The 144,179-nt window shown below is 33.8% G+C and overlaps 5 protein-coding genes across 6 annotated transcripts; 1 reads left to right on the top strand and 4 right to left on the bottom strand.

Annotated features, from left to right (window-relative positions):
* Positions 1-9,089: 9,089 nt before the first annotated feature.
* LOC135136267 (uncharacterized) lies at positions 9,090-10,127 on the bottom strand. The gene is made up of 3 exons (XM_064065475.1): positions 9,758-10,127; positions 9,334-9,700; positions 9,090-9,284 (listed from the first exon to the last, which is right to left on the bottom strand). The coding sequence occupies exons 1-3, from the start codon at positions 9,949-9,951 to the stop codon at positions 9,105-9,107; spliced, it is 741 nt and encodes a 246-aa protein (XP_063921545.1). The 5' UTR covers positions 9,952-10,127; the 3' UTR covers positions 9,090-9,104.
* Positions 10,128-10,211: 84 nt separating this feature from the next.
* Positions 10,212-12,615, bottom strand: LOC135136265 (RNA polymerase I-specific transcription initiation factor RRN3). Its single transcript, XM_064065473.1, has 8 exons — positions 12,450-12,615; positions 11,939-12,398; positions 11,785-11,890; positions 11,579-11,731; positions 11,069-11,524; positions 10,838-11,016; positions 10,531-10,789; positions 10,212-10,477 (listed from the first exon to the last, which is right to left on the bottom strand). Exons 2-8 carry the CDS (start codon positions 12,387-12,389, stop codon positions 10,300-10,302), a joined length of 1,782 nt encoding a protein of 593 aa, XP_063921543.1. The 5' UTR covers positions 12,390-12,398; positions 12,450-12,615; the 3' UTR covers positions 10,212-10,299.
* Positions 12,616-12,833: 218 nt separating this feature from the next.
* LOC135136266 (uncharacterized) lies at positions 12,834-14,533 on the bottom strand. Its single transcript, XM_064065474.1, has 6 exons — positions 14,302-14,533; positions 14,155-14,250; positions 13,571-13,998; positions 13,305-13,523; positions 13,128-13,258; positions 12,834-13,079 (listed from the first exon to the last, which is right to left on the bottom strand). The coding sequence occupies exons 1-6, from the start codon at positions 14,467-14,469 to the stop codon at positions 12,889-12,891; spliced, it is 1,233 nt and encodes a 410-aa protein (XP_063921544.1). The 5' UTR covers positions 14,470-14,533; the 3' UTR covers positions 12,834-12,888.
* An 8,808-nt stretch (positions 14,534-23,341) lies between these two features.
* Positions 23,342-131,976, bottom strand: LOC135136145 (centrosomal protein of 164 kDa). Of its 2 annotated transcripts, none has more exons than XM_064065281.1 (10): positions 131,696-131,976; positions 92,578-94,649; positions 92,412-92,527; positions 69,950-70,042; positions 61,880-61,969; positions 30,405-30,541; positions 30,148-30,355; positions 29,650-30,101; positions 29,409-29,593; positions 23,342-24,654 (listed from the first exon to the last, which is right to left on the bottom strand). In XM_064065281.1, the coding sequence occupies exons 1-10, from the start codon at positions 131,702-131,704 to the stop codon at positions 23,886-23,888; spliced, it is 4,131 nt and encodes a 1,376-aa protein (XP_063921351.1). In that variant the 5' UTR covers positions 131,705-131,976; the 3' UTR covers positions 23,342-23,885. The 2 variants fall into 2 exon arrangements, with proteins under 2 accessions (XP_063921351.1, XP_063921350.1); XM_064065280.1 differs by having other exon boundaries at positions 92,575-94,649; positions 131,696-131,975.
* A 10,039-nt stretch (positions 131,977-142,015) lies between these two features.
* LOC135136402 (BRISC and BRCA1-A complex member 2-like) lies at positions 142,016-143,660 on the top strand. Its single transcript, XM_064065654.1, has 4 exons — positions 142,016-142,311; positions 142,360-142,843; positions 142,899-143,287; positions 143,336-143,660. The coding sequence occupies exons 1-4, from the start codon at positions 142,209-142,211 to the stop codon at positions 143,521-143,523; spliced, it is 1,164 nt and encodes a 387-aa protein (XP_063921724.1). The 5' UTR covers positions 142,016-142,208; the 3' UTR covers positions 143,524-143,660.
* Positions 143,661-144,179: the final 519 nt, after the last annotated feature.

The raw sequence follows: 144,179 nt of genomic DNA, 5'->3' as shown, positions 1-144,179 counted from the left end.
ATGTTGCTCCGTGTCCATCAACATGCTATATTTTTGGAATCAGCATGTCGAGATCTACGTCCCTGAATTTTTTCACAATTTTTAGACAACTTTTGTAAAAGTGAAATTTTTTCAATGGTCCCCCCTTCTTCAAATTTCGGCCAAAATTGCACATTTTCGAAACCTAACTAAACACATTTTCTTGTAGATTTCGAGCTCTAGAACACGCCTCCAGTCTCGTTTCTTTGATAACTGCAACCGTTTTTCCAGAATCGGCACTTGAAAAATCGAAATTTTTCAAAATTCCCAAAAAATCGCATTTCGTTGCCATTCTTTCGAAAATGTTGCTCGGTGTCCATCAACATGCTATATTTTTGGAATCAGCATGTCGAGATCTACGTCCCTGAATTTTTTCAGAATTTTTTGACAACTTTTGTAAAAGTGAAATTTTTTCAATGGTCCCCCCTTCTTCAAATTTCGGCCAAAATTTCACATTTTCGAAACCTAACTCAACACATTTTCTTGTAGATTTCGAGCTCTAGAACACGCTTCCGGTCTCGTTTCTTTGATAACTGCAACCGTTTTTCCAGAATCGGCTCTTGAAAAATCGAAATTTTTCGAAATTCGCAAAAATTCGCATTTCGTAGCGATTCTTTCGAAAATGTTGCTCCGTGTCCATCAACATGCTATATTTTTGGAATCAGCATGTCGAGATCTACGTCCCTGAATTTTTTCAGAATTTTTAGACAACTTTTGTAAAAGTGAAATTTTTTCAATGGTCCCCCCTTCTTCAAATTTCGGCCAATATTTCACATTTTCGTAACCGAACTAAACACATTTTCTCGTAGATTTCGAGCTCTTGAACACGCTTCCGGTCTCGTTTCTTTGATAACTGCAACCGTTTTTCCAGAATCGGCACTTGAAAAATCGAAATTTTTCAAAATTCCCAAAAATTCGCATTTCGTAGCGATTCTTTCGAAAATGTTGCTCCGTGTCCATCAACATGCTATATTTTTGGAATCAGCATGTCGAGATCTACGTCCCTGAATTTTTTCACAATTTTTAGACAACTTTTGTAAAAGTGAAATTTTTTCAATGGTCCCCCCTTCTTCAAATTTCGGCCAAAATTTCACATTTTCGAAACCTAACTAAATACATTTTCTTGTAGATTTCGAGCTCTAGAACACGCTTCCGGTCTCGTTTCTTTGATAACTGCAACCGTTTTTCCAGAATCGGCACTTGAAAAATCGAAATTTTTCAAAATTCCCAAAAATTCGCATTTCGTAGCGATTCTTTCGAAAATGTTGCTCCGTGTCCATCAACATGCTATATTTTTGGAATCAGCATGTCGAGATCTACGTCCCTGAATTTTTTCAGAATTTTTAGACAACTTTTGTAAAAGTGAAATTTTTTCAATGGTCCCCCCTTCTTCAAATTTCGGCCAAAATTGCACATTTTCGAAACCTAACTAAACACATTTTCTTGTAGATTTCGAGCTCTAGAACACGCTTCCGGTCTCGTTTCTTTGATAACTGCAACCGTTTTTCCAGAATCGGCACTTGAAAAATCGAAATTTTTCAAAATTCCCAAAAATTCGCATTTCGTAGCGATTCTTTCGAAAATGTTGCTCCGTGTCCATCAACATGCTATATTTTTGGAATCAGCATGTCGAGATCTACGTCCCTGAATTTTTTCACAATTTTTAGACAACTTTTGTAAAAGTGAAATTTTTTCAATGGTCCCCCCTTCTTCAAATTTCGGCCAAAATTGCACATTTTCGAAACCTAACTAAACACATTTTCTTGTAGATTTCGAGCTCTAGAACACGCTTCCGGTCTCGTTTCTTTGATAACTGCAACCGTTTTTCCAGAATCGGCACTTGAAAAATCGAAATTTTTCAAAATTCCCAAAAATTCGCATTTCGTAGCGATTCTTTCGAAAATGTTGCTCCGTGTCCATCAACATGCTATATTTTTGGAATCAGCATGTCGAGATCTACGTCCCTGAATTTTTTCACAATTTTTAGACAACTTTTGTAAAAGTGAAATTTTTTCAATGGTCCCCCCTTCTTCAAATTTCGGCCAAAATTGCACATTTTCGAAACCTAACTAAACACATTTTCTTGTAGATTTCGAGCTCTAGAACAAGCCTCCAGTCTCGTTTCTTTGATAACTGCAACCGTTTTTCCAGAATCGGCACTTGAAAAATCGAAATTTTTCAAAATTCCCAAAAAATCGCATTTCGTTGCCATTCTTTCGAAAATGTTGCTCGGTGTCCATCAACATGCTATATTTTTGGAATCAGCATGTCGAGATCTACGTCCCTGAATTTTTTCAGAATTTTTTGACAACTTTTGTAAAAGTGAAATTTTTTCAATGGTCCCCCCTTCTTCAAATTTCGGCCAAAATTTCACATTTTCGAAACCTAACTCAACACATTTTCTTGTAGATTTCGAGCTCTAGAACACGCTTCCGGTCTCGTTTCTTTGATAACTGCAACCGTTTTTCCAGAATCGGCTCTTGAAAAATCGAAATTTTTCGAAATTCGCAAAAATTCGCATTTCGTAGCGATTCTTTCGAAAATGTTGCTCCGTGTCCATCAACATGCTATATTTTTGGAATCAGCATGTCGAGATCTACGTCCCTGAATTTTTTCAGAATTTTTAGACAACTTTTGTAAAAGTGAAATTTTTTCAATGGTCCCCCCTTCTTCAAATTTCGGCCAATATTTCACATTTTCGCAACCGAACTAAACACATTTTCTCGTAGATTTCGAGCTCTTGAACACGCTTCCGGTCTCGTTTCTTTGATAACTGCAACCGTTTTTCCAGAATCGGCACTTGAAAAATCGAAATTTTTCAAAATTCCCAAAAATTCGCATTTCGTAGCGATTCTTTCGAAAATGTTGCTCCGTGTCCATCAACATGCTATATTTTTGGAATCAGCATGTCGAGATCTACGTCCCTGAATTTTTTCAGAATTTTTAGACAACTTTTGTAAAAGTGAAATTTTTTCAATGGTCCCCCCTTCTTCAAATTTCGGCCAATATTTCACATTTTCGTAACCGAACTAAACACATTTTCTCGTAGATTTCGAGCTCTTGAACACGCTTCCGGTCTCGTTTCTTTGATAACTGCAACCGTTTTTCCAGAATCGGCAGTTGAAAAATCGAAATTTTTCACAATTCCCAAAAATTCGGATTTCGTAGCGATTCTTTCGAAAATGTTGCTCCGTGTCCATCAACATGCTATATTTTTGGAATCAGCATGTCGAGATCTACGTCCCTGAATTTTTTTAGAATTTTTAGACAACTTTTGTAAAAGTGAAATTTTTTCAATGGTCCCCCCTTCTTCAAATTTCGGCCAAAATTTCACATTTTCGAAACCTAACAAAACACATTTTCTTGTAGATTTCGAGCTCTAGAACACGCTTCCGGTCTCGTTTCTTTGATAACTGCAACCGTTTTTCCAGAATCGGCACTTGAAAAATCGAAATTTTTCGAAATTCCCAAAAATTCGCATTAAGTAGCGATTCTTTCGAAAATGTTGCTCCGTGTCCATCAACATGCTATATTTTTGGAATCAGCACGTCGAGAGCTACGTCCCTGAATTTTTTCAGAATTTTTAGACAACTTTTGTAAAAGTGAAATTTTTCCAATGGTCCCCCCTTCTTCAAATTTCGGCCAAAATTTCACATTTTCGAAACCTAACTAAACACATTTTCTTGTAGATTTCGAGCTCTAGATCACGCCTCCGTTCTCGTTTCTTTGATAACTGCAACCGTTTTTCCAGAATCGGCACTTGAAAAATCGAAATTTTTCGAAATTCCCAGAAATTCGCATTTCGTAGCGATTCTTCCGAAAATGTTGCTCCGTGTCCACCAACATGCTATATTTTTGGAATCAGCATGTCGAGAGCTACGTCCCTGAATTTTTTCAGAATTTTTAGACAACTTTTGTAAAAGTGAAATTTTTTCAATGGTCCCCCCTTCTTCATATTTCGGCCAAAATTTCACATTTTCGAAACCTAACTAAACACATTTTCTTGTAGATTTCGAGCTCTAGAACACGCTTCCGGTCTCGTTTCTTTGATAACTGCAACCGTTTTTCCAGAATCGGCACTTGAAAAATCGAAATTTTTCGAAATTCCCAAAAATTCGCATTAAGTAGCGATTCTTTCGAAAATGTTGCTCCGTGTCCATCAACATGCTATATTTTTGGAATCAGCACGTCGAGAGCTACGTCCCTGAATTTTTTCAGAATTTTTAGACAACTTTTGTAAAAGTGAAATTTTTCCAATGGTCCCCCCTTCTTCAAATTTCGGCCAAAATTTCACATTTTCGAAACCTAACTAAACACATTTTCTTGTAGATTTCGAGCTCTAGAACACGCCTCCGTTCTCGTTTCTTTGATAACTGCAACCGTTTTTCCAGAATCGGCACTTGAAAAATCGAAATTTTTCGAAATTCCCAGAAATTCGCATTTCGTAGCGATTCTTCCGAAAATGTTGCTCCGTGTCCACCAACATGCTATATTTTTGGAATCAGCATGTCGAGAGCTACGTCCCTGAATTTTTTCAGAATTTTTAGACAACTTTTGTAAAAGTGAAATTTTTTCAATGGTCCCCCCTTCTTCATATTTCGGCCAAAATTTCACATTTTCGAAACCTAACTAAACACATTTTCTTGTAGATTTCGAGCTCTAGAACACGCTTCCAGTCTCGTTTCTTTGATAACTGCAACCGTTTTTCCAGAATCGGCACTTGAAAAATCGAAATTTTTCAAAATTCCCAAAAAATCGCATTTCGTTGCCATTCTTTCGAAAATGTTGCTCGGTGTCCATCAACATGCTATATTTTTGGAATCAGCATGTCGAGATCTACGTCCCTGAATTTTTTCAGAATTTTTTGACAACTTTTGTAAAAGTGACATTTTTTCAATGGTCCCCCCTTCTTCAAATTTCGGCCAAAATTTCACATTTTCGAAACCTAACTCAACACATTTTCTTGTAGATTTCGAGCTCTAGAACACGCTTCCGGTCTCGTTTCTTTGATAACTGCAACCGTTTTTCCAGAATCGGCTCTTGAAAAATCGAAATTTTTCGAAATTCGCAAAAATTCGCATTTCGTAGCGATTCTTTCGAAAATGTTGCTCCGTGTCCATCAACATGCTATATTTTTGGAATCAGCATGTCGAGATCTACGTCCCTGAATTTTTTCAGAATTTTTAGACAACTTTTGTAAAAGTGAAATTTTTTCAATGGTCCCCCCTTCTTCAAATTTCGGCCAATATTTCACATTTTCGTAACCGAACTAAACACATTTTCTCGTAGATTTCGAGCTCTTGAACACGCTTCCGGTCTCGTTTCTTTGATAACTGCAACCGTTTTTCCAGAATCGGCACTTGAAAAATCGAAATTTTTCACAATTCCCAAAAATTCGGATTTCGTAGCGATTCTTTCGAAAATGTTGCTCCGTGTCCATCAACATGCTATATTTTTGGAATCAGCATGTCGAGATCTACGTCCCTGAATTTTTTTAGAATTTTTAGACAACTTTTGTAAAAGTGAAATTTTTTCAATGGTCCCCCCTTCTTCAAATTTCGGCCAAAATTTCACATTTTCGAAACCTAACAAAACACATTTTCTTGTAGATTTCGAGCTCTAGAACACGCTTCCGGTCTCGTTTCTTTGATAACTGCAACCGTTTTTCCAGAATCGGCACTTGAAAAATCGAAATTTTTCGAAATTCCCAAAAATTCGCATTAAGTAGCGATTCTTTCGAAAATGTTGCTCCGTGTCCATCAACATGCTATATTTTTGGAATCAGCACGTCGAGAGCTACGTCCCTGAATTTTTTCAGAATTTTTAGACAACTTTTGTAAAAGTGAAATTTTTCCAATGGTCCCCCCTTCTTCAAATTTCGGCCAAAATTTCACATTTTCGAAACCTAACTAAACACATTTTCTTGTAGATTTCGAGCTCTAGAACACGCCTCCGTTCTCGTTTCTTTGATAACTGCAACCGTTTTTCCAGAATCGGCACTTGAAAAATCGAAATTTTTCGAAATTCCCAGAAATTCGCATTTCGTAGCGATTCTTCCGAAAATGTTGCTCCGTGTCCACCAACATGCTATATTTTTGGAATCAGCATGTCGAGAGCTACGTCCCTGAATTTTTTCAGAATTTTTAGACAACTTTTGTAAAAGTGAAATTTTTTCAATGGTCCCCCCTTCTTCATATTTCGGCCAAAATTTCACATTTTCGAAACCTAACAAAACACATTTTCTTGTAGATTTCGAGCTCTAGAACACGCTTCCGGTCTCGTTTCTTTGATAACTGCAACCGTTTTTCCAGAATCGGCACTTGAAAAATCGAAATTTTTCGAAATTCCCAAAAATTCGCATTAAGTAGCGATTCTTTCGAAAATGTTGCTCCGTGTCCATCAACATGCTATATTTTTGGAATCAGCACGTCGAGAGCTACGTCCCTGAATTTTTTCAGAATTTTTAGACAACTTTTGTAAAAGTGAAATTTTTCCAATGGTCCCCCCTTCTTCAAATTTCGGCCAAAATTTCACATTTTCGAAACCTAACTAAACACATTTTCTTGTAGATTTCGAGCTCTAGAACACGCCTCCGTTCTCGTTTCTTTGATAACTGCAACCGTTTTTCCAGAATCGGCACTTGAAAAATCGAAATTTTTCGAAATTCCCAGAAATTCGCATTTCGTAGCGATTCTTCCGAAAATGTTGCTCCGTGTCCACCAACATGCTATATTTTTGGAATCAGCATGTCGAGAGCTACGTCCCTGAATTTTTTCAGAATTTTTAGACAACTTTTGTAAAAGTGAAATTTTTTCAATGGTCCCCCCTTCTTCATATTTCGGCCAAAATTTCACATTTTCGAAACCTAACTAAACACATTTTCTTGTAGATTTCGAGCTCTAGAACACGCTTCCGGTCTCGTTTCTTTTATAACTGCAACCGTTTTTCCAGAATCGGCACTTGAAAAATCGAAATTTTTCGAAATTCTCAAAAAATCGCATTTCGTAGCGATTCTTTCGAAAATGTTGCTCCGTGTCCATCAACATGCTATATTTTTGGAATCAGCATGTCGAGATCTACGTCCCTGAATTTTTTCAGAATTTTTAGACAACTTTTGTAAAATTGAAATTTTTGCAATGGTTCTTCAAATTTCGGCCAATTTTTGACATTTTCGAAACTTAACTGAATACATTTTCTTGTAGATTTCGAGCTGTGAAACTCACTTTCGGCCTCGTTGTTTGATAACTGCAACCGTTTTTCCAGAGTCGTCCGTTGAAATATCGAAATTTTTAGAAATCCTCAAAAATTTCCATTTCAAACCGATTCTATGGAAAATGTAGCTCCTTGACCATAAGTATTCTCTATTTTTGGAATCAGCATGTCGAGATCTACATCTCTGAATTTTTTCAGAATTTTTAGACAACTTTTTTAAAAGCGAAATTTCTCCAATTTCTGACGTTTTCGAAACTTGACTAAATACATTTTTTTTGTAGATTTCGAGCTCTAGAACACACTTCCGATCTTGTTTCTTTAATAACTGCACACGTTTTTACAGAATCGTCCGTTGAAACATCGAAATTTTTAGAAATTCTCAAAAATCCGGATTTCAAACTGATTCCATCGAAAATGTAGCTCCGTGACCATAAGTATTCTATATTTTTGGAATTAGCATGTCGAGATCTACGACCCTGAATTTTTTCAGAATTTTTAGACTACTTTTTTTAAAAGCGAAATTTTTTCAATGGTTCCCCCCTTCTTCAAATTTCGGCCAATTTTTGCCATTTTAGAAACTTAACTAAATACATTTTCTTGTAGATTTCGACCTCCAGAACTCACTTTCGGCATCGATTCTTTGATAACTGCAACCGTTTTTCCAGAATCGTCCGTTGAAATGTCGAAATTATTAGAAATTTAAAAAAAATCGCATTTCAAACCGATTCTATCGAGAATGTAGCTCCGTGACTATAAGTATTTCAAGCAATTAAAAACATGCTTTTCAGTATCGGATTATTGAAAGAATACTACGTATATAAAGAAAAAAAGACAAAATATAAACCCCGCCCACCCACCCTATCTCAATTTTGATGATTTTTTATTATTAGAAACTTAAAACATTTTTAAAACGGTAAACTTTTGTAGGAAAAGATGGATTTTGCAATTAAGCTCCGCCCCTCAGCTTACAATGAATAAAATAAATCATCAGAATTGAGATAGGGTGGGTGGGCGGGGCTTATATTTTGCCTTTTTTTTTAGTATACATTGCCATCTTTTCACAACAAGAAACTTAAAACACGGTTAAAATGCAAAGAAAGGAAATATGGATTTTGCAATTATGGGGTTGAGCCTAATCGATATTTCCTTATACAAATTTTCCATTTTAAACATGTTTAAGTTGCATGTTATGAAAAAAAGTCTACACAATATTAAAACAAAAAGTCAAAATATCAGCCCGCCCACCCGCCCTGTCTCTATTGTGATGATTTTTTTTTATTCATCGTTAACCAAACGGGCGGAACTTAACTGCAAAATACTTATTTCGTTATTAAACCCCGCCCACCCACCCCACCTCAATTATGATGATTTTTTTTATTCTGAGAAACTTAAAATACGTTTAAAATTGTAAATTTTTATAAGAAAATATCGATTTTGCAGTTAAGCTCCGTCCTCTTAACTCACAACGAATAAAAAAAATCATCAGAATTGAGATAGGGTGGGTGGGCGGGGCTTATATTTTGCCCTTTTTTTAAAATATACATAGCCATCTTTTCACAACAAGAAACTTAAAACATGGTTAAAATGGGACACTTTCGGCCTCGATTGTTTGATAAGTGCAACTGTTTTTCCAGAATCGTCCGTCGAAATATCGAAATTTTTAGAAATTTTCAAAAATTCGCATTTCAAACCGATCATATCGAAAATGTTGCCTCGTGACCATAAATATTCTAAAATTTGATAAAAAGTGTATTTGGCGGAATTACATTGCCATAGTGAAAATCCAACATTTAATTTATGAAAATTTTATTTCAGATTAGTAACAAAAATAAATAAAACATACAAATTAACACCGTGGAATTTTAATCGCCTCTCTAAACCGTGCCTTCGTTCGAACCACTCTCCACATCAATAGACCTAGCGTACGGATACTGCCCAGACGTGCCCCATCCCCCCAAAGTATTAGTCCCAAAATTGGTCCCAAAATTAGTACCATAAGTAGTGGGCACTCCGTACGTCGGCGGAATGTTGTACGTCCCCCCGTAGGAAAAAAGCTAAAAACCATCGTCAGTGGACTGTAAACAAGCGCATAAAACATCTTACGCCTCTCCCGTTAGAAAACATTTGAATAAAAAGTAGAGCAGAGATGATGAACGCCAATTTTCCAACGATCAGCGCTTTGGTCGTTAAGAACAAAAGACCGCCAAACATTAAGGGCACCATGGACATCATCCGCGTCCCGAATCCCAGAAGCAGCGATCCCATCATTTTCTTCATTTTAGCGCGGCCTTCTTCAAACGTCCGGGCGACATTCTTGGACGAAATATTCAAAGGAAGGTCGACTTTTAAAGTTCGTCCGGAAATGAAACGAGCGGACGCTGAATACAGAGCGTCCAGAAGTTTAGTTTTGTCGGTGAGGTTTTGCGGTAGTTCGAAGTTTAGTTGTTTGGCGGATCGCTGCACCGAGTCGCTGAAATTTTAATAACAATTATATTATACAAGTTTTCCGGGTTTCTAGTCGTCGTACCGTTTCAAAACAACTCCGGGTAGCAAAACAATGTCTCGCTGTCGTGCTTGATCAAGAGCTTTGAGCGACCGGATCGATACGCAGTTGATAAATTCGTCGATATTGGTACCAAGAGTGCACTTTTCCCGAAATTGTGGTACCGCGTTCACGCAGAGGGTGCATAGTAACAAACACTTAACAATTAAGGTGTACATTTTGCCGTGTTTTCACGCACTTGACTAGTCAATTTTGTCACCCAGTACCAATTTATACGAAAAAGGGTCCCCTCTAAAGGTTTAAAACAAATATATTCAAACCAAGCAGGAAACAGTTTTTGTGTTAAGCAATTGTTAACTTTGGCCCATCCTTGATGACTTGACCCGAAATGACAATTTCTGGGGATATGTAGGCCGGAAGTAGCGTTTCTTTGAATTTAGAGAAACGTGAAAATTTAAATATGGAATAAAAGTCGTCATCTCACTCAGGATTTATTTTCTAGTCAATAAATAAATATAAACAAAATATACTTTTTATAAAAATTATCACAAATTCTACAGCTTTGTTCATGCTTTGAATTTAAAACCCGGCGACGTTCCGTACGAAAACTTCGATTTTGAAGTGAGCGGAAGTTCGTGCTCTAGAAAATCGTCCACATCGGCGATTTCTTTCATATCGACGTCGCTAATATCTAAATTAATTTCTTTATAGTTGCGATAAAACGGGTGCACTTTGGCTGCAGACCTAAAAAAGGGAAAAAATGTAAAAATTAAATAATCAATAAATAATTGAAGTACCTTTGTAAAACGTACGGATCAAACGGATAAAACGCTTCTAAAACGTTATTAGATATAGAAATATAGCCCTTGTCGTCCCTATACACCGTAGGCATACTATTTCGTGAGTTATGTTCAATCACAGAATAACAATAGGCTAATTGATACTTTCGAGTTATAGCTGCGAAATTTTGAACAACCGCAGGCTGACACACCCGCAACGGATTTAACCTACTAGTGACTATTTTCGATAAATTTAGACTCTCCAGAAAGACAACATCTGCAAAAAAAACATCACCAAACACGAAAAAATCCAAAATCGGCATACTTTTTTTTGTATTAACTAAGTCCTTGTGCCTGAATGCAACAACATAAAACAACGCTTGACAAACTGTGTAAAAAACTACATGTATTCTTAGGTCCGAATTTACACATTCAAGACCATCTTGCGTCGCAATGTACGCATGAATCCAGTCCGCCATCTGTTGCAACGTACCTTTCAACATCCTAAAACCCAAAATTACAACCACCTTTCCACACTAAAAAATTCCAGACTTACGACAACGGGATAAACGTCGCTCGTGCCATAAAACTAACAACATAATTGACCGCTGCCTGTCGCAAAACCGACGGTACGTTCGGATTGCACACTTTCTTCCAAAGAAAATTGAAAAATCCTTCAACTAGGGTGGTTTTAAAGGAACACAAAACAAACATGACGAACTGAACGTGGTGAGTATTGTAAGTGGGTAAAATGACTTTATCAAACGTGGTTAGTAAATCGTGATAGAGGAGCTTGGTTTTTGACCAATTTAGTCGCGTGGTACCGGCTTCATGGCACTCTGAGTAGACGTAGTTGAACATTTTGTCCAGACAAACGTCAAGAGTGTGCGCTATGGAGTCCAGGTTTAACGTAGCGCTGGATTTGGCGTCGTCTTCCATCATGAAAATGTCGTCATCATCCTGAAGTTTGGTGATTTCTTCACGGGGGGCGTTGACATCCATTACTATTAACCTATTCAAAAAAAAAATATATATATTAAGCAATAAAAACGACTGAATAATTTACTTTGAAAAGATTAAATGTAGTATGTCTGGACGCAAATTTGGCTGGTAGTAAAGGACCCATAGAACATTCTGGATGAAGTATTCATGAACATGGGTGCCTTTATTCATGTAAGGAAACTGGTCTACAAGAGCTTGCATTAGTAAGTCTTTACACCTGGAAATAACAATTTAAGAAAACGAATTAACTAATTAAAGTGACTTTCTTACAAAGGTGCCACCCGTAGCAATTCTATTATCAGTGCATGGACGTTCTGACACTTCTTATAGTCCACTTTACTTGGACTTCCATTCTCCCACTCCGGGTCAGTAGAAGCTACAACTTACACTAAGTTTTCTCTCACACTTTTTTCCAAACACTCACCAGGTATAAACAAAGACACCAATTTATTTATAACACACTCCGCGTGATAATTATGGGCTGAAATCAGATTAGCAATAAACAACTGATACTCTTTGACCACACTTTTGTTCCGATCAACCCAATTTATCAAAAGAATCGCCTCCACAAATAACCTCAAATCCTCTTTCATGATTGAAATACACTCAGTGGCTTCTTTAAGTAGCGACGAAATATCCTCATCCAGGAGTTCCGCGTCTCGGATTAAACACACCAAATTTTCGTACTCTTTAGCGTTACTTTTGTCAATGTAATCCCGTAGGATACTCTGGACTTTCTTGGCATGGGGTAACGTGAAACGAACTTTACTAGGGGTGGTGTTTTTAAGGGAACGGTTTAACGTGCTTTTGATGCTGGGGGTCTTCTTGAGAATCGAAGACGGGGTTGACTTTGTGGGGGCCGAAAACAGCGACATTCTGGAAACCTGGAAGGTAAATGTGAAAGTGGTTACGCAAAAAGGTGCAAAGTTACGTACTTGATTAAAATTTGGTTCCTTGTAGTAACCAGAACGTTGTAACTGGAAGTTACGGCGTAATTCTTGTTTTATTTGTTGTTTTGGGTGAATTAAACATGTTCCGACTTGTGGGTTGAGGTTAGACAAAAACGTGGACTGGTGACAGATCTAGGGGAATCGTGGATACCACTACCAGTTTTATGTTGGTATTGCTGCTATTACGTAATTGAAGATGATAAATAATTCGTACAAATACTTTAATTTGGAGTCTTATTTCACAAATTTTGCTCATTTATAGACGTTTTAATTCAGTTTCAATTGTTTTTGTTTTAAATATTTGTTTTTCTGATTCTGAAGTGTGTTGAAGTTATATGTCATGTGACGTATGCATAGGTGAAATATTGGTTGCATATCTACTCGAAAAATTTATTTAAATTATTATTAACAAATTTTAGTATTTTTAACTCCCATCGTAATCAGGTACGTTTTTTTCGTCCACATTCCTGTACTGCCACTCCGCCGCACCCCAGCCCTTCAACCCATTAACTTCAAAAGTACACAGTCTTTCAACAACTTTGCTCTCCCAGTCCTTACTAATATAAAAATGGGGAGAATAGAGAACGTTGACTTGTATCCTGTATATTTTGCCACCTAAAAAATCTACTAGTACAGATGGCTCTAGTTTTAGTCAACTCTAACCTGCCGAAAAACTGAACGAATAATTTAAAGGGGGATTTCCGTCTTCTCCGTGTTGATAAAGCTCAAGATCGCACCACTTCACCGGATACATTTTTTTATCTTTAGCTGAATAAACATACCCGATCGTTAATCTAAAAAAAACATTTTGATTCACAGTTGACTATGATCAATACTTACCGCGAAAACGAAATCGGAAGACAAATCTTGCCAACATTGAACCTATCTCCATTTTCAGCGGCGAAAAAATGCAGCCCGTATCGGTGAAAATTTCGCCACTCTCTTTGGAAACCGAAACTATGGTCTCTGACGGCGTTGATGTCGACGTTGTACTTTTTCCCGTTGATGGTCACAACGCCCGTGACGTCACCGTGTTGCTCGTAATGGGTCTGGTGGTTTCTACAAAATCACACTGCGATTAAATTCAGACAAACTGTCACATTTACGCTTTCAAGTTTTCGAAATATTCTCGGCTGAATTTTTCGTAGGACATGGATTTGGCCATAGCCCAGGCGTCCATGTCCGAGTCGAAATTGAAGTGTGGCGACACTGCATTCCACTCCAATTCTATTTTTACGTTGATGATTTCGTTGCGGTTTTTGTGTCTTTTCATTTTTCCGTCGTAGAGGATTTGCCATTTTTTCATGGGGGCTTCGGGAGTTAGGGCGATGCCTTCAGCTTCGTATTTTTCGAGGTCTTGGGGTTGGTATAGCGCGGTGCCGGGGAGTTTTGGGGTTTCTAGGAGTCCGAGGCCCGAGTCTTTGATGAGGAGGTACAAAAAGCCGTCTACGAGTTGGTTTTTTCGACGGGCGGTGCCCACGACTAAGTAGTCGCCGGTTTTGCTGGCGCCGTTGAAGTAGACGGCGTCGATGGCCTAGTACATAGTACTTATATTCAAGTGCAAGTGAAAAAAAAAATAGAGGACGTGTTTTAATTTTTTATGTTAAGTCAGAGGTACCAACTGAGATAAAATACAGGCAACTCTAACTCATTTTTTTTTCAACTGCATGGTTCAAAGTACTCACGATACCTTAGGTTGTGATGACAATTTTTGTGGTCTCTCAAGATCCGCCAACGTTCTACTTTCCTTGTGCTTTTTAAGAATGCGCTTTGTTTTGAAAACTATCTAAAATAAAAATATTAAATAAATAGTTGGTTTAAAATTGTGAAAACGAACCTTTTGAGCTGTCAAAATCACGAAAATGAAGACGCACTTTAACCAGAAAAATCCATTGGGGCGCTGATATATGTTTAAAATGGGGGGAGGGTTTTTGTTTGCTAATCTAAATGTGATTATAATTAATATTGATAGAAAAATTACACAGGCTTCCACTAAGTACGCCATAACTACGCTACACAATGCACAATATAAAACTATTTCGGAGCCATCACGGTTATGAATTAGGTAATTCAAGTAGCAAAAGTGATAAGATAAATGGTGTCAATTATTCAATGTACAGATATGATAAAGTGTTGTTTTAAATTAACGTTGGAATTTTGGTAAATCTCGAGATATAGGTTTTAATATTTTTTAAATATACCGGGTGTCTGGAAAATAGCGGGTTAACTCTACAGTACGTTAAAAAAATTATAAAAGTAAAATTGCAAATGAGATCTCTCTAAGAAAATAGAGGGCGGGTGAGTGGGGAAAATATCTGCTAAAATCAGTTTTATCTTAGCAGCTACTAGCCCCAACCACCCACCCACCCTCCTTTTTCTTATGAGGTATTGTGAAAAACATTAACAGCGGCGCGAAATCGCATTTGAATAATTTGAATTTAAAAAAAATTCAATCAAGAAAATTGTTAAACGTAGGCAACCATGTGCACGTTTGGTTCTTTCTGGTAGTGGGTAGTTCTGCTAGAGAATTTTAGTTAGAGGGTTGGTAGTGAGAGGTTGATAGAAGATGCTCGCTTTGTAGAGGGAGGTGAGACACGTCACTTTTGGTTCGTTTGTTTGTGTGCAGCATACGGTAAGGAAGCTAGGTTAAGTTTAGTTGATTTGGTAGTTAATAAAAGAGAGGAAGCCTTTGTTTAACGACAGTTAATCGACCCACAGTTTTCCCTAACACGCGTTTTTATTTCTTGCGGTTTTTCCAACCGAAAATAAAAAAAATCACAGTTCGTGTGAGGATTTTAATCGTTAACTGGGTCTAATACAATTTAACAGTCAGGAGATTATTCAGATACAGTACTTACATTACAACACTTTTTAATTCCTCACACAAGATGGCTAATAGTTTATTAACGGCAGTTAAATTAACCTAATGTTGTCCCACTCTGGGAAAAGGCTGTAGAAAGTACGGTAGAATTCATAATATCGTCAACTGAGGTATAGGTTTAGTTCCTTTAGACAGTTATTCACATCACCGAGTTATTTTTCTCGTACGTGGAAAGCTATATCATCGAGACATATTTTATGGAACAAATTAACAACATTGTGGATGCATTTTATTCCTTTGAGTTAGACCATTATTTGCATAACGCCACAGGATTGATCGCATTTTTGGGAGACATACTTTTGACGCATATTTATTTAGAACGACACATTCGTCCGACGCCATTTTGGAGCTCTAGATTGTCTGACATCTACTATATTATTGATTAATGCTTCCATCGTATAAATTGTCTGATGTCCAATCTTAATTTCAGATATGAATTCTTTACTGTTTAAAAATTTCATGAGAGTGTATGGCGAATTCAAATGTTTATTGCTCTTTTGAAACTTTAACACTTGTTCAATTGCAGTTTAGTATCAGAGGTATATAATAGAAATTGAACATTTAAATGGAATTGAGGTAAATAACACACTAACACGTGGCGGAAGCGGAGTGCCCGGTTCCTTGTCGAGCTGTCAGATTTAGAATAGAAGTCAGGGGAACGGTCGGTCGTGATTTCCAACCACGAGTTTGCGACTGTAACGGCCTGTTAGCGCAGCACGTGCTTGCCGATAGGATAGAATGGAATCGTCGTCGTGGGTAGGAGAACAGCCACGACCAGGAGCCCCAAACTCCGTTCTCTTTTCGACTGCCATTGGTTTTTATTAAATTTATAATATTCAAATATTTACATTGATTCAAAACGTTTAATTTGATTTCTTTCAAAGTTTAGAAAGTTTTTTTTGTAGCACTAAGAAGGTCTTCAACCTAGGGCTTCATTTTGTCAGATGATCACAGCCAAGACCAAATTTTTGAATTTTTCGCGGGGTTTTCACCTTTTCACATGTCAATTTAAGGCGGGATGTTTGGGTTATCACCAACGCGCGGAATTGTGTTTCATACGCTAGATCCAGTGCTGTCGCGGCGATAGTTTGATTACAAATATATTTTTCTTTTGGACTATATCAACATAATATAACATTTCAAGATCACAAATCTGTGGTCCTGTGTATGAAAAATTAAAAAGGGCATCGAGTATTTTTATTTGAAGTAATATAGTAATATAGAAGTAGTTTTTTAACAAGCCGTAAACACTCCTAGCGAACTCTTAGCGACGCACTGGCTACGACCTTGTGGACCAGATCAAAGCGTCCCCACTACTCGCCGTAAAACACACCTTGCTTCAACTGGGGAATTGCATCCGTAAGATACTTTTCCGCCCAATGGTTATCACAGTATCTCATCTGTCAAAATCATTCTTGTCTTAACAGGTACTAGCCCCACCCACCCACCCTCTGTTTTCTTAGAGAGTATCTCATCTGCCAAAATTACTCTTATCTTAACAGATACTAGCCCCACCCACCCACCCACCCTCTCTTTTCTTTGTGGGTATCTCATTTGCCAAAATTACTCTTATCTTAACAGCTACTAGCTCCGCCCATCCACCCTCTCTTTTTTTATAAAAACGCAATAAAATCTTCAACGTCAAAATTGGCCTGTTTGCTTAAATGGATGAAAAACAGGCAATAAAAGCTTAAATAAATGAAAAAAAGAAAATGTGGGATGAAACGTTTGCCAAAATCAGTCTTATCTGAGCAAGTGCTAGCCCCGCCCACCCGCCCCTGTTTTCTCAGGGGATATGTCATCTGCCAAAATCAGCTTTATGTTAGCAGCTACTAGATAGGATAAGACTGATTTTGGCAAATGACATGCCCGCTAAGAAAAAAGAGGGTGGGTGGGCGAGGCTAGTACTTGTTAGGATAAAACTGATTTTGGCAAATGAAATCCCTCTAAGAAAATATAGGGCGGGTGGGCGGGGTTAGTACCTACTAGTCTAAGATCGATTTTGGTAAATGACATATCCTTTAAGAAAAGGATGTTTGTTTAGTTTCTCGAATTTTCAAATTTTAGATTTTTCGATTTTTTTTAATTGATCAATTTTTAATTTTTTAAATTTGAGCAACTTTGATTTCTCCATTTTCGACTTCCCGACTTTTCAACTTCTGGATATCTCGATCTTTACGTATTTAGATTTCTCGATGTTTCAATTTTTGTATTCTTCTATTTTTCGATTTTCCCATTTTTCAGTTTTTCGATTTCTCGATTTTTTGTCATTTCAACTTTGGGATATTTCGATTTATGAATTTTTAGATATTTTATTTTTTCGATTTCTCAGTTTCTTACTACAGTAATTATAGTTTGCCGTTTCTTTTTAATACACTTGGTCTTATTTTACCACAAGAGGCGTAAAACATTCAAAATGGTATATTTTTGTATGGAAATCGAGATTTTGCAGTTACGCCCCGCCCCTTGGTCAAACAACGAATGAAAAATTCATCACAATTGAGCTAGGGTGGGTGGGCGGGGCTTATTCTTTGCCCTTTTTTCTCAATACACGTAGTCTTCTTTTAACACCAAGAAACTTACGGCGTGTACAAAATGACAAATTTCTGTGGAGAAATATGAATTTTGTAATTGGCGCTCCGCCCCTCGGTCTGACAGCAAATGAAAAATTCGTCATAATTGATGAAAGGACGGGTGGGTCGTGCTTAATCTTTATTTATTTATTTTTTTCTTTAGATATAGAGTTTTCTTTCAAAAACACGATAGTTAAAAAGTATTGGTACCGCCCACCCACCCTAAGATAAGACTGATTTTAGCAAATGACGTATCCTGTAAAAAATTTAATTAAGTTATTATAAGAAAAGACACTTTCAAATTCTTTTTAAATTGTTTTAAATTTTTCAAAAGACAAAAAATTGATCTTCTCAAATTAACTCAAAAACAATTTCAAAAATAGAACACGAAAGTCCCCCAAAATTGTTTTAAATAATCTACAAAAAAATCTTCATAAAACACTAAAAGCTCGAAAGATTTTTTCAAGTTCATCCAGTAACAAAACATCAGATTACCTTAAATTTATTCGAAAATAATACACCAAGGGTTGAAAACTTTGACAATTTTGGCGAATTTTTTCTAATGCGAAACGTGGAATAAAACAAATTATTTCATTCTAGTTAATAAATTTATTGTACAATATTATCAGTAACTTGATCATAAACGAACATCTGCAACTTTATGCAATAAATATGAAAAGTGGAAATAATACAATAACACGTGACGGAAGCGGAGTGCGCAGTTCCTTGTCGAGCTGTCAAATTTAGACGTAACGGCTTGTTAGCGCGGCATGTTTCTTCGTTAGATAGAGGGGTGCTGGGCGGCATGTGCTTGCCGACAGGATACCGTAGTGGGTAGGAGAACAGCCACGACCAGGAGCCCCAAACTCCGTTCTCTTTTCGACTGCCATTGGTTTTTGTTAAATTTGTGATATTCAGATATTTGCATTGATTCAAAACGTTTGATTTGATTTCATTCAAAGTTTGGAAAGTTTTTTTTTGTAGCTGAGCACTAAGAAAGTCTTCAACCTGCGCAACTTAGAGGTTTAAATAATTGTGTGTCCCCCATATATTTTGTATTTTATTTAGCGGTACTTTTCCAACCTTGGGGTCCACCACTTCCATCTACGCATTCCGACACACAAAAAAAAACAAACAGGGCATAGGGTTCCATTTTGTCAGATGATCACAGCCAAGGCCAATTTTTGAATTTTTCGCGGGGTTTTCACCTTTTCACATGTCAATTTAAGGCGGGATGTTTGGGTTATCACAGTATCTCATCTGCCAAAATCATTCTTATCTTAACAGGTACTAGCCCCGCCCACCCACCCTCTCTTTTCTTTGAGGGTATTTCATCTGCCGAAATTACTCTTGTCTTAGCAGGTACTAGCCCCGCCCACCCACCCGCCCTTTTTTTCTAAAAAATACGATAAAGTACCTTAAAATAGATGAAAAACAGGCAATAAAAGCTTAAATAAATGAAAAAAGAAAATGTGGGATGAAACGTTTGCCAAAATCAGTCTTATCTGAGCAAGTGCTAGCCCCGCCCACCCGCCCCTGTTTTCACATGGGATATGTCATCTGCCAAAATCAGCTTTATGTTAGCAGCTACTAGATAGGATAAGACTGATTTTGGCAAATGACAAACCTGCTAAGAAAAAAGAGGGTGGGTGGGCGGGGCTAGTACTTGTTAGGATAAAACTGAATTTGGCAATTGAGATCCTCTAAGAAAATAGAGGGCGGGTGGGCGGGTTTAGTACCTACTACCTACTAATTTAAGATCGATTTTGGTAAATGACATATCCTTTAAGAAAAGGATGTTTGCTTAATTTCTTGAATTTTCAAATTTTAGATTTTTCGATTTTTTTAATCGATAGATTTTTTTAATTTTTCGATTTTGGGCAACTTTGATTTCTCCATTTTTCGACTTCCCGACTTTTCAACTTCTGGATATCTCGATCTTTACGTATTTAGATTTCTCGATGTTTCAATTTTTGTATTCTTCCATTTTTCGACTTTCAATTTTCCCATTTTTCAGTTTTTCGATTTCTCGATTTTTTGCCATTTCAACTTTGGGATTTTTCAATTTTTCGATTCATTAATTTTTAGATATTTTATTTTTTCGATTTCTCAGTTTCTTACTACAGTAATTATATTTTGCCGTTTCTTTTTAATACACTTAGTCTTATTTTACCACAAGAGGCGTAAAACATTCAAAATGGTATATTTTTGTAGGGAAATAGAGATTTTGCAGTTGCGCCCCGCCCCTTGGTCAAACAACGAATGGAAAATTCATCACAATTGAGCTAGGGTGGGTGGGCGGGGCTTATACTTTGCCCTTTTTTCTCAATACACGTAGTCTTCTTGTAACAACAAGAAACTTAAGGCGTGTACAAAATGACAAATTTCTGTGGGAAAACATGAATTTTGTAATTGGCGCTCCGTCCCTCGGTCTGCCAGCAAATGAAAAATTCGTCATAATTGATGACGGGACGGGTGGGTCGTGCTTAATCTTTATTTATTTTTTTTTTTCTTAAGATATAGAGTTTTCTTTCAAAAACCCGATAGTTAAAAAGTATTGGTCCCGCCCATCCACCCTGAGATAAGACTGATTTTGGCTAATGAGATTCCTCTAAGAAAATAGAAGGCGGGAGGGTGGGGCCAGTACGTTCTAAGATAAGACTGATTTTAGCAAATGACGTATCCTGTAAAAAATTTAATCAAGTTATTATAAGATGACACTTTCAAATTCTTTTTAAATTGTTTTAAATTTTTCAAAAGAAAAAAATTTGATCTTCTCAAATTAACTCAAAAACAAATTCAAAAGTAGAACATCAAAGTCCCCCAAAATTGTTTTAAATAACCTAGAAAAAAATCTCCAAAAAACACTAAAAGCTCGTAGGATTTTTTCAAGTTCATCCAGCAACAAAACATCAGATTACTTTAAATTTATCCGAAAATAATACACCAGGGGTTGAAAACTTTGACAATTTTGGCGAATTTTTTCTAATGCGAAACGTGGAATAAAACAATTTATTTCATTCTAGTTAATAAATTTATTGTACAATATTATCAGTAACTTGATCATAAACGAACATCTGCAACTTTATACAATAAATATGAAAAGTGGAAATAATACAATAACACGTGACGGAAGCGGAGTGCGCAGTTCCTTGTCGAGCTGTCAAATTTAGACGTAACGGCTTGTTAGCGCGGCATGTTTCTTCGTTAGATAGAGGGGTGCTGGGCGGCATGTGCTTGCCGACAGGATACCGTCGTGGGTAGGAGAACAGCCACGACCAGGAGCCCCAAACTCCGTTCTCTTTTCGACTGCCATTGGTTTTTATTAAATTTGTGATATTCAGATATTTGCATTGATTCAAAACGTTTAATTTAATTTAATTCAAAGTTTGGAAAGTTTTTTTTTTGTAGCTGAGCACTAAGAGAGTCTTCAACTTACGCAACTTAGAGGTATAAATAATTGTGTGTCCCCCATATATTTTGTATTTTATTTAGCGGTACTTTTCCAACCTTGGGGTCCACCACTTCCATCTACGCATTCCGACACACAAAAAAAAACAAACAGGACGTAGGGTTTAACTTTGTCAGATCACTGCAGCCAAGGCCAAATTTTTGAATTTTTCGCGGGGTTTTCACCTTTCCACATGTCAATTTAAGGCGGGATGTTTGGGTTATCACAGTATCTCATCTGCCAAAATCATTCTTGTCTTAACAGGTACTAGCCCCGCCCACCCACCCTCACTTCGCTTGGAGGGTATCTCATCTGCCAAAATTACTCTTATCTTAGCAAGTCCTAGCCCCGCCCACCCACCCTCTCTTTTCTTAGAGGGTATCTCATCTGCCAAAATCAGTCTTATCTTGACAGCTACTAGCCCCGCCCATCCACCCTCTCTTTTTTTTATAAAAAAGCAATAAAGTCTTCAACGTCAAAATTGGCCTGTTTGTTTAAAACACGATAAAGTACCTTAAAATAAATGAAAAACAGGTAATAAAAGCTTAAATAAATGAAAAAAGAAAATGTGGGATGAAACGTTTGCCAAAATCAGTCTTATCTGAGCAAGTGCTAGCCCCGCCCACCCACCCCCGTTTTCTTAGGGGATATGTCATCTGCCAAAATCAGCTTGATGTTAGCAGCTACTAGATAGGATAAGACTGATTTTGGCAAATGACATACCCGCTAAGAAAAAAGAGGGTGGGTGGGTGGGCGGGGCTAGTACTTATTAGGATAAAACTGAATTTGGCAAATGAGATCCTCTAAGACAATAGAGGGCGGGTGGGCGGGGTTAGTACCTACTACCTACTAATCTAAGATCGATTTTGGTAAATGACATATCCTTTAAGAAAAGGATGTTTGTTTAATTTCTCGAATTTTCAAATTTTAGATTTTTTGATTTTTTAATTGATCAATTTTTAATTTTTCGATTTTGGGCAACTTTGATTTCTCCATTTTTCGACTTCCCGACTTTTCAACTTCTGGATATCTCGATCTTTACGTATTTCGATTTTCCCATTTTTCAGTTTTTCGATTTCTCGATTTTTTGCCATTTCAACTTTGGGATTTTTCAATTTTTCGATTCATCAATTTTTAGATATTTTATTTTTTCGATTTCTCAGTTTCTTACTACAGTAATTATATTTTGCCGTTTCTTTTTAATACACTTGGTCTTATTTTACCACAAGAGGCGTAAAACATTCAAAATGGTATATTTTTGTCGGGAAATAGAGATTTTGCAGTTACGCCCCCCCCTTGGTCAAACAACGAATGAAAAATTCATGACAATTGAGCTAGGGTGGGTGGGCGGGGCTTATACTTTGCCCTTTTTTCTCAATACACGTAGTCTTCTTTTAACAACAAGAAACTTAAGGCGTGTACAAAATGACAAATTTCTGTGGGGAAATATGAATTTTGTAATTGGCGCTCCGCCCCTCGGTCTGACAGCAAATGAAAAATTCGTCATAATTGATGACGGGACGGGTGGGTCGTACGTAATCTTTATTTTATTTCTTAAGATAGAGAGTTTTCTTTCAAAAACACGATAGTTAAAAAGCATTGGTACCGCCCACCCACCCTAAGATAAGATTGATTTTAGCAAATGACGTATCCTGTAAAAAATTTATTATAAGAAAAGTCACTTTCAAATTCTTTTTAAACTGTTTTAAATTTTTCAAAAGAAAAAAATTTGATCTTCTCAAATTAACCCAAAAACAATTTGAAAAATAGAACATCAAAGTCCCCCAAAATTGTTTTAAATAATCTAGAAAAAAATCTCCACAAAACACTAAAAGCTCGAAAGATTTTTTCAAGTTCATCCCGCAACAAAACGTCAGATTACTTTAAATTTATCCGAAAATAATACACCAGGGGTTGAAAACGTTGACAATTTTGGCGAATTTTTTCTAATGCGAAACGTGGAATAAAACAATTTATTTCATTCTAGTTAATAAATTTATTGTACAATATTATCAGTAACTTGATCATAAACGAACATCTGCAACTTTATACAATAAATATGAAAAGTGGAAATCTATGTTGGTCCTAACAATTGAAAATACATACATCACCATTCCTCACCTAGACGCATTAAATAAATAATTCCATAGACACTTGAAAGGGCAACAATAAACAAAAACAATGAACGTCATCATCATATACATAAAAATATACACATTATCCATAGTTAAGTATAAGCAATATTGTACTAAAAAAGGCTTCATCATCCAACATTAATACTGTGTATAAGAAGTAATATCTAATATTAATATACAAAAGATCACAACCTATTCAAGAAAAATAAAAATAAAGAAAAAAAAAATCGCCAAATAAAACTATTGTATTTCTGCGAGTAGTATATGGGCTTTAAAAAACTTACAAAAAGTATTAAAAAAAGTTACACAATAATAAAATCAATACACTATAGTGGTTACACGATTAGGGCAGTCCGTAAGCACCTAAAACGAAAGTTCGTCTCACAACTGCACACTCGAAGAACTCGTGCTCTCATCCTCGGAATTGCTCTCGGAGATCATCGCCTCCCCCGCCAAGTGCTTGGGACTCGGCAGCGCCTGCGCCCCGTTCTTCCTCCCCATCTCGCTGGGCAGCGCCGGCAGCTTCAAGTCGTCCTCGTCCAAATCCAAGTCCAAATCGTCGTCCTGCCGCTTCGGCGTGCTCGTCACCCACGCGCTCTCCCCGTCGAACTCGCCGTTGCGACTCCTCGAGGAGTTCGACGGCAGGATGGCGCTCGCCGACGCGCTCAGACTCAGCGGGAACTTCATGCGCGGCCTCTTGTTGGACGGCGACTTCGTGGGGGTGGTCTTGGGGGGCGTGGAGTTGCGGAAGCTGCGGCGGACGATGCGCGACGCCACCACGTCGGGGCTCTCGTCCAAGTCCAGCACGTAGCTCACGGAGTCCGACTTCTCCACCACGCCCTTGACCTTCGGCGACGACGGCGGGGACAGGTCGGACTTCCAGGACCGGTCGCTGTTCTTCTCCCGGAAGGACAGGGCGCGCTCGAGGCTCTGCTTGTTGGAGGAGAGGTGGCGCTCGTTGAAGCTCGAGCTGAGGAACGAGCGGCTGAAGTGCGACTCCTCGGCGGCCTGCTCGAGCACCTTGCTCACCACCTCCTTGTTCTGCTTGAGTTTCCACTTGAGCTCTTCGTTGTGCTGGCACAGTCTTTTGTTTTGGTTGATTTCTTCTTTGAAGTTTTCGTAGAGTTTTTTGTTTTCGGCGATTAGACTCCTGTAATAAGGCTCTAGTTAGTTAAAGTAAGGACATTGTTTAAGTATATTATAGTTGGACAACCTATACGGACAATCACTTTCCCATGTAGAAAAGAATGAATATATATTTTACATCTCACTCGCTTCACTATCGAGTAATCGAAACATAAAAAAATTAAAAAAATTAAAATTGGAAAATCTAAAATTTAAAAATCGAAACATCGAAAAATTGTACAATCGAAAATTGAAAAATTGAAATATAGAGAACTGAAAACTCAAAAAATCGAAAAAAATTAATAATTTCAAAAACTGAAAAGTTAAAATTGAGAAATTGCAAAACTGAAAAATCACAAAATTGAACGAAATATCAAAAAATTAGGAAATTAAAAAATTGAGAAACAAAAAAGTCAAAAAAGCAGAGTCTAAAAATCGCAAACTTAAAAAATCGAAAAATTGAAAAATCAAAAACCTGAATAATCGAAAAATTGAAGAGCTGAAAAATCGAAACTTTAGGAAGTGGAGAAATGGGAATATAAAAAAATAGATTAATTGAGAAATCTGAAAACTAAAAATTCAGAAACGTTAAAATTTGAAAAATAAAAAAATATTGAAGAACTAAAAAATCGAAAAATCTAAAATTTAAAACATTGAAAAGTTAAAATATCCTAAAACTGAAAAATGGATAAATCCAAACATCAAAAAATCAAAAAGAAAATAAAAATAAAAATCTAAAATTTAATAATCGAAAAACTGAAAAATCAACGAATCGAGAAGTCGAGAATTTAAAAAATTGGACAATTGAAAAATCGGATAAATCAAAAATCGAAATATCGAAAAATCGAGAAACCGAAAAGCAAAAAATCGAAAAACCAACAAATCGAAAAATCGAAACATTGTAAAATTCAAAAATTGAGACATCGAGAAATCGAAAAATCAAAAGACAAAAAAAATCGAGGAGTCGAAAAATCGAAAAGTCGAAAAATCAAAAAATTGAGAAACCGAAGTAGGCCAAAATCGAAAAATTGAAAACTTAAATATGGAAAAATTGATAAAGCGAGAGATTGAATAATCAAAACATCGAAACATCCGAATCTCAATGAATTGAGATCTCAAAAAATTTAAACATTCGTAAATTAAAAAAATTAAAATATAGAACTGGAAACTCGAGAAACTGAAAAATCTAGAAATTTAAAAATTAAAATATGAAAAAGTTGAAAAATTGAGAAATTGAAATAAAAAACAAAAAACTGAAAATCCAAAAATTAAAAATAGAAAAATCTAGAAGTCGAAAAATGAAAGAATCGAAGTATTGAAAAATATCAAAACAGAAAGAAATATCAAAAAATTGAGAAATCGACAAACCAATAAAGCGAAGTCGAAAAATCGAAGAATTGAAGAACTGAAAAATCGAAACTTTGAGAAGTGGGAAAATCAAAAATAGAATAATTGAGAAATCAGAAAACTGAAAATTTAACGCAAAAATTTGAAAAATTCAAAAATTTAAATACTGAAGAACTGAAAAATCAAAAAATCGAGAAATCGAAAAAAGTAAAATTTAAAACAATGAATGATTAAAATATCGCAAAATTGAAGAATCGAGAGATCCAATTCAATTTGAAAAATTGAAAAATCGGGTCATTGAAAAATTGGAAAATCCAGAAATGGAAAAGCTCAAATGAAAAAAATCGAAAAACCGAGAAATCCAAAAATCGAAACATCGAAAAATTCAAAAACTGAGACTTCGAGAAATCGAAAAATCGGAGGATCGAGAAATTGAGGAGTCGGAAGCCGAAAAGGAAAGTTAAAAATTGAAAAATTGAGAAATTGAACAATCAAAACAACGAAACATCTGAATTCGATAAATTGAGAAATTAAAAAATTGAATAATCGAAAAATTTTAAAAAAGAAAAACTGGAAAATCAAAAATTAAAATTCAAAAAATCGAAAAATTGAAAAATTGAAATACATATAGAAGAACTGAAAACTCGAGATATCGAAAAACCTAGAATTTTAAAAAATGAAAACATCGAAAAGTTTAAAAATTGAGAAATCGAAGCATTAAACAGTCCCAGAATTGAAAAATCTAAAGTTTACAATAAACTGAAAATTCAAAAAGGAAAAAAGCGAGAAATCAAAAAAAATCCATCAATTCAAATATCGAAAAGTCGAAAAATTGAAATATTGAAAAATCTCATAACTGAAAGAAATATTCAAAAAATTGAGAAATTAAAAAATTGGAAAATTGAGAAATCGAAAATCTAAAAAAGCAAAATTGAAAAATCGTAATCTTAAAAAATCGAAAAATTGAGGAATTGAAGATGTGAAAAATCGAAACTTTAGGAAATCCAGAAATGGACAAATAAAAAAAAATACTTTAGAAATCGGCAAACTGAAAATTTAGAAACGTGAAAATTTGAAAAACTGAAAAATCGAAATATTTAAAAACCGTAAAATTGAAGAGGACAAAAATTGAGAAATCGTATCATTGAAACATCGTAAGATTGAGAAATCGAAAAATAAAAAAATCGAGAAATAGAAAATTTAAGGAATGGAGGAATCGGAAAAGCCCAAAATTGAAATATTGAAAAATTGAGACATTTAAAGTTGAAAAATCCAGAAATCGACAAGCCGAAAAATCCCAATAGCGTATTTAGGTATAAATCACAAGATCAGGACTATTCTACTTTTTAAAATTTAAATACATAACATTATAAATTGGAAAATGTTGATTTTTTTTTCCAAAAATCTTGACGTCTAAGGTGAAAACTCGACACGGATGCATAAACCCTAAACTGGGCGAAACTACAATTTTACTATTGTAAAATTTGGAGATTGCGTCATTTCATTGTTCGTGACAAATTTTGGAGAGTGTAATTTGATAATACAATTTGAAATGTAAATTTTGTCATTCGGGAACATTATGTATTAAATCGTTAAGATGTTCAAGAACTTTGTTCACTTATTCGTTGTAAAGTCCAATAGTCGAAACGGGTTAGTTGTTCGTAGTGGATGTGTATCACATCAACTCTAACGAATATCGGTTTATATGTAGATAAATCGCTTAAAGCCGATATTGGCCTGAGTGTGCTTTGGTCTGTAGATCAAACAAGTTCTCAGGCGACGAAAAATTGCATATGGAGGGAGACTTCGGATTACAAATCGTGCCAAGAAAGACATATTTGGGAGAGATGGATTTTCAGGTGCTTGACTAGCGGTAATTTTAAATTGTTTGCTGTCGTTCGCGAAGTGAAGAACACAATTTCATTAAAATGATAATTATAAAATTATCATAATCACTATTGGTATTAATTAACACAAAATGGCGCGCAAGTTATCAGTTGATTTCGTTAATAAATTCATAGAAACCTATATGGGATTTTTTCATGCCTTAGAAAATTAAAAAGTAAAAAATACAATAACAAAAATTTTAAAATGCGGTTTACGAAAAATTAGTTGACCTGTGCAAAGATGAAAATTTTGGAAACACTGACAAATATGACATCTTAAAAAAAATAACACTTGAAGAAGTGCTTTCGGCGTAATATTTTTGATGCTCGCGTGAACAAAATACTCTATGTCAGTGTGCAGTGCGCAAAGAGTTAACTGTGCAGATCTAGCCGAAAATCCGAAAACCAAATCGCTGTGTGTAGGGCCAGCATAACGGAAGTAATAAATCATCCCATGGGTTGAAGAACGTTGGGTCAGTGCGATGATGTCGGTGTTATATCCCGAGAGGGGCCCAATACACCCAATAAAATGGAACAGACAAAATAAAGCTTCAAACATGATTATTTTTATACTAAAATTCTGAACTTTATAAACTGCACATTTTATTTATTTATTTATTTTATCTTGTTTTCGAACTATAATTAACATTTCAAACAATGTCTGTAACTTATTTTAATGTAATATTAGTGTGATTTTGACCTTATTCTAGATTTTATTACAGCAGAACGGCGTATCCTTTTTAAATTTTAGAAGTTACGGAAACTAGTTCAAGAAACAATTAGTTATCTCGTATTTTTGGAACAAAATCTACGAAAATGTCCGATAACAGCAATTGTTTTTCATAGAAACAAACAGTCTTCAAAGTAGCCTTTAACAAGTCGATATTACAAACATGCCTCTTAAGTTGTTTATGCGTTTTTTTATCTCTTGTAATTATTTGTAATGTTAACGCCGAAAGTTTATGTCATTCTGTTATTTACTTTGAACATATATTTTCATTTTGTGTTAATATTTTTGTAACACCACGAATCTAAATTTTACTTAAAATCTTGTTTTACCTTAATCTTGTAAAACTAAACAATTATACCAGTTTAAAAACCCTTGGAAAGTTTCTGTCAGTTTTCAGATATAGTCAAATAAAAATATGCATCAAATTCATTTAAATTCAATTCTTTCTTATCACGTTACAACGCGTTGCTTCATATTTTTTACGTCAAGTATATTTTCATATTTTGTACATATATGTTTCTACACATTACTGTTTACGGAACAATGTTAATTATGAATTTATGGATAACTCCTCGTATAAGAGCAGAGTGAAGGGTGTTTGCCTTTGCTAATGTTTGATGGCGCCATCTGATTTAGAGTAAAATAAACCTAATACGTTGGCTCACTGTAGTGAAAATGCGCGTTGACGAAAAATTTGTCCCACGCCCCCTGGATTCCTTGTCCTAAAGCTCACTATTTAGGAGACGTAAAATTTGTATTAGGTTGTCCAACTATCATATACTTAAACAATGGTAAGGACTAAGGGGTTGTACGTACTGTTCAAGTTCTGATTTTCTTTGTAGTTGGAGCTGGAGGTCCTCGCACCTGGCGCTCATCGAAGCGGATTTTTCTTCGGCGGCTGCTAGGGTTTCGTTCTTCTGGTTGGCTTCGGCGAGGGCTCGCCGCAGTTCTCCGACTTCGTTTTGCTTTAGTTCGAGGACGACCCGGAGCGATTGTAACTCCTGCGTTATAAACGACACAAAAATACAAAATTTCCTAGATTGAGTAGAATTTTTACCTGAATACTAATTCCCTTATCTTTGATGTTGCTGTAACTCAGCAGCCTGTCGTTGTCGTCCCTCAGCCTAGCAATTTCTTCTTGCGCTGCATCTAACTTCTCCTGGAATTTCTCTTCAAGTTTGCTCAGTTCGTGCTTCAGCTTCTGGTTCTCGCACCTCGCGCTTTGCAATTGCTCCTTGAGTTTCATCTCTTTGGCTTCATAGTCGTCTTTAAGTTTGCGACTTTCGTGCTTCGCATCTTCAATTTGAGCACTCTTTTCATCTATTTGCTCTCTAATGGCATCGTTCTCTTCTCTTAAAATATCCAAAGACTCTTCGTGCGTCTTTTGTAACTTTTGAAATTCGACTTTCAAAGTTAATAGTTTCTCTTCGTTCTGTTTGGCCAACATTTGCTTATTGGCCTCATTTTCTTCGTGAAGACGTAACTCCACTTCATACTGTTTGCTATTAACTAAACCCAGACAATTAGACTACGAATAACCAGCACTACGACTTACGTTCTACTATTTGATTCCTATGCTGCTCCACCAATTCGCTTATCTCACTCGCACACCTCACGCGCTCCTCTTCTATAAGCTTTCTTCCATTCGTACGCTCTTCTGCTAAAGTGTCTTCTAAATGTTGGCACGTTGCCCTAAATTCATCTGTCTCATTCCGGAGTTTCTGAACTTGTTTTTTAAGAACTGGAACCTGATAGGCTTCCACCTGTTTGGGACTTTTTAGTGGTGTGAGTCAGTCTCAAAGCACGACTTACATTGAACACAAGATGCTGGACGAGTACTGCGAGAGCTTCTGCTACTTTAGGGACTGGTTTGGCGGGGGCCCGGGGGTGAACGGGGGGCCGGACTACGGGCGACGTGCGGCCCCCCTTCACGGTAGCTCTTCCACACTCTGAAACAACAAAAATCACTCAACAACAGAAACAAATTATTGTAACAATTTAATTTAGTGATTTTTCGGGTTGATTCCAGAACGACCTCGAAAGCGGCGATCGCGAACTCTCCAGAAGAAACGTATGGGGAAAAATTATGTTGTTTTTGGAATTTTGATGACGCTATTCAGAAAAATAAAGCTAGTAAAAAAATTGTGGAAGGTTGTTTTGACAGAACTTCCCTCGTTTTTGAAGCATGGTCCGATAAATTCCGCTTATATAAGAAAATTATTAAATTAGATTCTGTGATTTTCGTTTTGTGATAACTGTTAATCTCGATAAAGTGGCGTAATTAACATCCCCGCCGCTTCTAGATATTTAAATATTACATATATTTAAAACAGGTAACTAACGGGAAAAAATGTAGACAATTTCAATTTCTCAGTATATGCTTAACTTCGACTGTTTATGTTTATACTTCGACCGAATTCGAAGTACCTTAAAATAGATGAAAAAACAACTAAAAAAAGCGCTTAAATAGATAAAAATAAATGTGGGTGAAACGTATCATTTTACTTTCTACTGATTTAAGTTGATTACTACCAAAATTTACCATTTTAGACATGTTTCAAGTTTCTTGTTGTCGAAATAAGTCTGCACATACTAAGAAACCAAAGGAAAAAGTAGCCCCGCCCACCCACCCTGTCTCAATTGTGATGATTTTTTTTATTCGTCGTGAGCCAAGGAGGCGGAGCTTAACTGCAAATTTCTTATTTCTCTACGAGAAATTAAAAACATGTTTTTGAGTATCGTGTTGTTCAATGAATATTACGTATATTAATAAAAAATTAAAGCCAAAGATTAAGCCCCACCCGTACCTGTCCTGATCTAAATATGTAGTAATGAAGTTTTGATTCGTTGCCAGACCTAGGGGCGGGGCCTAATTGCAAATCTATATTTCCCAATAAAAATTTACCATTTTAAACCTGTTTTGAGTTTCTAAGAATTAAATCATAACAATTGAGATAGGGTGGGTGGGTGGGGTTTATATTTTGTTTTTTTTTTCTTAATATACATAAAAATCGAAAAACCGAAAAATAGAAAAATCAAAAATTTTAGAAATCGAAAAATCGGAAGATCGAGTAGTCGAAACATCAAACAATGAAAAATCTAAAATTTAGAAAATCGACAAGTCGAAAAACTAAAAAATTGAAAAATTCGGGAATCAAATCTCGAAAAGTCGAAAAATCTAGTGATCGAAAAGTCGAAAAATGAAAAATCTCACAACTAAAATATCGGGAAATTGGGGAATCGAAAAATTGAAAAATTGAAAAATCGGAAAATTGGAAAAACAAAAAATCGGAAAGCTGAAAAGTCGAAAATTCGGGACACCGAAAAATCGAAACATCTTAAAACATGACAAGATCGAGAAACTGAAAAGTCGGGGAGTCTAAAAATTGAAAAACAGAAAACTCGAAATAGCCCAAATTCCATAAATCTAAACGTGGAAAAACTGAAAAATGGAAAAATCTAAAATTTAAAAATCGAAAAATCAAAAAATCGAAATCGAAACATCGAGAAATTGAAAAACTGAAAAATCGAAAACTGGAAAAATTAAAAAATAGAGAAATCGAAAATTTGTATAAGGAAATATTGACTCTGCAAATCCATATTGTTGTGAAAAGATGGCTACAAGTATTTAAAAAAAAAGGCAAAATATAAGCCCCGCCCACCCACCCTGTCTCAATTCTGATCATTTTTTTAATCGTCTTTAGCCAAGGAGGCGGAGCTTAACTGCAAATTTCTTATTTCTCTACGAGAAGTTAAAAACATGTTTTTGAGTATCGTGTTGTTCAAAGAATATTACGTATATTAAGAAAAAAATAAAGCCAAAGATTAAGCCCCACCCATCCTGCCCTGCTCTAAATATGTAGTAATGAAGTTTTGATTCGTTGCCAGACCTAGGGGCGGGGTCTATTTGCAAAATCTATATTTCCCTACAAAAATTTACCATTTTAAACGTGTTCTAAGTTTCCAAGGACAAAAAAAATCATTACAATTGAGATAGGGTGGGTGGGCGGGGTTTATATTTTGTTCTTTTTTCTTCATATACGTTGCATTCTTTGGACAACACGATACTCAAGAATTTGTTTTAAATTTGTTGTAAAGAAAAAAGTATTTTGCAGTTAAGCTCCGCCCCCTTGGTTCACAGCGAATAAAAAAATCATTACAATTGAGATCGGGCGGGTGGGCGGGCTTACATTTTGTCTTTTTGTTTTAATACTCATGTGTAGATTTTTCTTCACAACATGAAACTTCAAAAATGTTAAAATGGAAAATTTGTATAAGGAAATATCAATTTTGCATCCGCCCTATAATTGTAAGATCCCTTATTTCCTTGTAAAAATGTACCATTTTGACTATATTTTCAATTTCTTGTTGCGAAAAGGTGGCTATGTAGATTAAGAAAAAAAAAAAAGGCAAAATATAAGCCCCGCCCACCCGCCCTATCGCAATTCTGATAATTTTTTTATTCATTGTCAGACCGAGGGGCGGAGCGTAACTGCAAAATCGATATTACCCTATACAAATTTATCATTTTAAGCACGTTTTAAGTTTCTTGTTGTGAAAAGAGAACACATATTAAGAAAAAAGGCAAAAATTGAGTTTTTTCTTGGCCTGTTTACTTTAAACATGAATAGATGAAAAAAACAGCTAAAAAAATCTTAAATAGATGAAAAAAAAAGCCAAGTTGGCGTTGATAGTAATTTTGATGTTCAACTTTTGCCGTATTTAAAAGAGTTGTAGAAGAAAATTGAAGGATTTAAGTTGATTACTACAAAAGTTTACCATTTCAGACTCATTTTAAGTTTTTTTTTGTCGAAATAAGTCTGCACATATTAAGAAAAAAAGGCAAAATATAGTCCCACTCACCCACCCTATCTCGATTGTGATGACTTTTTGTTTGTCGTGAGCCAAGAGGGCGGAGCTTAACTGCAAAATCCTTATTAAAATTAAGCCCCACCCATACCTGCCCTAATCTAAACATGTAATAATGAAGTTTTGATTCGTTGCCAGACCTAGGGGCGGAGCCTAATCGCAAAATCTATACTTCCCAACAAAAATTTACCATTATAAACCTGTTTTAAGTGTCTAAGAATAAAAAAAAAACATTACAATTGCGACAGGGTGGGTGGGCGGGGTTTATATTTTGCCCTTTTTTCTTAATATACGTAAAATTCTTTAGATAACACGGTACTCAAAAACATGTTTTTAATTTGTTGTAACGAAAAAAGTATTTTGCAGTATTTTAAAGCCAAAGATTAATTTTTTACCATTTTAAGCATGTTTTAAGTTTCTAAGAATAAAAAAAAAACATTACAATTGAGATAGTGTGGGTGGGCGGGGTTTATATTTCATCTTTTTTTTCTTAATACACATAGTATTCTTTGGACAACACGACACTCATAAACATGTTTTTAATTTCTTGTAAAAAAAGTAAGTATTTTTCAGTTAAGCTCCACCCCCTTGGTTCACGGCGAATAAAAAAATCATCACACTAGAGATAGGGCGGGTGGGCGGGCTTACATTTTGCCTTTTTTTTTTAATATGTGTAGACTTTTTTTCACAACATTAAAACATGTTTAAAATGGAAAATTTGTATAAGGAAATATCAATTTTGCGTCCGCCCTATAATTGTAATATCCATATTTCCTTTCAAAAATGTACCATTTTAACTAAATTTTAAGTTTCTTGTAATGAAAAAACGACCACGTATATTGAGAAAACAGGCAAAATATAAGCCCCGCCCACCTGCCCTATCTCAATTCTGAAGATTTTTTTTTTATTTGTCGTAAGCCAAGGGGCGGAGCTTAATTCTAAAATCCTTATTTTTCTAAAAGCGATAAAAAATTGCAACGTCAAAATTGGCCAGTTTGCTTAAAACATGAAAAACAGGAAAAAAAAGGATAAAAATTCAACAGGGATTCATAACCCACATGTGTAGGAGTATCTAATTTGATAAAATTAAAGTAATATTTACTACTGTAAATTTTGGCAAGGATGATTAGCCAAATTAATAATAAATACACATAAAATTTAACAACTGGTAAGTCGAGCTGGAATTATTCGCTGTGACATTTTCGCTATGTGTGCCATCGTATAATATTTAACACTATTTCGTTCTCTAACTGGAATTGATGTGCTTATCGTCGTGTTTACGTTATCTTAATTGGAAAATATCTCCGATCCCAAAATAAAGTAAATTTGTATATGTGCCCCTCGAGACGGCCCAGAATAATCGAATTTACTCGTTCGTAAACAAAGTAAATTGAGCGTGTCGAAAATATCGAAAGTAATGAACTCCACATTTCTAGCACGGGTCCGTTCTCGAAATTTACGAACTCACGGTTGGCACTTCCTCTCCGATAATTCATTTCCGGTCGAGTGGTCGCTTTTTCGTTTGAATGAGATCGTTTGATTCTTTTTGGCCGTAAATTAATAAGTCCAATCATTATCTCGATTGGAAGAAAGTCGACGCCACGATTACTATAGGTGTATTATTTGGAGTTAATTTGGCTTCAGTTTCCATTAATGTGCTCGGCTGAACACAGTACTTATCTTTGTGGAAGCGTTTTAAATACGTAACGTAAATCATGTTCCAACAATTTCGTGATGCACAAGTTTATCTAGCACAGATAAGAATGGGAAAGACGATGGTTAAGCAGCAGCTCGCATGTCCGCTAATTTAACAAAAATAAATGTTATCACTACAATCATCTCGAGAGATTAACAAGAACAGAAAGTACGACGACGTGGTTCGAAATCCCATTCTCCCACTGGAATTTACTGGTCGTAATCCAGCCAAAACAAACATGTCTTCGTCAGTTCGTAAAAGCGACAGTTATTTGCTTTGGATTTTCGCGTTTTTCACCAGCGGATTGAAACAAAGTAGCGTTTTCCTGTGCAAGGCGGGATATCCGCTCGTAATTATGTTATTTTGAAACGCCATCCGGCTTTGAGAAACTACAAGGGTGAAGCATTAGCGGGTTTTATTTTCAAAAGTATTGTTCGAACATCTTGGCCGGAAATCGAGCCCGGTTTCCCGTTAAAATTTTAAGAAAAGTTAGTTTGGTTTCTTAGCACGTCGGACACTTAATTACATGCACTAGTAACGGGAATTTGAATTCATTTTAATTACGCAATAATTCTTAATGTTTCCTGAATAAATTAGCGAGGAACCGTTGCGTCATTGTTACACAAACGTGGTTTTTAAGACAAATAAAAAAAATTGGTCTAAAGAGTTTAGACAGTACTTCCCTCGCTGTCGGAAACTTGACGACTGCATGCCTATTGTGTTTTTTTTCTCATTACATTTTTGTAGTGGGAATTTAAAAAAAAATGCGATGACGTCATCAACATTTTTGCAAGGACACGTATATCAGTTGGGATAGATGTAGTGTAATACTAAGAATAAAATTATTATATTCTCAAATTTTCGGGAAAATGAATTGGGTCGTTTTGAATATTGATTTGTAATAATCAATAAAATAACGAAACAATTTACTCACGTATACGTATCAGATGCAACTGAAAATCGTGTATGTATAAACATTCTTAATTTAAGATGACAGGCGTAACAGCATACGTGAGAGTCAAACAGAGAAACTGTAAACAAAACGACCATCGGTTTTATTGCTTCGACTTCCGCTTATTATATAAAACATTGGGTTTTATTTTAATTCTTGACGGTGAAATTCACAATTGGTTGATTATAAACATGTCTATTTCACATTCGCGGAATCAAGTGAACGCATAAAACAAATGCAGGTCTGTAATGTTAAAGTCGATGTAAATAAGCGTGCTACCCTTATGTTTCAACCGAGTTTTTCCTTTAACAAATTTTGTGTCTACCAAATTGGGTTGGTTGGGGTGTAATACTAATAATAAGTGTTGCCTTTAATTTAATCAATAAAATAAATTGACTTCATTAATTTTTTTGAACCACCTCTTAAGAAAATCTAAAAAATATGAATGGAATGATAAATCACAAGTACAAACTCATCATATTTTTTGCATTTTAGATAGGATTTATTCAGCAAAATTTAAGGGTGACGTCATCAATTTTTTTAGGAGGGATGAACAAATACATTTTGAACAAAAGTTTACCATGCTTATAATAACTTTAAAATATTCCCAAGATTTCAAAGCATTCGGTTTTGTAATTCCTGATTAAATCGATAAAATAAATTCACGCCTTCATTAATTTTCTTGAGTCACCCTGCATATGCAAATCCAAAAATATGAATGGAATGATAAATCACAAGTACAGACTCATCATATTTTGTACATTTTAGATACGATTTATTCGGCAAACTTTTGAGCTGACGTCATCAGTTTTTTGTAGAACATAACCAAATATATTTTGACTAAAAATTTATTATGCTCTTTATAACCTTAAAACATCTGCAAGATTTCAAAGCATTCGGTTTTGTAGTTCCTGATTAAATCAATAAAATAAATTTACGCTTTCATTTATTTTCTTGAATCACCCTGTATATGCAAATCCAAAAAATATGAATGGAGTGATAGATCACAAGTGCAGACTGATCATATTTTGTACATTTTAGATATGATTTATTCGGCAAATTTTCGAGCTGACGTCATCAAGTTTTTGGAGGGGATAAGCAAATATATTTTGACTAAACATTTATTATGCTCTTTATGACCTTAAAACATCTGCAAGATTTCAGAGCATTCGGTTTTGTAGTTCTTGATTAAATCAATAAAATATATTTACGCATTCATTAATTTTTTTGAGTCACTCTGTATATGCAAATCCAAAAAATATGAATGGAGTGATAGATCACAAGTACAGACTGATCATATTTTGTACATTTTAGATATGATTTATTCCACAAACTTTTGAGCTGACGTCATCAAGTTTTTGGAGGGGATAAGCAAATATTTTTTGACTAAAGATTTATGATGCTCTTTATAGCCTTAAAACATCTGCAACATTTCAAAGCATTCTGGTTAGCAGATTAAAAATTAAATTTCAAAATGTTGTTTTATAATTTTGATTTTTTTTCCAAAAATCTGGACGTTTCGGGTGAAAAGTCGATTCGGAGTTGTAAACTATATGTGTAGGACTATGTTATTTTTATACAATTGAAAACCCATTTACTATGTACAATTTTGAAGTGACGTCATCGCATTAGTGGTGGGGATGATTAGACAAATTTTGGTTAGCGTTTTACCATCTACATGATATTCTTAATATAAGTACAAAATTTCACAACAATCGGTCGAGTACTTTCGGAGATTATCTGTCTAATAAAAATCCGGGACGGCAGACGGACAGACGGACGGACAGACGGACAGACGGACAGACAGACGAAAATGGGAGACCTATTTCTTCGTCTTCTAGGGGTCATGAAAGATCGAGAAAACGTAAAAGTAGAGAGTCGGCCGACGGACTCGATTACAATACTTCCTTTGCTTACGCTCGGGAAGTAAAAAAGTTTTTTTGGAATTCATTTTTCTGGTTTCGGGTTTCCAGTGAGCCCACACGGGACAATAACTTAACACTAATCTCCGTTTCGTTCTACGCATTGCGTTATCTCCCAATATGGCCATACTATTAGATAAACGAAAATTTTCGTCATCGCCCTATAAAACTCACATTTAAGCCACTTATTCGGCGAACTTGAATCCTTCAATACGATTTAGTTTCCAAGATTTATGTAAATAAGTCCCCACATATTGGGTAATAATTTACACGAAATCTCACTTTCCTTTTACAAAAACGACTAAATAACACCGCGGCGTAATCTCCGAATTTATGTTTATAATATTAAAGATCGAGCTTTTTGCGTCATTCAAGTGTCTATTAAAAGGCAGCCGCCTTACGTAATTCGCTTATTTATAGAAAGCTCCCGGAGCCAAGTTCAACGCGTCTACAGGTTAGAGCATCTGTTTGTTTTCGAAAAATATTATGGTAATTCAAACGATGTTCATAAAAGCTCGACTTCCGGGCTTTTTCTTCGAAATGTCAAGCGCTTTATGCGACACTCGTGACGAAAGGGGACGGGAAATTGCGAGTTTACGAGTTCAGTAATCGGGCCGATAAAAATATTTCGAGGCAAGGATTCGTCGACCTTTTTTATGCTTCGGTCCGTGAAACAAAAATGATAAAAGATAATGTGTTGTAGACGAGGGAAAAATCATCATAAAGCAAACTTTCCGTACTTTACTTGTTCAATTGACTTCCAGGATAATCGCTGTCGATAGACAGCTCATAACACAATTTTTGGCCCCTCGCCAGCCGGGTTACTGGGGCAATAATACATAATGACCGTCCAAAATTAAATCCTCTCAGCTCGCTTGGCGCCCATCCTTCTCAATACTGGGAAAACTTGCGCCACCACAAATAATTACCACCACAATAAATCACATGTTATACGTCAAACGACAATAGTAAAATTGTGCAACGCAACAAAGGTAAAGGTGAGTGCTAAATGCTGTCACGATTCCTCGTACAATGCAAGAAAAAGTCCGATAGAAATCAGCGTGTGAATGTCGGCACGGAAAAAGCTCAAGGGCTCTGAATTGACTAAATTTTTTAAACCTCACCTGTATCATCAACGTACATTACATCCGACTGTGTGCAAAAACCACTTCGACTACTTGAAACAGGAACGGTTTTGCATTAGGTATTCTCGGGTCATTTATCCGCACTTCCATATACCGCTAATTCACACCATTCGCCGTGTGAAACGTCTTCCTGCAACCTGCAGGACGTGGAAGATGCACTGCACAAATCCGAAACGGTTTCTCGCGCGAGATTAATTACTGCATAAATCTGCGATAATTATGGTGTTTTGTTTGGGAGCGCGAGTCTGAGGAAACGTCTGGTTCGCGAGCACTCGGTTCGCACTGATCCTGCGGGAGCAGGCCGCAGGATGTCCGCAGTCTTCGTTCCTTCGTTTACGCTGACGCTTTCTGGGTTCGCCGGCCGTGGAGGAACTGAATTTGAACGGAATATTAGCATTAGTTCGCGTGCTGGGGCAGGGACGGAGCGAAAAAATCGAGGCCCGCGGGGGCGCCACGGCGGAAAACAAACAGTCCGGCGGGGTTTTACTTGCATTTTATTTGTAACATATTGATTGTGATTAATTCCATATTTTTGAAATTCTATTATGTGATCTAAGTTATTTAGACAGAATTTTCCTCGCCACTGGACTATCAATCAATCAATCAATCCCGGATCCTCAAGATTTTTTCAAATTCGCTAAAAAAACCATGAGGGATCGAAAAATTGAAAAATCAAAAAATTTTGAAAACGACAAATTGAAAAATCAAAACATCGGAAAATTAGAAAAGCTGAAAAGTCGAAAAATCGGAACACCGAAAAATTGAAACATCTTAAAACATGAGAAGATCGAGAAACTGAAAAGTCGGGAAGTCTAAAAATTGAAAAATGGAAAAATCAAAAATTTTAGAAATCGAAAAATCTAAAACCGAGAAGGCGAAAAATAAAAAAAAAACGAAAATCGAAATATCGAGAAATTGAAAAACTGAAAAATCGAAAACTGGAAAAATTGAAAAATAGAGAAATCGAACTCGAAAATTCCAACAATCGAGTAATTGAAAAGTCGAAAAATAGTAAAGTAGAAACTTTAGAAAAACAATAATTGAAAAATCGATAAGACGAAAAATCTAAGCACCAAAAATTCGAGAAGTCGAGATATGGGGAGTTCAAAAACCTGGAAAATCGAAATTGGAGGATCAATAACGAAAATATCAGAAAAATGAGTAATCAAAAAATTGAAAATTCAAAAAATTTCACAATCGAGGAAATGAAAAATCGCACAAATAAAAAAATCGAAATAGCCTAAATTCGATAAATCGAAATCTCGATAACCGAGAAGGCGAAAAATCGAAAAAGTAAAAAATCGAGAAATCAAAAAAGCGAAAACCGAAACATCGAAAAATTGAAAAACTGAAAAATCGAAAACTAGAAAAATTGAAAATTTAAAAAATCGAAAAATTGAGGAAAAAAGCAAACTAAAAAATCGAAGAATTGAAAAATAGAGAAATCGAAATCGAAAATTCCAACAATCGAGTAATTGAAAAGTCGAAAAATAGTAAAGTAGAAACTTTGGAAAAACAAAAATTGAAAAATCGATAACACGAAAAATCGAAGCACCAAAAATACAAGAAATCGAGAAATGGAGACTTCAAAAACTTGGAAAATCGAAAAGTCAAAAAAAATTGAGAAAAAATCGAAAAATAGATTAATCCAGAAATTGGGAAATCGAAAATTTGGAAACGTCAAAAATTGGAAAATGGAAAAATCAAAAATTTTAGAAATCGAAAAATCTAAAACCGAGAAGGCGAAAAATCGAAAGATCAAAAAGTCGAAACATCAAACTACTGAAAAATTTTTAATTTAAAAATCGAAAAATTAAAAAATCGAAAAATAAAAAAAACGAAAACTGAAACATCGAGAAATTGACAAATTGAAAAATCGAAAACCAGAAAAATTGAAAATTTAAAAAATCGAAAAATTGCGGAAAAAAGCAAACTGAAAAATCTAAAAATTGAAAAATAGAGAAATCGAACTCGAAAAGTCGAAGAATCGAGTAATCGAAAAGTCGGAAAATCGAAAGTAGGCAATTTAAAAAGCCAAAAATTGAAAAATCGATAAGACGAAAAATCGAAGCACCAAAAATTCGAGAAATCGAGAAATGGGGAGTTCAAAAAAAACCTGGAAAATCGAAAAGCCAAAAAAAATCGAGAAGAAATCGAAAAATAGATTAATCCAGAAATTGGGAAATCGAAAATTTGGAAACGTCAAAAATTGGAAAATGGAAAAATCAAAAATTTTAGAAATCGAAAAATTTAAAACCGAGAAGGCGAAAAATCGAAAGATCAAAAAATCGAAACATCAAACTACTGAAAAATTTAAAATATAAAAATCCAAAAATCAAAAAAAACGAAAACTGAAACATCGAGAAATTGACAAATTGAAAAATCGAACTCGAAAAGTCGAAGAGTCGAAAAATCGTAAAGTCGAAAATTTAGAAAACCAAAAATTGAAAAATCGATAAGACGAAAAATCGAAGTCCCAAAAATTCGAGAAATCGAGAAATGGGGAGTTCAAAAACCTGGAAAATCGAAAAGTCAAAAAAAATCGAGAAAAAATCGAAAAATAGATTCATCCAGAAATTGGGAAATAGAAAATTTGGAAACGTCAAAAATTGGAAAATGGAAAAATCAAAAATTTTAGAAATCGAACGAAAAATCTAAAACCGAGAAGGCGAAAAATCGAAAGATCAAAAAATCGAAAAATTAAAAAATCGAAAAATAAAAAAAACGAATACTGAAACATCGAGAAATTGACAAATTGAAAAATCGAAAACTAGAAAAATTCAAAATTTAAAAAATCGAAAAATTAAAGAAAAAAAGCAAACTGAAAAATCGAAGAATTGAAAAATAGAGAAATCGAACTCGAAAAGTCGAAGAGTCGAAAAATCGTAAAGTCGAAAATTTAGAAAACCAAAAATTGAAAAATCGATAAGACGAAAAATCGAAGTCCCAAAAATTCGAGAAATCGAGAAATGGGGAGTTCAAAAACCTGGAAAATCGAAAAGTCAAAAAAAATCGAGAAAAAATCGAAAAATAGATTCATCCAGAAATTGGGAAATAGAAAATTTGGAAACGTCAAAAATTGGAAAATGGAAAAATCAAAAATTTTAGAAATCGAAAAATCTAAAACCGAGAAGGCGAAAAATCGAAAGATCAAAAAATCGAAAAATTAAAAAATCGAAAAATAAAAAAAACGAAAACTGAAACATCGAGAAATTGACAAATTGAAAAATCGAAAACCAGAAAAATTGAAAATTTAAAAAATCGAAAAATTGAGGAAAAAAGCAAACTGAAAAATCTAAAAATTGAAAAATAGAGAAATCGAACTCGAAAAGTCGAAGAGTCGAAAAATCGTAAAGTCGAAAATTTAGAACACCAAAAATTGAAAAATCGATAAGACGAAAAATCGAAGCACCAAAAATTCGAGAAATCGAGAAGTGGGGAGTTCAAAAACCTGGAAAATCGAAAAGTCAAAAAAAAAACGAGAATTCGAAAAATAGATTAATCCAGAAATTGAGAAATCGAAAAATCGAAAATTTGGATACGTCAAAAATTGAAAAATAACCTCAACAACGAAAATATCGGAAAAATGAGTAATCAAAAAATTTAAAAATCAACGAAATGAAAAATCTGACAAATAAAAAAATCGAAATAGTCTAAATTCGAGAAGCTGAAACATCAAACAACTGAACAATCTAAAATTTAAAAAATCGAAAAACCGAAACATCGAGCAATTGGGAAACTCAAAAGTCTAAAAATCGAAAACTGGAAAAATTGGAAATTTGGAAAGCTAAAAATTGAAAAATCGAGAAGTCGAAAAATCGAAGCATCAAAATATAGAAATCGAGAGAAAAACCTGAAAAATCGAAGAGTCACAAAATGTCGAGAAATCGGTTAATCCAGAAATTGAAAAGTCGAAAATTTAGAAACGCTAAAAACTGAAAAATTGAAGAAACAAAAAATTTAAAACAAAAACGAGAAATCGACGATTTGAAATTGAAAAATGGAGAAATTGAAGAATCGAAAAATTGAAGAATGAAAACGAAAATGTCGGAAAAATGAGTAATCAAAAAAGTGAAAATCAAAAAATTTTAATAAAACATCGACAAAATGAAAAATCTTACAACTAAAAAATCGAGAAATTGAAAAATCGATTAATCCAGAAATTGAAAAATCGAAAATTTAGGAACGTCAAAAATTGAAAAATTGAGGAATCGAAAAATTAAAAACAAACGAGAAATCGAAGATTTGAAAAATGGGGAAATTGAAGAATCGAAAAACTGAAGAATCAAAAAAAGTAAATATGGACAAAATGAAAAATCTCACAATAATTAAAGTATCGGGAAATTGGGAATAGAAAACTTGAAAAATCGAAACATCGGAAAATTGGAAAAACGAAGTCGAAAAGCTGAAAGTTCGAAAAATGGAAAGACTCAAAAATGGAAAAATAGAAACATCTAAATAGCCCAAATTCGATAAATCGAAGAATCGAAAAATTGAAAAATCGTGAAATTGAACAATTGGAAAATTGAAACATCGAAATCTCGATAAATCGAAAAATCGAAAGATCGAGAAGTCGCAAGATCAAACTAAAAAATCTAAAAAAGTAAAAATCGAAAAACAAAATCATCGAGAAATTTAAAGATTGAAGTCGAAAAATCGAAAACTGAGAACATTCAAAATTTGAAAGTCGAAAAATTAAGAAAATAAAAACTTGACAAATTGAAAAATCTAAAAACTGAAGAATTGAAAAATACGGAAATCGAATCTCTAAAAGTCGAAGATTCGAGTAATCGAAAAGTCGAAAAATCGAGAAATGGGAATTCAAAAACCTGAAAAATCGAAGAGTTGCAAAAAATCGAAAACCGAAATTGAAAAATTGAAGAATCGAAAAATTAAAAACAACTAGAAATCGAAGATTTGAAAAATGGAAAAATTGAAGAATCGATAAATTGAAAAACTAAAAAGTCGAAAAATCGAAAAAAATTGAAGAATCAAAAACGAAAATGTCGAAAAAACGAGTAAACAAAAAATTGAAAAATCAAAAAATTTAAAAATCGAGAAATTGGGGAACCGAAAAATGGAAAAATCGAAACATCGGAAAACTTGAAAACCACCGAAATCTCGATCAATTGAGTAGTTGAAAAATTGAAAAATAGAAATTAAAAATTTTAGAAATCGCAAAATCTAAAACCGAAAAGTCAAAAAACTGAAAGATCAAGAAGTCGAAACGTCAAACATTTCAAAATTTAAAAAATCGAAAAAGTTAAAAGTCGAGAAATCGAAAAACCGAAACATCGACAATTTGAAAAACTGGAAAGTCAAAAAATCTAAAAAAAATTGAAGAATCAAAAACAAAACCGTCGGAAAACCGAGTAATGAAAAATTGAGAAATTGAAAAGTCCAACAACCAAAATATCGGGGAAACCTGAAAAGTCGAAAAATCGAAAAATGGAAAAATTGAACATTTTAAAAATTGAAAAATTGAAAAAACAGAAATCTAGATATTGAAGAGCTGAAAAATGGGGAAATCGAATCTCGAAAAGTCGAAAAATCGCAAAATCGGAAATTTAGAATCCCAAAATTTGAAAAACCGAAAAGTCGAGAAATTGAAAAATGGGGAATTCGAAAACTTGAAAAATGGAAGAAATCAAAAAATCGTTTAATTACAAAATTGAGAAACCGAAAAATGGAAAATTTTGAAACGCTAAAAATAGAAAAAATGAAGAGAAAAATTAAAAACAAACGAGAAATCGAAGATTTGAAAAAATGGAGAAATTGAAGAATCATAAACGAAAATGTCGGAAAAATGAGTAATCAAAAAATTTAAAAATCGTGAAAATGAAAAATCTCATAACTAAAATATTGAGAAATTGGGGAACCGAAAAATGGAAAAATCGAGAAATCGAAAAACCGAAACATCGAGAAATTGAAAAACTGAAAAGTCGAAAAATCGAAAAGTGGAAAAATTTGAAAAATGGAGAAAATAAAAACCTGACAAATTGAAAAATCGAGAAATCATAAAATAGAAATCCAAACATTTAAATAGAAGTCGAGAAATCGAAGCATCAAAAATTCGAGAAATAAAAACTGAAAAATCGTAAAGCCAAAAAATTGAAAAAGTGAAGAATCAAAAAACGAAAATGCCGGAAAAATGAATAATCAAAAAATTGAAAATAAAGAAATTGACACTAGGATAAAAATTCACCACGGATTCATTAACCACAAATAAATTCACGAAATAAATAAAAACACACTGAACTTTTCTCGTCTTGGAATGTTTTTTTTTTAAGTTATGTTCGCATTATTGCGCTAAAAATTAATATGAGTGTAATTATTTTCCGAATACAACCCGGAAATTTATTTTATATTAGGCTACATATCAAAATCTTGGGACAACACGTTAGTGAAATGTTTGCAACAATGTTGCTTCTTAAATTGAGCACTACAATCGTATTCTTATTACAATTAAATGATGAAAAAAATAAAACAATCATTAAAAAAATACAAAAATTATTTCTAGTGGAAGCGAAAGCATGATGAATTTAATATTTCAACCACATTTTTCCTATATTCTTTCCTGTATAATTTACCCAGCAATTAATTCGACCGCTCAGTTGAAACAAACCACCTATATTAAACCCGAACACACAAAACCAACAATCATCGTGCCAAATCCCATGTCATTTGGCAAAATCCGAAAAAAACGCATTTCTTGGCAAAACAAAAACGGCAGCACCCACCAAATTCACAAAAAAAAAACAATTTTATTGTTTAGCCGGTAATTTCCACAAAAAACTGGCTATTCGATCAAAATACCTCCAATATAAACCGCTACATACACAGCGCACCAATTTTAGAGCGGATAATTATATAAAGCCAAAAATAAGCAACAGCTTAGTGCAATTACAAACAACAATCGCCTCGGCAAACTTATTTTTAGTTTGTCGTTATTTTGAACCGGGGACGTATTTAGTTCTGTGTCACCAATCATAATATTGCGTACTTAAAATAAAGTCCCATTTACATTAATAAACACCTATGATTTTTTTTCCGCATGCGGGTATTAATAGTTGTAAATAAGGCGGCGATTTCTGCCGTTAGATGTCACCTGTCACGTTCTAACACATGAATATGATAAGTCTCGAATGGTGGCTTGCGATAAAACCCCCCTATTCAACACAACCATCAATTACTGCAACATGCTGTTCAAGTGTAGTAGTTAAACAATAATTGCACACAGTGAAACAAAGATATCTAAAAGCATGTCTGGCTATTTCTATTTGTAGTAGTAAAATCACCTTTCACTAGTTTAACGTATGGCGTCTATGTACAAAACGAGGCAGTTCTGCTTTTTGCATTACGACAGGTAAAACCACAACTTTCATTCATGATTAAGACTACATTCCGTAGTACCGGTGTCTCAGAGTATCTGCACAATAACGTGACATTAATTCAACAAACGGTATACGCGATTTTACATGTCTAACATTAGCAGAGAACTCGGCACCGATTGGCCAACTCAAGGTCAGTTTTGCGTAAGCCCGGAAAATACAACAATGTCAGTTTGAATTTTTCCCATGCATTTCAACGATAGACAACCCGATGCACTTATGCAAGTGCAAAAATGAAGAAAGTGTGTGAAAAAATACATAATAATATACAAGAAATAGTAATTACGGTGTGGAAGTTTTTCGAGAATGATATGTACTTCCGATGACGTTCGTCGTTCTTTGGTCTAGTGTTTGTTCTTCCGGTGTTAAATTAATTTTTATTGATGCACGTCTGCCAACCGTGACAGGTATAATTGCGGGGTAAAAAATCCCTAGTTGCTTAAGAAAACTTTGAATTAGAACTTAATTGATACAAATTGCAATTATTATGCAAGTTGGCCAAATTTGTGAACACGAGTGTTATGCGAAAATACATTCAAATGTATTCAGTGAAAAAATACCCACTGATGCGCGAGCAAAAAATTTGATACAATTAGTTGTGCTTGCCTAGTCACTTTGGCGCTTTTTTTTGACGTTGGGTTGAGAAAATGCTATAGAAATACAGTCGATTTTTGTTCCGATATTTAACCAAAATAAAATAGAACCTCACCTGTTCCGTCCAATTAAATAAGAAAAATCAATTAGAACCAATACCTCAGAGAAACTCTTAATTTATGTAACAACACAATCGGAATGCTATCGCGCTCCTTCGGCGTGAAAAAAAGGCCGGCTTGCCAAGTAGAACGCGAAATCCTCAAATTAAACCAAACTGTCATCCTTCACTTTGAATTTCCTTCATTCCAAACCCAAACTTGACTTTCTTCACTCACCCTCCAACTCATCTTTCTTCAAAAAAAAGTACCACCGCAAAACCTGGACCGTAGACAACGTCATCGCACAAACTTTCGTCAAAACGTCAAACCAACTGTCATTAGCTACCTTTGTTCTTTTTGGGTATCCTGATGGAAGCCCACATGTACGTCTTCGTCTTGATCCTCTCGGCCTCCTTCGCGAAAATATCCATGTCGCTGCTGAACTTGCTCTTCTTCCCTCTGAAGCCCATCTTGGGGTTGTTGTTCACATCCACGACACTGGAACTGAACAACGACGAGAACCGGTACAGAGGACCCATTGGCAGCACGGGCCGCTGGAGTTCGGAACTGACTAGCGCAGAAGGTGGAAGCGGAGTGAACTTTCTTCGAGAGAGGACTTTCTATTGCGGCGTTTGTTTCGATTTTAATCGGGCTGGAGGCGGTTTGGCGGAGGGTTAGCGGAGCGGTTTGAGGGCGGCGACGGACGAGACGGTTGTGATGGAGCGTCAATGGGTTGATAGTAGCCTTGTTGTGGTACCTGTTGTCATGGTTATCGCCGTCTGCGAGCGAACACGGTTGAAAAGTAAATTGATGTCAAGTACGGCGTCGATGGTGTGGTTAATGGAAATTAAGCGAGCGTTTCCTCGACTTCCTTTTACCGAGCGGCTTCGCAATGGGTAGATTCGTGTTGGCTGGTTTTTGGGATGGAAAAGTGATGGGTTCGGTGGCACGATTTTTTTCGGTGATGCAACGACGACGAAAGGTTGCCACGCTGGGTGAATATTTTTAAGCGAGGAGAATTATTGCGATTGATAAAATCTTTATTATTTATTAAGGAGAGTAGATAGGGTTCTTTATGCAAGATTTTGTGTGAGAGAAGGTACTTTCAACGTGGTTTGCGGTCAAGTAAATAATTTATCTCTTTTGTGGGTTCCTTCCATTAATACAATTTCTTCATCCAATGTTTTTGTTATTCTCATCTTTTCGAGAAAAATAAAAAAATGATTATGACGTCATAAACATAGATAGTACACAATGCGAGAGAAAAAGAGAAAAAAAAAACCGAAACGTCAAGTTTGGAATCGAACCCTCGACGTCTGGACCGCATTCAAGGGCTTACATTTTGCCCTTTTTTCTTGAAATGTGTACCTAGTCTAGTTTTCACAACAAGAAAGGTAAAACACATTCAAAATGGTAAATTTTTGCAATTAGTCTCCGCCCCTCGGTTTGACAACCAATGAAAAAAACATCACATTTGCGATAGGGCGGGTGGGCGGGGTTTATACTTTGCCTTCTTTTTTTCTTAATATACATAGCCATCTTTTAACATCAAGAAACTTAAAACATGGTTAAAATGGTCCATTTTTGCAAGGAAATATGGTTTTGCAATTTTGGGGCGGAGCCTAATGCAAAATCGATTTTTCCTTATACAAATTTTCCATTTTAAACATGTTTTAAGTTTCATGTTCGGAAAAGAAGTCTACACATATTGAAACAAAAAGGTAAAGTGTAAGCCCACCCACCCACCCTATCTCCATTGTGGTGATTTTTTTTATTCGTCGTGAACCAAGGGGGCGGAACTTAACTGCAAAATACTTATTTCTTTACAGGAAATTACAAACATGTGTCCTGTTGTTCAACGAAAATTATGTACTTACCTATATTAAGAATTTTTTTATTTATTTATCGATTTTTCTAATTTCTCATTTATTCCATTGTTTTTTGAGTTTTTCGATTTTTAATTTGTCAACTTCTCGACTTTCAATTTTTCAATTTTTCGGTGTTTCAATGTTATGGTTTTAGGGTTTTTTCAATTTTTGATTTTTCAATTTTCCAGTTTATTGATTTTGTTTCCAAATTTTAATTTTTCGATTTTCCATTTCTTTAATTCTTTGATTTTTCAATTTCTGGGTTTTTAATTTGTTGATTTTCCAATGATTAGATTTATCAGTTTCGCGATTCCTAATTTTTCAATTTTTCCATTTCTCAATGTCGCAGTTTTTGTTTTTTCACTTTTTCAAATTTTCGAAGTTTCAATGTTACGATTTTTAGGTTTTTGAATTGACAATTTTTCGATTGTACAATTTTTTGTATTTTCAATTTTTCAGTTTATCTAATTTGAATTTTCCGATTTTTCAAGTTGTGAATTTTTGGATTTTTCGATTTTTTAATTTTCTATTTCCTGAATTCTTGAATTTTTCTAGATTTTTTGTCCATTTTTCAATGTTTGGATTCATTAGTTCCCCGATCCCTATTTTTTCCATTTTTCTATGTTTTTAATGTTACTTTTCGTTTTATCACTTTCGATTTTTCGAAATTTCATTGTTACCATTTTTTGGTTTTGGATTGACAATGTTTCGATTTTACAATTTTTCGTATTTTCAATTTTTGATTATTCAATTTTTCAGTTTATTGATTTTGAATTTTTCAATTTATCAATTTTCAATTTTTAAAATTTTAGAATTTTCAATTTCTGGATTTTTCAATATTTAGATTTATCACTTTCCCGATTCCTAATTTTTCAATTTTCCCATTTCTCAATGTTGCAATTCTTGTTTTTCCACTTTTCAAATTTTCGATGTTTCATTATTCCGATTTTTACGTTTTTGGATTGACAATTTTTTGATTTTAACATTTTTCGTGTTTCCACTTTTTCAGTTTGAATTTTCGGATTTTTTAAATTTCGAATTTTTCGATTTTTCATTTCTTCAATTCTTCGATTTTTCAATTTCTAGACTTTTAATTTGTGGATTTTTCAATGTTTAAATTTATCAGTTTCTCGATTCCTAATTTTTCAATTTTTCCATTTGTAAATGTTACAATTTTTCGTTTTTTCACTTTTTCAATTTTACAGTTTCTTCAATGTTGCGATTTTTGGATTCACAATTTTTCGATTCCACGATTTTTCGTATTTTCAATTTTTCATTTCTTCAATTTTATAAATTTTCGAATTTTCAATTTCTAGATTTTTAATTTGTCGATTTTTCAATGCTTAGATTTATCTAGTTTCCGATTCCTAATCTTTAAATTTTTCCATTTTTCTTCATTTAATTTTTAGATTTTGTTTTTTTTTGTCAACTTTTAACTGTTCAATTTATCTATTTTTTGATTTTTCAGTTTTTAGATTTATCGGTTTTTCAAATTTTAATGTTTCGATTTTTCAAAATTTTTTTATTTTTCGTTCCAATTTTGTGATTTTGAAGTTTTTCGATTCTTAATTTGGATTTTCAGATTTTTCAAGTTGTGAATTTTTCGTTTTTTCGATTTTTCAGTTTTCTATTTCTTGAATTCTTCGATTTTTCTAGATTTTTTGTCCATTTTTCAATGTTTAGATTTATTAGTTTCCCGATTCCTAATTTTTCCATTTTTCTATGTTTTTCAATGTTCCAATTTCTCGTTTTTTCACTTTTTCAATTTTTCGAAATTTCATTGTTACCATTTTTAGGTTTTGGATTGACAATGTTAGGATTTTACAATTTTTCGTATTTTTAATTTTTGATTATTCAATTTTTCAGTTTATTGATTTTGAATTTTTCAATTTATCAATTTTCCGATTTTTCAATATTTCATTTCTTCAATTTTTAAAATCCTCGAATTTTCAATTTCTAGATTTTGAATTTGTCGATTTTTCAATGTTTAGATTTATCAGTTTCCCGATTCCTAATGTTTCAATTTTTTCATTTCTCAATGTTGCAATTTTTGTTTTTTTTCACTTTTTCAAATTTTCAATGTTTCATTGTTCCCATTTTTAGGTTTATGGATTGCCAATTTTTTGATTTTAACATTTTTCGTATTTCCACTTTTTCAGTTTACCGATTTTGAATTTTCAGATTTTTCAAATTTAGAATTTTTCGATTTTTAGATTTTCCATTTCTTCAATTTTTAAAATCTTCGAATTTTCAATTTCTAGATTTTTAATCAGTCGATTTTTCAATGCTTAGAATTATCAACTTCCCGATTCCTAATCTTTCAATTTTCCCAATTCTCAATATTACAATTTTTCGTTTTTTCACCTTTTCGATTTTAGCAATTTTTCTTTATTTAATTTTTAGATTTTGTTTTCTTTTGTCAACTTTCAACTGCTTAATTTATCTATTTTGATTTTTCGCTTTTTAGATTTATCGGTTTCTCAATTTTTAATTTTTCGACTTTTCAAAATGTTTCTGTTTTTCGTTTCAATTTTGTGATTTTGAAGTTTTTCGATTGTTAATTTTAAGTTTCTCGATTTTTCAATTTCTCGGTTTTTAATTTGTTGATTTTCCAATGATTAGATTTATCAATTTCGCGATTCCTAATTTTTCAATTTTTCAAATTATCGATGTTTCAATGTTACGACTTTTAGGTTTTTGAATTGACATTTTTTCGATTCTACAATTTTTCGTATTTTCAATTTTTCAGTTTATCTAATTCGATTTTCCGGTTTTTCAAGTTGTGAATTTTTCGATTTTTCAATTTTCTATTTCCTGAATTCTTCAATTTTCCTAAATTTTTTATTCATTTTTCAATGTTTAGATTTATTAGTTTCTAATTTTTCCATTTTTCTGTTTTTAATGTTACAATTTTTCGTTTTTTCACTTTTTCAATTTTTCGAAATTTCATTGTTACCATTTTTTGGTTTTGGATCGACAATGTTTGCATTTTACAATTTTTCGTACATATTTTCAATCTTTGATTATTCAATCTTTTAGTTTATTGATTTTGAATTTTTCAATTTATCAATTTTCCCATTTTTCATTTTTTCATTTCTTCAATTTTTAAAATCTTCGAATTTTCAATTTCTAGATTTTTAATTTGTCGATTTTTCAATGCTTAGATTTATCAAGTTCCCGATTCCTAATCTTTAAATTTCTCAATATTACAATTTGTTTTTTCACCTTTACGATTTTTCAATCTTTCTTTATTTCATTTTTAGATTTTGTATTTTTTTTTGTCAACTTTTAACTGCTCAATTTATCTATTTTTTGATGTTTCACCTTTTAGTTGTATCGGTTTCTCAATTTTTAATTTTTCGATTTTTCAAAATTTTTCTATTTTTCGTTCTAATTTTGTGATTTTGAAGTTTTTCGATTCTTAATTTTAAGTTTCTCGATTTTTCAATTTCTCGGTTTTTAATTTTGCGATTTCAATGTTTTTAATTTTTCAATTTTTTAATGTTACAATTTTATCATTTGTTTCATATTTATAATTTTTAAACTTTTCAATTTTTCGATAAGTCAATTTATCAACATTACAATTTTTATATATAAATCCCGCCCACCCACCCTCTCTCGATTGTGATGATTTGTTTCTATTCTTTCTTTTTCCTGTTTTTTAATGTATTCTTGTTTTAAGCAAGCAGGTCAATTTTGAGGTTGTAATTTTTTATCGCTTTTAGAAAAATAAGGATTTTGCAATTAAGTTCCGCCCCTCGGCTTACGACGAATAAAAAAAATCATCAGAATTGAGATAGGGCGGGTGGGCGGGGCTTACATTTTGCCTTTTTTTTTCCTTAACATACATAGCCATCTTTTCATGACAAGAAACTTAATGGTTAAAATGGTACATTTTTACAAGGAAATATGGACTCTACAATTATAGGGCGGATGCAAAATCGATATTTCCTTAGACAAATTTTCCATTTTAAACATGTTTTAAGATTTATGTTGTGAAGAAAAGTCTACACATATTAAAACATCACGGCAAAATGTAAGCCCGCCCACCCGCCCTATCGCCATTGTGATGATTTTTTTATTCGCCGTGAATCAAGAGGGCGGAGCTTAACTGCAAAATACTTTTTTCGTTACAACAAATTAAAAACATGTTTTTGAGTATCGTGTTATCAAAAGAATTTTATGTATATTGACAAAAAGGACAAAATATAACCCCGCCCACCCACCCTGTCTCAATTGTAATGTTTTTTTTTTTTTTTCTTAGAAACTTAAAACAGGTTTAAAATGGTAAATTTTTGTAGGGAGATATGGATTTTGCTATTAAGCTCCGCCCCTAGGTCCGCCAACGAATGAAAACTTCATTAAGTACTTACATCAGGGCAGGTAAAGGTGGGGCTTAATCATTGGCTTCCACTTTTTCTTAATATACATCGTATTCTTTGAACAATACATGTTTTTAATTTACCGTAGAGGCATAAGGATTTTGCAGTTAAGCTCCGCCTTCTTAGCTCACGACGAATAAAAAAAAATCATCACAATTGAGACAGGGTGGGTGGGCGGGGCAACATTTTGCACATACTGAGAAACTGAAATTGTGTAAATTTTTTCCCGTTAGTTATCCGCTTTAAATATATTTCATATTTAAAGACGTAGGGGTTGGGGGGATGTTAATTACGCCACTTTATAGAGGAAGGTCTGTCAAAATAACCTTCCACAATTTTTTTACTAGCTTTGTTTTTCTTGGTAGCTTAGATTTTTTGCTCAGCCACCTTCCTTCGCGTGTAGTTTTACCTAACTTGATATATCAAGAAGTCTCTTGAGTAACGTTTGTCTAGTAACAAATTAAGAAACCGCGATTATGCAAATCCGAAAGAGTACCTAAGCGCGCGAAAGCGCTCTTTTAAAAATTTAAATTTGTAATAATAATCTCTCTAAATTGTTTTTTAAAATCTTCCTTTTCGCAGGAAGTCGCTGTCTCACGGCCATTAACTCCGCTAATACCTAATAAAAATGCGATTAGCTGAAGGTCTAGATCATAACAATCGCTTCCAATATTTAACAACATAAAACGAAAGTTTAATTTTTGCTAATAACAGACCGAAGCCCGAATATTTATGATTAATGAAAAGGGGAGATCGCGACCACATCTGTAAGTGATTACCGGGCAAAAACAAACTTGGAAAGTAATGTCAAAGAGCAACAACCTTTTTAGCGTCTATGGAAAATATTGAAAATCGCCTCGAGTGCATCTGTGCCATTTAATTACATAATTAAGTGCGTAACAGGTGGTCGATGCAGTCATTTTATGTAATTCCGAAATTTTGAAAACTTCCTAGCAGAGAAAACCGATATCGGCTGCTAATAGCGCGAACACATGTGAGCGTAATTTTCTCAATTAACGACCACAATAAATCGGACTTAGGCTTTCAGTGAGCTTAATTAATTTTCCTCTTGGATTTAAGACGCGTAATAATCCATATGGTGATTTAATGAGGTGGCTAAAGCCTCATGTCTGCAGCCATTAATAATTAAAATCCACCACTAGCAACCGAGCTAATTACCAAGAAATCTGTGTCAGATTTCACTTTGAACTAGTTTTTTATGAAAATTTTATAAAATGGATAACATAATCATCAAAGCTGCTACATTTACCGGTTGAATTGTCTTTGGGATTCGTGAAATTTTACGCCGATCTTGTATTAGTTAAACGACAAGAAACTGCTGGGAACGATTCTGAAACCGGGTTCTATTGTAGTTTTTATGAAAATCTCACTACTGTTTTAATTGTGTATATTTATTAACCAGTCAATCGTGCATGCGAGAGAAAAACAGATGTTAGAGACTGATAAGTGCTTAAGCATGCAGAGCCTAGGTTCGCTTTTTTCTGCATAAGAAAGTTAATTATTATTATTATTGCATCTTGAACCGAAGATAAACGAAGAAGGAGACGTATGACACGTTTTCACTACAACGAAAATTTTTGCATAGTTTGCAAATTAGTTTAACGCATTGATAGGCCGCTTTTGTTTATTAGATAATTTTCACGTATATTAATTGCGAAAACATCAACATTCTCTCTAATATATCAAGTTCTTGATTTGGATGATGAACGCTTTCGAATTTTGCGCATCAATCATTTCTTAAATTTTTGCATCTATTTTTTACTGAATAGTGGGGTGATTCCAGGCGACGAAGCGCCCCATTGTTGTTGCAGGAAAATCGCAGTGACACAAAAATTGTTCGTGAAAGTTTATTGAAACATATTACTCGACACGGGTTACATTTTCACACAATTTCGAGTGTATTGGCACCAATAATGATGAAAGTTAGAAAAGCGGTTATTAGTGAGAAAAACAAAAATACGGCGATTACGTGCACACCTTACTCAAACAGAAAATTAATTTTTCATACATTCGCTCGTCAAGGTTGTACGATGTGTGGAATAAAATAGTACTTTGCGTCCTTAAAACGTTATTTTTTTTTATTAATGTGGTTATTCAATGTTAATTCTCGTGAGTGTAATGGTTCCAGACTTTCGAACCCAATTAGTAGATTTAGACGGATCAGTTTACAGATTCTTTACGTAAGATTTTTCGCAAACGCCGTTGATAATATTTTAATTGGCGCCTAATATTATTAACGTTAAAATCGTCTAATAATTTTGAAAATAATGATCATTTATTTATGTCAAAAACCTTGAAACGCTTATTGATAGGTTGAAACATCATAAAACTTAATTTTTATTGAAAGTTACTTTGTTTCGAAGTGTGTAATTATTTCTACTTCTTGAATGCACAGAGTGGGCATTTAACTTTTACGAGGGGCTCGTAAAGGTGATCGTAAAATACTTAAGTGAATAAAGCAATCTTGTGAAATTTTTGCGTGAAGAAGAATAAAGTTGGGGATTGGCCGAGGTAGAGCCTCCAGAGATGTACTAGTAAATTAGGGAATTTGACACAGTTTATTGTTGTCAAAATAAGTCTAGACATATTAATAAAAAAAAGGCAAAATGTAGCCCCGCCCACCCACCCTCTCTCCATTGTGATGATTTTTTTTTATTCGTCGTGAGCAAAGGGGGCGGAGCTTAACTGCAAAATCCTTATTTCTCGACGAAAAATTAAAAACAGGTTTTCGAGTATCGTGTTGTTCAAATACTACTATGTATATTAAGAAAAAATTGTAACGAATTTTTAATTCGTTGTCAGATCGGGGGGCGGGGCTTAATTGCAAGATCCATATTTGTCTACAAGAATTTACCATTTTGAACATGTTTTAAGTTTTTTGTTCTGAAAAGACGACTATGTATATTAAGCAACAAGGCAAAAAATGCCTAAATCACATAATTGGAACGAAAAATAGAGAAATTTTGAAAAATCAAAAAATTGAAAAAAAATACAAAATCCAAAAATTAAATAAAAAAAAATTGAAACATCGAAAAAGTGAAAAAACGAAAAATTGTAATATTGAGAAATGGAAAAATTGAAAAATTAGGAATGGGGAACTTGATAAATCTAAGCATTGAAAAATCGACAAATTAAAAATCTCAAAATTAAAGAAATGGAAAATCCAAAAATCGAAAAATTCGAAATTTGAAAAATCTGAAAATTCAAAATCGGTAAACTGAAAAAGTGGAAACAGGAAAAATGTTAAAATCAAAAAATTGTCAATCCAAAAACCTAAAAATCGGAACAATGAAACATCAAAAATTTGAAAAAGTGAAAAAACAAAAATTGCAACATTGAGAAATGGAAAAATTGAAAAATTAGGAATCGGGAAACTGATAAATCTAAACATTGAAAAATCGACAAATTCAAAATCTAGAAATTGAAAAATTCGAAGATTTTAAAAATTGAAGAAATGAAAAATTAAAAAATTCGAAATCAATAAACTGAAAAATTTATTAATCAAAAATTGTAAAATCGAAACATTGTCAATCCAAAACCTAAAAATGGTAACAATGAAATTTCGAAAAATTGAAAAAGTGAAAAAGCGAAAAATTGTAACATTAAAAAACAGAGAAAAATGGAAAAATTAGGAATCGGAAAACTAATAAATCTAAACCATTGAAAAATGGATAAGAAATCTAGAAAAATCGAAGAATTCAGGAAATAGAAAATTGAAAAATCGAAAAATTCACAACTTGAAAAATCGGAAAATTCGAATTAGATAAACTGAAAAATTGAAAATATGAAAAATTGTAGAATCCAAAAATTGTCAACTCAAAAACCTAAAAATCGTGACATTGAAACATCGAAAATTTGAAAAAGTGAAAACACAAAAACTGTAACATTGAGAAATGGAAAAATTGAAAAATTAGGAACCCCGAAACTGATAAATCTAATCACTGGAAAATCAACAAATTTAAAACCGAGAAATTGAAAAATCGGGAAACTTAAAATTAACAATCGAAAAACTTCAAAATCACAAAATTGGAACGAAAAATAGAAAAATTTTGTAAAGTCGAAAAATTAAAAAATGATAAACCGATAAATCTAAAAAGTGAAAAATCAAAAAATAGATAAATTGGGTAGTTGAAAGTTGACAAAAAAAAAAACAAAATCTAAAAATTAAATAAAGAAAAATTGAAAAATCGAAAAGGTGAAAAAACGAAAAATCGTAATATTAAGGAATGGAAAAAAAGAAAGATTAGAAATCGGGTACTTGATTAATCTAAGCATTAAAAAATCGACAAATCAAAAATCTAGAAATTGAAAATTCGAAAATTTTAAAAATTGAAGAAATGGAAAATCCAAAAATCGAAAAATTCGAATTTTGAAAAATCCGAAAATTCAAAATCGGTAAACTGAAAAAGAGGAAATACAAAAAATGTTGAAATAAAAAAAATGTCAAACCAAAAACCTAGAAATCGTAACAATGAAACATCGAAAATTTGAAAAAGTGAAAAACCAAAAATTGCAGTATTGAGAAATGGAAAAATTGAAAAATTAGGAATCGGGAAACTGATAAATCTAATCATTGGAAAATCATCAAATTAAAAACCGAGAAATTGAAAAATCGAGAAACTTAAAATTAACAATCGAAAAACTCAAAATCACAAAATTGGAACGAAAAAGAGAAAAATTTTGAAAAGTCGAAAAATTAAAAATTGAGGAACCGATAAATCTAAAAAGTGAAAAATCAAAAAACAGATAAATTGAGCAGTTGAAAGTTGCCAAAAAAAACAAAATCTAAAACTTAAATAAAGAAAAATCCAAAAATCGAAAAGGTGAAAAAACGAAAAATTGTAATATTGAGAAATGGAAAAATTGAAAAATTAGGAATCGGGAAACTGATAAATCTAAACATTGAAAAATCGACAAATCAAAAATCTAGAAATTGAAAATTCGAAAATTTTAAAAATTGAAGAAATGGAAAATCCAAAAATCGAAAAATTCGAATTTTGAAAAATCCGAAAATTCAAAATCGGTAAACTGAAAAAGAGGAAATACAAAAAATGTTGAAATAAAAAAAATGTCAAACCAAAAACCTAGAAATCGTAACAATGAAACATCGAAAATTTGAAAAAGTGAAAAACCAAAAATTGCAGTATTGAGAAATGGAAAAATTGAAAAATTAGGAATCGGGAGGGAAACTGACAAATCTAAACACTGAAAAATTGATAAATCGAAAAATTAAAATTCAATAAACTGAAAAATTGAATAATCAAAAATTGAAAATACGAAAAATCGGAAAATCGAAAAATTGTGAATCCAAAAATCGTACCTTGAAGAAACTTTGGAAAAGTGAAAAAGTGAAAAAACGAAAAATTGTAACATTTACAAAAGGAAAAATTGAAAAATTAGGAATCGAGAAACTGATAAATTTAAATATTAAAATCCACAAATTAAAAGTCTTCAAATAGAAAAATCGAAGAACTGAAAAAATGGAAAATATGAAAAATCTGAAAATTTGGTAAACTGAAAAAGTGGAAATACGAAAAATGTTAAAATCAAAAAATTGTCAATCCAAAACCTAAAAGTGGTAACAATGAAATTTCGAAAAATTGAAACAGTGAAAAGATGAAAAATTGTAACATTAAAAAACAGAAAAATGGAAAAATTAGGAATCGGGAAACTAATAAATCTAAACATTGAAAAATGGACAAATAAATCTAGAAAAATCGAAGAATTCAGGAAATAGAAAATTGAAAAATCGAAAAATTCACAACTTGAAAAATCGGAAAATTCAAATTAGATAAACTGAAAAATTGAAAATAGGAAAAATTGTAGAATCGAAAAATTGTCAATTCAAAAACCTAAAAATCGTAACACTGAAACATCGAAAATTTGAAAAAGTGAAAACACAAAAACTGTAACATTGAGAAATGGAAAAATTGAAAAATTAGGAATCGCGAAACTGATAAATCTAATCATTGGAAAATCAACAAATTAAAAATCTAGAAATTGAAAAATCAAAGAATTAAAAAAATGAAAAATCGAAAAATTCAAAAGTCGAAAACAAAATCAAGAAATTGGAAAACTGAAAAATCAAACAATGGTATAAATGAGAAATTAGAGATATCGAAAACCAAAGAAATCATAAAATCGAAATATATATATATATACATCGGTGTAAAAAAAAATTCTTAATATAAGTACATAGTATTCGTTGAACATGATACATCTTTGTAATTTCTTGTAAAGAAATAAGTATTTTGCAGTTAAGCTCCGCCCCCTTGGTTCACGGCGAATAAAAAAATCACCACAATCGAGATAGGGCGGGTGGGCGGGCTTAGATTTTGCCTTGTTGTCTCAATATGTGTAGACTTCTTTTCCCAACATGAAACTTAAAACATGTTTAAAATGGAGAATTTGGATTAGGAAATATCGATTTTGCAATTAGGCTTTGTCCCATAATTACAAAATTCATATTTCCTTGCAAAAATGGACCATTTTAGACATGTTTTAAGTTTCTTGTTATAGAAATACCTAAGTCTACACATGTCGAGAAAAAAAGGCAAAATTTTGCCCCGCCCACCCGCCCTCTCGCAATTGTGATGATTTTTTTATTGATCGTGAAGCAAGAGGGCGGAGCTTAACTGCAAAATCGTTACTTCTCCACCAGAAATTAAAAACATGTTTTTGAGTATCGTGTTGTTCAAAGAATATTACGTATATTAAGAAAAAATTAAAGCCAAAGATTAATTTTTTACCATTTTAAGCGTGTTTTAAGTTTCTAAGAATAAAAAAAACATTACAATTGAGATAGGGTGGATGGGCGGGGTTACATTTTGCTTTTTGTTTTAATAAGGTAACCTGAAACGTTTTCAAATTTTCAGAACAGTTTCAAAGTTAAATTGCAAGATGTTGTAATTTTGATTTTTTCTCCAAAAATCTGGATGCCTAGGATAAAAATTCAAATTTATAAAATTTAAATAATATTTACTACTGTAAATTTTGGAGATGATGTCAACAAATTGTTGGTATGGATGATTATTAGTCAAATTTTGATCGTCTACACGATATTCGTAATAGACATAAAATTTAACAACTGTTTTCAGGAAAGTTTCAGCGATGGACGCTAAATCTAAATGACATAATTTGGCTATAAGAAATCGTTGCTTTTAAATTCCATGTCACATAAAACCTACTTTAAACACGCATCAATATTCATTAAAAAACACATCCTCAATTTAATTTTGAGCGAAACCTCCCCGGAAAACGTTACTTCTGGTAGCAAATTCGCCTCAACACACCTTCGCACTTACTGTTAACGCGTATTTATCACCTAGGTCAACCACTTTCGGTTATCTAAATTATGAACACATAAATTAAAGACGAACCGCGGTTCCGTCGACGTAGAAAGTAAAAGTACCCTCATTAACATATCCATATTCTTATTAAATTTTCTGACAACCATAACGGACGGTACTCGAGAATCGCCCGCAATTCACACCAATTTAACATCTGATAAATACGTCATAAATTTTTCTAGTGCCGGAACAGACGCGAAATGTGAACGGGCGTTGTGTAAGTAGTTTATTTCGGAGGACACTCCTGAAAAAAAAGTGCCTATGGCACCGTCCCACGCAATTTTATAGACGAATTAAAATGATAATTATGCGCTTTGGTTTACATTCTGAGTTAAAAAAATTTTGGCGCGTCGCCTTCGCATTTCCACTTAATTCATTTTCGTGCTATTGCCACACATCAAACAAAACAATTAACTAGTACCTTTCTCCGAGTACTTTCGTCTGTGTAGGCGTCGCTCTAGCTATATCACCAATTTAATAATTCGGAGCAGTGGCGTAGAACTAATTTGAGCTATATTTATCCTAAATTTACGAAATCGAGGTCGGAACCGTGCTTTTAATCTAAATAGGAGAGTCGCTACTTGAAGAGAAAATGATCGACCTTTGCTTAGAATTGCATCGTCTTATCGGTGCAATCTCTTGCGTAAGGGAAGCGTTCGACACAAAAAACGTTTTATCTTCCACTTACATAAACCGGCGAAAAACAATGGCTTCTGGTTAAATACCGGAATTTAAGGCGGGTTATAACAATAACGCGAAGTAAAAGTGACTGCACTATTGTCTAGTATTTTTTTGGACGATAAATTCAAAGGGAAAGAAACTGAACTGCGTTAATTGCATTTTTCGTACGGTTTTTCGTTTATTAATTTGTTGAATAACGTTCCCACGTTTTCACCCGCGGACGCTTAAGAGTGTTACTGCCATTGTTAAAATATTATTCCATTGTTGCAAGGTATTAATTATGTATTATTACGTTCGTTAGAGAAGGCGCATAACTCACCTTTGGATGGCTGTTTTTTGTCTTTGAGTACTGACGGGATTCGTTTAGGCTTCGATTCGCTTATGGAAGAGGTCGGGGTCGTCTTCTTACCTGCACAAGCAAATAAAACAAAATTAAAAAGTTGTTAACAAAATTCTTCCAAAAAGAGCAAATTTATTTTTTTTTATTGATTCAATCTGTAGTACATAAAAGCTAAATTGTATTAAAATAAGTACCAGAATAAAAAACAAACGAACTTTCTTATAAATTAGATAGAGATTAAAATCGTCAATCATAAAAATAAAATACACGGCCCCTGAGGATTTTTAAGTTCTTTTCAAAATTTGTTTGTTTTTGACAAGATTCTTCCAACATCTTAAAAAACACATAAACACCCAAGATCTTTTCAAATTTTTTCAAAAACAAAAAAAAACCCAGGCATTTTCAAATGTTAGAAAAACAAAAACACACCAGGCGTCCATGAGACTTTTTCAAATTCTTTCAAAAATGAAACACCAAAAGTCGTTTAAACTCTTAAAAAAAAAATACCCTAGATTTTTTCAAATTCTTTCAAAAACAAAAAACCATCAGGCGTTCCCGAGATCGTTTCAAAAATAAAACACCTGGGGCCCCAAGGTTCTTTCATATCAAAAAACACATCAGGTGCCCTCAAGATTCTTATTTAATCCTTTCAAAGAAGAAACACCAACGGTCCCCAAAGTCTATCAAACTTTTTCAAAAACAAAACAAAAAAATCACCAGGCGACTCCGAGATTGTTTCAAATCTTTTCAAATTCTTTCAAAAATGAAACACCAACGCCCCCCAAGATTTTTTTAGTCATTCAGAAAACAAAAAAAACCACACCAGGCGCCCCCGAGATTTTTTCAAGAATAAAACACTGGGCCCTCACATAAAAAAATACATCAGGTACCCTCAAGATTCTTACAAATTCTTTCAAAGATGAAACACCAAGGATTCCCAAGTCTTTTAAACTCTTTCAAAAAAAAAATACACCAGGCGTCCATGAGATTTTTTCAAATTCTTAGAAATACCCAAGATTTTCAAATTCTTTCAAACATGAAACACCAACGATCCCCAAAAGTCTTTCAAACTCTTTAAAAAAACTCACCAGCCATCCACGAGATTTTTTCAATTTCAAAAAAAAAACATACCCAAGGTTTTTTCAAATTCTTTCAAAAACAAAAAACCACCAGGCGTTCCCGAGATTGTTTCAAAAATAAAACACCTGAGGCCCCAAGGTTCTTTCACATCAGAAAACACATCAGGTCCCTCAAGATTCTCATTTAATCTTTTCAAAGAAGAAACACCAACGGTCCCCAAAGTTTATCAAACTTTTTCAAAAACAAAACAAAAGAAAAACACCAGGCGACTCCGAGATTGTTTCAAATCTTCAAATTTTTTCAAAAATGAAACACCAACGCCCCCCAAGATTCTTTTAAAGTCATTCAAAAAACAAAAAAAAAACACACCAGGCGCCCTCGAGATTCTTTCAAAAATAAAACACCTGGGCCATCACATAAAAAAATACATCACGTACCCTCAAGATTCTTACAAATTCTTTCAAAGATGAAACACTAAGGATTCCCAAAAGTCTTTTAAACACTTTAAAAAAAAATACACCAGGCGTCCATGAGATTTTTTCAAATTCTTAGAAAGAAAAAACAAATATCCAAGATTTTCAAATTCTTTCGAACATGAAACACCAACGGTCCCCAAAAGTCTTTCAAACTCTTTAAAAAAACTCACCAGGCATCCACGAGATTTTTTCAAATTCTAAAAAAACATACCCAAGATTTTTTCAAATTCTTTCAAAAACAAAAACCACCAGGCGTTCCCGAGATTGTTTCAAAAATAAAACACCTGGGGCCCCAAGGTTCTTTCACATCAAAAAACACATCAGGTCCCTCAAGATTCTCATTTAATCCTTTCAAAGAAGAAACATCAACGGTCCCCAAAGTCTATCAAACTTTTTCAAAAACAAAACAAAAAAAACACCAGGTGACTCCGAGATTGTTTCAAATCTTAGAAAAAACACATAAACACCCAAAATCTTTTCAAACTCTTTCAAAAATGAAACACCAACGGCTCCCGAGATTCTTTCAAAAATAAAACACTTGGGCCCTCACATAAAAGAAAACACATGTTTGGTGGTCCCCAGAAGTCTTTCAAACTCTTACAAAAAGAAAAAAAAACACCAGGCGTCCCCGAGATTTTTTCAAATATTAGAAAAAACACATAAACTGTCAAGATTTTTTCAAATTCTTTAAAAAATGAAACACCAATGCCCCCCAAGATTTTTTAAGGTCTTTCAAAAACCAAAAACACATCAGGTACCCTCAAGATTCTTACAAATTCTTCCAAAGATGAAACACCAATGATCCCCAAGACTTTTAAACTCTTCAAAAAAAAAAACCCACCAGACGTCCATGAGATTTTTCCAAATTCTTTCAAAAATGAAACACCAACGGTCGCCAAAAGTCTTTCAAACTCTTTCAAAAACAAAAAAAAAAAACCAGTCGTCTCCGAGATTTTTCCAAATCTTAGAAAAAACACATAAACACCCAAAATCTTTTCAAATTCTTTCAAAAATGAAATACCAACGGCCCCCGAGATTCTTTCAAAAATAAAACACTTGGGCCCTCACATTAAAGAAAACACATCAGGTACTCACAAGAATCTTAGAAATTCTTTCAAAGATGAAACATGTTTGGTGGTCCCCAGAAGTATTTCAAACTCTTATAAAAAAAAATACATCAGGCGTCCCCGAGATTTTTTCAAATATTAGAAAAAACACATAAACAGCCAAGATCTTTTCAAATTCTTTCAAAAATGAAACACCAATGCCCCCCAAGATTTTTTTAAGGTCTTTCAAAAACCAAAAACACATCAGGTACCCTCAAGATTCTTACAAATTCTTCCAAAGATGAAACACCAATGATCTCCAAGACTTTTAAACTCTTCAAAAAAAAAAACCCACCAGACGTCCATGAGATTTTTCCAAATTCTTTCAAAAATGAAACACCAACGGTCGCCAAAAGTTTTTCAAACTCTTTCAAAAACAAAAAAAAAACCCAATCGTCTCCGAGATGTTTTCAAATCTTAGAAAAAACACATAAACACCCAAGATCTTTTCAAATTCTTTCAAAAATAAAATACCAACGGCCCCAGAGATTCTTTCAAAAATAAAACACTTGGGCCCTCACATAAAAAAACACATCAGGTACTCACAAGAATCTTACAAATTCTTTCAAAGATGAAACATGTTTGGTGGTCCCCAGAAGTATTTCAAACTCTTATATAAAAAAAAAATAAATCAGGCGTCCCCGAGATTTTTTCAAATATTAGAAAAAACACAAACAGCCAAGATTTTTTCAAATTCTTTAAAAAATGAAACACCAATGCCCCCCAAGATTTTTTTAAGGTCTTTCAAAAACCAAAAACACATCAGGTACCCTCAAGATTCTTACAAGTTCTTTCAAAGATGAAACACCAATGATCCCCAAGACTTTTAAACTCTTCAAAAAAAAACCCACCAGACGTCCGTGAGATTTTTCCAAATTCTTTCAAAAGTGAAACACCAACGGTCGCCAAAAGTCTTTCAAACTCTTTCAAAAACAAAAAAAAACCCAGTCGTCTCCGAGATTTTTTTCAAATTTTAGAAAAAACACAGAAACACCCAAGATCTTTTCAAATTCTTTCAAAAATGAAACACCAACGGCCCCCGAGATTCTTTCAAAAATAAAACACTTGGGCCCTCACATAAAAGAAAACACATCAGGTACCCACAAGAATCTTACAAATTCTTTCAAAGATGAAACATGTTTGGTGGTCCCCAGAAGTCTTTCAAACTCTTATTAAAAAAAAAAAAATACACCAGGCGTCCCCGAGATTTTTTCAAATATTAGAAAAAACACATAAACAGCCAAGATTTTTTCAAATTCTTTAAAAAATGAAACACCAATGCCCCCCAAGATTTTTTTAAGGTAAGTTCTTTCAAAGATGAAACACCAACGAACCCCAAGACTTTTAAACTCTTCAAAAAAAAAAAAAACCCACCAGCCGTCCATGAGATTTTTCCAAATTCTTTAAAAAATGAAACACCAACGGTCGCCAAAAGTCTTTCAAACTCTTTCAAAAACAAAAAAAAAAAACCCAGTCGTCTCCGAGATTTTTTCAAATCTTAGAAAAAACACATAAACACCCAAGATCTTTTCAAATTCTTTCAAAAATGAAATACCAACGGCCCCAGAGATTCTTTCAAAAATAAAACACTTGGGCCCTCACATAAAAGAAAACACATCAGGTACCCACAAGAATCTTACAAATTCTTTCAAAGATGAAACATGTTTGGTGGTCCCCAGAAGTCTTTCAAACTCTTATTAAAAAAAAAAAAAAAATACACCAGGCGTCCCCGAGATTTTTTCAAATATTAGAAAAAACACATAAACAGCCAAGATCTTTTCAAATTCTTTAAAAAATGAAACACCAATGCCCCCCAAGATTTTTTTAAGGTCTTTCAAAAACCAAAAACACATCAGGTATCCTCAAAATTGTTACAAGTTCTTTCAAAGATGAAACACCAACGAACCCCAAGACTTTTAAACTCTTCAAAAAAACCCACCAGACGTCCATGAGATTTTTCCAAATTCTTTCAAAAATGAAACACCAACGGTCGCCAAAAGTCTTTCAAACTCTTTCAAAAACAAAAAAAAAACCCAGTCGTCTGCGAGATTTTTTCAAATCTTAGAAAAAACACATAAACAACCAAGATCTTTTCAAATTCTTTCAAAAATGAAATACCAACGGCCCCAGAGATTCTTTCAAAAATAAAACACTTGGGGCCTCACATAAAAGAAAACACATCAGGTACCCACAAGAATCTTACAAATTCGTTCAAAGATGAAACATGTTTAGTGGTCCCCAGAAGTCTTTCAAACTCTTATTAAAAAAAAAAAATCACCAGGCGTCCCCGAGATTTTTTCAAATATTAGAAAAAACGCATAAACAGCCAAGATCTTTTCAAATTCTTTAAAAAATGAAACACCAATGCCCCCCAAGATTTTTTTAAGGTAAGTTCTTTCAAAGATGAAACACCAACGAACCCCAAGACTTTTAAACTCTTCAAAAAAAAAAAAAAACCCACCAGCCGTCCATGAGATTTTTCCAAATTCTTTAAAAAATGAAACACCAACGGTCGCCAAAAGTCTTTCAAACTCTTTCAAAAACAAAAAAAAAACCCCAGTCGTCTCCGAGATTTTTTCAAATCTTAGAAAAAACACATAAACACCCAAGATCTTTTCAAATTCTTTCAAAAATGAAATACCAACGGCCCCAGAGATTCTTTCAAAAATAAAACACTTGGGCCCTCACATAAAAGAAAACACATCAGGTACCCACAAGAATCTTACAAATTCTTTCAAAGATGAAACATGTTTGGTGGTCCCCAGAAGTCTTTCAAACTCTTATTAAAAAAAAAAATAAAAATACACCAGGCGTCCCCGAGATTTTTTCAAATATTAGAAAAAACACATAAACAGCCAAGATCTTTTCAAATTCTTTAAAAAATGAAGCACCAATGCCCCCCAAGATTTTTTTAAGGTCTTTCAAAAACCAAAAACACATCAGGTACCCTCAAGATTGTTACAAGTTCTTTCAAAGATGAAACACCAACGAACCCCAAGACTTTTAAACTCTTCAAAAAAAACCCATCAGACGTCCATGAGATTTTTCCAAATTCTTTCAAAAATGAAACACCAACGGTCGCCAAGTCTTTCAAACTCTTTCAAAAACAAAAAAAAAACAGTCGTCTCCGAGATTTTTTCAAATCTTAGAAAAAACACATAAACACCCAAGACCTTTTCAAATTCTTTCAAAAATGAAATACCAACGGTCCCAGAGATTCTTTCAAAAATAAAACACTTGGGCCCTCATGTAAAAAAAACACCAGGTACCCTCAAGATTCTTACAAATTATTTACAATGAAACACCAACAGCCCCCAAGTGTTCCAAACTCTTTCAAAAAAAAAAAAACAGCAGATGTCCACATTTTTTTTTTAATTTTTAGAAAAAGACAAATTCCCAAGATCTTTTCATCTTTCAAAAATGAAACACCAACGGTCCCGAAAAATCTTTCAAACTCTTTCCAAAACAAAAAATAACACCTGGGGCCCCAAGGCTTTTTCACATAAAAAAACACATCAGGTGCCCCCAAGATTTTTACAAATCCGTTCAAAGACGAAACACCAACGGTCCCCAAAAGTCTTTCAAAAATAAAAAAAAAACACCAAGGGTCTCCAAGATTTTTCAAAAATAAAACACCTGGGCCCTCACATAAAAAATACATCAGGTATCCTCAAGATTCTTACAAATTCTTTCAAACATGAAACACCAACGATCTCCAAAAGTCTTTCAAACTCTTTAAAAAACCCACCAGGCATCCACGAGATTTTTTCAAATTCTTACAAAAAAAAAAACCCAAGATTTTTTCAAATTCTTTCAAAAACAAAAAACCACCAGGCGTTCCCGAGATTGTTTCAAAAATAAAACACCTGGGGCAAGGTTTTTTCACATAAAAAAAACACATTAGGTGCCCTCAAAATTCTTACAAATTCTTTCAAAGATGAAAAATCAACGGTCCCCAAAGTCTTTCAAACTTTTCCAAAAACAAAAAAAAACACGAGTCGTCAGCAAGATTCTTTCAAAAATAAAACACCAGCCCCCCCTGAGCTTTCCATATCATTTACAAAAAGACGTAGGAGGGTCCAAGATCCTCTCAAACTTTGTAGAAAATACGGAGAGGGATCACGCTTTTCAAATTCTTTAAAATAATTTTTACTCTCGTTAAGTAAAAATTAAAATAAAATGCAACATATTTCGGTTAAAACCCGGCTCGAACGACCACCCAATTTCATGAAAAATTCAAAAATTTGTATAAATTTTATAATCTACAATTAAACGGCAAAATAAAATCGAAATAAAATTATAAATCGAGTCAAAAATATTTTACTTTAGACTTGAAGCGTTTCTGTTTAGTTCATAACACCACATAACAATATATTTACTTAATTTGTTCCCAACATCCCATGCATCTCACAAATTTATCAGTAACAATTTGTGTAATAATTTTCTTTAGACAATACCATCAACAAGGTCTTGAGTAGTCAAAGTGATCGATTTAGCAGGTTTGAAGCTTCTAGTAAATTGTCACAGCGAGATAGACGAAAACGGGAAGTCCATATTTTCGTATTCTATGAGCTGCGAAAGTTAAAAAAACGTGAAATCAGACATTCGTCAAAATAACTCCATCTTAGGTGGTTAGATACTTGGCTCGAAGCAAGTGAAAAGTCACAAAATTGTACTTAGAGGACGAAAAATTTTAAAAATACAACAAAATATAAAGATTTTGTGACGTCATTTTGTCAACGACGGTGGACATTTGAGAGTCAACAGAAAGAACTAAACTAAAGAAAAAAAAAAGGCAACCAAAATAGTCAACTGAAAACTGCAACGATTCGAGGAAGGGAAATAACGAGGAAATAAATGAGAAACAAACGAGGAAATCTTTGACCGTCACCACGTCATTAAAAAACACGAAATAATCGGTGATGTATGCAACCAACATCACGCGCCACAACTCGCGTATATGCAACCAAACTTACACCTGTGTATAGTAACAAACCTGAGGTAACACCAGCTGCCATGAAATGCTAAGTTATTTCCTGTTACCGGTTATTTAAAACCTCACAGCTGAAGATTCCGCTAGGTGGAACAAAATACAGCTGTGTCGTCAGGTGACTTCCACCTGTACGTTAAACTTTTACAGCGGAACCTGTTTAGCACCATCAACTGACAAAGTGATATACGAGCAAAGCTAAGAATGTCGTCTGCACAATGCAAATAACCGTCGATCGTGAGATAAAAATGACTAATTGGCCTATTTCCAACCATCACTCATGCTTACACTAGATAAAAATAAATTGATAGGTAATCCACCTCGTAATGTTCTATGTTTACAAACAAACTTCATCAACTGCTCGTTATTTCAATCAACTAATCAAAAATATACTCACTATCCGTCGCATTTTGCTGTGCAGGCCTCGGCGACAACTTCGACGCCGTCAAAACCTGAGTAACTTGCACCACTTCCCGCTTCTTCGACGACCCTGCAACAAACCGGAAGATGAATCCCCGAAAACGCGCCCCACCAATCCTGGACCCACCTTTTTTCCCGAAACTACCGAATCGCTCCCGATTGTTTATCCTTTCGGATGATGAACGTACAAGTTTATCCTTCGAAGGATGCTGCCCCATTTTCACAACGTTTCGTTTCTTTGTATCACAGATAAGTGTGTCATGACGCCGAGTTCGTTTTAGGTTTTAGTATAAAAACTTCCTTTGTGCGAATCATCTCCCAGCCGAGGCTTCTTCGACCACGAAAGATCATTTAACTGTAAGTTTAACACGAACGTGAAGCGATATTTCGAAACAGAGGATTCTTCGGAGACGAGAAATTCTAATTCGCAAGTTTAGTATTATTTTGGTCACGTGAAAATTTCGTTCGCCCTATCGTGGTCTTCGCTTTTGCCGCATTGTAAGAATAGCCCGACGTAGACGACCTATAATTTCCTTCTCTAAATAGACTACAAATGTAATAACGGCTTCGACATGTAGCGGATTTGAGTGCGAAATTGACGCTAACACGTGTTCTTTGTAGCGGAGTCAAAAGAACCCATTACCATAGATTAATATGGATGCGACATACAGGCTGATTTTGCAAAAACACCCTTATTGATATTTGGAGTCCTCAACCAATAAAAAAACTTGTTTCACTACAAGTCGTCGCCTGAGAACTTGTTTGATCTACAGACCACAGCGCGCTCAAGCCAATGTCGACTCTAAGCGTTCAGATGCGATTTGGTTGGTTTGGACTATAATTTCTGCGGGAAATAGTTGTTTGGATGGTTTTTATAACGACTAAGTGAATATTTTTGGTACATATTTAGATGATTTTACAATTTTGTTTAACTAAGAATTAATTTTTTATTTGTGTTTTATACTAGTAAAACGTCTTAAACTAAAAATATTGTTGAAATCGTAATAACCCAATGGATTTTTTTCGGGAAAATGTTTTGGAAACACTGTTCTATTTTGTATGAATTTTTAAATGTTTTTAGTGATAATTTTTGTGGTTGTTTTCGATACACTGTATGATATTAGCAGTGAGAAAAAAAATGAAAAATTAAAATAATCGAAAAAAAAAATGTAAAATTCAAAAATCTAAAATTTAAAAACCGAATAACGAAAAATTGAGAAATCTAAACTCCCAAATTTACAAAATCGGCTAACTGAAAAATCGTAACATCGAAAAACCAAGAAATCTAAAAATCAAAAGATCAAGAAATGGTGGAGTTGAAAAGTCGAACAATTGAGAAACCGAAATAGGCCAAAATAAAAAATTGAAAAACTGATAAATCGAAAACCTGAACAACCAAATCTCGATAAATCGGGAATGAAAAATTAACAAATCGAAAAAAGAACATCTAAAACCAGGAAGTCGAAAACTGAACTGAAAAATGAAAGAAAAACTGAAAAATTGAGCAATCGAAAAATCCAAAATGTGAAGTCGAAAAATCGAAACCTTCAGTGGAAAAATCAAAACATCGATTAATTGAAAAATGGAAAAATTGAGAATTTAGAAAAGTCAAAAATTGAAAAATTTAAATATTTAAAAATCGCAAAATTGATGAGAAAAAAAAAATAAAAAAACTGAAATTTGGGAAATTTGAAAAATGAAAACAAAAACTGAAGAAAGGAAAAACGGAAAAATCTGTAAACTGAAATATGCATCCAAAAACTGAGAAATTAAAAAATGGAAAAATTGAGAAATCAAAATCCTAGAAAATCGAAAAATTGAAAAATCAAAAAATTTAAGTGAAGAACAAGAAAATGGAAACACTCGAAGGTCAAGAAACGAGAAAATCAAAACATCGATTATTTGAAAAATCGAAAAATTGAGAGTTTATAAAAGTCAAATTTGAAAAATTAAAAAATCGAAAATTTGACAAAATGACAATTGAAAAACAGAAAATCTAAAACCGGGGAAGTCGAAAAATCAAAAGATTAAGACATCGAAACATTTGAAAAATTCGAAAACTAGAAAAATTGAAATATTGAAGAACTGAAATGAAAAATCGAGAAATCGAAAAATCTAAAATTTTAAAAATTAGAAAATCTAAAATTTAAAAATCGAAAAATTGAAAAATCGAAAAAGTAAAAAAATCGACACATCGAAAAATCCAGGAGTCAAAAATCGAAAAGTCGAAGAATCGAAATATTGAAAAATCCCAAAACTGAAAAATGAAAGAAAAACTGAAGAATTGAGCAAGCGAAAAATCCAAAAAGTGAAGTCGAGAAATCGAAACCTTAAATGGGAAAATAAAAACATCGATTAATTGAAAAATCGAAAAATTGAGAATTTAGAAAAGTCAAAAATTGAAAAATTGAAATATTTAAAAATCGTAAAATTGAAGAAAAAAAAGTAAAAAAACGTAAAACGGAAACATCGGAAAATTGAGAATTCGAAAAATTACAAACTGAAATTTCGGAAATTTGAAAAACGAAAAAAAAAACTGAAGAATGGAAAAATGGAAAAATCTCTACACTGAAATATGCATCCAAAAACTGAGAAATTAAAAAATGGAAAAATTGAGAAATCAAAATCCTAGAAAATTGAAAAATTGAAGAATTGAAGGAATAAAAAATCGAAAAACTGAGAGTTTATAAAAATTGAAATATCAAAAAATCGAAAAAATGAAAAATTTAAAAACCGAAAAACGAAAAATCGGGAAACTGAAACCTCCAAAATTTCAGACATCAAAAACTGAAAAATCGGACAACCGAAAAATCGAAGCATCAAAAACTGGAAAATCAATAAACCGAAAATCCGAAAAGTAAAAAATTAAGTCAAGAAATGGGAAAATCAAAACATCGATTAACTGAAAAATCGAAAACATGAGAATTTAGAAAAGTCAAAAATTGACAGTTTAAATGTCAATTTTGAAAAATTGAAAAATAGAAAATTTTAAACAACGACAATTGAAAAACGGAAAATCTAAAACCGGGAAGTCGAAAAATCGATTGATTAAGAAATCAATACATTTGAAAAATACGAAAACTTAAAAAACTGAAATATCGAAGAACTGAAATGAAAAATCGAGAAATCGAAAAATTAAAGTAATCAACACATCGAAAAATCCAGGAGTCAAAAACCGAAAAGTCGAAAAATCGAAATATTGAAAAATCCCAAAACTGGGATATCCAAAGACTGAAAAATGAAAGAAAAACTGAAAAATGGAAAACCTGCAAAATCTGAAAACTGAGAACCTAAAAAGTCGAAAAAGTGAGCAATCGAAAAATCCAAAAAGTGAAGTCGAAAAATCGAAACCTTAAATAACTAAAAAATGAAAAATCGAAAAATTAAAGAATTGAAGAACAGGAATATCGAAACCCTCGAAAGTCAAGAAATGGGAAAATCAAAACATCGATTAATTGAAAAATCGAAAAATTAAGAATTTAGAAAAGTCAAAAATTGAAAAATTGAAATATTTAAAAATCGTAAAATTGAAGAAAAAAAATAATAAAAAAACGTAAAACTGAAACATCGGAAAATTGAGAATTCGAAAAATTAAAAACTGAAATTTCGGAAAATTGAAAAATGGAAAAAAATACTGAAGAATGGAAAAATGGAAAAATCTCCAAACTGAAATATGCATCCAAAAACTGAGAAATTAAAAAATTGAAGAATTGAAGTAATGAAAAATCGAAAAACTGAGAGTTTATAAAAATAGAAACATCAAAAAATCGAAAAAATGATAAATTTAAAAAACGAAAAATCGAGAAACTGAAAACTCCAAAATTTCAAACATCGAAAAATTGAAAAATCGGACAACTGAAAAATCGAAGCATCAAAAACTGGAAAATCAATAAACCGAAAATCCGAAAAGTAAAAAATTAAGTCAAGAAATCGGAAAATCAAAACATCGAAAAATTGCAAAATCGTAAGATCCAAAAACTGAATAATAAGTAAAATGAAAAATCCCAAAACTGAAATGTCCAGAAACTGAGAAATTAAAAAATTGAAAAATTGAGAAATCGAAAAATCCAAAAAGTGAAGTCGAAAAATCGAAACCTTAAAAAAACTAAAAAATGAAAAATCGAAAAATTAAAGAATTGAACAGGAATATCGAAACCCTCGAAAGTCAAGAAATGGGAAAATCAAAACATCGATTAATTGAAAAATCGAAAAATAGAGAATTTAGAAAAGTCAAAAATTGAAAAATTGAAATATTTAAAAATCGTAAAATTGAAGAGAAAAACTGAAAATCGAGAAATTGTAAAATTGAGAAATTGAATATAAGTAGGAGCAAACTGAAAAGTCCCCAAACTAAAATTTCGAAAAACTGAGAATTCGAACAGCAAGAAATTATGATGACATTTTCTCAATTGTAGTTAATTTTATTCCTAGTTAGAAACAAACACTGTTCCTAACATAAATCGAGGAGTCCTCAACTGTCATTTAATTTAAACTATGACGCTTCTCTATGTTCTCTGCCATTAAAAATCCAGACACCAACATCCAGATTTTATGATGTTAAAATTAAAATGGAGATTATGCATGAGAAGGGTGTGTTTTCGAGGTTAAATTTAATGTAATTTCAGGGAGGGACCAGACTTCTCCCAGTGCAGACAATGGTAAATAGGTACCAAAATAAATGGCCAAAACGTGCTATGAAAATAAATAAACGTGAGCCATGTATACAAATTAATCGTGCTGTTTTCTAAATCAGTACAATTATTTACGGAACATCTGCAATATTCCGATTGTTTATCTAACCCCAATTGCTTAATTTTAACTCAAAACTGTTTGCGAAAGATAGAGTGGAAGGAAAAGCGCGCCTGGACGAAATGACGTCACAGCGACCGCGTGCGCTCGCCATTAACCTTGAACTGTCGAATTAAATCCGACACGAACCGCATTTAAAACGTCGTACTCCTCAACAAAAGTACAAAATTAATCTAATAAGCTCGGCACGAACATTACTCGACGTCTCCTGTTTACATTAACAATGGCCCATTTCCAACTCGTCGCACCAAGTCCACTAGTATAAATTAACTTACAGAGGTCGAAATCGCCACGTCGGTAAAAATCTAGCAATGCAATTTTCGCACCTGCTTCTGCTAACTACATCGTCCACAACAACTCAGAAAAACAACTACTAAAAATAGTCAATTACAAAAACAAGCCACCATCCTTGACATGTTCACATTCAAAGAGTGCATTTAATTAGTAGGGAATTCAAACGAACTCCCATTATGTAACCACGACCATCACCTTGCCTCACTAAATAAGAAACGATCCAACACAACGATGATAAGTCACCTACTTACGGCCTTGTTAAAGCAATAAAAACCTCGCACCAGATATCGTAACATGTAAGAACGAATGTAAATAAAGTCGTCGGGCAAATAATAATTATTAGGCGTGGGTACACGTCTTATATCATAGCGGATGTTGGTGTATTGTCTTTGCAGCACTCAACCCGAGGCTCGTCTTTATGCAAGCTCGGTGCGCTACTATAAACAATGCATAAACACAGCCGTATCGGGAATGCCATTGAGTGAAAAATACGCGAAAACAGGTTGTCGTGGTCCCGGGGGCCGCCATTTGCATGTAACGGTACGTCTTGGCGGTGCTTTTCATGTTCTATGGGTGATTGGATTTGATACGATTGATGTAGCCTAAAGCAGTACTAATTGAATAGTCGCTTAATAAAATTAGATATGTGTAATCGAAGACCGAAACAGTGCTATTTTAAAATCTACAAAAAGCGGAGCATCTGGAGGAAAAAAAAACGATCGCCACCGAATTAACTGCATGCCAGGATCCAAGAGTTATTTGTAACATAAATTTTTGGTCAGTCGCGTTTAAGTGAATCTGACGCGGCCTTGGAGGCCCGTGGTGGTTTGTTTTTTAAATTAATTTTAAAGAATCTTAGGAATTCTAGAGTCGTTTTATAAAATACGTTAAAGAGGCTTAAGAAGTTCGTGCTTTGTTTTCGATAGATTTTAAAAGAAAGAAAGCGGTTTTTTTTTTAATCTGAAAGAATCTTGGGGGTTCCTGGTCTTTTATTTTTGAAAGAGCTTCACGGAATTTTGGGAAACCCGTGGTGTTTTTAAATAATGTGATAAAATCTCGGGGACCACTGTTGTTTTATTTTTTACAGGGTTTAAAAGAATTTCCAAGAACCCTTGGAATGTTTCAAAGAGTTTAAAAGAATCTCGGAGAACCCTTGGTGTTTTTATTGATAAAATATCGGACGCCCTTGGTGTTTTATCTTTTAGAGTTGAAAAGAATCTCCGGGAACTCTTGGTGTTTAATTTTTGATAGAATTTGAAAGAATCTCGGACGTCTCTGGTGTCGTATTTTTAAAAGAATTAGACAGAATATCGGAGGCCCTTGATGTTTTGTTTGTTACAGAAATTAAAAGAATCTCGGGAAACCCTTGGTGTTTTATACTTTTGATAGGGTTTGAGAGAATCTCAGAGAACCCTTGGTGTTTTATTTTTGAAAGAGATGAAATAATTTCGCCCCCCGCCCCCCATGTTTTATTTCTAACACAGGTTTAAAGGATCTCGCATTTTTTATTTTTCAAGAAGTTTGAAAGAATTCCGGAGAAATCTTAATGATTTTAAATAATATGAAAGAATTTCGGGGGTCCCTAGTGTTTTATTTTTTAAGGAATTTGAAAGAATCCCTAGCGGGTATTTTTTTAAGAATATGACAGCTTCTCGAGGCTCCCTTAATTTTTATTTTTAATAGCGTTTAAAAGAATCTCAGGGGGTCCGGTTGTTTAATTTTTGAAAAGAGTTTGATAGAATCTCGAAGCCCCTCATGTTTTATAATATCATAAAGTTTAAAAGAATCTTGAGCCCCTTGTTGTTTTGTTTTTAAAAGAGTTTGAAAGAATCTCGGGGGCTCTCGGTGTTTTATTTTTTATAGAGTTTAAAAGAATCGCGAACAATCGTGGTGTCTATTTTTTAAAGAATATGAAATAATCTCAGGGATCCCTGGTGTTTAATTTTTGAAAGAGTTTGATAGAATCTCGGACCTCCTTATTGATTTATTTTTAATAGAGTTGGAAAGAATCTCGGAAAACCCTTGTTGTTTTTAATGATCAAAAATGTGGGATGCCCTTGGTGTTGTATTTTTTAGAGTTTAAAAGAATCTCGGGAACTCTTGGTGTTTCATTTTTGATAGAATTTGAAAGAATTTCGGGCCCATCTATTGTTTTATTTTGATTAGAGTTTCAAAGAATCTCGGAGAATTATTGGTGTTTTTAAATAATGCAAAAAAGACTCCTGGTGTTTTATTTGTTACAGATTAAAAGAATCTCGGGAAAGAATTGGCGTTTTATATTTTTGATAGAGTTTGAGAGAATCTCAGAGAACCCTTGGTGTTTAAATAATATGAAACAATCTCGGGGGCTCTTGGTGTTTTATTTTTTGCAGAGTTTAAAAGAATCTCGAACAATCGTGGTGTCTATTTTTTAAAGAATATGAAATAATCTCAGGGATCCCTGGTGTTTAATTTTTGAAAGAGTTTGATAGAATCTCGGGCTCCTTATTGTTTTATTTTTAATAGAGTTTAAAAGAATCTCGGGAACTCTTGGTGTCTCATTTTTGACAGAATTTGAAAGAATTTCAGCCCCCCCCCCCCTATTGTTTTATTTTGATTAGAGTTTCAAAGAATCTCGGAGAATTATTGGTGTTTTTATTTAAATAATGCAAAAAAGGCTCCTGGGGTTTTATTTGTTACAGATTAAAAGAATCTCGGGAAACTCTTGGTGTTTTATATTTTTGATAGAGTTTGAGAAAATTTCAGAGAACTTTTGGTGTTTTTAAATAATGTGAAACACTCTCGGAGACTCTTGGTGTTTTATTTTTTACAGAGTTTAAAAGAATCTCGAACAATCGTGGTGTCTACTATTTTTTAAAGAATATGAAATAATCTCAGGAATCCCTGGTGTTTAATTTTTTAAAGAGTTTGATAGAATCTCGGGCCTCCTTATTGGTTTATTTTTAATAGAGTTGGAAAGAATCTCCGAAAACCCTTGTTATTTTTAATGATAAAATGTCGGAGATCCTTGGTGTTTTATTTTTCAGAGTTTAAAAGAATCTCGCCAACTCTTGGTGTTTTATTTTTCTCAGAATTTGAAAGAATTTCGGGCCCCCCTATTGTTTTATTTTTATTAGAGTTTCAAAGAATCTTGGAGAATCGTTGGTCTTTTTAAATAATTCAAAAAAGGCTCCTGGTGTTTTATTTGTTAGAGATTGAAAGAATCTCGGGAAACTCTTGGTGTTTTACATTTTTGATAGAGTTTGAGAAAATTTCAGAGAACCTTTGGTGTTTTTAAATAATATGAAACGATCTCGGTGGCCCTTGGTGTTTTATTTTTTACAGAGTTTAAAAGAATCTCGAACAATCGTGGTGTCTATTTTTTAAAGAATATGAAAGAATCTCAGGAGTCCCTGGTCTTTAATTTTTGAAAGAGTTTGATAGTTTCATGTTTTATAATAAAATAAAGTTTAAAAGAATTTCGGAGTTCCTTATTGTTTTATTTCTAATAGAGTTTGAAAGAATCTTGCCCCCCCCCCCAATTGTTTTGTTTTATATATAGGAGTTTGAAAGAACCTCGGAGAATCATTGGTGTTTTAAAACAAAAAATATCGGAGGCCCCAAGTGTTTTATTGGTTACAAAAATTAAAAGAATCTCGGGAAACCCTTGGTGTATTTTTGATAGAGTTTGAGAGAATCTCAGAGAACCCTTGGTGTTTTATTTTTGAATAAAAAAATTTTGCCCCCCCTCCCCATGTTTTATTTCTAACACAGGTTTAAAGGATCTCGCATTTTTTACTTTTCAAAAAATTTGAAAGAACTCCGGAGAAATCTTAATGTTTTTAAATAATGTGAAAGAATTTCGAGGGTCCCCGGTGTTTTATTTTTTAAAGAATTTGAAAGAATCTTGAGCCACTAGCGGGTATTTTTTTAAGAATATGACAGCTTCTCGAGGCCCCCTTAATTTTAATCTTTAATAGAGTGTAAAAGAATCTCAGGGGTCCCGGGTGTTTAATTTTTGAAAAGAGTTTGATATAATCTCGAGGCCCCTCAAGTTTTATAACATAATAAAGTTTAAAATAATCTCCTTATTGTTTTATTTTTGATAGAGTTTGAAAGAATTTCGGAAACCCCTTGTTGTTTTTAATGATAAAATGTCCGAAGGCCTTGGTGTTTTATTTTTTAGAGTTTAAAAGAATCTTCGGGAACTCTTGGTGTTTTATTTTTGATAGAATTTGAAAAAATCTGCTGCCCCACTATTGTTCTGTTTTTATTAAAGTTTGAAAGAATCTCACAGAATCATTGGTGTTTTTAAATAATCCGATAAAATCTCGGAGACCCTGGTGTTTTATTTGTTACACAGATTAAAAGAATCTCGGAAAACTGTTGGTGTTTTATATTTTTGATAGAGTTTGAGAGAATCTCAGAGAACCCTTGGTGTTTTATTTTTAATAGAATTCAAAAGAATCTCCTGCTCCCCTATTGTGTTATTTTTAATAGAATTAGAAAGAATCTCAGAGAACCATTGGTGTTTTAAATAATGTGAAACAATCTCGGGGGCTCTTGATGTTTTATTTTTTACAGAGTTTAAAAGAATCTCGAACAATCGTGGTGTCTATTTTTTAAAGAAAATGAAAGAATCTCATGGGTCCCTCTGGTCTTTAATTTTTTAAAGAGTTTGACAGAATTTCATGTTTTATAATATAATAATGTTTAAAAGAATTTCGGATTTCCTTATTGTTTTATTTTTAATAGAGTTTGCAATCATCTCGGAAAACCCTTATTGTTTTTAATGATAAAATGTCCGAAGGCCTTGGTGTTTTATTTTTTACAGATTTTAAAAGAATCTCCAGGAACCCTTGATGTTTAATTTTTGAAAGAGTTTAAAGAATCTTGAGTCCACTAATGTTTTATGTTTAATAAAGTTTGAAAGAATCTCGGGAAATCCTTGGTGTTTTTAAATAATGCGATAAAATCTCGGGAGGCCTTGGTGTTTTATTTTTGATAGAGCTTGAAATAATCTTGGAAACATATAGTGTTTTATACTTTAATGAGTTTGGAAGAATCTTAGGGTCCATGAGTGTATTTCTTGTAAGAAATATGAAAGAATCTCGTGGATCCCTGGTGTTTTTTGTTTTTGAAAGAGTTTTAAAGAATCTTGGGGAAATCTAGCGTCTATTTTTCAAAATAATGTGAAAGAATTTCGAGGGTTCGTAGTGTTTTCTTTCTGACAAAGTTTGAAAAAATCTCGGAGCCCCCTATGGTTTTATTTTTTAAAAAGTTTGAAAGAATCTTGGGAAACCCTTGGTGTTTTTTGTTTTTGAAAGAGTTTGAAAAAATCTTGGGAAAATCTAGCGTCTATTTTTCAAAATAATGTGAAAGAATTTCGGGAGTCCGTGATGTTTAATTTTTGAAAAGTTCGAGCGAATTTTGGGGACCTCTATGGCGTTATTTTTAATAGAGTTTGAAAAAATCTTGGGAAACTCTTAGTGTTTTTAAATAATGTGATAAAATCTCGGGGGCCCTTGGTGTTTTATTTTTGATAGAGCTTGAAATAATCGTGGAAACATATAGTGTTTTATATTTTAAGGAATTTGAAAGAATCCTGGGGGACGATGAGTATATTTCTTGTAAAAAATATGAAAAAATCTCGGGGATCTTGGTGTTTTATTTTTGAAAAAGTTTGAAAGAATCTTGGGAAAATCTAGCGTCTATTTTTCAAAATAATGTGAAAGAATTTCGGGGCTCCGTGGTGTTTAATTTTTGATAAAGTTCGAAGGAATCTCGGGGACCTCCATGGTTTTATTTTTAATAGAGTTTGAAAAAATCTTGGGAAACCCTTGGTGTTTTTAAATAATGTGATAAAATCTAGGGGGCCCTTGGTGTTTTATTTTTGATAGAGCTTGAAATAATCTTAGAAACATATAGTGTTTTATATTTTAATGAGTTTGAAAGAATCCTGGGGGGCGATGAGTAAAGTTCTTGTAAAAAATATGAAAAAATTTCGGGGATCTTGGTGTTTTATTTTTGAAAGAGTTTAAAAGAATCTTGGGGAAACCTAGCATCTATTATTTAATAATGTGAAAGAATTTCGGAGGTTCCTGGTGTTTTATTTTTGACAAAGTTAGAAGGAATCTCGAAGACCTCTATGGTTTTATTTTTAATAGAGGTTGAAAAAATCTTGGGAAACCCTTGGTGTTTTATTTTTGATAGAGCTTGAAATAATCTTGGAAACATATAGTGTTTTATATTTTAATTAGTTTGAAAGAATCCTGGGGGGCGATGAGTATATTTCTTGTAAAAAATATGAAAAAATCTCGGGAATCTTGGTGTTTTATTTTTGAAATAGTTTGAAAGAATCTTGGGAAAATCTAGCGTCTATTTTTCAAAATAATGTGAAAGAATTTCCGGGCTCCGTGGTGTTTTATTTTTGACAAAGTTAGAAGGAATCTCGGGGACCTCCATGGTTTTATTTTTAATATAGTTTGAAAAAATCTTGGGAAACCCTTGGTGTTTTTAAATAATGTGATAAAATCTCGGGGGCCCTTGGTGTTTTATTTTTGATAGAACTTGAAATGATCTTGGAAACATATAGTGTTTTACATTTTAATGAGTTTGAAAGAATCCTAGGGGGCGATGAATATATTTCTTGTAAAAAATATGAAAAAATCTCGGGGATCTTGGTGTTTTATTTTTGAAATAGTTTGAAAGAATCTTGGGAAAATCTAGCGTCTATTTTTCAAAATAATGTGAAAGAATTTCGGGGCTCCGTGGTGTTTTATTTTTGACAAAGTCAGAAGGAACCTCGGGGACCTCCATCGTTTTATTTTCAATAGAGTTTGAAAAAATCTTGGGAAACCCTTGGTGTTTTTAAATAATGTGATAAAATCTCGGGGACCCTTGGTGTTTTATTTTTGATAGAGCTTGAAATAATCTTAGAAACATATAGTGTTTTATATTTTAATGAGTTTGAAAGAATCCTGGGGGGCGATGAGTATATTTCTTGTAAAAAATATTAAAAAATCTCGGGGATCTTGGTGTTTTATTTTTGAAATAGTTTGAAAGAATCTTGGGAAAATCTAGCGTCTATTTTTCAAAATAATGTGAAAGAATTTCGGGGCTCCGTGGTGTTTATTATTGACAAAGTTAGAAGGAATCTCGGAGACTTCTCTCGTTTTATTTTTAATAGAGTTTGAAAAAATCTTGGGAAACCCTTGGTGTTTTTAAATAATGTGATAAAACCTCGGGGGCCCTTGATGTTTTATATTCAATGAAGTTTAAAAGAATCTCGGAGAATCCTTGGTGTTTCTAAATAATGTGAGAAAATCAAGGAGGCCCTTGGTGTTTTATTTTTGAAGAAGTTTGAAAGAGTCCTGGAGGCCCGTAGTTTATTAAAAAAAAACATTAAGGAATCTCGGGATCCCTGGTATTTTATTTTTGAAAGAATTGAAAGAATTTCGGGCCCTCCTGATGTTTTATTTCTAACACAGGTTTAAAGAATTTCGCATTTTTTATTTTTGAAGGAGTTTCTAAGAATTCCGGAGAAATTTTAATGTTTTTAAATAATGTAAAAGAATTTCGTGAGTCCCTGGTATTTTATTTTTGAAAGAATTTGAAAAAATCTTGGGCCCCTAGTGTCCATTTTTGAAGGAATATGAGAATCTTCGAAAGAATCTTGGGGGTTTTGGTGTATTTTTAAAAAATTGCCAAAGTCTTGGGGACCCCTGGGTTTTAATATTTGAAAATTTGAAAAAATCATAGTGGCCCTTGGTGTTTTATTAGAAAAAAAATCCTCGGGGCTCCTCTGTTGTACTTTGTTTTTCAAAGAGTCTTGGGGGGCCTTGATCCCTTTTTACAGTAACTTATATAAATTGTCATGAAATTCACATAATTAAATTTTATAATTTATTCTACCACATGCCCCACGGGCAAGGGAAGTCTTCCCACCACATTACATCGCCATTGATCCTTAACAAGCCCGGCGTAGCAACAGCCTTAACTAAAACCTCTCCAGCAAGCGACCTTTTGACTTTCAGTGTCTAATAAAAGCGCCAAATAAATTAAGCAACACCATATAATTTGCACACATCATTTGCACGTAACCACAAATTTCTCTCGCCCGGTTTTGCATTTACCACCGACTGATTTCAATTACGTCACATCCAAACCGTTTTCACCCATCCTTATCGTCAAAAATCCGAAACGTAACAGCATAAATCAATCCGAAAAGATCAAAGTGGGTGACCCAACACTAGTAACCTTGATCGTGCCTCGAAATAAGGTGAGTAGGTTTTGAAACGAAGGGAACGTCGTTTTCTGGTTCATTTTTATTCGTATTTACTTTCATGTTTACTGTATACTTTAACACATTTCACTTCTTCGTAAAAGTCGCCGTAAAAACTGGATTTCCAGACGAACTAGGAGCTATTATCTCGAATCGATTCATGTGGAACTAACGCGGCTATCATTTAAGCAATTATGTAGCACCCGGAGCTTGTTTTTGCGAACTATCATGATGGAGCTTTCCATTTCGTTGCAGTCGTATTAAATTTTTAAAATCGATGCAAGATTATGTAATTAATTCGACTATACAGGAAGGGAAAAGAATGTTTTCAACTTTCCCCAGAGACATATCATAACCCTAGCGGTACCCACTATCAAGGGGTGAATAAGTGACTCATTCGGTCGCTGTAAACAAAGACCTTTGCTCCCCTCAACTTCACGCTTTATGATTTCATAATGGAATACACATGTTGGTCAAAAATTTCGACTCCAAAACCTTTGATGCCTCAATTAGGTTAAACAAACTCCTTTTTCCCGGTCCCTTGATAACGTAGTCGTAATGAAATATTTACACTGTCAGACAAGTCGTTAAATTTTTATGTCGTGCACGAGCCCAGACCTGTGTCACTTCTCCTGTTCATGGGAAGATGTTCCACGAACTCAACAGGAAAGAATTGTGTCTAGACAATGCAACATGTGCTTGAAGAATGAAAACTTGATGCTTTTTGTGCGGTGCGACACCGTACTATGGCAAAATAATTGTGGGAATGGGTCAAACAATTAAGATGTTGTATAATTGGAGCTGGGTTGCGCAAGCAGGAAATAAAACGTTTATCGGGGGGATCTGTTTCCGGGCACCACCATGAGTAATTACCACACAATTCAGTTTGAAGGAAGATTTCGGATTAAAGGAGTTGTAGTCACTCGGGACTTGACGAAAACGAATTTATTTTATTTTTAGTTTATTGAAACAAAATTGGCATTGTCTTTTTTACGTTCAATTAAGCATAATGGCCAGTTTTAACTAGTCGTGATAAAGTACGAAATTCTCAGATGTTATGTTACATTAAGTTTTATATTGTGTATATTCATACGATAACCTTCTAGAAATCATCACTTTAATTAATAAAATTAAAAAAAAATATCTCCATTGAGTGACCTTGAATAGAATCCATTATCAAGTGAAAGTCCTGTTAAATTAAGCCGAATTATTTCTCTTTTTGTAACATCTTTCCCTTTCATCTACATCCTTTCTAAACCACATTTGATAGCGCTATTCGAGTTATAAATACAAATTTTGTCACCTTATGTATGACTGTTTATATTATATATTATTTTTATATCACGCTTGAAAACATTTTTTCTGAAATTAATTATTATACGTGATTAAACTGTGAAATGGTAACAATGTGAACAGTGTTTCGATCATCAATATATTTTTTAATAGATGAAAAGTTACTCAAGTCTTGTAATATTAACAACTATCACAATATTTGTAGCCATAAATTTCATTGTATTATAGTATAAAATCGTTAAATATGTGACACGAAAAAATTAGCAGCACGTTTAACAAATTTGAGGACGCTGTTCCTCACAAATGGGATAATTACAATGCCTATTTATAGCACCATATAAATAAAAATATATATAACAAGCCCGAAGTTCTTTCGCCACAGCCAATAATTATAAATAGCAAAAATAGCAAATGCGCCAGCAACTTTAATTAATTTCCACCGTTGCGACAAACCCATAACTCGACATTGAAAACATTGCCTAAATCACGTTTTTTAATAACATAATCGCATCAAACACAATCAGTTTCCGTGATAAAACCCACATTTTCTCGGTATTGTCAAACCATTACAAAAACTAATTTAAAAAAACCGATAAAGCGATCAAAACACCCACCGTCTCTCCGAAGTCCTCTGCGTTAAAAAATCATAAGTCATCACCTAACGCAATTAATAGAAAATCTGATGCATCCTTATAAAAATAACTCGCTAAAATTATCACAGCACACATCAGGAGCAATTGACACACGCACGCGACTCGCGATTATCGTCCGTATGTCGGGCGTTCTAAGGCACTGCACTGCGGACCGCAAGGATAACTCCTGCTGGAAAGACCGCTCGATCATACATTTCTGCCGGGTGACCGGTAACTGTGCGTCGATTCGCTGGAACAACATAACCTCAGACTGGAGCGAAGAGGTCGGACGGTGTCGCAAGCGGTCGGCGATGATGAAAGGAGGGTGGGTTCGGGATCGGGATTCGGGAAAGGGTGGTTATTCGATAAGTAAACAACGGGATGGCGAAAGCGGTGTGAGGGTGGGAGGTACAGAAAATGGTGCTTCCATTATTTATTAGGGTTAAGTTTTGATGAACAAAAAGGGATCAGTGGGTCAGCCCACGAAAAACCAGAAAAACACTAGTTGTTAGTTACCAAAAAATCAGGACTTTAAAACATGCAAATCAAACATGGTGACCTTTAACATATAACACATATTTATAACCTGTTAACTAATCGTAAATAATTTTTGTTGATACATTAAATCAAACAGTTTGTTTTTAATCCACGTCAAAGATAGACGTAAAAACACATTTCGCAGTGCAAAATGCATAGCAATATTTTGAAAAATAAATCCAGCTCCAATGTAAACAATTAAAAGTTTAAAAATTAAACAAATTAGACACACTATAATCTGACGATAAAGTGAACGGTAAAAAAAATTATCAGATCGATAATAGCAAAAACCACACGTGGCACAAAGAATTTCCGTTTCTTTACAGCGATGAGCAATTCTTTAATTTCATCGCTGATTTGGCCGAGTTTTTAATATTAAGCTCTTCGGTCCGATTCGACACGCTTCTCCCTCAACCGTACTGAAAATAAAAACTCAAACCGTTAATCGCTTCTTTCCAGAGTCGGATTGAGGACATTACAAAGTTGCTTGGGTATTATTAATACTATTATTATTTTCAGTTTTGCTGGCGACATTCGCGTTTTGGAAAAATTTCGATTTGTCAGTATATGCTTAACTTCGACTGTTTATGTTTGTAATGTTGATTTCTTTTTTTTTCAAAAATTTGGTTGCCAAGGGTAAAAACTCAACACGGATTCATATATCACACATGCAAGAATGTTATTTTATAAAATTTAAAGAACATTTGTTCGGCAGAATTCTAAGATGACGTATTAATTTTTTGGGAAGGCCTTAAGCGAACAAATTTTGACTAATTTATCATCTTTCCTATAACCTTAAAACGTTTGCAATATTTCAGTACATTCACTTTTACAATTTTCAAAGAATACTATATATATTAAGAAAAAAAGGCTAAATATATACTGAAACACGTTTCAAATGGTAATTTTTGTATGGAAATATGGATTTTGGAATTAAGCTCCGCCCTTCGGCTTACGACGAATGAAAGAGATCACCAGAATTGCGATAGGGTGGGTGGGTGGGGCTTCTATTTTGTCTTTTGTTTTCTTAACATACCTGGCCATCTTTTCACAACAAGAAACTGAAAACAAGGTTAAAATGGCAAATTTGTGTAGGGAAATATCGATTTTGCAATTTGGCTCCGCCTCTCGGCTTGCGACGAATAAAAAAAATCATCAGAATTGAGACTGGGCGGGTGGGCGGGGCTTATGTTTTACCTTTTTTTTCTTTGATATGGTATCGGTATTTCCATATATAAATTTTTCTTTTAAATCTCATGTTGTGAAAAAAAGTCTACGCATAAATTAACAATTTTCGAAATATTTACAAAATTTCATTTTCAAACAGAATTTTTCGAAAATCTTTGTCCAGGACCATCAACACCTTGTTTTTGGAATCAGCTTGTCGAAATATGTTTCCCAGAATTTTTTGACAATTTTTATTCAACTTTTCAGAAATCTGAATTTTTCAAAATCTTTCAAATTTTTATCTTTGTAATCGAGCACCATTCGAAAATTACTTAGACATTTTCTTGTTTTGCTGTAGATTTTGACTTGTAGAAGTTATTTTCGGCTTTATTTGTTCGAAAATTCGAACCATTTTTCCAAGATCGATCAAATGAAAATTAACAAATTTTGAAATTTGTATTAACAAAATTTTTTCGAAAACCGTGGTCCGGAACCATCAACACCTTATATTTTTCTAATCAGTTTGTCGAAATGTATTTCCCAGAATTTTTTCATAAAAAATCTCAATTTTTCAAAATATTTTAAATTGTTAGGTTTGCAATTTTTTACCATTTTTCGAGCACGATTCGAAATTACCCCGCCCACCCACCCTATTGCAATTGTGGTGATTTTTTTTATTCTTACAAACTTAAAACACGTTTAAAGTGGTAAATTTTTGTATGGAAATATGGACTTTGCAATTAAGCTCCGCCCCCTTGGCTCACGATGCATAAAAATATCATCACAATTGAGATAGGGTGGGTGGGCGGGGCAACATTTTCCCTTTTTTTTTAATAGGTGTAGACTTATTTCGAAAACAAGAGGCATAAAACATGTTTGAAATGGTAAATTTGTACAGGGAAATATCGGTTTTGCAATTACGCTCCGCCCCTCGGTCTGACAACGAATGAAAAATTCATCACCATTGAGATCGAGATGGATGGGTGGTGCTTCGATTTCTTTTTTAATTAATACATCTAGTTTTCTTTGTATAATACGACTACTTCCGTGTCGAGTTTTCACCGCAGACATCCAGATTTTTGGAGCAAAAATCAAAATTGGGTAACATTTTACGATTTAAGTTTGAAATTGTACAACCAAATAATAAAAAAACGACGAATAAAAGAATCATTAGAATTGAGACAGGGTGGGTGGGCGGGGCTTATATTTTGCCTTTTTTTTCTTAATATACTTATCCATCTTTTCACAACAAAAAACTTAAAACATGGTTAAAATAGTAAATTTTTGCAAGGAAATATGGATTTTGCAGTTATGGGGCGGAGCATAAAATATAAACCCCGCCCGCCCACCCTATCTCAATTGTAATATTTTTTTGATTCGTCGTGAGCCAAGAGGGAAGAGCTTAACTGCAAAATCCGTATTTCTCTACGAGAAATTAAAAACATATTTGGTGTATCGTGTTGTTCAAAGAATCTTATGTATATTAAAAAAAGGCAAAATATAAACCCCGCCCACCCACCCTATCTCAATTGTGATAATTTTTTTTATTTTTAAAACACGTTTAAAATGGTAAATTTTTGTAGGAAATATGGATTTTGCAATTAGGCTCCGACCCTAGGTCTGTCAACGAATGAAAACTTCATTACTATTTAGATCAGGGCAGGAATGGGTGGGACTTAATCTTTAGCTTTAATTTTTTCTTAATATACGTACTATCCTTTGAACAACACGATACTCAACAACATGTTTTTAATTTCTCATAGAGAAATGAGAATTTTGCAGTTAAGATAAGCCCTCTTGGCTCACGATGAATAAAAAAAATAATCAGAATCGAGACAGGGTGGGTGGGTGGGGCTTATATTTTGCCTTTTTTTCTTAATGTATGTAGACTTCTTTTCACAACATGAAACGTAAGTGTAGGAAATATGGATTTTGCAATTAGGCTCCGCCCTTCAGTCTGACAACGAATGAAAAATTCATATTAATTGAGATCGAGACGGATGGGTGGAGCTTCTCTTTTGGCTTACTTTTATAATCAATACATTTAGTTTTCTTTGCATAACACGATTACTTAAGGACATATTTCATATGGTAATTTCTCGTAGAAGAATAAGGATTTTGCACTTAAGCTTACGACGAATAAAAAAAAATCATCAGAATTGAGACAGGGCGGGTGGGCGGGGCTTATATTTTGCCTTTGTTTTCTTAATATACACTTAAGTTTCATGTTGTGTAAAGAAGTCTACATATATTAAAACAAAAAGGAAAAGTCGACCCGCCCACCCGCCCTATCTCAATTGTGATGATTTTTTTATTCGCCGTGTACCAAAGGGGCAGAGTTTAACTGCAAAATACTTATTTCTTTACAAGAAATTAAAAACATGTTTTTCAGTACCGTGTTGAAAAAAAAATCCCGCCCACCCACCCTATCGCAATTGTGATGATTTTTTTATTCTTAGAAACTTAAGACACGTTTAAAATGGTAAATTCTTGTAGACTAATGTGGATTTTGCAATTAAGCCCCGCCCGTTGATCTGACAACGAATGAAAAAATCATCACAATCGAGATAGGGTGGGTGGGTGGGCTTAAGTAATTTTCGAATGGTGCTCGAAAAATGGTAAAAATTACAAAGATAAAAATTTGAAGATTTTGAAAAATTCAGATTTCTGATAAGTTGCATAAAAATTGTCAAAAAATTCCGGGAAACATATTTCGACAAGCTGATTCAAAAACCAAGGTGTTGATGGTTCTGGACATAGATTTTCGAAAAATTCTGTTTGAAAATGAAATTTTGTAAATATTTCGAAAATTGTTAATTTATGTATAGACTTCTTTTCACAGCATGAAACTTAAAACATATTTAAAATGGAAAATTTGTATAAGGAAATACCGATTTTGCAATTAGTCTCCGCCCCATAATTGCAAAATCCATATATTTCCTTGGAAATTTTAACCATGTTTTAAGTTTCTTGTTGTGAAAAGATGGCTACGTATATTAAGAAATTTTTATTCGTCCTGAACTAGGGGGACGAAGCTTAACTGCCAAATACTTATTTCTTTACGAGAAATTAAAAACATTTTTTGAATATCTTGCTGTTCAAAGAATACGATGTATATTAAGAAAAGAAGGCAAAATATATACCCCGCCCACCCACCCAGAGATTTTTTTATTCATAGAAACATAAAAGATGTTTAAAGTGGTAAATGTTTGTAGGGAAATATGGATTTTGCAATTAGGCTCCGCCCCTCGGTCTGGCAACGAATGAAAAGTTCATTACTACATATTTAGATTTTTTTAATTTAATTTCTCGTAGAGAAATAAGAATTGTGCAGTTAAGCTCCACCCCCTTGGCTAAACACGAATACAAAAAATCATCAGAATTGAGACTGGGTGGGTGGGCGGGGCTACATTTTGCCTTTTTTTCATAATATGTGTAGACTTATTTCGACAAGAAACTTAAAACGTGTGTAAAATGGTAAATTTTTGTAATAATCAACTTAAATCCTCCACTTTTCTTCTACAACCCCTTTAAATGCGACAAAAGTTGAACGTCAAAAAAATGCATTAAAAAAACTTGAGACAAAAATTGACTTTTTTTATTTTATAAAAAACGCAATAAAAAACTTCAGCGTCAAAATTGGCCTGTTTGGTTAAAACATGATAAAATAGATTAAAAAAAACAACTAAAAAATGTTTATATATAAATAACGATAATCGAATCCTTAAATCCGAGTCATTCAGATGAGAATTGGATTTGAAATAATAAACAATGCTTTTGGAATCATCAATATTTGGTAAATACAAATAAAATCGGCAAAATTGATTAACGATTTACGTTTCCAAAATTTCAGAGCAGTTTAAAATTTAAATTCCAAGATGTGGTAATTTTGATTTTTTCGCTAAAAATCTTGATGTCTAGGATAAAAATTCATAAATAAACCACATGTGCAGGAGCATCTAATTTTATAAAATTTAAATAACATTTACTAATACACATATACAATTTAACAACTGGTTCAGTGATTTTAATAAAAATCCGGACAGACGATACACAGACTTCACAAATTACTAAAAATTGCGAAAATCGTGAACACCTTAGGTTGAATTTCGCAACTTCGTCTATTATATCATCAATTCTTTTATCTTACAAGAAAATTTTTCTTCTCACGTTATTTTGTCTTTCCGTGTTTCCATTCAAGTTCACTCGAATTTCATAATAACGGAAAACGTTTTACTAGTTTTCAAAATACGGCGTGTCCCACAACACTCGCCCACTCCCGACGTATTTGGAAACTGCTACGAAAAGAAATAAATTGTGGGTTTTATATTATGTTTATTTGTCAACAATTTGTTTACGGTTACGCTTCCGAAACTGTAAGGTGTGTTAAATTTTTTAAACCTCAACCAAAATAAACACAATACTGTTGTACTATTTATGCAAAGAATGCTTTTATCGAGTCGATCGTTTTTTAAGACGTAGATTTCTAGAAAGTAATAAAAATAGTGAGCGTTTTTAACAACGTAGAAACACATTTCGACTGGAGTAATTTACAGTGAGTAATTAACTATTGTATCGATAATGTGTAAAAATAAGACTATGGAATTAATTGACCTACATTGACAAATGCTGATTTAATGATCTCTTAATAGTCGTTATTTCTGGATAAAAGTAAAGGTAATTGAGTGTAACTGGATAGGTATTTGCAAACAATGTAAAGGATGACTCGTCCTTCGTTGTATTTAAACTGATGTCCTGTATTTGTAATGACAATTGTCAGGAGTAGAGGAATTTGCTAAATCCAAAACATTACAGCAGATAATTATGTTTATTTAGATTAATATCGTTGGCTTCCTGTATCGTATGGTAATTTTTCTAATTAACTACATTAAATATTTCTAGTTAATTAAAGACATCGAGTATTAAATGTCTGTGGGAAAAAACGACATATTAATTAAATTTAAAGAATCTAATTGTTAGTTGCATCCGACGATTAGGTAACTTTTTTGACGATTTTAACTGTATTTTTGCGACGAAACGAAACGTTGTGAAAATGTTTCAATTCTAACAGCAAAAGACAACGGCCAACGAATTAATAAACCCCCCACGTTAACCGGATATGTTGCTTATACTCTTCTAGTAGTTGAATATTGAAATAAATACATATTAAATATTTCCAAAGTGTCCCCGGAATACGAAATGAGCTTTTTTCTCTCGTTTAAACCCACAATTTTACACCCAACGAGTGCCATAATACCATATTCTCATGGTCCGTTTCTCCACTGATCGAAATTGGACCCACGAAGACGTAACATTAGCAAATCGAAATAATTACTTCCGGTTCAATGACTCCCACTTGTAAAACCCAGAAGGTCAGACGCTACTAAATTATAAGGTAGCGAAATTTTTTCTACACTTAAATTAATCACGAAAAAATCACTTACCCACTGTAGTTTTCGGCGGCGTTCCTGAAGCACTTATATCGCTGAAAGAACTATGGATGCTACTTTCTACGTTGTTCTTCGTGGTTGCGCTCCCAGTCCGAGCCCTAACCCTCCTCCTGAAAAAACCCAATTAGTTTTCAGAAATTTCCAAAAAAAAACTCACAACTTGGTGTTTGGTGACTTTTGACTAGCCGCCTGCCGAGGTCCCACTTTCCTCACTTCGTTCTGCCTCTGGACATTCCCCACATTCACGCTACTAAACACTTTTGATTTAACCTCTTTCAGGTTGGTTTTTTGCTCAGTCTTGGAGATTTTATTCATCACAGCATCCCACCTACCGACGGTTTTCTTAGTCGAAATTTTCTTCTCCCCTTGAGGACTCGACTCCAGCATGGCTTTAACCTTCGAGGGGACTTCGCGCTTAGGCAGCTTGAATTTTTTCGAAACGTTTTCCTCTTTGGCGTGTCTTGGGGAACGCACACTGGGGCTTGACACCACAGGACTTGGAGCGTTGCGCTTCTTCGGATTTTCTTTCTGGATTTTTGTTTGTTCTTTGTCTTCGACGTTGGCGGCGGCTTTTTCTAGAATTTCTTGGATGTTGTTTTGACTGTTCCCGGAGATGGTTTTGGAGGAGGTGTCCGAAGGGGAGACGTCGGTCGCCAGGTTGCTGGCATCTCGAGGATCCTCTTCGTTCCGCGTGTTGGATTCAATGTCGGTGAAGATGCCACTGGAGTCCATGTTTTCGCGGTTGTTGACGTAGATGTCGGCGGCGGCTTGAGGGTCCACTCCGTAGAGGGTCCCGTCAATGACTTGTGCTCTTCGGTCGCCTCTTAGTGGGTTTTCCTCGTGGTTGTCGGCGTCGCTTTCCGTGTAAAAGTCGGAGTCTGTCATGGGGTCAGGACGCCGGGTTTGGGGTCTGGGGAGAGGTCGTCGTGTCAAGGGGGAGTTGTCGGCGCCTCTACTAGCCGGTCTAGACATCTCCCCATCACCTTGGTACCCTGTATCTAAACTAGTGATGCTAGTTATACTAGTTATAAAGCTATTGGAAGTTTTTGATTTGCTGGGTTCTGTTTTGGGGTCGCTCTCCACGATTGGTGTCGGATCTAGAGGCAGATCTTCCGGTGACGGAGTCTGCTCCAACCTCGTTAAAGTAAAGTCTTTGGATTTATCAATGGTGTCTAGAGGCAACTCCATATTCATCGTGGTGTCAGTTTTTAGTGTTAAATTACTGATTAATTGCTCATCAATGATCCCAAGACTAAAGTCCGTAACGCTAGCGTCCACAAGATTCGGACTCGGAAGTTCCGTTTTCGCCCCCGGATTAGTCCCCGGACTCGGCAAATCCGCCTTCTCTTTAATTTCCCCAATACATTCCGAACTTGGTGTTCTGGAGTTTATCACAGACATGAAGCTCATCCCATCCACCATTTGCTCGGGAGTGAGAATCCCCAGACTCTCCTCAAACTCTAACGAGTCCCTCTTACTCCCATCATCGTCTATAGTACTCGTCGTCGTCAGCTGCAGCTTCCTCAGCAGCGACTCCTCGAACTCCCCGCGCACCGGCGTCGAGTGACTGAACTTACTCAACGCCGCCAACGCCGCACTCCCAAACTCGAACGAGCCGAAACTCTGGTTAGTCCTCAGCTGCGGCAGCGACGACGGCTTCTCGATCGAGTGCAACACCGCGTTGTCGATCTTCGTCGCCGTCCGCCTCCGTTTCACCTCCACCGCCAACTCCGTGAAGAGGTTCTCGCACGACTTGTGGTTCTCCAACTCGGCTTCCGTCTCGCCGTTGAGGTCGTTCTTGCTCTTGAAACGGTTGTCTTGGGACACTTCTATCACGGTCTGGTTGAGGATGTCCTCTTCGGTGGAGTCTGCTTTGTAAGTTTCGTCCTTCTGGTTGATGAAGAGCATGCTGTAGGGGCCTGAAATCCCATCTTCTATGTTGTCGTGGCCTTCGAGGAGCGAGACTTTGGACAGTGGCGCCATCAAGCCGCAGCTCTGCGGACAAGCGAAGTAGCGGACACCGTTAACGACGCCATCGTTCTTGCCCAAGGAACTGGAAAGTTCGACACCACACCATACGCCGGTGGAGAAGTGAACGTTGCCGACGTACCGGAGAGTGCCTTCTTTTTCGACCACGCGGACTTTCTTGCCGATGTCTTTCGGGGTTATTTCAAGGGGCTTGGGCTTGAGTTGGGGAGGCTTCGACCGGAACGTGGGTATTCGAGACGACGTCTGAAAAAAAAAATTGTAGAAATAACTAATAATAATAAATCCGTGATAAATTGACGGTACTTGAAACGGTTATCTAGCATATGTTGGAAAGCTAATAAAAATCCAGGCGACGCTAATCATCACTCAAAATGTGATAGAGTTAGCGGAAGCTTGGATTACTGATGCGGTGGCAATAACATGCATATTTCATAATATGCACATAACTGAATTAATGAGTCAATGAAGCGCGTAACTGTAATAAGTATGAGCTTTTTTGTGGTCCTGTAGCGGTATCCTATATTTACTTAGTAATCAAGAGAAGCGATGTGACAAGTACCGGAGAAAAATCCGATGAAGTACCTACATCCCGTCACAGATTTTTATCTTGCGGAAATATTACTACTTTATTTGTTTCGTACTTATCTTTATTTTTTACGAACGCTAACATTCCTACAAGTTTTGTCACTGCTCGTCTAGTAGGTTCGATTTTACGAAAAGCGGCACAATTACGGTGCGGCTCGTTTTTCGGCTAAGCGGCACACTAGGTAATTACTTTAATTGTCTAGACGGTGGTCTTTTTTTGACTAGTCACTATTCCACGAAGCATAAACCATTTTCGGTATCTAGTTCATTAGGTGAGATTCGCGGTATTATTTTTATGACTCCAGTTGCCGTGCCTATTTTAAATGATTACTAACGGAAATATCCCTCTAGGCTAGTAATATTGAGTGCTGCACCTACGCTTTATTTGCATTACCTTTTGCATTCTAGTTCGATTTTTCCGGTCAGAGATGAGTAAATTGCCGCAAAAGTAACGGCATGATTGCCGTATTTTTTCTAAAAAAAACGTGTAATTCGTAAATATGTTTTCGAGTGAATATAAATATTTATGATTTTAGAAAATTATGGGCGGATTATAAACTGCAGATACAGGTACATTTATTTTACGTATTTTAAATAAGATTTGCTTGGCAACATTTTAAGGTGACGTCATCAATTTTTTGGTGGGGATGAAAATGCAAATTTCGGTTAGAGATTAACATTTACACACATTTTTCTTTCAATTATATGTATTCCGCTAGTATTTTGCAAATATCCTTATGAATCAGCAACAAGTCCAGCAGAAACCGTTTTTCCAGCACCTTTCAAAAATTACCTAGGGATTTTGATGCAGACTTCGACTTATAGAATTAATTTTTCAAATCAAATTTTTAGAAAACTAGGTCCGGGACCATCAACACGTTGTGTTTTTGTAATCAGCTTATCGAAATGTGTTGCCCAGAATATTTTGACAATTTTTATGCAACTTTTCACAAATTATAATTTTTCAGTTTTTTTTTCACGGTTTTTCGAACACCTTTCGAAAATTACCTAAGGACATTTGTATTTTGACCTGTAGAAGTTATTTTCGGCGTAATTTGTTAAAGGATCGATCAAATGAAAAGTAACAATTTTCGAAATATATACAAAATTTCGTTTTCAAACAGAATTTTTCGAAAATCTAGGTCCGCTACCATCAACACCTTATGTTTTTGGAATCAGCTTGTAGAAATGTGCTTCCCAGAATTTTTTGACAATTATTATGCAACTTTTCAGAAATCTGAATCTTTCAAAATCTTTCAAATTTTTATCTTTGTAATTTTTACCATTTTTCAAACACCACTCGAAAATTAGCTAGACATTTTCTTGTTTTGTTGTAGATTTTGACTTGAATGAAAACTAACAATTTTTGAAATATTTACAAAATCACATTTTCAAGCCGAATTTTTCGAAAATCTAGGTCCGAGACTATCAACACGTTGTGTTTTTGGGACCAACTTATCGAAATGTGTTTCCCAGAATTTTTTGACAATTTTAACGCAACTTTTCAAAAATTTCAATTTTTCATTTTTTTTTCACGGTTTTCGAGCAGATTTGAAAATTACCTAAAGACATTTCTATTTCGATTTGTAGAAGCTATTTTCGGCTTTTTTCTTCGAAAATTCCGACAATTTTTCGAGAATTTATAAAATGAAAAATGATAGTTTTCGAGATATTTCAAAAATAATATTGTCAAACCGATTTTTTCGAAAACCATGGTTCGGAACCATCAAACCCTTATATTTTTCTAATCAGCTCCTCGAAATGTATTTTTCAGAATTTTTTTATCATCTTTAAGGAACTTTTCAAAAATCTCAATTTTTCAAAATCTTAAAAATTTTTGAGTTTTCCACTTTTTACCATTTTTCGAGCACTGCCTAGACATTTTCTTGTTTTCTTGCAGATTTTAACTTGTAGAAGTTATCTTCGGTTTAATTTGTTCGAAAATTCCAACAATTTTTCCAGAATTAATCAAATCAAAACTAGCAATTTTTGAAATATGTACAAATTTTATTTTCATGCAGAATTTTTCGAAAATCTAAGTCCGGAAACATCAATACCTTTTATTTTTGTGATCAGCTCGTCTAAATGTATTTCCCAGAATTTTTTTTATAATTTTTTCGCAACTTTACAAAAATGCCAATTTTTCAAAATCTTTCAAATTTTTAAGTGTGTTAATTTTTTTACCATTTTTCAAGCAACATTCGAAAATTACCTAGACGTTTTCTTATTTTGTTTTTTGACTTGTAGAAGCTATTTTCGGCTTAATTTGTTCGAAAATTCGAAGACTTTTCCAGGATTGGTCAAATGAAAACTATCAATTTTTGAAATATTTACAAAATTTCATATTCAAACCGAATTTTTCGAAAATCTAGGTCCGAGACTATCAACACACGTTATGTTTTTGGGATCAGCTTATCGAAATGTGTTTCCTAGAATTTTTTGACAATTTTAAGGCATCTTTTCAAAAATCTCAATTTTTCAGTTTTTTTTCACGGTTTTCGAGCACGTTTTGAAAATTACTTAAAGATATATCTATTTCCGCTTAATTCTTCGAAAATTCCGACAATTTTTCGAGAATTTATAAAATGAAAAATGACAATTTTCCAGATATTTCAAAAATTATATTGTCAAACCGATTTTTTCGAAAACCGTGGTCCAGGACCATTAAGACCTTATATTTTTCTAATCACCTCGTCGAAATGTATTTCTCAGAATTTTTTGATAATTTTTATGCAACTTTCCAAAAATCTCAATTTTTCGAAATCTTTCATTTTTTTACCATTTTTGGAGCACCATTAAAAAATTACCAAGACATTTTCTTGTTTTGTCATGGATTTTTACTTGTGGACGTAATTTTCGTCTTAAATTGTTCGAAAATTCCAACAATTTTTCCAGGATCGATGAAATGAAAACTAACGATTTTTGAAATAATTACAAAATCCATTTTCGAACAGAATTTTTCGAAAATCTAGGTCCGGGGCCATCAACACCTTATGTTTTTGGAATCAGCTTGTCGAAATGTGTTTCCCAGAATTTTTTGACAATTTTTATGCAACTTTTCAGAAATCTGAATTTTTCAAAATCTTTCAAAATTTTATCTTTGTAATTTTTACCATTTTTCGAGCACTATTCGAAAATTACGAGACATTTTCTTGTTTTGTTGTAGATTTTGACTTGTAGAAGTTATTTTCGGCTTAATTTGTTCGAAAATTCCAACCATTTTTCCAGGATCGATTAAATGAAAACTAACAATTTTTGAAATATTTACAAAATCACATTTTCATACAGAATTTTTCGAAAATTTAGATCCGGGCCCATCAACACGTATGGTTTTGGAATGAGCTTGTCGAAAAGTATTTTCTAGAATGTTTTGATAATTTTTTGTTTTATGCAACTTTTCAAAAATCTAAAAATCTCAATTTTTCAAAATATTTAAAATTTTTAGGTTTGTAATTTTTTACCATTTTTCAAGCACCTTTTGAAAATTACCTAGACATTTTCGTGTGCTGTTGTACATTTTGACTTGTAGAAGTTATTTTCGGCTTAGTTTGTTCGAAAATTCCAACAATTTTTCCCAAAATTTTTTGACAATTTTTAAGCAACTTTTCAAAAATCTCAATTTTTTGAGCACCCTTGGAAAATTACCGGAAGACATTTTCTGGTGTATTTCGTCTTGTAGGAGTTATTTACGGCTATATTTCTTCGAAAATTCCGACAATTTTTCCAGAATTGACAAAATTAAAAACGTCAATTTTCGAGATATTTAAAATTTTTCATTTCACGCCGAATTTTTGAAAACCGTAATCCGAGACCATCAGTATCTTGTATTTTTCAAATCGACTCGTCAAAATGTATTTCCGAGAATTTTTTCATAATTTTTACGCAACTTTTCAAAAATCGTAATTTTTCAATTAATTTTTTGACCTTTTTTCGAGCACCATAGATTTTCTATTGTCGAAAATTCCGACAATTTTTCCAGAACCCATAAAACGAAAACTGCCAATTTTCGAGATTTTTAAAAAATTCATTTTCAGGCCCAATTTTTTGAAAACCGTGATCTGGGACCATTAACATCTTTCATTTTTCGAAGCAACTTGTCGAAATGTATTTCCCAGATTTTTATAATTTTTATGCAACTTTCCAAAAATCTAAATTTTTCGATCAATTCTTTGACCCTATTGAAGCACCATCCAAAAATTACCTCAAGACGTTTTTTGTAAATTTCATCTTGTAGAAGTTGTTTTCAGTTTTATTTCTTTGAAATTTCCAAAAACTTTTCCAGAGTTGGCAAAATAAAAAATGACGATTTTCGAAATCTTTGAAAAATTTCATTTTCAAACCAAATTTTTCGAAAACTTGCTTCGCGACCATCACACCTTGTATATTTGGAATCAGTTCATCGACATTATTTCTTAGAATTTTTTGGTCATTTTTAAGCAATTTTTCAAAAATCTCAATTGAACAAAAATTATTACCTAGATTTTTCATTGATTGCGCCATTTTTCATAGACTTCGTCTACTGGTATTTTTTTGTCGATTTCGTTGTTTAGAAGTTATTTTTTGCTTAATTTCTTTGAAAATTCCAACAATTTTTCCATAATCAACAAAATGAAAACTGATAATTTTCGAGATTTTTGAAAAAATTCATTTTCAAACTGAATTCTTCGAAAACCGTGCTTTGGGGCAATCAACACCTTATATTTCCTATAATTTTTTGAAAATGTTTACGCAACTTTTCAAAAAAGCCAATTTTTCAAAATCTTTAAAATTTTTACGCTTGTAATTTTCTACCATTTTTCGAGGACCATTCGAAAATTACGTGGACATTTTTTTGTTTTCTTGTGGATTTTGACTTGTGGAAGTTATTTTCGGCTTAATTTGTTCGAAAATTGCAACAATTTTTCCAGGATCGATTAAATGAAAACTAACAATTTTTGAAATGTTTTCTAAATTTTATTTTTAAACAGAATTTTTCGAAAATGTGGGTCCACGACTATCAACACGTTATTTTTTTGAATTCAACTTGTCGAAATGTGTTTCCTAGAATTTTTTCACAATTTTTACGCAACTTTTCAAAAATCCCAATTTTTCATTTTTTTTCACAGTTTTTCGGGCACCTTTTGGACAATTACCTAAAGACATTTGTGTTTCGACTTGTAGAAGCTGTCTTCGGCTTCATTCTTCGAGAAATCCGATAATTTTTCGAGAAACTATAAAATGAAAAATGACAATTTTCGAGATACTTCAAAAATTATATTGTCAAACTGATTTTTTACAAAACCGTGGTCCGGGACCATCAAGGCCTTATATTTTTCTAATCAGCTCGTCGAAATGTTTTTCTCAGAATTTTTTCATAATTTTTACGCAACTTTTCAAAAAAGTAAATTTTTCAAAATCTTTAAAATTTTTAGGTTGTAATTTTTTTTACCATTTTTCGAGGACCATTCGAAAATTACGTGAACATTTTCTTGTTTTCTTGTGGAAGTTATTTTCGGCTTAATTTGTTCGAAAATTCCAACAATTTTTCCAGGATCGATCAAATGAAAACTAACAATTTTTGAAATACATATGTATTTACAAAATTACAACACATTGTGTTTTTGGTATCAGCTCGTCCAAATTTGTTTCCTAGAATTTTTTGACAATTTTTACCAAACTTTTCAAAAAATTTAAATTTTTCTATTTTTTTTACGGTTTTTCGAGCACCTTTCGAAAATTACCTAAAGACACTTGTATTTCGACTTATAGAAGCTATTTTCAGTTTCATTCTTCGAAAATTCCGACAATTTTCCGAGAATCTATTAAATAAAAAATGAGAATTTTTGAGATATGTACTTCAAAAATTATATTGTCAAACCGATTTTTCCGAAAACCGTGGTCCGGGACCATTAAGACTTTACATTTTTCTCATCAGCTCATCGAAATCTATTTTTCAGAATTTTTTGATAATTTTTACGCAACTTTTCAAAAGTCGCAATTTTTCAAATTATTTCAATTATTTATCATTTTTCCAGCAGCATTCGAAAATTACCTACACATTTTCTTGTTTTGTTATAGACTTTGACTTGTAGAAGTTATTTTCGGCTTAATTTGTTTGAAAATGCCAACAATTTTTCCAGGATCGATTAAATGAAAACTAACAATTTTTTGGAAATATTTACAAAATTTTATTGTCAAACCGATTTTTTCGTAAACCGTGGTCGTCGAAATATATTGCTCAGAATTTTTTGATAATTTTTACCCAATTTCAAAATTCTCAATTTTTCAAAATTTTTCAAATTTTTTGGCTTGTAATTTTTTACCATTTTCGAGCACTATTCAAAAATTATCTATTCTTGTTTTCTTGTAGATTTTGACTTATAGAAGTCATTTTCGGCTTAATTTGTTTGAAAATTCCAACAATTTTTCCAGGATCGATTAACTGAAAACTAACAATTTTTGAAATATTTACCAAATTTTATTTTTAAACAGAATTTTTCGAAAATCTGGGTCCACGACCATCAACACGTTATGTTTTTGAAATCAGCTTGTCGAAATGTGTTTCCTAGAATTTTTTCACAATTTTTACGCAACTTTTCAAAAATCCCAATTTTTCATTTTTTTCACGATTTTTCGGGCACCTTTTGTAAGTAAGTAAGTAATTTTATTGTGCTAAAAAACATAAAGTTTATACACTCGTCCAAAGTTTACAAGAATGTAATAGTAAAAATAAACATAAAAACCATGCAATACAATACTTATGTAGATTATGAGCTAGCTACATGATAAACAAGAAATTACTCAAAATTATATTGAAAATATTCATTGAAACTATAAAAACTATTTTCGGTTAAGACATCCTTGATTTTTTTTAGAAATTGAGATGGTGGAAGGTTGCGGAAACTCAGAGGTAATTTGTTAAAGAACACTATACAGAAATAGTTCCTGGCAGTTCTGCAACGGTTTATTCTCAAATTTTCGATTAACAAATTTGTGGACCTGGTATTATAGTCATGGAAAGAACTCAGTGTAGGAAATTGATTAATTTGGTTTACTAAAAATTTAAAACAGTGATAGATGTACAAGCAGGGCAATGTCAAAATATTTAAGGATTGAAATGAAAATTTGCAATCATTACGATAACCAATACCTGAAAGGATTCTAATAGCTCTTCTTTGAAGCCTAAAAAGGTTTTGTGACGAGGCGCTGTGTCCCCAGATTAGTATACCATATACTAAGTGAGATTGTATTAGCGCATAATATGCAATTTTTAATATATTTTGATCAACATGATTTGATAAGTTTCTTAAGAGATAAGTATTTTTAGAAATGATGTGAACAATATAATCCACATGTTCATGCCAAAGTAATTTAGTATCTAGAACAATTCCGAGAAACTTGTTAGTACTTTTCGTATCCGCAAAAGACTTATCTTTCTTCAATGAAAATACCATCTGAACTGATTTGTTCTTATTTACGCAAAGTTTGTTGGCGGAAAACCAAGGTTCCGCTTGCGAAGATATATTCATAAGAGTACTTATTACTAATGAAGATGACATTGCCTTTTTACTAAAAGTAGTATCGTCCGCGTACAATATCGTAAAAAAATCAGGGAAAAAGTATGGCAGATCGTTCACATAAATTAAGAAAAGTAGAGGCCCTAAGATGGACCCCTGAGGTACACCATACGCGATTTGTTCTTTATCGGAGACTATACCATCAACAGAGACTACTTGCAATCGATTCAAAAGATACGATGAAATTAATCTAGTGGCATCTGGCTGAAAGTTGTAAAAAAAAAGTTTACGGATTAGTATTTCATGAGACATGCAGTCAAATGCCTTACTAAGATCTAGAAAGGCAGACACAAAATATTCACCATCTTGAAAGGATTTAACGACATTATCAATAAAAGATAGAACAGCTTTTTCAGTGGATAAGCCTTTTCGAAATCCAAACTGATTTGTACAAAACAAGTTATTACTAATAAAGAATTCAAGGATTTGTTCTAACATTAATTTTTCGAACACTTTAGACAACACTGGAAGAAGGGAGATTGGTCGATAGTTATCAACTTCATTGACATTACCTTTTTTGTATATTGGACATACCAAAGCCAATTTTAAGCAGTCTGGAAAAACCGAGTCAACAATACATTTATTTATTAATTTGGTCAAAGGTGCAATTAGTATATCCTTTACTGATTTTATAACGTCGACATTGAACCCATAAATATCTTTACTGCTCTTATTTTTTAATTTATTCAATGCCTCACGTACTTGTACCTCACTAACTGTCCTGAATTTAAAGAACATATGTGACGTGTTATTAACAGATATCATAATTTTAACAGGGTCAAGATTAGTATTTGGTAAGGAATTAAGAATATTTTTAGCAATGCTCGAGAAATGTAAATTGAATTCGTTAGAGGAAATTTTTGTAGTTTCATGAATAGTACGTTTTCTACTTCTGTTTATTAATGACCACATAGCTTTAGAATTATTAGAATTTTGGACAATTACTAAAAGACATTTGTGTTTCGGCTTGTAGAAGCTATCTTCGGCTTCATTCTTTGAAAATTCCGATAATTTCTGGAGAAACTATAAAATGAAAAAGGACAATTTTCGAGATACTTCAAAAATTATATTGACAAACCGCTTTTTTCCAAAACCGTGGTCCAGGACCATTAAGACCTTATATTTTTCTAATCAGCTCGTCGAAATGTTTTTCTCAGAATTTTTTCATAATTTTTACGCCACTTTTCAAAAAAGTCAATTTTTCAAAATCTTTCAAATGTTTAGGTTTGTAATTTTTTTACCATTTTTCGAGAACCATTCGAAAATTACGTGGACATTTTCTTGTTTTCTTGTGGAAGTTATTTTCGGCTTAATTTGTTCGAAAATTCCAACAATTTTTCCAGGATCGATCAAATGAAAACTAACAATTTTTGAAATACATATGTATTTACAAAATTACAACACATTGTGTTTTTGGTATCAGCTCGTCCAAATTTGTTTCCTAGAATTTTTTGACAATTTTTACCTAACTTTTCAAAAAATTTAAATTTTTCTATTTTTTTTACGGTTTTTCGAGCACCTTTCGAAAATTACCTAAAGACACTTGTATTTCGACTTATAGAAGCTCTTTTCAGTTTCATTCTTCGAAAATTCCGACAATTTTCCGAGAATCTATTAAATAAAAAATGAGAATTTTTGAGATATGTACTTCAAAAATTATATTGTCAAACCGATTTTTTCCAAAACCGTGGTCCAGGACCATTAAAACCTTATGTTTTTCTAATCAGCTCGTCGAAATGTTTTTCTCAGAATTTTTTGATAATTTTTAAGCAACTTTTCAAAAAAGTCAATTTTTCAAAATTTTTCAAATTTTTAGATTTTTAATTTTTTTTACCATTTTTCGAAGACCATTCGAAAATTACGTGGACATTTTCTTGTTTTCTTGTAGATTTTGACTTGTGGAAGTTATTTTCGGCTTAATTTGTTTGAAAATTGCAACAATTTTTCCAGGATCGATCAAATGAAAACTAACAATTTTTTAAATATACACAAAATTTCATTTTCAAACAGAATTTTTCGAAAATTTTGGTCCGGGACCTCCAACACATTATCTTTTTCGAATCAGCTTGCCGAAATATGTTTCCTAGAATTTTTTGACAATTTTTACGCAACTTTTCAAAAATTTAAATTTTTCAGTTTTTTTTCACGGTGATTCGAACACTTTCCGAAAATTACCTAAAGACATTTCTATTTCGACTTGTAGAAGCTATTTTCGGCTTCATTCTTCGAAAATTCCGTTAATTTTTCGAAAACCGTGGTCCGGGACCATCAAGACCTTATATTTTTCTAATCAGCACACATTTCGACGAATGTGTTTCCTAGAATTTTTTGACAATTTTTACACAACTTTTTTAAAATCTCAATTTTTTGAGCAGCACTATTTCGTCTTGTAGGAGTTATTAACGGTTCCATTTCTTCGAAAATTTTTCCAGAATCGATAAAATGAAAAAAGTCAATTTTCCACATACTTATTTAAAATTTTTCATTTTCATACCGAATACGAGTATTTTTCAAATCGACTGGTCAAAATGTATTTTCGGAACATTTTTCATAATTTTTCGATTAATTTTTTGACCGTTTTTCCAGTACCATTCAAAAATTACCCAAAGGTATTTTCTTGTAGATTTTGTCTTGTCAAAAATTCCGACAATTTTTCCAGAATCCATAAAACGAAATGAAAATTTTCGAGATTTTTAAATAAATTCATTTTCAGACCCAAATTTTCGAAAACCGTGGTATGGAACTATTTATTAACACCTTTTATTTTTCGTAGCAAATTGTCAAAATGTATTTCCCAGATTTTTTGCAATTTTTATTCAACTTTTCAAAAACCTCAATTTTTCAGTTAATTTTTTGGACGTTTTTCCAGCAAAAATTATTACCTATTTCGTAGATTTCGTTTTTTGTTCTTCGAAAACCGTGCTTCAGTCGCAATCAACACCTTATATTTTTCGAATGAGCTGGTCGAAAGTTACTTCCTAGAATTTTTTTATTTTATTTTTAGGTAACTTTTCAAAAATCTCAGTTTTTCGATTAATTTTTTGACCGTTCGAGCACCATCCAAAAATTATCGCAAGACATTTTTTGTAGATTTCGTCTTTTAGAAGGTGTTTTCGGTTTCATTTCTTTCAAATTCCTAAGAATTTTTCCAGAATTAACAAAATTAACAATGAGAATTTACGAAATTAAAAAAAAAATCATTTTCAAACCAAATTTTTCAAAAACTTGCTTCCCGACCATCACACCTTGTATTTTTCGAATCGGCTCATCGACAGTATTTCCTTGAATTTTTTGGTCATTTTTAAGCATTTTTCAAAAATCTCAATTTTTCCATTAATTTTTCGAGTAAAAATTACTACCCTACATTTTTCATAGATTTCGTCTACTGATATTTTTTTGTAAATTCCGTTTTTTAGAAATTATTTTCTGCTTCATTTCTTTGAAAATTCCAACAATTTTTCCATAATGGACAAAACGAAAAATAACAATTTTCGAGATTTTTGAAAAAATTCATTTTCAAAGTGAATTCTTCGAAAGCCGTGCTTCACGACAATCAACACCTTATATTTTTCGAATGAGCTCGTCGAAATTTATTTCTTCGAATTTTTGGAAAATTTTTAGCCAACTTTTCAAAAATCTCAATTTTTCTACATAATTTTTTGACCATTCAAAAATTACCTCAAGACATTTTTTGTAGATTTCGTCATGTAGAAGTTGTTTTCGGCTTGATTTCTTTGAAATTACTAAGAATTTTTTCAGAATTGACAAAATTAAAAATGACAATTTTCGAAATTTAAAAAAAAAATCCATTTTCAAACCGAATTTTTCGAAAACTTGCTGCGCGACCTTCACACCTTGTGTTTTTCGAATCACCTCGTCGACAGTATTTCCTAGAGTTTTTTGATCATTTTTAAGCAATTTTTCAAAAATCTCTAATTTTCAATTAATTTTTGGAGCAAAAATTACTACATACCTACATTTTTCATAGACTTCGTCTACTGATATTTTTTGTAAATTCCGTTTTTTAGAAATTATTTTCTGCTTCATTTCTTTGAAAATTCCAACAATTTTTCCATAATGGACAAAACGAAAAATGACAATTTTCGAGATGTTTGAAAAAATTCATTTTCAAAGTGAATTCTTCGAAAACCGTGCTTCACGGCAATCAACACCTTATGTTTTTCGAATGAGCTCGTCGAAATTTATTTCTTCGAATTTTTGGAAAATTTTTAGCCAACTTTTCAAAAATTTCAATTTTTCTACATAATTTTTTGACCATTCAAAAATTACCTCAAGACATTTTTTGTAGATTCCGTCATGTAGAAGTTGTTTTCGGCTTGATTTATTTGAAATTACTAAGAATTTTTCCAGAATTGACAAAATTAAAAATGACAATTTTCGAAATTTAAAAAAAAATCCATTTTCAAACCAAATTTTTCGAAAACTTGCTGCGCGACCTTCACACCTTGTGTTTTTCGAATCACCTCGTAGACAGTATTTCCTAGAGTTTCTTGATCATTTTTAAGCAATTTTTCAAAAATCTCAAATTTTCAGTTAATTTTTCGAGCAAAAATTACTACATACCTACATTTTTCATAGACTTCGTCTACCGATATGTTTTATAAATTTCGTTGTTTAGAAATTATTTTCTGCTCCACTTCTATGAAAATTCCAACAATTTTTCCATAATGGACAAAATGAAAAAAATTTTGAAAAACATCATTTTCAAACTGAATTCTTGAAAAACCGTGCTTCAGGGCAATCAGCACCTTATATTTTTCGAATGAGCTCATCGAAATTTATTTCTTCGTATTTTTGAAAAATTTTTAGCCAACTTTTCAAAAATCTCAATTTTTCTACATAATTTTTTGACCATTCAAAAATTACCTCAAGACATTTTTTGTAGATTCCGTCATGTAGAAGTTGTTTTCGGCTTGATTTCTTTGAAATTACTAAGAATTTTTCCAGAATTGACAAAATTAAAAATGACAATTTTCGAAATTTAAAAAAAAATCATTTTCAAACCGAATTTTTCGAAAACTTGCTTCGCGACCTTCACACCTTGTGTTTTTCGAATCACCTCGTCGACAGTATTTCCTACAGTTTTTTGATCATTTTTAAGCAATTTTTCAAAAATCTCAAATTTTCAGTTAATTTTTCGAGCAAAAATTACTACATACCTACATTTTTCATAGACTTCGTCTATTGATTTTTTTTGTAGATTTCGTTGTTTAGAAATTATTTTCTGCTCCATTTCCATGAAAATTCCAACATTTTTTCCATAATGGACAAAATGAAAAAAATTTTGAAAAACATCATTTTCAAACTGAATTCTTGGAAAACCGTGCTTCAGGGCAATCAGCACCTTATATTTTTCGAATGAGCTCGTCGAAATTTATTTCTTCGAATTTTTGAAAAATTTTTAGGCAACTTTTCAAAAATCTCAATGTTTCTACATAATTTTTTGACCACTCAAAAATTACCTCAACACATTTTTTGTAGATTCGTCATGTAGAAGTTGTTTTCGGTTTGATTTCTTTGAAATTTCTAAGAATTTTTCCAGAATTGACAAAATTAAAACTGACAATTTTCGAAATTTTTAAAAAAATCTATTTTCAAACAAAATGTTTCGAAAACTTGTTTCACACTTTGTGTTTTTCGAATCAGCTCGTCGACAGTATTTCCTAGACCTTTTTGGTCATTTTTAGGCAATTTTTCAAAAATCTCAAATTTTTTATCGTTTTGGTTTCAACATCAACCAATCCAAAGACTTCAAAAACGCGACTACGGTCCTGTCCCGCGTTATTTTGACCACAAATGTTGTCGCAACAAATTCGCGAATACCAAATGTGCCATACCTCGCCAAGGTCAGAATTAATTAAATTTAACAGGTTATTGAAGACCTGTGATGGAGCATACATTTTACGGATCGACTCTTCGCACAATTTCTTCAATAATCGCCGATTGTAATAGGTGATGAAACTCTAAATAACCATAACTGACACGGATTTTTCACACTTTCAAAATATCAACAACAGGAAGTAAAACCATCATTTTAATAATCATTGCAGCGCTAGAGCATAATATATGCGTCTATTTCGTCATTCTGCGGCTTGAATCATCATCCAAAATATAAACTGCTTTACTTAATTTCACTCACAATTGAGTAAGGCAATTAAGCAAGTTTCATGCAATTATGGTTTCTCTCTGCTAAAAAAGATAAAACACAAGGCGAGATAAACTATGACGCCAAATTAAAAAGCATTTTCGAATGAGCAGAGTTTAAGAGTGTTATAAAGTAACTGCATCCAACCGGAACCAAACAATTTTGCAACCACACATAAATACCTATAAAATGAGATAAGATAAAGAAATTAGTTATAATTTTCATCCGGCTAGAACGCATCGCAAGGCTCCATATTAATCCCACTCCCTTTTCTATTTTACGCAAATGATCACTAGCTGAAATAGATGTAAGTGGAATTGTGGGAAAACTAACACAGATACAACCGTAATCATTCGAAAGTATCACTCTAGAATTAAATTAACTACATCTATACAATGATTGTTTCGCTGTCAATTTATTAATCATCAGAAGTCGAAGAATGCAACAAGAACCACTTGCGTTAATGAATTTCAAGCTCGAATGCTCAAGCTCGTGCTTCTTTACACGTACAAATCGTCCAAGGGCAGAATTTGTAGGTAGGCTCAAACTACAACGAAATTTACGTGTTGACCAAATTCTTACCCTGAATTAGTTTTAATTTTATAAATACCCTATCTAAAATGTTCAGAAATGATGAGTCTATACGTGTGATTTACCATTCCATTAATATTTTTTGGATTTGTTTATACATACAGGGTGACTCAAACAAAAATAATGACTGAGTCAATTTATTTTATTGAAGAAATCAAGAATTGCAAAACTGAATACTTTGAAATCTTGTCAATTAGTTAGAAAAAAAAAACCTGTCCTGCTCTAATAACATCGAGAATATGCTCAAAATCACACTAATATTAGGTCTAATTGTGCCGACCATAGTTATAAAATTCACATTAAAGTAAGTCACGGACATTTTTTGAAGTGTACTACATTTCTATACCTGTGATTTATCATTGCAGTAATATTTTGTAGATTTACTTATACAGCCTGACTCAAAAAAAGGTCACTTCGATTTTCGATTTTTCAGTTTCCATTTTTCTATCAACTTTTCGATTTTATTACTTTCTAATTTTCTGATTTTTCTAATTTGCGGTATTTTGATTTTTCGTGTTTCCAGTTTTTTTGTTTTTCGATTTTTTAATTTTTCCTTTTTTTGATTTTTAGATGTTTCGATTTTTTAATTTGCCATTCTTTCAATTTTCGATTTTTCGTCTTTCCATTTTTAGATTTTTTGATTTTTCTGTTCGTCAGTTTTTAGACTTTGCAATTTTTTTGCATTTTTCGATTATATTTTACTTTCCGATTTTTTTGATTTTTGAATTCTCGATTTTACGTCTTTAATTATTCGATTTTCCATTTTCTGATTTTACGATTTTTCGATTTTCGTTTTTCCGCTTTTGTGGTTTTTCGATTTTTCTGTTTGTTTCAGTTTTTATTGTTCTGCAATTTGCAGTTTTTAGATTTCAATTTTGTTACTTTCCGATTTTCCACTTTTCGATTTTTTGATTTTTTTTCGATCGTCGTTTTTTCGATTTTCATTTTTTCGATTTTTTGATTTTTCAATTTTTAGGCCTTGCAATTTTTTTACTTTTCGCTTTTTCGACTGTTTCATCGAATTTTCGAGTTTTCGATTTTCGATTTTTCGGTTTTTCCATTTTCCGATTTTCGATTTTTCGATTTTCCATGTTTAGATATTTTTCGATTGTTCTGTTCGTCAGTTTTGAGATTTTGAAATTTTTACTTTTCCACTTTTCTCTTATTTTAGTTTCGGATTATTCGACTTTTGAATTTTCGTTTTTTTTTCATTTTTCGATTTCCGATTTTTTAATTTTTCGATTTTTAGGTTTTTTAATTTGTCGATTCTCGATATTCCGATTTTCGATTTTTCGATTTTCCAATCTTCGATTTTTCAATTTCCAGTTTTCGATTTTCCACTTTTTGATTTTACGATTTTTCGATTTTTCTATTCGTCAGTTTTTAGGCTTTGCAATTTGTTTACTTTTCGATTTTTCGATTATTTTTTTCCAGTTTTTTGATTTTTGAATTGTCGACTTTTAGAGTTTTCAATATTATGAATTTTCGAATTTTCGGTTTTCCTATTTTTCGATTTTTGAATTCTCGATTTTACGTTTTTAATTCTTCGATTTCCGATTTTTCAATTTTCCGGTATTTTAATTATTCTATTCTCGATTATTCGATTTTCCATTTTCTGATTTTACGATTTTTCGATTTGCGATTTTTCGATTTTCGTTTTTCCGCTTTTGTGGTTTTTCGATTTTTCTGTTTGTTTCAGTTTTTATTGTTCTGCAATTTGCAGCTTTTAGATTTCAATTTTGTTACTTTCCGATTTTTTGATTTTTTTTCGATTTTCATTTTCTCGATTTTTTGATTTTTCAATTTTTAGGCCTTGCAATTTTTTTACTTTTCGCTTTTCGAGTATTTGTTTCATCGAATTTTCGAGTTTTCGATTTTCGATTTTTCGGTTTTTCCATTTTCCGATTTTCGATTTTTCGATTTTCCATGTTTACATATTTTTCGATTTTTTTTTATTTTTCGATTGTTCTGTTCGTCAGTTTTGAGACTTTGCAATTTTTACTTTTCCACTTTTCTCTTATTTTAGTTTCGGATTATTCGATTTTTGAATTTTCGTTTTTTTTTTCATTTTTCGATTTCCGATTTTTTAATTTTTCGATTTTTAGGTTTTTTAATTTGTCGATTCTCGATATTCCGATTTTCGATTTTTCGATTTTCCAATCTTCGATTTTTCAATTTCCAGTTTTCGATCTTCCACTTTTTGATTTTACGATTTTTCGATTTTTCTGTTCGTCAGTTTTTAGGCTTTGCAATTTGTTTACTTTTCGATTTTTCGATTATTTTTTTCCAGTTTTTTGATTTTTTAATTGTTGACTTTTAGAGTTTTCAATATTATGATTTTTCGAATTTTCGGTTTTCCTATTTTTCGATTTTTGATTTTTCCATTTTTCGGTTTTTTGATTTTATCAATTCTCGGTTTTTCAATCTTGCAAATTTTCGATTTTTCAGATTTGTGAATTTCCAGTTTTTCGATCGACCTACGTATTAGATTCATTGAATTTTCGATTTTCGGTTTTTCCATTTTTAGATTTTTGATTTTCCAGTTTTATATTTTCAGATTTTCTGTTTTTCGCATATCTGATTTATCAAATTTTCGATTTTTCGATATTTGATTTTCGAATTTTCGATTGTTCAGTTTTTCGAGTTTCAATTTTCAGATTTTTGATTTTTCGATTTTCTTTTTAAATCTTTGAATTTTTCGGTTTTGATTTTTCGAATTTTTGATTTTTAATTTTTCCATTCTTCGGTTTTTAGACTTCAATTTTCTTTCTTTAAATTTTTCGATATTCTATTTTCCGCTTTTCAGAATTTTCGATTTTCAGCTTTCAGACATTCGATGATTAGAATTTTGGATTTTTCAGTTTTATGATTTTTCGATTTTTAGAAAATTTGAGTAGTCGAATTTTCGATTTTTCAATTCATCGATTTTTCCATGTTCAATTTTTCAATTTAAATTTTGCGATTTTCCATTTGTCCATTGTCGATTTTTAGAATTTCCGGCTTTTCAATTTTTCCAATCTCAACTGTTAGACTTCAATTTTGTTACTTTCCGATTTTTTGGTTTTCGATTTTCCAATTTTAGATTTTTCGAATTTTTGTTTTTCCAATTTTTTGCTTTTTCGATTTTTCTGTTCGTTTCAGTTTTTAGGCTTTGCAATTTTTTTTACTTTATATATTTTGATTATTTTAATTTCCGATTTTTTTGTTTTTGTTTTCGATTTTTTTAATTTTCAATATTACAAATTTTTGACTTTTCGATTTTTTGGTTTTCCCGTTTTTCAATTCTCGATTTTTCGATTTTTGAGGTTTGTGAATTTCCACTTTTCGATCGACCTAGGTATTTGATTTCATTGAATTTTCGATATTTTGATTAGCCATTTTTAGATTTTCGATTTTTACGATTTGTATTTTTCGATTTTCTGTTTTTTTGCATTAGTGAATTTCAGTTTTTCCGATTTTTGATTAATCAAATATTGTTGCTTACAAAAACTTCAAAACATCTACAATATTTCAAAGTATTCAGTTTTGCTATTCTTGATTTCTTTAATAAAATAAATTGAATCAGTCATTAACTTTTTTGAGACACCCTGTATAACCAAATCTAAAAAATATTAATGCAGTGATAAATCACAAGTATAAAACTCATCATATTTTATACATTTAAGATAGGATTTATTCTGCAAAATTTTGAGGTGACGTCATAAATTTTTTAGAGGGGATAAGCAAATATATTTGAATTAAAAATGTATCATGTTTATCATGATTTTAAAACATCTGCAAGATTTCAAAGTATTCGATTTTGCAAATTCAAAATTAAATTGCTAAATATTGTTTTATAATTTTGATTTTTTTTACAAAAATCTGGACGTTTCGGATAAAAACTCAACACGGAGTCATAAACTACATGTGTAGGACTATGTTACTGTATACAATTTAAAACCCATTTACTATGCATAAATTTAAAATGACGTCATCACATTATTGGGGGGATGATTAGACAAATTTAACAATTTTGCGACATTTTATTTGAAAAAGTGATGAAATTTTTTATACGGAACAATTGGTCGAAAGATGTTAGAAATCAAATTCGAGAGAACTGGTGTGAGCCAAAAATATTTCTTACCAAATGTATATATAACTACTGTCCGTCCCGTTACTGTCAATAAAATTTTATAGGGTAAAATGTGAATTTGGGCCGCCTTCTTCGGTGAGGGCAGGCAAAAACGATCCGCCCATAGGTTCAAAACATTTGCGTGCGATTGTACGTCTTTATTTATCAACGGTTTGTAGCAGCGCCATAAACACGGAATAACGAATTTATACAATTATACAAGAACCATTTCCGGTGAATGAAAGTTTTTAAAAATGTGCTCATTGTAATGAACGTCATTAAAACGAAAGTTACAAAATCATCGATGATCACGCTCTGATATTATTGCATCGGAGTATTCTTGTAGATCACGTCACAGGATGATTTCAGAACGTCTATACGTAATAATAAATCCAAGGCTAAATCTCTACCTCATTTGAGCAATTTTGTGTAAATAAGGTCATGTGAGAATCGGAATTGTGGTGCATGTTGTCTGGAAATTTTAGCACAAACAATGGTAAATTAGCTTATAATTCTGTGTGGAACTAACAAAATCGGAAAATTTTGTTACTTATTTTTAATTGAAATAAGCGCTACGTGGAATTTATTAGTGCTACTTGAAATAAATTTCTGGAAGGAGTACACCGTTATTGCGATTACAAATGCGTCGAGGAGTTAACACAAACATGTACGTGTTATTATTTTCATTATTTACAAATATAGCGTGACGTAAGTGCCTATGTTCATTATTATATTGTTATAATGTCGAACGGTATCGTTATCACACGCCAGCCCTGAATTCAGACATGCAAATATGCGTACTAAATATACAGGGTGTTTCCAAAGTTGACTCGATTACAATTCCGCTAGCCTAGAAATAACTAAAAACTATTATTACTCAGGTATTTTTAAGCGCTTGATGCAATTCCTGATAATACCGGTGATAGCGAGGATTACGTCACAATCCCGCAATCCGTAATAAATTATTGGTCACGTTTTTCAATAAATTATACGTGAAACTGTTAACAAACCCACATAAAGCTCGTAAATTAAGTGAATAATTACCATTTTCGCCATCGATTCCCCAAGTGAAATAATTTGCCGAAATAAAACCATTTAGAGACATTTACTTAAACAAAGATCAAGGTTCCATCGGGTTTATTAACATTCCACTTTAAAGAACACATTTTATTTATACCTCGTTTAAAAGCCATGCGATGCCGCACCTATATCGAGGAAGAAGTTTGCAAAACCGCAGACTTGAAATAATAATTAATCTGCTAAGCTCGATTTTTTTAATTTGTCAACAGTTCCCGCGATTTCTCTGTGGAAGAAAATGACTTCTTACCGCACAAGAGAAAACTAACTAACTTAAGAAAAGTAACGGTTCTAGGACATTTTCTCCAACTCTGTGCAATTAAATTTAATTGTCCCGTAAGACATACTTGTGGCACTTTCATCAGTTTAATTTTAAATTAAAAGAAATTTTAAATTTCAAAAAAATTAAACAAGCGTTTGTTCGCGAGGATTTATTGCCGTCATTTTAAAAATGTAGTGGACCATCAAAATAAATTAACGAAATTACACTCCGCCCTCGCAATGATGCGAGTCACTAACTTTACTAATAATCGCTTTTAATATAAAGAAGTGATGCATGTCTTGCACAGATTAAAAAAGCCATTCGACGGTTAAAATATGACCTGCGTCATTTTATGTATTTAACTATTTATCGAATGATTGTCAGGTTGACGTATTTTTTCAAAGCGCAAACTTAAAAGTCGAATTAAGTGGATAATAACTGTGCACTAGAGTAAAACCGTGTCAAAGTCAAAATTTGCATATTAAAATTCTAATCATGATAAATTCAAGAATCTTTTTGTTGCGTAAAATTAGGTATTCAGACTTTCATTCGCTTTGAGAAGTGTTGTCGGTTGGAATTGATAAGTTTGGAGGATAAATGATAATGCAACGTTTAAAAAATTGTAAGTTATCGCGTCTGCGAAGAGTTGCGTTTACGTGTCTAAAAGCGCAGATAAATTTTAATTCAGAGCGTTTCAACACGGGCTTTGTTGTCTGCAGAGGTTTGTGTAGGCATTTTTTTATTAGTGGGTTTAATTAAAAATTATGGCTGGTGCTGACCATGCGACTGGGTTTTTACAGAAAAATTTCAGCACCTCAGGATAAAAAAAAATAGTATATATGTATATGAACTTTTTAAAAAATAATCCTAAGATAGGGGTGAAGTGTTAAAAAAAATGAATTAGAGAAACTTCAACGTCAAAATTGGCCTGTTTGCCTAAAACATGATAAAATACCTTAAAATATAATATACTAAATCGGCGAAATTGTCATTAAAAACAGTGGGATTTATAAATTTACTGTTGAAGTTTGTAGACGAAAAGTGGCGGATTTGAGTTGATTACCAAAAAAATTTACCATTTTAGACACGTTTTAAGTTTCTTGGTGTCGAAATAAGTCTACACATATAAAGAAAACATGGCAAAATGTAACCCCGCCCACCCACCCAATCTCAATTCTCATGATTTTATTTATTCGTCGTGAGCCAAAGGGGCGGAGCTTACCTGCAAATTCCTTATTTCTCTACGAGAAATTAAAAACATGTTTTTGACTATCAAAAAATCATGTTGTTCAAAGAATACTACAAGTTTTCATACGTTGTTGGACATAGAGGCGGAGCCTAATTGAAAAATCCACATTTTCCTACAAAAATTTACCATTTTAAATGTGTTTTTGGTTTCTAGGAATAAAAAAAATCATTACAATTGAGATAGGGTGGGTGGGCGGGATTTATATTTTGCTTTTCTCCTTAATATACCTAGTATTCTTTGAACAACACGATACTCAAAAACATCTTTTTAATTTCTAGTAAAAAAAAATATATTTTGCAGTTAAGCTTCGCCCTCTTGGATCAGGGCGAATAAAAAAATCATCACAATTGAGAAAGGGTGGGTGGGCGGGTCTACATTTTGCCTTTTTGTTTTACTATGTGTAGACTTCTTTTCACAACATAAAACTTAAAACATATTTAAAATGGAAAATTTGATAAGGAAATATCGAGTCAAAAAAATTGCAAAATCTATATTTCTTTGCAAAAACGTACCATTTCAACCATGTTTTAAGTTTCTTTTTGTGAAAAGATGGCTACGTATATTAAGAAAAAAAGGCAAAATATAAGCCCCGCCCACCCACCCTGTCTCAATTCTGATCATTGTTTTTATTCGTCGTGAGCCAAGGGGTCGGAGCTTAACTGCAAAATTCTTATTTCTCTACGAGAAATTAAAAACATGTTTTTGAGTATCGTGTTGTTAAAAGAATATGTATTACGTATATTAAGAAAAAATTACAGCCAAAGATTAAGCCCCGCCCATACCTGCCGTGATTTAAATATGTAATAATCTAATAATCAAGTTTTCATTCGTTGGTAGACCTAGGGGCGGAGCCTAATTGCAAAATCCACATATCGCTACAAAAATTTACCATTTTAAACGTGTTTTAAGTTTTATATTTTTCCTTTTTTTTCTTATTGTACATACTATTATTTGAACAACGCGATACTCAAAAACATATTTTTAATTTCTTGTAAAAAAAAATATTTTGCAGTTAAGCTTCGCCTCGCTGGTTCAGGGCGAATAAAAAAAATCATCACAATGGAGATAGGGTGGGTGGGCGGGCAGACATTTTCCTTTTTGTTTTAATATCTGTAGACGTCTTTTCATAATATGGAACTTAAAACATGTTTAAAATGGAAAATTGTATAAGGAAATATCGATTTTGCAATTGCCATTTTGAACAGGTTTTCAGTTTCTTGTTATGGAGAAAGAACAATATATATTAAGAAAAAAATTGCAAAACATAAGCCCCACCAACCCACCCTGTCTCAATTGTGACGCTTTTTCTTGGTTCGTTGTTACTCAAGGGGAAAGATGGCTATGTATATTAAGAAAAAAAAAGGCAAAATATAAGCCCCGCCTACCCACCCTATCTCAATTCTGATGATGTTTCTATTCGCCGTAAGCCGGGGGGCGGAGCTTAATTGTAAATCCTTATTTTTCAGCGAGAAATTACCATGTGAAATATGTTCTTAAGTAATCGTGCTATACAAAGAAAACTAAAGATAATAATTAAAAAAGAAAACCAAAAGAGAAGTCCCACCCATCCGTCTCGATCTCAGTTGTAATGAATTTTTCATTCGTTGTTAGACCGAGAGGCGGAGCGTAATTTGCAAAACCGATATTTCGCTGTACAAATTTACCATTTTAAACATGTTTTAAGTCTCTTGTTGTGAAAAAATGGCCACGTATTTTAAGAAAAAAAAGGCAAAATATAAGCCCCGCCCCCCACCCACCCGGTCTCAATTCTGATGATTTTTTTTATTCGTCGTGAGCCAAGCTTAACTACTTAAGAAAAAATTAAAGCCAAAGATTAAGCCCCACCTATACCTGCCCTGATCTAAATATGTAGTAATTAAGTTTTCATTCGTTGGTAGACCTAGGGGCGGAGCCTAATTGCAAAATCCACATTTCGCTACAAAAATTTACCATTTTAAACGTGTTTTAAGTTTCTAAGAATAAAAAAATCACCACAATTGAGATAGGGTGGGTGGGCGGGGTTTTATATTTTTCCTTGTTTTCTTAGTATACATAATATTTGAACTACACGATACTCAAAAACATGTTTATAATTTGTTGTAAAAAAAAATATTTTGCAGTTAATCTTTGCCTCCCTGGTTCAGGGCAAATAAAAAAAATCCTTACAATGGAGATAGGGTGGGTGGGCGGGCAGACATTTTCCTTTTTGTTTTAATATCTGTAGACGTCTTTTCATAATATGAAACTTAAAACATATTTAAAATGGAAAATTTGTATAAGGAAATATCGATTTTGTAATTACCATTTTAAACATGTTTTCAGTTTCTTGTTATGGAGAAAAAACAAATATATTAAGAAGAAAAAAGCAAAACATAAGCCCCACCCACCCACCCTGTCTCAATTGTAGGCTTTTTCTTTATTCGTCGTTACTCAAGAGGGGCGGAGCTTAATTGCAGAATCCGTATTTTTCTAAAACAATTACCATATGAAACATGTTTTTCAGTGATGGGTTTTTGTATATCATGTTATTCAAAGAATACTATGTATATTAAGAAAAAACTAAAGCCAAAGATTAAGCTCCACCCGTACCTGCCCTGATCGAAATATGTAGTAATCAGGTTTTCATTCGTTGCTAGACCTAGGGGCGGAGCCTAACTGCAAAATTCATATTTCATGACAAAAATTTACCATTTTAATTGTGTTTTAAGTTTCTAAGAATAAAAATAATCATCACAATTAGGGTAGGGTGGGTGGGCGGGGTTTATATTTTCCTGTTTTTCTTAATATGCATACTATTATTTGAACACCACCATACTCAAAAACCTGTTTTTAATTTCTTGTAAAGAAAAAAAAATTGCAGTTAAGCTTCGCCCCCCTGTTTCAGGGCGAATAAAAAAATCATCACAATAGAGATAGGGCGGGTGGGCGGGCTTATATTTTTCCTTTTTGTTTTAATATATGTGCAAACTTTTTTTCACAACATGAAACTTAACACATGTTTAAAATAGAAAATTTGTATAAGGAAATATCGATTTTGCAATTGGGCTCCGCTCTATAATTGCAAAATCCATATTTCCTTGCAAAAATATACCATTTTAACCAAGTTTTAAGTTTCTAGATGGCTAGGTATATTAAGAAAAAAAAGGCAATATATAAGCCCCGCCCACCCACCCTGTCTCAATTCTGATCATTGTGCTTATTCGTCGTGCGCCAAGGGGACGGAGCCTAACTGCAAAATTCACATTTCCCGACAAAAATTTACCATTTTAATCGTGTTTTAAGTTTCTAAGAATAAAAAGAATCATCACAATTAGGATGGGGTGGGTGGGCGGGGTTTATATTTTCCTGCTTTTCTTAATATACATAGTATTATTTGAACAACACGATATTCAAAAATATATCTTTAATTTCTTGTAAAAAAAATATTTTGCAGTTAATCTTTGCCTCCCTGGTTCAGGGCGAATAAAAAAAATCAGCACATGGAGATAGGGTGGGTGGGCGGGCAGACATTTTCCTTTTTGTTTTAATATCTGTAGACGTCTTTTCATAATATGAAACTTAAAACATGTTTAAAATGGAAAATTTGTATAAGGAAATATCGATTTTGCAATTACCATTTTAAACATGTTTTCAGTTTCTTGTTATGGTGAAAAAACAATATAAATTAAGAAGAAGAAAAAATGGAAAACATAAGCCCCACCCACCCACCCTATCTCAACTGTGACGCTTTTTCTTTGTTCGTTGTTACTCAAGGGGAAAGATGGCTATGTATATTAAGAAAAAAAGGCAAAATTTAAGCCCCGCCCACCCACCCTGTCTCAATTCTAGTCATTTTTTTATTCGTCGCTTTTTTATTCGTTCGTACAATTTCAAACTTAGATCGTAAAATGTTACACAATTTTGATTTTTCGTCCAAAATTCATAAATCGTATAAAATTAAATATGTAACACAAAAAAGGACAAATTAGTAGTAAGTAAAATGGTACGTTTCACCCCAAATTTTGTTTTTTGATTTATTATAATTTTTTTTTGCTGACCATGCGACTGGATTTTTTCAGAAAAAGTTTAGGATTAAAAAAAAAATGAAGTGAAATTGACTGACATTTTTTTACTGTTATTTGTAAGTAGTTGAAACGTGGTCACAAGTGTATGTTCGGCTCCATTGATGGAAATAATACACTACAATTAAAATTTTTAATTACCACTTACTACATAAACTTTAATGTTTTTTTATAAACACATAATGGTAAGTAGTGTGCAGAACTGGAAGTTAATGTTTAAACAACATAAAGTTAAGGTAAATATTGTCTGTGATGAAGAAGGCGGCATGTCATTCATAAGTCTTGGCCATTAATGGACCAAATAAACTACAATTTTTGTAAAATATTGATATAATTTTTTCTGAAAAAGCAGGAAAAGAGATGGTTTTCTGACTATGTTTATTATTACCGTAGAGAGAGCTAACTTTTTTTCGTAACAAATTATTAGATAATAGTTATCAAAATTCGCCACACATTAATATTTGTGTGGCTAAACTTTGGATTAGATAAGTTTCAACAAAATCTAAGACAGTTAGGTCATCATAGTTCACCCAATTTTAGCAATTTCATAATCCCACTCACAAAAAATGAGCGGTTTTTCTGGGTTATCAGTTTCAAAATCCATCCAGTGTCAGGGAGCTTTTAGTTTATATGAGCCGCTGTGATCTAATAACTGTCACACTGGAGCTTTTAATCTTAGTGATTAATTATTGTTTGTTGTTCTTCCTGTTTCACAACAATCGCACATGCCACCGGATCTACTAAAACAACATTTATGTGTTTCGGATCTAATGGAACAGATTCAGACATTTGAGACGACAAATATTGGCAGGCGCCGTAAACAAAATTTTGAGTGTAACTTGAGCACCCAAATTTACAATAAATAAACGCTTATTGTTAACTTAACCCAAATAACTACCTTTGTTTTCAGTTACAACGAAACGTGAACCAGTCAGATTTTGTTACTATTTATTTTCATAATCGTTTATCAAGTCTAATACATACACCATTGTTTACTAACATCCTGAGCTATTACTCAACAAAAAAAAAAACACAGAAACACTTTCAGATAACACGTTGTTAGCCGATTTCTACATTTTTACTTTGACCGATTCGCTATAAATTTTCACAACATAAAAACGTAAACAAAATTTTACTCCTTCCATTGAGAGTCATTAAATCATCAATTTTTTAAACACTCCAATTAAAAACATTAACTTTATGACCTCAACGCACTTACGCCACGCCAATTAATATTTCTTTTGTTCTAGACCACACTCCGATAAAAAAAAATGAGACGCTTCGATTAATTAATTTTTGAATAACCCATCAACTCACACTCGACCATCGGAATTAATCCCATTGCGAAAAATTCAAGCCGGCACCATCACACGAACCCACCAGATAACCATCACGACATCCACAAACGCGGTCAACGTTTAAACTGAACGCCAGTTAGCTCTTAAAAAGTTTATTACGACTGAGACCCATAACACTACACTACACAGTTCATGTCAATACACATTTCTCGTGAATTTTATTCACGTCACTTTCCTTATCTGATTATAAAGTTGCGAGCGAAACAGACACAGGTGATGGGCACACGGCGATGGGTTTATTCGGTATAATGGTCAGTAAAAGCGAGCCGTAGTAACAGAACACAATTAACGTTCAAAAAGCGGATGTGGGGCGGTATATTAAAGTTTTGGCACCGAAAAGGTGCTTGATTGGATTAGGATGGGTTTTGTGGGAACTGGATAATGGGTTATTGTTATCCTTGGTGGATCGATGAGATCACGAAGGATTCAACATTGTGGAATTTTTTGTGGAAACGCCGTTCGCGGAATTTGCACATTGTTATCAAAAACTGTTATGTAATCTGGCGGTTCGTTTATTTACATACTTGATTATAGCTGTACCTGGCTGGTCTGACTTGTCTCGGGAAATTATGCTGGACAAAAACGACGGCGTCAGTTTAATAGGGTCGGTGGATGCTTGGTTTCACGCTAAAGCAGGGACGGACTGAGCGCCGGAGTTTTACCCAAACGGACAAAAATGGCCCCAGAGATACCGAAATTTGGGTTAATTGCAGTGGCCGAGAGCGACGTCACCGCACGATGTGCATGAGTTCACATTCAACCTTGATTCGGCCAAACAGAAGTGAGGGTTCTGGAAATGTTAGACGGCGATCTTGAGCTCTAACATAACACGGAAGTCTTCAAGAATGTCATTATATAGAGAGGGTCAAAAGCATGCAACTAAAAGAGACTACTTTTTATTTTCATTAATCTACCGTTTTTTTCTTCGTTGTTTTAGGAACTTAACTCCGCCTGCTGCGATCACTTGATCAGTTAACACTGCTGCCGGTCCCAAGCCCGGACAAAGGAGGTTTATAACCACCTTGTATATAGTTGATCCATAATGGATTTGTTTTTTTATTATGAAATTTTTGACGTTTTTTCATCTTCGAAAATTACATAGATTTTTTGTAGATTTCGACTTCCAGTTTTTTTTTGTGGTTTCATTTCTACGAAAATTTCTACCATTTTTCAAAAATCGCCAATACGAAATATGGTAATTTTTAGGTTTTTGGAGAAAGTCGCTTTTAAATGTGACTATTAATTTTAAATATAGAAAACACTTGACAAAAAATTGGTCTTTAGCTAGTAAGATTTGTTAAAATAAGATTGATTTTGGTAAATGTGTGAACAATATTAATAGTAATCATTGGAATGAAGAGAGGGTGGGTGGGCGGGGCTATTGCTTGCTTATAAAACATTCTCTTTTAAATGAAGTAAAATTTCGACTTCTCAGAGACTACTTCAAAACCAAAACAAAAGAGATCCCCGAGATTCTTTCAAATAGGTTCAAAAACAAGATCCACAAGAGGCCTCCGAGATACTTTCAAATTACTTAAAAATAAGACCAACAGAAGGTTCCCGGGATTTTATTAAATTACTTCAGAAACGAGACACAAGAAGTCCCCGAGATTATTTTAAATTAGTTCCAAAACAAGACACAAGGACTCTTTCAAATTTTTTGAAAAACAAGACATCAAGTGTCCCCGAGTTCTTCCAAATTACTCCAAAAACAAGACAGAACGTGTCACAGAGATTCCTTCAAATTACTTCAAAAGTAAGACACAATGAGTCCCCAAGATTCTTTTAAATTACTCAAAAAACAAGACACAAAATGTTCCCGAGATTTTTTCAGATGACTAAAACAAGACACGAAAAGGCTCCGAGACTCTTTCACATTACTTCAAAAACAAGACTCACAAGAAGTCCTTGAGATTCTTCCAAATTACTTCAAAAACAAGACACAAGGAGTCCCCCAGATTCTTTCAAATTACTTCAAAAACAAGACACAAAAAGTCCCCGAGATTCTTTCAAATTAAGTACTTCAAAAAACAAAACCCACCAAAGACCCATAGGAGGTCCCCGACAATCTTTCAAATTACTTCAAAAACGAGACACAAGAAGTCCCCGAGATACCTTGAAATTACCTAAAAAAACGAATTCCTCAAAAGGTCGCCGAGATTCTTTCAAATTACTTCAAAAACAAGACACAAAAAGTCCCCCAGATTCTTTCAAATTACTTTAAAAACAAGATCCACAAAATGTCTACGAGATTCTTTCAAATTACTTTAAAAACAAGACCCATAGGAAGTCCTCGAGATTCTTTTAAATCAGGTCAAAAACAAGACACAAGGAGTCCCCGAGATTCTTTCAATAAGACCTACAAGAGGTAGCCGAGATATTTCAAATGACTTCAAAAACAAGACACAAGAAGTCCCTGAGATTCTTTCAAATTACTTCAAAAACAAGACACAATAAAGTGCCCGACATTCTTTCAAATTACTTCAAAAACCAGACCCACAGGAGGTGCCCAAGATTCCTCCAAATTACTTCAAAAAAGAAGTCCCCGAGATTCTTTCAAATTACTTTAAAAAAATGAGACCCACAAAAGGTCCCCGAGATTCTTTCAAAATACTTCAAAAAACAAAACCCACAAGAAAAAGGTCCCGAAATTCTTTCAAATTTCTTCAAAAACAAGACCCATAGGAAGTCTTAGAGATTCTTTCAAATTACTTCAAAAACAAGACACAAGAATCGTCTGAGATTCTTTCAAATTACATACTTTAAAAACAAGACCCACAGGAGGTCCCTGAGATTCTGTCAAATTATTTCAAAAAGAAGACCCATACGAGATCTTCAACATTTTTTCAAATTACTTCAAAAACAAGATACAAGAAGTCCTCGAGATTCTTTCAAACTACTTTCAAAACAAGACCCAAGAAGTCACTGAGATTCTTTCAAACTACTTCAAAAACGAGAGACAAGAAGTCCCCGAGATTCTTTCAAACTACTTCAAAAAAAAAAAAAAGAGGTCCCCGAGATTCTTCCAAATTACTTTAAAAACAAGACACAAGAAGTCCTCAAAATTCCTTCAAATTACTTCAAAAACAAGCCGTAAGAAGTCCCCGAGATTCTTTCAAATTACTTCAAAAAACAAACACAGAGGGCCCCCAAAAATGAGAACAGCGTGTGCGGGAGGTGGTGATGATTTTGGTAAATGACATATCTTCTAAGAAAAAAAAGGGTGGGTGGGCGGGGCTAAAACTTGCCAAGATAGAACTGAACAATATTAAGAGTAATCACAGAAATGAAGAGAGGGTGGGTGGGCGGAGCTATTGCTTACTTGTAAAAGATTCTGTAGGAAAATGTTAAACTTAGCCCCGCCCACCCACCTGTTCTCTCATTTTTTAGAATGAGAACAGAGTGTGTGGGCGGATCTAGTATCTGCTAAGATAAGACTGATTGTAGCGATAGTGGACGAGGGGGCGGGGCTAGTACTTGTTAACGTAAGACTGATTTTGATAGATGACATACTCTTTAAAAAAATTGAGGGTGGGTGGGCGGGGCTGGTACTTGATAAGATAAGACTGATTTTGGTAAATAACATATTCTAAGAAAAAAAACAGTGGGTGGGCGGGGCTAAAACTTGTTAAGATAAGGCTGAACAATATTAAGAGTAGTCACTGGAACGAAGAAGGGGTGGGCGGGCGGGGCTAAAACTTGCTAAGATAGGACTGAACAATATTAAGAGTAGTCACTTGAACGAAGAAGGGGTGTGTGGGCGGGGCTATTGCTTGTTTATAATAGATTCTGTAGGAAAAGTCAAACTTTGCCCCGCCCACCCACCCATTCTTCCATTTTTGTCTTCAGAAATTAGAAATAAATGTTATAGCAAATAAATAGTATAACAAAATAAGTACGATTTATGTTTTTTTTTAACAGCCTACGTTCTATTAGTTCCCTTCTCACTTTACAAAAGAACATATAATTCACCCCGCCCACCCACCCCTCCTCCATTTCAGTGATTCATGAAGAGAGATAAAATCGTTAGAGTGAGAACAGCGTCTGTGGGGGGCGGTGTTCTTAAGATAAGATAGATTTTGGTAAATGATATATCTTCCAAGAAAAAAAGGGCGGGTGGGCGGGGCTAAAACTTGCTAAGATAGGACTGAACAATATTAAGAGTAGTCAATGGAACGAAGAAGGGGTGGGTGGGTGGGTGGGGCTATTACTTGCTTATAAAAGATTCTCTATGAAAAACTTAAACTTGGCCCCGCCCACCCACCCGTTCTCTAATTTGTTTCTTCAGAAATAAGAAATAATTGTTATAGCAATGAAGTATAACAAAAAAATAACGATTAATGCTTTTTTTAACAGCCTACGTTCTATTAGTTCCCAGTTTTACTTTAGAAAAGAACATATAATTCACCACGCCCACCCACCCCACCTCCATTTCAGTGATTTATGAAGAGAAATAAAATCGTTAGAATGAAAACAGCGTGTGTGGGGGGCGGTGTTGCCAAGATAAGCTCGATTTTGGTAAATTACATTTCTTTTAACAAAAAAAAGAATGGGTGGGCGGAGCTAAAACTTGCTAAGATAGGACTGAACAATATTAAGAGTAGTCACTGGAACAAACAAGGGGTGGGTGGGCGTTGCTATTGCTTGCCTATAATAGAATCTGTTGAAAAAAGTTAAAGTTAGCCCCGCCCACCCACCCGTTCTCTCATTTTTTAGAATAAGAAGAGCGTGTGTGGGCGGGGCTAGTATCTGCTAAGATAAGATTGATTTTGGTAAATGACCTATCCTCTAAGAACATAAAGGATGGATGGGACAATTTTAGGGGAGCTTGGTGTCCTATTTTTGGAAAACTCTGATCTGACCTGTTTTTGAGTCAATTTTGGGACTCCGCTTTTTTTTTGAAAAATTGGGGTCTAGGTATTCCTGTTTGGAAATTTAAAAGTGCTTTGGAGCCTCTAGAGTCTTTTCTTATAATAATTTGATTAAATTTCTTAGGATACGTAATTTAAGCCATCAAAATCAGTCTTATCTTAACAGGTACTACTCCTGCCCACCCACTCACCCTCTCTTTTCTTAGAGGGTATATCATTTGCCAAAGTCAATGTTATCTTAGGAGACAATAGCCCCGCCCACCCGCCTTCTCTATTCTTAAAGGGTATCTTATTTGCCAAAATCAGTCTTATCTTAGCAGCTATTAGCCCCGCCCACCCACCCTCTCCTTTCTCAGAGGGTATGTGATTTGCCAAAATCAGTTTTGTCTTAGCTAGTACCTGCTAAGATAAGACTGATTGTGGCGATAGTGGACGGGGGGGCGGGGCTAGTACTTGTTAACGTAAGACTGATTTTGGTAGATGACATACTCTTTAAAAAAATAGAGGGCTGGTGGGCGGGGCTGGTACTTGATAAGATAAGACTGAACAATATTAAGAGTAGTTACTGGAACGAAGAAGGGGTGGGTGGGCGGGGCTAGTACTTGTTAACGTAAGACTGATTTTGGTAGATGCCCTACTCTTTAAAAAAATAGAGGGCGGGTGGGTGGGGCTGGTATTTGATAAGATAAGACTAATTTTGGTAAATAACATATCTTCCAAGAAAAAAAGGGTGGGTGGGTGGGCTAAAACTTGTTAAGGTAAGGCTGAACAATATTAAGAGTAGTCACTGGAACAAAGAAGCGGTGGGTGGGCGGGGCTAAAACTTGCTAAGAGAGAATTGAACAATATTAAGAGTAATTACTGGAATGAAGAGAGGGTGGGTGGGCGGGGCTATTGCTTACTTATAGAAGATTCTGTTGGAAAAAGTTAAAGTTAGCCCCGCCCACCCACCCGTTCTCTCATTTTTCGGAATGAGAAGAGCGTGTGTGGGGGGGGGCTAGTATCTGCTAAGATAAGACTGATTGTGGCGATAATGGACGGGGGGCGGGGCTAGTACTTGTTAACGTAAGACTGATTTTGGTAGATGACATACTCTTTAAAAAAATAGAGGGCGGGTAGGCGGGGCTGGTACTTGATAAGATAAGACTGATTTTGGTAAATAACATATCTTCTAAGAAAAAAAAGGGTGGGTGGGCGGGACTAAAATGTGTTAAGATAGGACTGAACAATATTAAGAGGAGTTACTGGAACGAAGAAGGAGTGGGTGGGCGGGGTTAGTGCTTGTTAACGTAAGACTGATTTTGGTAGATGCCCTACTTTTTGAAAAAATAGAGGGTGGGTGGGCGGGGCTGGTACTTGATAAGATAAGACTGATTTTGGTAAATAACATATCTTCTAAGAAAAAAAAGGGTGGGTGGGCGGAGCTAAAACTTGTTAAGATAAGGCTGAACAATATTAAGAGTAGTCACTGGAACGAAGAAGGGGCGGGTGGGTGGGGCTAAAACTTGCCAAGATAGTACTGAACAATTTTAAGAGTAGTCACTGGAACGAAGAAGGGGTGTGTGGGCGGGGCTACTGCTTGTTTATAATAGATTCTGTAGGAAAAGTCAAACTTTGCCCCGCCCACCCACCCATTCTCCCATTTTTGTCTTCAGAAATAAGAAATAAATGTTATAGTAAATAAATAGTATAACAAAATAAGTACGATTAATGCTTTTTTTTAACAACCTACGTTCTATTATTTCCCATTCTTACTTTACAAAAGAAAATGTAATTACCACGCCCACCCACCCCGCCTCCATTTCAGTGATTCGTGAAGAGAGAAAAAATCGTTATAATGAGAACAGCGTGTGTGGGGGCCGGTGTTCTTAAGATAAGATTGACTTTAGTAAATGATATATCTTCTAAGAACAAAAGAGTGGGTGGGCGGGGCTAAAACTTGCAAACATAGGCCTGAACAATATTAAGATTAATCACTGGAATGAAGAGGGGGGTGGGTGGGTGGGGCTATTGTTTGCTTATAAAAGATTCTCTAGGAAAAAGCTAAACTTAGCCCCGCCCACCCACCCGTTCTCTCATTTTTTTCTTCCGAAATAAGAAATAAATGCTATAGTAAACAAAAAAAATACGATAAATGCTCTTTTTAACAGCTTCCGTTCTATTAGTTCCCATTCTCACTTTACAAAAGAACATATAATTCACCCCGCCCACCCACCCCGCCTCCATTTCAGTGATTCATGAACAGAGATAAAATCGTTAGAATGAGAACAGCGTGTGTGGGGGGCGGTGTTCTTAAGATAAGATTAATTTTGGTAAATCACATATCTTCTAAGAAAAAAAAGGGTGGGTGGGCGGGGCTAAAACTTGCTAAGATAGAACTGAACAATATTAAGAGTAGTCACTGGAACGAAGAAAGGGTGGGTGGGCGGGGCTATTGGTTGCTTATAATAGATTCTATAGGAAAAAGTAAAAACTTAACCCCACCCACCCACCCGTTTTCTCATTTTTTACAATGATAACAGCGTGTGTGGGCGGGGCTACTAGTATCTGCTAAGATAAGATTGATTTTGGTATGTCATCTGCCAAAATCGGTTTTATTATTGCAGCTACTAGCCCCACCCGCCCACCCTCTGTTTTCTTAGAGGGTATGTCCTTTGCCAAAGTCAGTGTTATCTTAGCAGGTAATAGCCCCGCCCACCCGCCCTGTCTATTCTTAGAGAGTATCTCATTTGCCAAAGTCAGTCTTAACTTAACAGCTACTTGCCCCGCCCACCCACCCTTTCTTTTCTTAGAGGGTATATCACTGATTGTGGAAAATCATATATGTACTTTTTAAAAATAGAGGGCCGGTGGGCGGGCCTCGTACTTGATAAGATAAGACTGATTTTGGTAATTAACATATTTTCCAAGATAAAAAAGGGTGGGTGGGTGGGATTAAAACTTGTTAAAATAGGACTGAACAATTAAGAGTAGTCACTGGAACGAAGAAGGGGTGGGTGGGTGGGGCTACTGCTTACTCATAAAACTAGAAAAAAGCCCCGCCCACCTCCTTTCTCCGCTTCACGTTGACTTATTTTATTTAGTGTAAAATGGAAATTTCAAAATAACAGTATAGTATTCAGAAAATTTTCAAGGAAAATGGAGTGAGCCGTTCCTGATTTAATCAATAAAATAAATTGATGCAATGATAAATCACACGTAAAAATTTATCATATTTTGCACATTTTGGGTGGAATTTATTCGGCAAAATTTTGAAATGACGTCATCAATTTTTTGGGGGAATAAACAGATAGATTTTGATTAACAATTTACCACTCTTACAACAACTTTAAAACGTCTGCAAGATTTCAAAGTATTCAGTTTTGCAATTCTTGATTTATTCAGTAAAATACATTGACTGATTTTTTTTGAGTGACCCTGTATAAGCATGTCTAAAAAATGAGGTTCTTAATTTGATCAATAAAAAATTAGTCGAAAGCTAGAAGTATAATCCAACAAATCCATCTCTTTAAAAAAATGATAAAATTTGATTTTACGTTTTTCGTTTTGCGATAACCGCTGTAAAGTAAAAACTAGATGCATAAATAACACCCCTTGTCCTTCAGCACTAGATAATAGCAGTGTGTGTAACATGGGTTTATTTATGTTTATACATCGAAAGAATGTCACGTTGACGTTTTTTTTTGGCGAGAGCGCACTTGGTGACCCATCCCATATTTTTTGTGGATTTTTAGACAACGTCCTACCGTTTTTCTAGAGGCGCTAATAATAAATCTCAAAAATGCTCATATTTCTGATCATTTTTGAGATATTTTCAAAATTCGAGTTTGAACGTGAACATTTCGAAAACCAGTATGTAACTGCTGACTGGATTTTGGACTATTTTAACACCTTAACATATTGGTGTCATCGTAAAAAAATAAAATTCGAAAATGACTTAACCTGACCTGACTTGAGGTGAGGTGACCTAACCTGACTTGATCTAACAAGATATAATTCGTTGATCAGATCTGATATGACTTGACCTGACTTCAACTGACCTCATCTAGCCTGACCTGATTCATAATTATACGATTTTAGGTGTAAGATTTGAACAGTTTTTACACAGAACTTCCCTCACCGCTGAAGAACAACGAATCTGCACCCACGTAAGGTAATATTTTTCAATAAATTAAGTGAAACAAATTTAAGAATGACGCGATTTATCAATTTCGTGGGAAAATAAATGTATTGATTTTGACCTGCATACTGTAACATTAACTTACAGTGTTTCGGCATTTCGGAGAATTAGACAAGTCGTTCCTGAAATCACGATGAGGTCATCAGTGTTTTGGGAGGGATGAATAAATAAATTTTACTTGATGTACTCGCCCGTTTAGCTTCACCTTTTTGTCACGAGGTGTCTAAAATGCCCCAAATCCGGCCCTGATTCCATCCCACAAAGAAACCACAGCCCAGCCTCCATCCGCTAAAGGTCGCTCTAATTCGGTCCCATCTTCAACTTCGACATTCGTCGGATCGGTTCTTTTGTCATATTTTTAGATCAATCATTTTCGGATAAATATTTGGCTACGCCGTCTCGTTCCTGAAATCTGCGCAAACTAATCGGAATCCAAACACTGTTCCTCTTCCTCTTTCGCAAAATAAACGTCGCTCGTAAAAGCGCGCAAACATTTGTTTAAAAATAGTCGAAAGGCGAATTTCACAAGGAAAAAGATTTTGGAGATGGGACTTTTCGGACGCTCCATATTTCCGAGTTATAAATAATCAACCGGGATGCGTTCGGAGCGTGAATTAGGTAATTCCAGTTCCAGGTTACATAAAAAGGAAACAACAATAGCGAACAATTGTTACGCACCGTGCGTGCAATATTAATAAGGTGGAAAATGTATTAAAACTGTACACAAGCGGCTCGGTTTTACGGTTTTCGTTGTTGTTATTTTGCTTGTTAATTGTGGTTAATTGGGGTTTTTGTGACGGTTTGTGTCCTGGTTTCACCGGTTTTTGGGAGACGATACGATACGATCTGGAATCTGGAATCGTCTGCCAGCCACCTTGTCACGTATACGTCGTTATCTAATAGTTTCGTTAATAGTTCGTAAACAGGTTGAACGATCTACACAGATAACGAAAATAAATAAAAATGAGTGTGATATCACTACTTTTGCCGGTATTTTTCGACGTGTTTTCTCTACCTGTCGTCGGTATCAGAATCGGTCACGGTACTCACTTCTTGCATAATAAAGCAAACCTCTACACAAAATGTGGAAATTAAACTCAATCATTTGAAACGTCCCAGTTGACAAAAACGCCGACAACAAAGCAACAAAGCCCGACTTTAGGGAGTTCAGGGTACCCCGACTACATTTTTTTTTAAGTGTAACTACCAAGCCACCGCTTACCTTTGACATGTTGCGGGTTTATCCACACAATCCCATCACTTTCGTAAATAGCCAAACATCACGGTCAGTTTCATTAAACTTATCTTTTCGCGGATCAATACAAAACCGAAATTCTTAATCTACGAACTCGGGTGGCGATTTAGGACGAGTTTGCGCCTCGAGTTTGTTGTATTTTGGAACTAATGCGCATATGCATAGGCTATTGATGCACAAATCGATGTGTTGACGATGTCAACAATGGGTTCACTGTGCTAACGTTTTAACAGAATTGTTGCATTGGTTTATTGTGTAATTCGGCCGCGGTCGACGCCGCCACTCACTCTTGAATTCAGGAGCGACAAATGCATTTTGTTTGCGATAAGTGCGATTTTGCTTGCTCAAATTTTATCAGGTTTACGTTGTTCAAGGACTTTTTTAATAGTTGCACCGCCAACGACGTGAACTCCAACACTAATTTCCTGTGAGGATACGTCGATGGGCAAAAATATTGCGAAATGAGCGATGTTGGTGGGGAGGGGTTCGGTTTCAACCCTTCACCCTAATCACTGGGGGAGCGAAATAGATGAGCCTAGCCCAAGGGGTGTGCCGGCGATGCTAAACTCAGCTGGAACATAATTATTAAAGAAATTAAACGATGCACTTAATTTATTTTAAATTAACGCTTTCTTATTCTTTGGGAATTCTTTATTATATTCTTAACTTTTGCGATTATCGACACTTTCAAATAAGCCAATTTTTTCCGGATCATTAATTCCACTAATGACTTGTAAGCAAAATCGTTATGGTGTGTTTATACGAAAATTATCTGAAATTGTTATCAAAAAGCTTAACTTTTTCATACGATTGTCGATGGTATTAACTGATTGAAATTTCTAGGAAAATTTTCATAATGCCGTGATTTTGATTTATTTGTGGAATTTATCCCGTCTACAAAACTAGTGACGTCATCCCACATCTCATTTGAAATTGACCCCTTTCGTCAATTCTGTTGTGCTTGCATCAGGTATTTTCCCTTTATTTGTAAATTGCTGTTTTTCCAGGTTATCATCGTTGTTAAATAAATAAATGTACAAATATCGTCTTTATTAACAAACATTTTCTGTCTTCGATGTTATTTCACAAGGTTGTAGCTTGTTTTCCATCGCAGCCACTTGTTGATTTAACAACTTCACATATTTTTACTGGATCTGTTATATAAAATACGGCTTTTTGCACATGTCCGCATTGACACTTCAACTTGCACTCAAGCGACTCAGATGCATCACAACCAAGTTTTAATTTTTTTGATAGCACTGTTTTGGTGAAATGTTTGCTGTGAGGGAAAATACCAGAGCTTAAAGAGTTTAGTTAACACTACCAAAGGGCGAAATTCATGACTAAATTTTTTACTTTTTTGTTTTTGAATTGTTGCAATAAGCAAACCTTGATCCACCTGGTAGAGCTACAATTTTTGATGGGCATTTGGAAATCAAATAAATATGAAATTTTGACAAGAATTAACAATCTAAAAGACATAAGAGTGCCTTTGGACGTAATAACGCAATATAAAAACGATTTTAAATGCTAGTTTAACGATATAATGACGATAAAGCGCTTTTCTGGGAGTTCCAATTCAATACGTTATACTAACCAAGAAAATTATCAAAAATTTCCTTCACCAACCTTCAAAATTTTATTAAATGTTGTTTTGAACTTCCATGTGACATTTTTTGCGCGATTTTCGTCTTAATTTTTCAAAAAATAAATCAAAAAGTTCAGTTTGAAATTAAAAGTAGTCCTACCACGTGGATCAAGTCGTCTGACGAACAGGAACCTGTTGAACCAGCCCGGGAAAAATTTCACTTTATTTAAAAGTACGAATATATAAAATTTGGAATCGAGGAACCTGGTGTACGAATGGCTACTGGCGCCTCTGGAAAATTTCGAGATAACCGAATCCGCCCCTGTCCATAATATCGTGAAGTATAATTTAAAAGAATTTCGGGGACCCCTGTAGGTCTTGATTTTGAAGTAATTTGAAGGAATTTTGAGGACTTCTGGTGTCTTGTTTATGAAGTAATTTGGAAGAATCTCGGGGACCTCTTTTGTTTTTTTTGAAGTAGTTTGCAAGAATCTCGGGGACTTCTTGTTTCTCGTTTTTGGAGTAATTTGAAAGAATGTCGGGGACCTCTTGTGGATTTGGTTTTTGAAGTATTTTGAAAGAATTTCGGGGAGTTTTTGTGTTTTGTTTTTGAAGTAATTTGAAAGAATCTCGGAGACCTCCTGTGGGTCTAGTTTTTGAAATAATTTGAAAGAATCTGGTGGACTCCTTGTGTCTTATTTTTGAAGTAATTTGAAAGAATTTCGGGAACCTTTTTCTTGTGTGTTTTGTTTTTTGAAGTATTTTAGAAGAATCTCGAGGACCTATAATAATAGTAATAATAATAATAGTGCTTTATTACGCCGAAAGATGTAAAGGCATTACATAAAGTACATAACAAAATATTAACATAACAATTCATATTAACATAATAGTAACAATTTGCGACATTCTTTCTTGAAGGCGTTGAGGGAGATACCAAAAAACTCTAAAGTGTTGCATTCGTTAGCAATCATCAAAACGCTATTTAGAGGCGAATGTAATGCATAATTCGTTTTATGAACTGGTATAAAAAACAGCCTAGGCGTACGAACCTTACGGATTGACACATTAAGACCTACCAACGCTAGCAATATGGGGGCTTCAATTAAACCATTTAATAATTTAAAAAGAAAACATAGTTTGTGATACTTACGACGATTTCCTAGTGTATGTACTGACAGATAAGATGCAACAAGGTCTGTATCTGCTAACACAATACCATCACCACACAACTTATATTTGACATATTTTAAAAGTTTGATTTGGACAGCTTCAATTCGGCTTATGTGAGTGATATAAAACGGTGACCAGTTGACACAATTGAATTCCAATATCGATCGGACTAACGAATATCAGAATGGTTCTGATGTTACTGAAGTTCACCGTCCACCGTTTTAAACACCCCAAAAGTTTTCTACCTCTAGAAACAACATATTCACAGTGACTGACGAAAGATAATTTAGTGTCTAAATAGATACCCAAATCCTTGGCATTGCTAACTATGTCTAGGGGCGTATTTTCTAGTAGGTACAATGGAACTGAGGGACGACTTTTGCGACTAAAGCACATTGCTTTGCATTTTTTAATGTTAAGAGACATATGATTGAGTTTACACCAATCGTTAAGACATATAAGATCATTTGTCAAAGTATTTATGTCATACATGGAATCAATCTTCTTATATAACTTCAAGTCATCTGCATACAGTAAGGAATTTGAGTTGAAATTCAAGCAGATATCGTTAATGAAGATATTAAATAAAAGTGGTCCTATAACCGAGCCTTGAGGAACTCCAGATGTTGATTCGTAGGTAGATGACTTGAACTTCATTAATTGTACAAAATGTAGACGATGACTGATATAAGAATGAATCCATGAAAGTAAAGGATCACGAACGCCGTAGAGTAGAAGTTTGTGTATCAAAATGGTGTGATCAACAGTATCAAACGCCTTGTGGAAGTCTGTGTAGATGCAGTGAATTTCCGAACCGTCCTCAATTGCATTAAAAATATCATTTATGTATACAAAGAGATTAGATTCAGTTGATCTACCAGAACAAAAACCATGTTGTGACACACTGATTACGTTTCTAAAAGAATCACTTATGAAACTGGACACAATGTTTTCAAAGATTTTCGATAGAACTGAAATTATACTAATCGGTCGATAGTTTTCAATGTCTTGCTTATTGCCAGATTTAAAGATTGGTACCACACGTGCAGATTTCCACAAGTCAGGAAATTTTCCCGAACTTATTGAAATAGAGAAAATTCGTGTTAGTGGTATAACCAATGAATCTCTGCAGTTATAAAAAAATGTTGGAGGTAACTCATCTGGCCCAGCACCCTTGTTTAAGTTTAGAGCATTAAGTTCTCTTGCTACCAAATCTTCCGTGATATGCACAGAGCTGATGTCAACAAATGAGTCAATTGTGTAAGGATAGTTATAATTACTACTACTGCTGGTATTATTAGTATATACGGAAGAAAAAAAACTGGCAAACGTATCAACTATGTTTTGAAACCCGCAAACATCAATACTTTTATAAATCATTATATTTGAAAAGTCGCAACTGTTTTTTACACTCTTAATAAAATTCCAAAAATGTTTTGGGTTAGAGTTGATTTGAGATTCGGTGTTCTTAATAAATTTGTTGTAACAGCAAGCGATTTCTTGTTTACATTTGGCTCTAATTAAACTGAAATTATAATAATCTCTGATATCACGGCTTATTTTATAACGACGATGTAATTTGTTCTTCTCAATCACTAACTTTCTAGTTTCATGGCTAAACCAAGAGGGAAAATTTTTACTTTTAGATTTCCGGATTGGTATAAAATTATCACAAATGAAATACAAACACTGGTAAAAGTCATCTACAATATCACATATGTCATTATCGCTACTAATAAAATCCCAGTTAAAGTTAAACAGGAAAGAATTGATGGCATTATAATCACAGTTTCTGAAATCACGATAGGTATCACAAAATGTATCACCGTAATAATTACAGTTACAGTCAGATATCACAAATTTAAAAGGTGGATGAAACTTATCCACCTTTACAAACTCACCAGTACGACTTACAGTAAGACTATCACAGTTGGAAAAACAAAGGTCAAGAATATTATTATTGCAGTTGGCAATATTGTTAAATTGACAAAGATCGCATGACGCAAAATTGTAGCATATAAGAGTCTCTTTTTCTGATTTAATATTAGTTGGAGTTAAACCTATTGTCTCATCATCTTGAATCCATTGTATGCCAGGCAGATTGAAGTCTCCTAGAACAAAAATCGTATCGGCCAAGTTGTTGTAACATATAGTTTTGAGATTGCCAACATAATCGGCATAGACAGCAAGTGAAACGTCTGGTGGGAGATAAACAGCACTGAAAATAAAAAATCTGCTGTTGACTTGCAACCTAATCCATATATCTTCGACTGAAGAAGGGATGTACAATTTGCTGGATAAAAGATTTTTCCTAACTGCTATCAGGACACCACCACCTATAGATTTTTCACTATTGTTTGATGAACGGTCATTCCTGTACACGACATATCGGTTATCAATAAATTCACTATCATCGATGTCTGGATGAAGCCATGTTTCTACAAAAATAATGACATCAAAGTTCTCACTCAAGCACGATACATAACAATCGGTCAGTTTTGTTCGCATACCGCGCACATTTTGAAAATACACCGTTAGATGGTCTATGTTATGGTTTCTTCTTCTACTGCGTCTAGAAAATTTTTGCGTTCCTTAGAAACTGAAAAGTCATCCTTATTTTTTGATGGGAAAAATCTGCGAACTACCACCCCTTGAGGCCAGATTTGAGGATTCAATATATCGTTAGATTTAGACTGAGGAATACTAAGTTTAAAAGAGCTATAACTTCCCCCTTTAGAGGGTAACTTTGAACATTTGAAATTTTGGAGATTAATCTCTGATTTCAGACATTCTTCCACTTGACTCGACGTCATGTCAGGATCAATTCGGCCAATATAAAAATGGTGCATTTTTTCTACGCCCCGGAGAGATGACGAAGTAGCGGGTTTGACCCCATTGATAATTTTAGGTTTCCTGTCTGCAAAATTCTGTTTTTTTCGTTGATATCTTGGGAAAGTGAAAGTATTCTTATCATTAACAGGAGAACCTTCCACAGATAAGACACTTGCTTTTTCAATCCTTTTATCAATCAAGTCTGCTGTTTTATCACCAACTACAGTTTTTCCTGGAGAAATATCGTAAGACCTTTTGTGGGTCTTATTTTTTTAAGTAATTTGAACGAACCCTGGGGACTTCCCGTGTCTTGTTTTTGATGTAATGAACTCGGGGACCTAATGTGGGTGATGTTTTTGAAGTATGTACATAATTTGAAAGAATCTCGGGGACATTTAGTGGGTTTTGTTTTTTGAAGTAATTTGAAAGAATCTCGAGGACTTCTTGTGCTTCGTTTTTGAAGTAATTTGAAGGAATCTTGGGGACCTCATGTGGGTCTCGTTTTTGAAGTAATTTGAAAGAATGTCAGGCACTTATTGTGTCTTGTTTTCGAAGTAATTTGAAAGAATCTCACGGACTTCTTGTGTATTGTTTTTGAAGTATTTTGAAAGAATTTTGGGGACTTTTTGTGTCTTGTTTTTGAAGTAATATGAAAGAATCTCGGAGACCATTTGTGGGTCTTGTTTTTGAAGTAATTTGAAAGAATCGCGGAGATTACTTGCGTCTTATTTTTGAAGTAAGTTGAAAGAATTTTGGTGACCTTTTTCTTGTGGATTTTGTTTTTTTGGAAGTATTTTGAAAGAATCTCGAGGACCTTTAGTGGGCTTTGTTTTTTGAAGTAATTTGAAGGAATCTTGGGGACCTCCTGTGGGTCTCGTTTTCGAAGTAATTGAAAGAATGTCGGGCACTTATTGTGTCTTGTTTTCGAAGTAATTTGAAAGAATCTCAGGGACTTCTTGTGTCTTGTGTTAGAAGCATCTTGAAAGAATCTCTAGGACTTCTAATGGGTCTTATTTTTGAAGTAATTTGAAAGAATTTTGGGGACCTTTTTCTTGTAGATTTTGTTTTTTTGAAGTATTTTGAAAGAATCTCGGGGACCTTTAGTGGGTCTTATTTTTTTAAGTAATTTGAACTCCTGTGGGTCTCGTTTTTAAAGTAATTGAAAGAATGTCGGGCACTTATTGTGTCTTGTTTTCAAAGTAATTTGAAAGAATCTCAGGGACTTCTTGTGTCTTGTTTTAGAAGTATTTTGAAAGAATCTCTAGGACTTCTAATGGGTCTTATTTTTGAAGTAATTTGAACAAATTTTGGGGACCTTTTTCTTGTGGATTTTGTTTTTTTGAAGTATTTTGAAAGAATCTCGAGGACCTTTAGTGGGTCTTATTTTTTTAAGTAATTTGAAAGAATCCCGGGGACTTCCCGTGTCTTGTTTTTTAAGTAATGATCTCAGGGACCTAATGTGGATGATGTTTTTGAAGTATGTGCATAATTTGAAAGAATCTGGGGGACCTTTAGTGGGTTTTGTTTTTTGAAGTAATTTGAAAGAATCTCGGGGACTTCTTGTGCTTCATTTTTGAAGTAATTCGGAGGAATCTTGGGGACCTCCTGTGGGTCTCGTTTTCGAAGTAATTGAAAGAATGTCGGGCACTTATTGTGTCTTGTTTTTGAAGTAATTTGAAAGAATCTTAGGGACTTCTTGTGTCTTGTTTTTGAGTATTTTGAAAGAATTCCGGGGACTTTTTGTGTCTTGTTTTTGAAGTAATCTGAAGGAATCTCTGGGACCTCTTGTGGGCCTTGTTTTTGAAGTAATTTGAAATAACCCTGGGGACCTTTTATGGATCTTGCTATTTGAGGTAATTTGAAAGAATCTCGGGGACTTTTTGTGTATTGTTTTTGAAGTAATTTGAAAGAATGTCGGGGATTTCTTATGCGTCTCATTTCTGAAGTAATTTGAAAAAATCTCCGGGACGTCATGTGGGTCTTCTTTTTGAAGTAATTTGAAAGAATCTCGGGGACTTCTAACGTCTTGTTTTTGAAGTACATAATTTGAAAGAATCTCGGGGACCTCCTGTGGGTCTTCTTTTTAAAGTAAATTGAAAGAATCTGAGGGACCTTCTGTGGGTCTTGTTTTTGAAGTAATTTCCAAGAATCTCAGGGACATCCTGTGGGTCTTGTTTTTGAAGTAATTTGACAGAATCTCAGGGACTTCCTGTGGGCCTTCGTTTTGAAGTATCTAATTTGAAAGAATCTCGGAGGCTTCTTGTGTCTTGTTTTTGAAGTAATTTGAAAGAATTTTGTTGACCTCTTGTGGGTCTTCATTTTTAAGAAATTTGAAATAATGTCGAGGATTTCTTGTGGTTCTGTTTTTGAAGTAATATGAAAGAATCCCCAAGAATCTTCTGTAGCTCTTGTTTTTGAAGTAACTTGAAAGAATCTCGTGGATTCCTTGTGTCTTGTTTTTGAAAGAATCTCGGGGACCTCCTGTGGATCTTGCTTTTGAAGTAATTTGAAAGAATCTCGGGGACTTCTCGTGTCTTGTTTTTGAAGTAATTTGAAAGAATAAAGAATCTCGGCGACTTATTGTGTCCTGCAGTAATTTTTAAGAATGTGGGGAACCTCCTGTGGGTATTGTTTTTAATGTAATTTGTGTCTTGTTTTTGAAGTATTTTGAAAGAATTTTGGGGACTTTTTGTGTCTTGTTTTTGAAGTAATTTGAAATACAATCTCGGCTACCACTTGCAGGTCTAATTTTTGAAGTAATTTTTAAAGAATCTCAGGGACTTCTTGTGTCTTGGTTTTGAACTAATTTGAAAGAATTTCGAGGACTTCTTGTGTCTTGTATTTGAAGTAATTTGAAAGAATCTCGAGGACTCCTTGTGTCTTGTTTTTGAAGTAATTTGAAATAATCTCAGAGACCTTTTGTGGATCTTGTTTTTGAACTAATTTGAAAGTATATCGGAGACTCCATGTGCCTTGTTTTTGAAGTAATTTGAAAGAATCTCGGGGACTTCTTCTGTCTTGTTTTTGAAGTAATTTGAAAGAATCACAAGGACCTTTTGTGGGTCTTGTTCTTGAAGTACTTGAAAGAATTTCGGAGACTTCTTGTGTCTTCCTTTTGAAGTAATTCAAAAGAATTCCGGGGACTTCCTGAGTCTTGTTTGTGAATTAATGACCTTGGGGACTTCCTGTGGGTCTTGTTTTTGAAGTACATAATTTGAAGGAATCTCGGACCGTTAGTGTTTTTTTTTTTTGTGGGTTTTGTTTTTTGAAGTAATTTGGAAGAATCTCGGGGAGCTCCTGTGGATTTTGTTTTTGAAGTAATTTGTAAGAATCTTAGGGACCTCTCTGGGTTTTTTTTTTGAAGTAGTTTAAAAGAATCTCGGAGACTTCTTGTCTCTCGTTTTTGAAGTAATTTTAAAGAATGTGGAGTACCTCTTGCGTATTTGATTTTTGTTTAAGTAGTTTGAAAGAATCTCGGAGATCTCCGGTCGGTCTTGTTTTTGAAGTAATTTGAAAGAATCTCGAAGACTTCTTGTGCCTTGTTTTTGAAATAATTTGAAGGAATCTCTTTGACACGTTGTGTCTTGTCTTTGAGTAATTTGAAAGAATCTCGGGCACTCCGCGTGCTTTGTTTTTGAAGTAATTTGAAAGTATCTCCGGGACCTCCTGTGGATCTTGTTTTTGAACCAATCTGAAAGAATCTCGGGAACCACTTATGTTGGTTTTTTTAAGTACATAGTTTGAAAGAATCTCGGGGATCTCTTTTGTTTTGGTTTTGAAGTAGTTTGGTCCGGTCTCTGAAAAGTCGAAATTTTACTTCACTTAAAAGTATATAAAATTTGGATTCGGGAAAATTTCCAATTTCTAGCCCTTTTTTACGAAGCAGTTTATCTAAAGCCCTAGACTTCTAAAATTATTTTTCTTTTTAATATCGTAATTTTGTTTTCCAGCTGAGTCAAGGTGTTTCTATCTGCAGTTCAATTAAACAGATAAAAACACACAACAATTTAATTAAAGCTGAAAACAGCAATAATTGTTAAAAACACGATAAATCGATTGCTGTTCTCGGAATAAAATAACATCAACATCGAGGTCACGGAGCATGACGTGATGCTTCAAGACTCATAACTTCACATATTGTTCACGAGATCTGTTTCTAACTAAAGCAAGCACCATCAAACGACTAACATGCATCAAAACAAAGTTTTCATTTTCTTAGCATTGTGTTTGATGGTGGGTATCGCCCAAAGCATCGTGTGCACCCCGAGCTTCTGTGCATCCGTCCAATGCGTGGAAATCGGAAAGTGCGATGGACCCAACCAAGTTGTGAAACCTGGAGGACTTTGTCTGTGTTGTAACTTATGCCACACGATTTTACGTAAGTATTATTATAATTGTCCTGATGGTGGATACTTAACTGAGTGAAAACGTCTAGGTGAAAACGAAGCTTGCAGCAGCATTGCAACGATTCTGACTGGCGTGCCGCCACCGCTAGCCCAATGTGGACAAGGTCTTGTTTGTCATGAGGAAAAATGCCAGAGCTTTAAGAGTTTAGCTAAAACGATGAGAGAGGAGTGAAATTGCTATTACAAATCATGTAATAATATTAAAATTGATTAAACTGAGTGAATTGTGTGTTGCCTATCCCCGCTTTATCCAGTCGTCTGAAACCACCTTAACATACACGCTCTACAAAAATGACAGATGACAGAAAGATGACACATACTTTGAGGTTGTGTTTGTTCGAATCGTTTAGATAATGTAAAAAGTGGCAAAAACGGGAACGTTAAAATATCCCGGTTCGCCATACAATGTAAATTCTGCTGCACGAGTCCCACAAATCAAAAATATTTTTGCAAACACCGAGTCCCCCTTCAAGATTTCATAATGAAAATGGATTTTCTTGCGCCGAATAACGAAAACCTGCTGGCGAATTTCCCCCCGGTCTTGCGAGGCAACTTCAGGGAGCTGTTTTGCCGTGGAAAAATAGGTACTAACCTAAAATCCTCAAACGTAGTCGTTACGACGCATTTTCTAGGGCTTTCGTCGCTTTCCTTGAACGACATCACCCCGACGAAACAGTTCACCGATGAAGACTCTAGTTACAGTTATTACTACACGGTGAGGATACCCTACGCCGGGAAACGCTTATCCTGGGAGTTGATTTTCGACCCGAATGATCTTACTTTCGCGCCGGATTTCAATTTCAACGACGAAACTTTCCGTCTGAGTACCGAAATCGAAGCCGTGGTGAAAAACGTGCCCACTTTGATCAGTTGGAATGTGACCAACTCCGGGTGTTTGACGTCGCTTCTAAACGAATTTGTCAATCTTTTCAAAATACAACAATTGGAGAAGCTTCAGAAGGAGAATATTTACGCACAACTGCACTCAGAGTATCAGATTCTCACCGAAGAAGTGCCAGAACACGACATCGAAGTATATCTAGACAACACAAGTGCACACTTTTTAATTAACATCAAAGTGGACGTTTCGGCGCTTCCAGAGTATTTACAACCAATGTAACCCGAGTTTTGTTTTTTTTTTAGAATTGTTGGAATTAATTTCTTGTTGTAGGAAAAACGGCGAAGTAGAGGAGTTGCTCAACCCCGGAGATGACACCTGTATTTTAAAAATTTCCTTTATGAAACTAGACGGTTCTCGAGTGAACGTCTCCCTCCAGTTGTCTCCGCGTCTAGACCAAGTCCTCAACTCCGCCAAAAACCTCCACGTCCCGGCGTACCCCAAAACCGCGTCGCTGGCCGACTACGTCAATTTAGTCGCGAAGATGTTGCAAGACCACGCTCTGAAAATCGAGCAACACCACAAGCTCAAAAAGGAGTACATCTTGAGCTTGTGCACCATGTACGGCGAACACCTCGTCGAGTTCGATACGGATACGTTCAGCAAGGCCGAGTTGTTGTTCCAAGTGGATGGGTATTCCTGTCTCGTGCGCGTGGAAATTGGTAAGTGGGGGTGGGGTGAAAGCAGGGTTGTATCAGGGTGTTTTGCAGGGGCGCTGTTTCCAGACGAACCACCGACCGTGCACCTCCTGTCGCTGTACTGTGTGTCTAACAAAGTGTGTTCAGAACAAGTTGTGAATTATTTGTATAGCCCGAGGTGGTCGCCGGAAAATATGTGTAGTAAGTTGATTTTGAGCCTTAAAGAGACAATACCAAAGTTTAAGAACCACAAGCACTAATTTCGTTTGAATTTATTTTTTAGTTGTGTAAATTTAGGATGAGGATTATGTTTACCAGGTTGCCAAAATGTGCGTTTTTGTTTAATGAGTGATGATTTTCACGTGTTACGATAAGAATAATAAAAATTTTTGCAGGATTATTTTTTTTTACGCTATGATTTTTTTACGGATGGTGAAATGACGTTTTGTTGTTCTGCTTTGGCTCTCCCGCGATAGGTGGCGCCATCGAAAAGTACTCTATTTTTTTTTTTGATACAATTATTTAAATTTTTCACATGCAATAAATATTACTAAAAAAATATAAGAGACATATTTTTATTAAACAGATAATCTCCGAAACTACTGAACCATTTGTTCAATTTTTTATGTCTATTACGAATATCGTGAAATTTAACTGCAAAATATTTTTTCTTTACAAGAAATTAAAAACAGGTTTTTGAATATCGTGTTGATCAAATAATACCACGTATATTAAGAAAAACAGGAAAATATAAACCCCGCCCACCCACCCTATCCTAATTGTTATGATTCTTTGTATTCTTAGAAACTTAAAACACGATTAAAATGGTAAATTTTTGTAGGGAAATGTGAATTTTGCAGTTAGGCTCCGTCCCTATACCTAGCAACGAAGGAAAATCTGATTACTACATATTTAG

Source organism: Zophobas morio, unplaced genomic scaffold (assembly GCF_036711695.1).
Source record: "Zophobas morio isolate AGI-343-1 ecotype UQ-CSIRO unplaced genomic scaffold, CSIRO_AGI_Zmor_V1 ptg000026l, whole genome shotgun sequence".
Classification (NCBI taxonomy): domain Eukaryota; kingdom Metazoa; phylum Arthropoda; class Insecta; order Coleoptera; family Tenebrionidae; genus Zophobas; species Zophobas morio.
Note: the sequence above shows the minus strand (reverse complement) of the source record. Positions and strands in the feature narration are given on the sequence as shown.

Bases quoted from the DNA above. Each gene is read 5' to 3' on its own strand.
- LOC135136267 (XM_064065475.1), bottom strand. From the start codon at position 9,951: ATGTACACCTTAATTGTTAAGTGTTTGTTACTATGCACCCTCTGCGTG. The intron at 9,701-9,757 runs GTACGACGACTA...TTAAAATTTCAG, and splicing joins CCCGGAGTTGTTTTGAAACG to CGACTCGGTGCAGCGATCCG. The intron at 9,285-9,333 runs GTAAGATGTTTT...GATGGTTTTTAG, and splicing joins TGTTTTCTAACGGGAGAGGC to CTTTTTTCCTACGGGGGGAC.
- LOC135136265 (XM_064065473.1), bottom strand. From the start codon at position 12,389: ATGTCGCTGTTTTCGGCCCCCACAAAGTCAACCCCGTCTTCGATTCTC. The intron at 11,891-11,938 runs GTGAGTGTTTGG...TGTAAGTTGTAG, and splicing joins GGTGTCTTTGTTTATACCTG to CTTCTACTGACCCGGAGTGG. The intron at 10,478-10,530 runs GTACTTCAATTA...TCCCTTTTTTAG, and splicing joins GATCCGTACGTTTTACAAAG to GTCTGCAGCCAAAGTGCACC.
- LOC135136266 (XM_064065474.1), bottom strand. From the start codon at position 14,469: ATGGCGTACTTAGTGGAAGCCTGTGTAATTTTTCTATCAATATTAATT. The intron at 13,999-14,154 runs GTATCGTGAGTA...ACTATGTACTAG, and splicing joins AATTGTCATCACAACCTAAG to GCCATCGACGCCGTCTACTT. The intron at 13,259-13,304 runs GTAAGTATTGAT...TGTTTTTTTTAG, and splicing joins CTTCCGATTTCGTTTTCGCG to ATTAACGATCGGGTATGTTT.
- LOC135136145 (XM_064065280.1), bottom strand. The intron at 61,970-69,949 runs GTGAGTATATTT...TTGCTTGTGCAG, and splicing joins ACAGCAAAATGCGACGGATA to GTAAGAAGACGACCCCGACC. The intron at 30,356-30,404 runs GTAAGTCGTGCT...AGTCCCAAACAG, and splicing joins TCCAGCATCTTGTGTTCAAT to GTGGAAGCCTATCAGGTTCC.
- LOC135136402 (XM_064065654.1), top strand. From the start codon at position 142,209: ATGAAAATGGATTTTCTTGCGCCGAATAACGAAAACCTGCTGGCGAAT. The intron at 142,312-142,359 runs GTACTAACCTAA...CGCATTTTCTAG, and splicing joins GTTTTGCCGTGGAAAAATAG to GGCTTTCGTCGCTTTCCTTG. The intron at 143,288-143,335 runs GTAAGTGGGGGT...GGTGTTTTGCAG, and splicing joins TCTCGTGCGCGTGGAAATTG to GGGCGCTGTTTCCAGACGAA.